Source organism: Toxorhynchites rutilus, chromosome 3 (assembly GCF_029784135.1).
Source record: "Toxorhynchites rutilus septentrionalis strain SRP chromosome 3, ASM2978413v1, whole genome shotgun sequence".
NCBI lineage: Eukaryota > Metazoa > Arthropoda > Insecta > Diptera > Culicidae > Toxorhynchites > Toxorhynchites rutilus.
This window is the reverse complement of record NC_073746.1, coordinates 235,846,594-235,958,963: the sequence shown is the minus strand read 5'-3', so window position 1 is coordinate 235,958,963 and position 112,370 is coordinate 235,846,594. Positions and strand designations below refer to the sequence as shown.

Below are 112,370 nucleotides of genomic sequence, written 5' to 3'. Positions count from 1 at the left end.
TTAATGTGACTGATAGTTACTATTGCATCAATTTAGTGTAGTGTCAGACATAGTAATTAGCTGTTGACGAAAAATATCCAAAAATCAAAACAAATAAAACAAAAAATGCGAGATGCCCGGAATAGAAAAACACAGATGATTTTAAATCCAGACGAATCAAAAGTTCACGATAAAATTTCATCAGCAATTCATAAGAGTATGTTACAAACCCTAGAACGAATGGAGCAAGGATTTTCGATGTTTGATGTTTGGTTTAAGATTATAATCGAGTAACAACGACATAATAGACTTTACAAAAATCAATGACTAATTTCTCTCAAATTAACACTGCTGACAAAATGTGTCCGGAAGCCAAATCATGATTTAAAAAGTTTCCGAATTTCAAATCACAGCACAATGAAGAAATTTACAAATTTTGAAGAAATTTAACATGATTTTGTGGAATTCTGTGATTCATAACTTGCATGAACGCTAATTTTTCATGTTATGATAGGGTGTATTCGATAAGAAATGGGACAACTAAATTGCCTATTAAAATTACTACTTTTATTGGATCCTCTTGGAATATTCAGGAAATGAAGGAATTGTGATTAAACATGATTTAGTTTATGTATTATATTCAATTGTCTCTCCCTTTCCGAATGTCTGAACTTTTTTTCTCCAACTATCAAATTTATTGCTAAATCTATCATTTTCTTTATAACATCCAACCATTCCTTCAGTTCCAACTCGTTGTCAGTTATTTTGGGATGCTTACGAAGTTCTATTTTCATAATAACCCAATATTTACAAATAGGTCCAAGCAACGGCGTCGGTTCGAGTGTAGTGACAAGACGCTAGATCAGGCCTTCTTTTCCCGATATGAATGTTCCACCAGCTTTTAGGAGGAAACATAAACATATGTACATGTACACGATTAAAACCCGGCTCTGTTACAGCTAAAATGCCAATGAGCCTAAAAAAATAAATGAAAAAAAATTCATGCCAAATCAACCGACCGCTGACCTGACTCTCTCCGAATTTTTTGATACTTGGTACTTATGATGGAAACTACCTAAAATTACAATTTTCATTATAATATGGCCAATTTACATTTCGGCTGATTTTCGAAAAGGGCGCATTCAAAATCATTGATGTTTCTTTCAAAATAATCATTACTCAAAATCCAGATGCCTGCCATAAATATGATGTTTGGCAAGGTTTGGCAAGTTTTCCAACAACTAATTAGCTACTAGGGAAAAATAACATTTAAAATGCACTGTTGAAAAAACTCCAGAAAATATGTTCTCTTTAACTTCATTCAGTTTCAATAATCATTTAATTCAGCTACCTCATTTATTCTCGGTCTGTCAGACCGTATGCGCGAGTATAGAAGGGTTGAAAATTAACTTAGTTCACTCTGACTGAACGGATCAGTTAAAAATGCTGGTCTGCAGTGTGAGTGATCGCAAAATGTACTTTTTCAGAGTGCGATCGAAATCATAAAAACGTCACATGGCCCGGTCTGACTTAACACCGACCAAATGAGAATGAAATTTTCCCCTTTCCCTTCAAAGTTTTTCTATTTTTTTCGATTTTCCTCTCCGTAGCACTGATCTATTGCACAATAGATGAGAATCTGTTTTCTTTTTCAAACGAAGATTACTTTCGTTTGCACAAACATCGAAAGGACTAACAACGCTCATAACGATGTAATTATTATACATATGGGAATTCAATTTGCCAAATTTTCCCATTTTCCCTTTAGAGTTTTCCGATTATTTTCCGATTTTTCTCTTTGCCATATTGATCACCGGGAAGAGACGAATACAACAAAATAGAGACGGGTCAAATCGGATTTTCATTTATATAAATTTTTATTTATATTTTAATTTTTATATAAAATTTTATCCGCAAACACACTTTAATGACAATGTATAAGGTTCGAACACTGAATCTCAAATCTGTATACATAAAAATGGATTTCGGTCTGTCTTTCTGTCTTTATGAATCTTATAGACTTGGAAATTACTGAAACGATCGGCGTGAACATTCTTCGGGGAAGGTTCTCATGATGGTTCGAAACCACTCCCCCTCTCTAAGGGGTTCTGCCATACAAATGAAACACAAATTCCTGTATCACTCGACTAACTAATCAAGCGGATGGAGCTTAATTTGGCAAGTGGAGGTTTTAAGGGGCAGAAAATATTTCTATGGTGATTTGACACTCCTCCCCCTCTCTAAGGGGGGGAGGTTGGGTTGCCATGCAAATGAAACCCAAATTTATGCATAGCTCGAGAACTAATCAAGCAAATGGAACCAAATTAGGCATGTGGAGGTTTTAAAGGGCAATAAATATTTCTATTGTGGTTCGACACTCCCCTCTTTCAAGTAGGGGGCGCATAACTCGAGAACTTTTCTAAGGAGGGAGGGGGGTGTATAACTCGTGAACTATTCAAGCAAATGGAGCCAAATTTGGCATGTGAGTCTTTTTGGGTACGAGAAATGTTTCTATGATGCTCTGACACTCCTTCATATTCCAACGAAACATAACGATTGAAAATTTTCGGAAAACTATGAAGGGAAATGGAAAAATTCAGAAAATTAAATTCCCATATGTTCTACAATTACATAGTAGTTACAATTACAGTCCATTTGATGTTTGCGCTAACGAAATTGAACTTTTTTTGAAAGTGGAAATGGATTTTCAGATGAAAAAATGTACTACTGTATCTTATAACGCATCGTGTGTAAATTACGTAACGCGGGAAGGGGGGGGGCGGGTGTCGAGGTTGTGTTACTGTTTATTAGAGATAGGAAATTGCGTTACGTAGGGGGGAGGGGGTCCAAAATCCAGATTTTTAGCGTTACGTAATTTGAGCACGACGCCTAACTATATAAATAAAAACGGATCGCCAAATGTGTTGGTAAGCGCAAAACTCGAGGAAGGAATCGTTCGATGCGAGATGTCTTCATCATTTATATTTTCTGTATTCCATGTAACGGAGAAATATGTTATTTGTGAATGATTGAAAAATCTTTAACGAGAATTGTGTCTGAAAATAATTTGATATCATATTGACGAGTTTGGGTAAATTATAGTAGAAGGAAATTATAAAGGGTCAATTAGAAGACCAATCAATAATTATTTCAATAAACGATGATCGCACCGCAATTGAAAGGCATCTTTTGAAAAATCAAATAATTTTTTTATAAGGTTGATAACAAAAATTATTTATTTTTTTTGCGTCTATTTTTAAAAAGTTCCAGAAACTGAGTAGTGTTTTACAAAATCTATTGTAATTTTGCAAATATTGCAGTAAGTACAGTGAATCGTCTCTAATTGAACATCCCGAGGTACCGCTCAGTGTCGCATTAGAAGCGATTGTGACCTGTAATTGGACATATCAACAAACAACAAACGAAAAACACAATGTGAAAAACAAGTTAAAACTGAAAAATCGTTGAAAATCTAACAAATATCCGTTAGAAAAGTATGCAAAATACATAACCTAGTAAAATAAACTCAAATTTCGTAGACTTTAATGAAGAACTCACCTTCTTGAAGAATAACAACAGTTTTTAGTGATCAAGTATATAACATGATTAAAGTATGAAATGATAAAATTTAATCGCGTTGTAGTCACTTCGAGAAAGGTATTTTTACAGAAATGTTCAATTAAAGATCAAATGTCCAATTATTCGTGTCGCATTACAGGCACTGTCCAATTATCTAGAAGTCCATTTAGAGGCGAATCGCTGTACTAATGTTAACAGGTATATGTTCACCCCAGTGTATCCCAAAAACTCCTGTGAGCAGTTCATATTGATACGTCAGCCACTTTTACGGCCACTCTCTTTCTTTTTTACAATTGTTAGACGCTTCTAGAAAGAGTTAACGGGTTGCGCTAATTATTTTACCAAGTTTCTTACCGATAATCGATGAGAAGCTTTTGGATTTTCATTGTGAGTACATAAAAAATTTTCGCGGGCGATTTGCTGTATCGACGACAATAAATTGTTAAATTTGACAGACGAAAACTTCATTGTCATTTCTGTCCTCGTACAGCACTTTCGACTAGTTTTACTCACAATTTTAGTTTTTTACTCACACAATTGAATCCTCTTTTTGCAAAAAAAAAAGAATGTGTATATGTATATGTTGCCTACATTCTAGAGTTTGTCATACTTCTTCATTCTACATGGGCTGAAAAGTCCCGGAATTTTTCAACAGATAGCACCACTAAAATGAATATGATTCATTTCGAGAAGTTTATCTGTCACTTGCTTATGTGTGAAGTTTCATGACATTTCGTTTATTTGTTCACAAACTAACTTATTTGTACAGTTCAAACTACCTGAGCGTTCGTATTGAAAATGGAAAAAGTGAAATATCGTATTTTGATCAAACATTGTTTTTCTGGTGGAAAAAAAACTCCTAAACAATCAATGCATTGGTTGACAAAATGATATCCCATTTCAGCTCCTTCGAGAACAACAGTTTATCGGTGGTTTAGTAAATTTAAAATGGGTCATACAAGCACCTCGCTCTGAAAGGCGAAATCGGAAAACAAGTGCATCGATTCGTTTTGTACGATCGTAAAGTAAAGTTACGCGAGGTAGCTGAAGCCGTAGATATTTCAAAAGAACGAGTGGGATACATTTTACACGATATTCTGGACATGAAAAAGCTATCCGCGCGATGGGTGCCGCGTTTGCTGACTGTCGACCAAAATCAGCGGTGCGTTGATAATTCAACAGCTGGTTTGGCGTTGTTGAAGCGTAATCGAGTGAACTTCTTTCGACGTTTTGCGACAATGGATGCAATGTGGATCCATTACCACACTCCTGTAATGAGAAAATTATGTCGAGTTTACTCACTTAACTGTTTTTTTTTTAAATTGGTAAGTATGTTGTATGAATACGAAAAAAAACTAGAGATAAAAATTTTAAAGACATTTGACTGTGGTATTACTTCATTCTGGAAAAGAGGTTTTTTTTGGAAAATTTTGACCCCGTTTCAAAAAAAAAACATCATGCAGATGGACAATACGTATTTTGTCCGGATAAAACGTCATCGAATTACGCCAAAAAACTCAATCGTTCCTGGATACCCATTCGATCCCATTTATACCCAAATATGTGCTAAGGGTTTTAACAGTCATCAGCCGGCCAACACATGGAATCGTATACAGGCACAATGATCAAAAATGTTTCTTCCTATTCCGCAAGTGAACCAGATCAAATGAGGAGTGAAAAATTATTGATAGTGCTAACCAGCCGCCAGAGTGCAGATTCTCAATCCTGTCGTAGACATTCGAACGGAATCCGCAGTACTCACAAAATGAAATGAAAAGCTCTCCCATCCCCCTTCCGAGCACCTGGTAAAGCCGAATGCACCCAGGAACGTGAGAAATTTCCAACGTAATTACACCAGTTTGAACTGATAAGGCCGTAAATTTTCTTTCCGTTTAGCTGCGGTGCGGTGTACAACGGAGCAAAGGCAAAAAAGTTGTTTCTCAGTGCCGAGCACACGAGGAAATAAAGCCGAGCTGAGATTGTGATCCTGGCGAGTGTGAACCCAAACTAGACAGTGAGTGCGGATGGTCCGCGTGGAAGCCGCGCTGATGGAAAACAAATACATTTTTTCATCTTGTTCTTGCCGGAACATTTTTTTCTCTGCACACCGCATTAAACTGCTATCAAAATTTCACGCCAATTCATCATGTTTGTAATAATAAAATTATTATGCTTAACGGTGAACACCTGAACCGGATTGAAGTGTTGCATTTCCCCCTTTTACGGTTGCGAATGAACTACAAAGCACTAAGGGGAGGGAATTTCAATAAAATATGATCTATCGTCGCAATCACAGAGTAAAAGTTTTCGATGCAATAAATTCGAGAGGCTTACAAAAACCCTTAAAATAAACTTATAACCCAATGGTGATCCTTGATACTACATGGAGTAAGAAGTTCAGGTCATTTTCCATCCTTCAAGGTCAGTTTTGCTCCACTCGACTTCTTCATAACTGATTTTCGGTAAAGGAACCGCGAAGTAGTCGATTACGCGTAGGGGAGAAAGGGATAAGACGACCACCCTAAGCATAGAGTACAATTAAACACAATGCATACGAAATTGAGGCATTTTATTATGTCAGCATCGATCTGTAGGATGTTTTCCGCAACCACGTTGACTTCCAAAAGTTTATCTTTTTATTTTATAAAATGTTATATGATAAATTGAAAAAGGTATGAAAAAGGTTCTACTAAAACCATGACGGGTCAAGTTGGCCATCACTAAGGGTGAAATGACCACATGAAATGACTCGTGAATCTAGGCGTATAGATGATGATTCCGGCAAAATTGTGCTACAGCAAGGTCGTTGTATTTTAGATCAAGCGTAACAAGAGTGGGAGATGTTTTTTTTCCTGAATAAACCATAACGTGCCTCATGTGCAGCCCTTGTAAAGTTATCAGATTTAAAAATTATTATATTTGATATCTGAAAAAAATACGTCAAATTAATCATGAATGCGTCTCAATAATTCTATGAAATGCTTTAAAAACATAACGTTTTCTATACAAATATCACCACTGAAACACTAAATTTCTTGCGGACAAAATAACATATCGGTGCTCCTCGCCATCTGAAAAGTTTATTTTTATTGTTTATCATGACGTTTATCCTATATACACGCGAAAATGGGTATACGTGATGGAGTATAATGTAATACACCAATCATGTAACTAATGTAATATAATTGTCCAATAGTTGATTGTTTCAATAATCTACAGAGTGGCCATCATACCCTGGGTGGCCGTCTTTCCCCTTCTTCCCCTACATTATTCCCCGCGTTAAGGGAAGTCATCAGGACAAATTTCACCTAAATTGTGTTCCTCGTATGAACTTGTCTTCCAGCTTTTGGCACCAAAGTGGCGAGTTCTATTGAGCTGTCGGAATTCAAGGTGTTTATAAGATTCACCACGAACCATATTGATTCAATGTCATTTACGCCATAACCTTCAATGACGAAGTCTCCGCTGTCCAGTCTAACTGAACAATGGAAGACACGGCTTCCATACAAATGAAACGCAAATTTCTGCATTACTCGAGAACTAATCAAGCAAACGAAACCAAATTTGGCATGTGGAGGTTTTGGGGTGCAATAAATGTTTCTATGGGGGTTAGACATTCCTCCCCCCTCTGTATGAAACACAAATTTCTGCATAACTCGAGAACTAATCAAGCATCGAGCCAAATTTGTTATGTGGAGGTTTGAGGGGGCACAAAACGTTTCTATGATGAATCAACACTCCTCCCACCTCTCTAAGGGGTGTCTGCCTTACAAACGAAACACAAATTTCTGCATAACTCAAGAACTAATCAAGCAAATGGAGCCAAACTTGGCATGTGAGGATTTTTGTGTACGAGAAATGTTTCTTTGATGGATTGACATTTCTTCCTCCTCTGAAAGGAGAAGGAGAGTCCCATAAAAATATTACACATACCAACCATATTAACAACTAAACACGACAATTGAAAATTTTCGGAAAATACTGGAAAAAATAGAAAAATTTGGAAAATCTAATTCCCAAATGTTTTAGGGTAAATGATCTTGGTTTGTCCAATTTAGGGTGTTTCACGCAACTAGTAAAAGCAAATCGATTTTTCTTCATGAAAATCACATATAATCAAGACGAGTTTGGGTTTGTTGAAAAGCCTTAAGTCTCTAGTTTCCAATTCTTTCATAAGGCGTTGAAATTATTAAAATATTTATGTTTTTTAATGATTTTCCTCAAAGAGAAATTATGATCATGGTTTGTCCGAAAAATTATCATGGTTTGTCCAGTTTTAGAAATCACTATTTTTGAATGAAAAAAAATAGAATTCAAAAGTAGATGTTGCATTTCTCATTGCTTGAGTTTACTGTCATCATATTGATCCATTCATTATTTAGGATTTCTTCAGAATATTGCCTTTTCGTGGGCATTCTAAAAGTGTTCACCTCAACACACTCAACACAGAAAAACTTAATTTTTGCTATGCGCGAAGGACACCAGAAACAAACTGCAGCGCACCAAGTGGTTGCCATAGAAATCATGTGGATAATCGGACAACTCATGATCAGAATTGAGTTCAACGAAATGCATTAATTACATGGTTTAGCCAAGTAAATCTGTTATAAATGGTGTGCAAGCATGATGTTTACAATATTTGTAAGTGTTATAATCCAGAAAATGTATGAATACGTATCAAATAATCATCTGGTGATTAAATAAAAGTTAGCTCAAGTGAGGGGCGCATTTACACCAATAGAATGTGGATTTTATAATCCTTTAAAACATGTGAATCCGTAAAAAATACTATAAAACTACTGTAAATCATGATTATTTATATGTTGTAAATCATGATTTTATTTATATATTATTTATATGTTTTGAAATGTTCTAATATTAGACACACGTGCGCTTAACTAGAGCATTCAAAAAAATGAACAAACCATGATCATGTTTTCGAATGGACAAACCAAAATCATTTACCTTACAATTACTTCGTGATAAACGTGTTTAGTCCATTTGATGATTGCGCTAACGAAATTGATCTTTGTTCGAATGTTGATTTCCAGGTGAAAAAACGCACTACTATTTCTTCTAACTATATAAACAAAAATGAATAGCCAAATGTGTTGATAAGCGCCAAACTCGAGAAAAAAATAGTTCGATTTGAGATGTCTTCGTTTTATTATATGTTCTGTTTCAAACATGTATTCCATGTAAAAACTGTTATTTGCAAGTTATTTAAGAATCTTGAGCGAGAATTGTGTCTGAAAATAATTTTATATTATAATGACGAGTTTTGGTAGAAGTACCAGGAAATTTATAGTAAAAGAAAATTGTAAAGGGTCTATTAGAAGATCAATCAATGAATAGTTCTGTCATTGAATCCACAAACGTTCGCTTAGTAAGGAAACGTGAATGTGAAAGTATTCATATCCATTTTGGGCGGGACGAAGTTTGTCGGCCCATATGAAAATAAGAACATAAAAGTGATCTGCAAAGAACAGTTCGATGTAAATCATCTGCAGAAATAAGGTTCTTATTGCTAACATGTAATTGTTTGGATATTTTCCATTACATGAGTGTTTTGGCATCACTTTCCTTCCATTTTTTTTCACGAAATACTGTTTGGGAACGAATGAAGTGCAGCTGAACTAAATACATGCTTGGAGATAACTAAAATATAACGATATTGTCATTAACAAGCAAAATTCACGTGTGGCCTATTTTGTTAATGCACGCTTTTTCGATATCAACGTACGATTATGAATTTCAAATAAAGTGGTTTCATCATTGCAATTAAATCATATTTTCGACAAAGCTTTGATTTCTGTATAGGGGGTCACTCTACGAAGAATGTAATGAGAAATTAAGAAATTTCAAATGCACATTTCGCCGAATCGTTCTTACGATAAGGTACGCCGGGGCAAGTTGAAACAATTTTTTCGAAGTTCAACTTGAAAGTTATCTTAGGCGTGGATCACTAAATCACTCAATTGAAATCTGTTCACATATACAAGGTATAACAGATGACTTCCGATAAAAAATAGGGATTCACACTGCATGTTTCGAAAAATATCAATTTTGAAAATGTTTAGTTTTCATAAGCATTGTTTCAACCTGTCTGGAGAGCGGGGTGAGTTGAAACGCGGAACTATCATGAGTTTAATGTGCGGTTTCGATTCTCGGACTATCTACCAAGGTGATATTGTCATGGCTCACAGTGTTTACAGTCTGTAATCGAATATTATTTCACCGAAAAGGCTACTACTTTCGATAACTTAGAATAAGACTAATAATAAGAAAATGACAATGGAAAGAAATCACAAAACCATATCCATTCATTAAAAAACAAACAGCTTTGAGATTTAATGTGTAGTTTGCTGCAAAATATCATGAAATCGTAAATATTTCCAACATTTCTTTGTTTCTTTCCCATAAATTTCATATTCAATGTAATCAATGACGGAATGATTCTTTTTGTTTATCGATGAACATATACTTCGTTCCACCCTGTTATGTTTTACACTGATATTCATTAATAATTTTCAGTTAGTCAGTTGAACCTCCTGTCAGAAGCTAATTTTGTGTATTGTTTGGATCAAACTAGTCGAAGTGTCGCAACATTTGACTGCTATTCACAGCCGGATTCAGTGGCGTAGCGCGACCGAGTGACAGCCCTCCAAACTTGTCCAAACATGAAACGTATTTGTTATAATATTAGATAGGACGAACAAGAAATCACAAGATTCTCACGCGTTAGTCACTGGGACTGACAGTTACAAAATAAGAGAATAAATAAAATATGGTTTAGTTTTGGACGTCGAAACAACTGTTTCGTTACTCAGAGATGGTCCTTTGGTTTGCAAATATTCTGCGCTAGATCTACTTCATGCACTACAACGCATCAGAAATACAGATAACATAGATGTATTAAATCATAAACTTTTGGTAATAGGAACCGTGCACTTAATCCAGTATTTGAGTCGCAAATACTCCAGTAGCTCTGATCACGCCATAAAGTCGTTTCATAGCAGTATAATGAGCACTCCATCATGTTTTCGACAATATTTCAACAACACACCTGTGTGGCTCAGAAACATTTCTCAGCGATCAGTTCAGCGAAAAACGAGTAACAGATTGAACAGCTCTAATAATGTTATACCCTGTAGATTCATAGCAAAATCATGTTGTCCTTATAAGCCCAAAGAGTTGTCTACAAACCCTATGGGTACGACTTTTTGTTTTGCCCTCTCAATAGAAACTGAACTCCTTGATTTGATCCTGACAAGGTTAGTGCGGTCGATAGACTGCGAACGGGACTTCACGGAAATTAAACCCTGACCTTCCAATTGTTGAAGGATGTCGTTATTCAAATCTGCAGCTTTTCCCACGCAGCACGAAAAACCTAGGAGTGGGTTATATCTGTGATATAATCGCAAGGTTAACGTAGAATTGTCTTGCATTCTGTTCAAATATGTATGAAATAATATTCTTTCCTTTGAGGTCTCTTTTTCATCTGTTCGACACTCAAATTATCAATATAAGCTTATTCAATCCTCCGTACATCCTAAATATATTTTTCGCAATATTAAAAATCATAAGAGGAACCTAGTTAACTGTGCATGCACAAGCAAGCGATTTTGCATGTCTGTTCATCACGGCAGTAAAAGAAAAACTGACAGAGGTTGACCAGCCGACGCATCATGTATCATGCATCAACCGCAGACCAATCGAGACTGAAATGAAATTTCAAGAAGCTATCGCTATTTATAATGATTTAAATAGTTTGCTTTCGAATCATTTTTGAGCTATTGAAACAAGATAAAACGTAGATCTTTTATCTTCCGAATAATGTTATTTTCATACCACTTCGTTCAATCGGTAGAGAGATATTAACGCTCAAAACTTTGTACTTGGAACGCAACTCCCTTGTTCTCGAGACTTTGAATTTACACCCCAGTACAGAAATGAAAGATGTAGTATGACGAAATAATGAACATGAAAAACCAAGACTTTTCCACAGTGACTTGTTTCGTTAGATAATACCTTTAGCAATAATCGGTTACCTTAATTCAAAATCATGATTTTTTTAAATATAATATAATTATCATGGTCATGGGTGTCATCCCTCTAAGAGTGCAACAGGGCCCAGACGAAGGGTTGAATTTTACCGAATATTTTCTGTGATGCCATTTAATTATCAACACCTCTTAGTATTGAAGAATGAATATTTTGGAGCGCTTGTAGAATCGACTTTCAAGAACGGGTTCATAGGAATTTCTTCGATTCCAATAACTACTGTGTTAATTTCTTGCTTCTACGACACCGTTTTGTATCATATTCCGAACAGTCTCAAAATTCGAACACTTCATTTTTAAACGTAAAATTACTAAACTTTTATGTTATAAATAATTGAATAACACAGAGGTATAAGCTTCATATTGACATCATTTATAAATATCAATATAGCCTATAATTTCTAATATTAGACATTTGCAAAAAAGTGACAGTCAAAATCAATGATAAAATGTTTGCGTTAGCAAATTCTGTAAAAAAAACAAGCATTGTTAATTTTTCAGTTTTTATAGTTTTTTCAACTATTTTGTTTGTTGTTTTTATGTTAAGTGCTAGAAATGGTAAGAATCTACAATAAATGAATGATTAGTATTCGGAATATGAATCAAGTTTCTACTCATGATTCAAATTGCGAACACTTCATTTTTAAATGTGAATTTACTGAACTTTAATGTTATAAATAATTTAATATTCAAATCCCTGATATTTTTGGGTTACAGACTTCAATTTAATATCATTTACAGGTATAGATACCGACATAGCACCCTTGGTCCCGAAACCATGTAAACTATAAGAAACAAATACAATCAATAATTACCAAAGGAAAATCCAATTTTTTGCGAGCATAACAAAACAGACTAGCTAATTGACTTTAATTTGATACATCGATCATATGAATCGGTCCATATGATTCATATGTAGTTCAAAAGTTATGTTTTTTTCAAATTGCATTTTTGCTGTTCGGAATTTGAGACAAAAGTGATTAAATATATTTTTAGTTTTTCATTATGAATATGCATTTGTAAATCAATTTTATTGTAGTCAAATGAAAAAGAAGGCTCTATTGTATCCACAAATCAAATTAATTTTGCGAAAGAGTACCATTTTGAGTAATGAGACACTGTTTAATGGCCATTAAAGCTTAAGTGTTCGGAATATGAGACAAAACGGTACATTTTGTTTATTGGCCCAAAAAATGATCCAGATTGTGCAAAGTTTCAGCTCGATCGGACATGATTTAGGAGTGCCTCGAAGCGCTCAAAGTTTTGATTTTTTGATCCTCGAAAATATTGGGTGCCTCAAAGCACTCAAAGTTTTGATTTTTTGGCCACTCAGGCTAAGCCCTTTTTGGCCAAAAATTTTTATTCGAGATGACACCAAATTTCGACGTTCCATGCATTTTTTGGCATCGAAAAAAAAATCGATTTTCCAAATTTCCTTTCTCCCCCCATGGAAGATTTTCGAGGATCAAAAAATCACAACTTTGAGCACTTTGAGGCACCCCTAAATCATGTCCCATCGAGCTGAAACTTGGCACAGATAATTTTTTGGGCCAATAAACAAAATGTACATGGTCGGTTTTTGAAATTTGACATGACCATTTTCGCTGCCACCTTAACATACATATTCCTCCGAGGACTTATATTGGAACTTATTAGCACCGTTGCTGCAATTAGCACCATAGTGTTGCATCAACACTATGTGCAAAGGATGTGGTAAAGAAGTAATCGATGATTTATTACCAAAAGCAGGTACTTAGAAAACATTAAATGCCCGAACAACACAAGTTTCAATTTATTGAATCGTTCTTCAATGGCTTTTATAATTCCCGGGAACAGAGTTTATGCACAGACATCATCCCACCAACTGGGAAGCACTTGAAGCTGGATCAACTTTTAGCTGTGTTTCCAGTGTCAAAAGTGGTCAATCATTTTTAAGGATGATACTCACCAGGTTTTTAAGGAAACAATGTGCAAAAAAAACTCGTTTTACATGATCTCAGCAGAGAACTGCAGACTTCCCTGACATGTCCCGGTGTACCTAGCACTGACTAACTCGATATGATTCCACTCAACTCGGAATAAGCAATGCATTGGCCACGTCCAGGGCAAAATGAAAAATTATTAAAGATCCTGGATAAACCAACACCTTGCGCGTTCGGTACTTCTTCCTTCGTCGGCCCATCCCTGGAGCTCCGTACCATTTCGCTCCGCACAGACCAGAGAAAGTTTGAGCAGTGAACGAAAATGAGCTTTAGCGGCCAGATTATAAATTTCCACCATTAACGATTCGCGCCTTTCGCGGCTTCCTTCTTCTGCTCGGCCATCGTCAAGGTCTTGTAAACAAGCTCGTTCTGCATCGGGTTCTGCTTCGCGTTTTTAACAGCTATATCGGTAATCACTATATTTTATTGGGGAAGATTTCGTACAAACAGGGCGTAAAAATATTTAAACGACAAGCCGAGCCACAAGTGGGAGGGGGAAAGATGAAATATATTTATATTTAATAACACTTTATTTATTGGTTTATAATCAGATTGTTTAAATATTGCATTCAGCTCATAAATTTGACGCTTTCGCGCTCCTACGTACCGAAATTGAGTGCTGGATGCTATTGTTAGATAAGCTTTTGGGTGAAATTGGAACGGACTTTGAATTTCTCTGGGACCAAATCTGGTGAGACTTGAAGCAAGCACTAGTCATCGTATAACATCATCCGATATGCCTTGACTGACAAACGGAAGGATCCAAAAAGCTCTTCTCGTGATTCGAATGATATGGACAGAAAGATTCAAATGATACTCGCATCAAAACCACAAAAAGGCAACATTTAGTTTTTAAAGATTTTTAAGAAAAAAATCTAAAGCAAAATATTTAAGACATACATTCATTCGATTCTATGTGCACCGTCTTTCGTCATCTTTCAGGCAATTTGCAAAATCCATTATCGCAGAACTTCTTAGTTTCCTCGTCAAAAAACTGTGTCCATTGAGTCAAAATTTTTGACCTTGAATATTTTCTCTTTTCGGACTGAACAATTGGTAATCAGAAGATGCAATATCAGATGATAGCGGGTTTACTATCACTTCCTAGCCAAACTCTAAGAATTTTTGGCGGGTTGTCAAATAAATATGAGGTTTACCATTATTATGGGAAAGGACGCCTTGGTTAATTCTGAACGTTTATTCTAGACTAGCTGACCCGGCAAACTTCGTCCCGCCCAAAATTTATTTTTCGTTATCACATTCACGTTTTTTACTAAGCGCACGTTCAGGGGTCCAATCGCAGGACTGTTCATCGATTGATTTTCTCATCTTAAAATTAAAAAAAAAATTAGAAAAAAATTGTTGGTTATATCTATGATATAACCGCAAGGTTGACGTGGGGCTACCTTGGCTTAGCAATCATTTATTTGTATTGTTTAAATTTTTGTTTGAATGAAAAAAATTCCGAATTCAATGTGTTGGGGATACACATTTCAGCCGGAACAAAAATGCCCCGACTTACATATATTGGCAATGCCAATTTCCCCACGCTCTATGGATTTGAAGTCTGTGTTAGGAAAACACATTTCAGTAAAATACCCCCAATACATGCAAATTTGCAATGCGATTCCTCCAACGCTGCTTGGTTTTGAAGTCTGTGTTATGGAACACATATCGGTGAGAACAAAAGTCCCCATACTTTCATGTATTTGGAATGCAGATTTCCCCAAGGCTGCTTGGTTTTGATGGCTGTGTTGGGGAATCCGTAAATCGGGCCAATCAAAACGAGGCGTTTAAATAACGCTAACATTTTACAGTTATTCAATTGTTTATCTAATGAAAAACAACATTTTATCAATTGCTATTTAGAAGCGTAGAAATATTCCCTATCAATTGATGCAAACATCTTTCCGATCCAGTAAGAAATGTTCGAGTTATAAGCATTCGGAATCTTTCATTTTTTTCCTGCATGTTCTGTATTTAGGTTTTCATTTTACCTCCCATATACTCCGGTTAGACGTAGTCCCACGTCAAAATGCCTTTTCCTATAAAACTCCTAGTACTTCTACCAAAACTCATTATAATCAGTCCTATTCTGTATTCCGACGGATTTCCATATCGTTCGAAACCGTTATTACGTTCGAGTTATAATCTCGCATTCTCTATTTCGAACGTTTTGCCCGTTGAATTTTCGAAGAGAAACAGATCGAACGAAATGCAAAAACAACTCGAACGGAATACAGAATGGAATTTTATCAAGTCGTTCGAAATATTTCGAATCGATCGAAATACAGAATAGGGGTGAATATCAGATTATTTTCAGACACAATTCTCGTTCAAGATTTTTCAACCACTTGCAAATAACATGTTCATCCGTTACACGGAATAAATGTTTTGTAGCGGTCAGTACTATAAACCACTTTTAGAGCAAAACATACTCTAATATGTATTTGCCCTAAGGTAGACAACGACGCAAATGGGCTGAGCGGATCATTATACAGCGTAAAGCGTACTAGTTTTCGTTCGGGAGAGAGTCCGGGAGAGATTTCCGCGAGACAAGGTTCAGGGATGCTGCTTAAAGTTAAAGTTAAAGTCTTTATTCGTTAGGTTATTTGTCAGAGGTTGTGCGTTAAACAAAGTGATACATGCAAATTTGCCAATACATGCAAATTTGCAATGCGATTCCTCCAACGCTGCTTGGTTTTGAAGTCTGTGTTATGGAACACATATCGGTGAGAACAAAAGTCCCCATACTTTCATGTATTTGGAATGCAGATTTCCCCAAGGCTGCTTGGTTTTGATGGCTGTGTTGGGGAATCCGTAAATCGGGCCAATCAAAACGAGGCGTTTAAATAACGCTAACATTTTACAGTTATTCAATTGTTTATCTAATGAAAAACAACATTTTATCAATTGCTATTTAGAAGCGTAGAAATATTCCCTATCAATTGATGCAAACATCTTTCCGATCCAGTAAGAAATGTTCGAGTTATAAGCATTCGGAATCTTTCATTTTTTTCCTGCATGTTCTGTATTTAGGTTTTCATTTTACCTCCCATATACTCCGGTTAGACGTAGTCCCACGTCAAAATGCCTTTTCCTATAAAACTCCTAGTACTTCTACCAAAACTCATTATAATCAGTCCTATTCTGTATTCCGACGGATTTCCATATCGTTCGAAACCGTTATTACGTTCGAGTTATAATCTCGCATTCTCTATTTCGAACGTTTTGCCCGTTGAATTTTCGAAGAGAAACAGATCGAACGAAATGCAAAAACAACTCGAACGGAATACAGAATGGAATTTTATCAAGTCGTTCGAAATATTTCGAATCGATCGAAATACAGAATAGGGGTGAATATCAGATTATTTTCAGACACAATTCTCGTTCAAGATTTTTCAACCACTTGCAAATAACATGTTCATCCGTTACACGGAATAAATGTTTTGTAGCGGTCAGTACTATAAACCACTTTTAGAGCAAAACATACTCTAATATGTATTTGCCCTAAGGTAGACAACGACGCAAATGGGCTGAGCGGATCATTATACAGCGTAAAGCGTACTAGTTTTCGTTCGGGAGAGAGTCCGGGAGAGATTTCCGCGAGACAAGGTTCAGGGATGCTGCTTAAAGTTAAAGTTAAAGTCTTTATTCGTTAGGTTATTTGTCAGAGGTTGTGCGTTAAACAAAGTGATTTTCGTATGTGTGTACAAGACAAAATCCAGGTGAATTATATTGGATTTAAATAAGGTTTATAAGGTGCTAATGTCACATCGCACAGCAACCCTGTTCTCCCGCAGGCAACTTCATATCATCACCTCCAACGTGAGGATATCTGGGTCACTCAGAGAATCAAATACCCAAAATCCGCAACAGGAACAGCATAAAAAAAAAGAAAAGATCGCGTCCGTGATAATTGTTAAAGGCACATGCAATTACGGAGCGTCATTATCGGCCTCACCACACAATGCGCTCAATGATAAAAGACCCCGAGGCAACAAAAGCTCAACAATACGCACACGCCTCTTTAGAAAGCTTCTAAAGCAAACCAATCAAAAGTTCGAAGAGTAGGAATAAGATCACTGGCATAGGATAAATCTTCAAATTATGTTCAAGTTATGCGAAAATATTTCCAGGTGCATCGAACAAATCTGCCACAATAAAATTTTTGTAGATAAAATGCTAGCGTAGGATGGGGTTTTGATTATGTGGAAGTCCTTTTATGGTGCATTTCCTTGATTTGTTTCGAGTTCCGTTTCGTGTGCTATGTGGAGAAATATGTGTTTTCGTTATTTTGCGCTCTCTGTGGACAGATAGCGTCCTGGCCTATGATGAGAAATAATCGGGTACGAATGAAATCTACCCAATTCTTTGAAGCTTGAATTTGAATGATGGGGATCTAATTGAATATCTCGTTCTGGTTAAAGTTCCGTGGCCTGGCTGGAGCGATCCGTACTTTCATTGCGGAAGTAGAGTACCTGAACTCACCCTTTACGGGAGTCTCAACCGGGCAAAATTAATCTTGGCGGGCAGTCTCCTTCGGGAGTGGCGCTTAAACTGCGCGCTTTCAGAGGATCGGCCAGCCCACGGCTACAGTTTAATACAGAAAATATGATAGAACAAAGATATAGGAGTGCGTTTTATCACACTATCAGCCCCCTCTCCTTCAAAGAGAGGGGAGGAGTGTCTATCCACCATAGGAACGTTTCGTGTCCCCTAGAACCTCCACATGCCGAATTCGGTTCCATTTGCCTGATTAGTTTTCGAGTTATGCAGAAATTTGTGTTTCATTTGTATGGCAACTCCCCTTAAAAAGGGGGGTTTTTCGCTCAGCATTGTTGTTTATTCTTTCTGTATTATAATAGTGACACTTTTAGTTAGCACTTTTGGCTGGTTCGTCACTTTTAACTTTCGTTTCAGAAGAATGTCAGGAGTGAGAATTGAACTCGTGACCTTTAGGGTGAAAGGTACGGATATTATCACTAAGCCAGATCCACGCTCAACATTGTTGTAAATGGTTTTATGTTTCTTCGCCTGTAATGCGAGATGCGTGCCATTTAATGTTTTCGGTCAAATTGTGTAGATCTCATAAATTGTAGCGTTTTACGTAATCAAGCTTCACCAGGTGATCATGAACATAGGGCCTTATCACGAACATCACTGCCACATACGCTTTCGCGTCACTTACACTTTACTTAATATTTTTGTGTCTATCGTCATTGTCATTGTCATTGTCATTGTTGCGTGTAAAAATAAACACCGTGAAGTGAAAGAGTTCATTCCCGTTTAAAAGAGACATGTAAGTTGCATAATTTCGGGCGTTTGAACGTTATGCCGGTTGCATAATTTCGAACGTTTGAACGTTATGTAGGTTAAATTAATACAGTGTATGAGATAATATTCCATTTAATTAATTTTAGAATGACAAGTTTGCGATCATACCACGATGATTCGGTATTTCAATGCCAACTATCCGGGCTCATCCCATGATTCATTTGTTTGGTGCGTTAGTTTGCTGAATCAAATGCTGGTTCAAAGATGAGGAAGAATAACAGAGTGCGAAGTCGGAAATTTTAAGTGATTTTCGACATGCTGTAACTTCGTGAAAAATCAGCGCATATCGATTAGAATAAATTAAAGAAGCATTTAATCGCAAATCGTATCAGAAGTACAAAATCCTACGCAACTCTCAGAATGAACGATTCGTAACTTTCGGTTTTTAATTTTCAATTTAAAATTACTTTCGGTTCTGATAATCTGATAGACATTATTTTTCACCAACGAGCCATCAGTTGAAAGACATCAATATTGATATTCTTTATTTATTTCTTTATTTCACGATAAAAACTTATTATTTTTCCACTTTACATTTAACTTTTAAGAGATCAAACATGTCAGTTACGTTAAAGAAATACATTGAATTAAGCAAATATATGTTTTTTTTATAAATTCCTCGGCGATCATCTTCTTGGTGCTCCATTTACGTAATCAAGCTTCACCAGGTGCTCATTAACAGATACTTGTAAGGAACCTGGTAATTCATTTGTCGTATGCCGAGAATTATTCTTGATCAGCGGCTCGATTCAATTACCATCAGTTGCGCACACAAACTTGCCGGGCAACTCAATGAGCGTATGAGCGTATTCCAGAAAACATTACAACTCAACGAAAAAGAGCATCGTTGCTAGGGAGACATCTCCAAAGATATGGTCCCCGTGAAATATTTTGTTGTTCATAACGTATAAACGTAGCAATGTTTACATTGAGAGCGAAAGCTGAGCCTAAACATCGGAAACAATGTCATGTATGTTTAATATTACAACATTCCAACATGCTTTGGTGGCGTCTGAATCCTGCCGAATATGGCTTCTCAATTCTGATCGATAACGATAATGCATCATTCTTCAAAATCAATCAAAATAAATCGATCGCTCTCAGCCCATGTGCAATACTCTCAGAATACAAATTTTAGCAGAGAATTTGAACGATACGAAAAAATAGAGAGTTTCCACCGCGTAGTACTATCAGACAGCTTTGACTCATAAATAAGGATCATTTTTTTCGAAATGCAGAATAGTTTCAATAGATAATACACTGAGAGAAATAATTAGTAAATATAACGAATTTTTTGGTAAATACTACCAATCTATAGTCATTTTCGACCGTACTAATAAACACATATGTCAAGAAGAACCATGATTCGGAAGCCCAATATCGGCTACATTTTCTCGCCGAAAATGCACGTATCAGAATTATATCCTTATTATACCTCCGTATTGCCTTATGGGAACAATGAAAATGGTTAATACGCGCTTTTCTCACCAGTTTTCAGATATGACAATATCCAAGCTTACTAATGTTATCGAGTAAAATATACTAATCTCTGGTAGGGATGCGGGTTTGTTGACAATATGTACAAAAAATTTGTACATTCTACTAATTTTGCATTACCAAATGTATTTAGTAGTTTTCGACCGAGGATTTTTCTAAGGGTAGTATAGAATAGATATACAGTGACTCAAATCCGTAATCGTACTCCACCATCCCTTCTTTTTAAAGTCGAAAACAAGCTTTCGGAACATTCTATTTAGATGAAATTATAGTGTCATATGAGAGTTAAAAGGTTTGGTATCTGTTTTCAGAATAATGGTTTTTATTTCATCAAAAATGGCGAATGTATGTTGTAACGCTGGTTGAAATCTCTACTCAAATTCGAAGGCGTTGGCCAATTTCCTAATTCCATCGTTCTTATGGTATCCCTTGTTCATTGCAACTATCTTTAGCAGTCCTTAGCCTTATCTACGAGTTTTTTGGTGTATCCAGAAGGTATATTAATCATTTTTTTATAAAGGGGTTTTTAAAATCGTTGTTTTTAGAAATTGAATGGTTTCTAAATTTCCTACACAGATAACTTCCTTAGTTTTTTACTGGGATTCATATCGGAAGATTGTGGAGGAATATCAATAACTTTTGAGTAATTGTAATGTAACCATGTGCGAACTTCATATGTCTTGAGCTATGGGCCATTGTCTTGGCAAAACTTGAATCCTCGATTCCATCTCATTTTGTTCACACTTTGCTACATACTACACCTTTAGGATGTTCAAGTAAACATTCTAATACATTACATTATCGATAAAAACCAAATTGAGCAAACCAAAAGTTTGTAATGTGCCTAGGAAGGGCAGCTTGAATGCCCATAGGGACAAACCGTTTCTCAGCAAAAAAAAGACAGTAACTTCAAATGGATTATTCCAAACAGCATGAAACACATCAATGTCTTACTGGTAAGATGTTATTTCCATAGATGGGTCATAATTTGAAATTTTTTGACTTCGATGGTTATCGTTTCGTATGGACGAAGCTAACGATGAATTAAACGTAAAGAAAATCTAAAAGCAATGTTTAAACATGGTGGTGGTGGAAGAATGATATGGTCGGTGTTAAGTCAGACCGGACCATGTGACATTTTAATGAAATTTTCAATTTTGCGACTTGGTCCCCTCTGACTTAACACCGACCATATGAGGGTGCATGTATGAGGAATTTGGTTTTCATCGATGGTGTATTGGATCAGAATGTTTACTCGATCATCCTGAAGAAAAACATGAAGCAAAGTGTCAAAAAAATGGGATAGAATTGAGGATTCAAGTTTTGCCAAGACAATGACCCAGAGCTCATATAAAGTTCGCACATGGTTACATTACAATTACTCAAAAGTTATTGATATTCATCCACAATCTTCCGATATCAATCCCAGTAAAAAACTAAGGAATTTCTCTGTGTAGAAAATTTAGAAACCATTCAATTTCTAAAAATAACGATTTTAAAAACCACTTAATGAAAAAATGATAAATATACCTTCCGAATACACAAAAAAACTTGTAGATAAGGATAAAGACAGCTAGAGATAATTGCAATGAACAAGGGATACCGTAATAAGGATGGAATTAGGAAACTGGCCAACGCCTTCGAAATTGAGTAGAGATTTCAACCAGCGTACGATTATGAGTTTGAGTTAATTTTCATACATTAGCACATACATTCGCCATTTTTGATGAAATAAAAACCATTATTCTGAAAACAGATACCAAACCGTGTGACTCTCATACAACACTATAATTTTATCTAAATAGAATGTTCCGAAAGCTTTTTTTCGACTTTCAAGATGGGAAAGGAGACCTGCATGGTGTGGTACGATTACGGATTTGAGTCACTGTATATATTTTTTCAAAATATTTATTAGTGTCCACGTGGATGTAATTCATACCCCCTCCCCCTCACTATAGACAAACGTAGACCTTTTCGTAATCCCTACCTCCCCTAAAAAACATTCCGAACATGAACCGCATGCTCAACCCCATTGCTCGCGTGAAACGTTGAACGCATACGCGAGCGTAGTGTGATGGTGCCTTAACTTCTCTTCCGTGTGCAGTCCCTCGTAGCACTGTTTTTGTTTTCGGTTCGACTTGAGGTTATGTGAACTCAGTTGTCATTCCGGTATGTGTTTATAAACACATTCTGGTTTTACGTGCGGCAAATGCAACAGGCTCAAAAACCTACCTACATAAACGCGCATTCTGCTGGTCAATAAAATGAGTTTTGCTCATCCAAAAACGATAATTGAGGAGGGAGACACCGTAATCTTGTATCTGACCATAACAAACGTGTACGCAATAGAGGCGGTACCTCAGCTGAAGAACAAAAAAGATGAGTTAGTGGACAATGTGTTTCAGACTAATTTTGGTGCGTTAAAAGTGAAAGACATTATCGGTATCCAATATGGTTCGAAGGTAAATTAATCAAACAACTGAGCAAATATATTCACGCTGAACCTGCAATTCCTTTTTTTCAGGTTGAACTTTCGAAAGGCTGGGCGCACGTTCTGCAGCCTAACCCTGAACTGTGGACACAAACGTTGCCCCACCGCACACAGATTCTATACACACCGGACATAAGTATGATACTCTATCAGCTAGAAATAAAACCGGGCAGTGTTGTGATCGAGTCGGGCACCGGTTCGGGGTCGCTCTCTCATTACTTTCTACGGGCCATCCGACCACATGGATATCTGCATACATTTGATTTCCACGAGGAGCGTGTTCAAAAAGCTCAGGAGGAGTTCAATGCCCACGGATTGGGTGATTTTGTGAAGGTAATATTCATCGTTGGTTACTTCTGTATGAACACGTTAAAAAAATACTCAAATATCACTACGGCAGGTTACTCAGCGGGATGTTTGCGAGAATGGATTTGGGGAAGAATTGAATGGGAAGGCCGATGCAGTATTTCTAGACCTACCGGCTCCACAACTAGCAATACCGCATGCTGTCAAAGCATTGAAAGATGAAGGTTGGTTTTGGTACTTGAATTAAGGACATACATTTTTCAAAACTCATGGGATCTTTTATTACAGGTGGCCGTATTTGTTCGTTCTCACCGTGCATCGAACAGTCGGGTCGCGTCTGCGAAGCCCTGGAAAGATACGGATTTGTGGATATTCTAAATCTGGAAGTTTTACAAGTAGAGGATGTAGTTAAAACTAAAAACGTTCCCGTAATTGATCTGGAATTTGTGAAGCATAAGGTAAGCATGAATGTCCGTTAAAGCTCGTAATTTATCTGTTTTCTCATTCGCATTCTCATTTATCAGAAATCTGAGTCCGATAAGGACGCGAAAACGCCGAGAGAGACCAAGAAGTACATAACATCTAATGCCCCCAATACAATGGCCGGCCATACAGGATATCTGACCGTAGCCGAATTACCACCGCTATTCGCGCGATAACACTAAATTGAATTGACCAAAATTGTTGACCATAATCCAAAAATGACAACATTGTTCATAGGGAACAAAATATAGTTTTTATAACAGAAATTTGCCTATGTTTTAAAACAATTTTTAATCCGTATCCGTCTAGCATCATTGTCACGGACAGTTGCGTGTAAAAATGAACTCCGTGAAGTGAAAGTGTTCATTCCCATGTTGGTTGCATAATTTCGGACGTTTGAACGTTATGTAGGTAAAATTAATACAGCGTATGAGATAATATTCCATTTTATTAATCGTATATTTTAGAATGACAAGTTTGCGATTATACCTCGATGATTAACTTGCTAAATCAAATGCTGGCTCAAAGATGAGGATGAATACTTGGTTGCTCGGGAATAATGTAGTTGTTAAACATATGGGAATGTAATTTTACGCTAGAGAGAAAACATGACTATTATGTTTAATAATCGAAATCTCGCATACTCTTGTACTTAGCTCTGTCTTACTCGTATGAATAGTGAGAAATATTGAGAATCATTTTTTATGAACCGTTTTTACAATTTTGATGAATAATAATATCTTCTACCCGAGTTTATCAACTTCACGATCAGTATAGTCTAAACTACTCCCACATGAGATTCTGAAGTTTAATCCTCTTATCCTTCCCATTATCGTGTAATTTGATATACGGGACATGAGGTTTGATTTAATTAAACTGGCCAGAAGCATAATCCTCATAGAAAACATCTGATGGGTTTCAAGGAATTTGACAAAAGCGGAAATTGATTCAGATTTTCTTTAGACGGATATCAAAATTATGTAAAAAGAACTAGAGAAGAATTTAAAAACAGTACCTTGTGAATGCTTTGCAATGATAGACTCATTTTCTCCTTGGTTGAAACTTGTTATCACTTTTTTAATAATATTTCATTCAAAGTATGTCTTCAAGCAATACCGTTGAAAATATCTATAACATAAAGAGTTATAACTATCGCCCTGATTCTGGCCTGGTCCGCCAATTGTGAATGTTTAAATTGCAAAAACTAGCTCTGCAATGCTGGAAAAACTTTACAGTTATCATTTTATATCCAAAATATCAACAAATTAATATTATACATAATCAATCATAATGATCGTATTTGGGCCAATGGCCTCCATTGCCATTTTATGGTGTTGCAACTCTCTCTTAGTCTAATCCTAAAAACAGAAACAAAAAAATTCTGTTCATTCAGGACAATCGGAAGTAGACCTTCGCCATGTTTCAATGGGCCTACGAGAACTACATTTTTAATCCTTAATTACATCCCATAGTGCATTTACCGAATCCAAATAAACAAATTTACGTCCTCTAGATACGTCAGAATTTTGTTCTAAAAATTCCACCAGGCGGGTAAATTGCTGTTTGTTTATCTTTTGTTTCTTAAACAAGACAAGACAAGATTCAAAATGTTAGCAAAAAAGCTAAATAAATACGGAATTAAACTTACTCCATTCCGCGTTACTAGCTTTCACCATCTAAAACACAAATGACAAATATACCTGTTTTTTTCGGTGACATGACAGTATCGTGGTATTCATAATAACACCGAGTTCATCAAAGTTGTCACGACGGATGAACTCTTCTGGATTCTACACACACGGTGACAGCCGTAATAAGATTGTATACAATTCACTTCGTTTTCACCGCGAAGTGACGTTCGTGATCAGGCCCAATGTTATATAGTCATCTTCAGTGCCACAAATTGTCAAATTTCTTTCACAAATGAAGAAATTAGCTTATTCCCAGTGTAGGATGAATTCTCTTCTGTTGAAACTCAACACCATATCTGTCATAATGCGCATAACACAAGAGTCGAGAGGCGTAAACTTCGTCTGGTATATTAAACGCAAACAGTATGAACGAATTTCGAAAAGCCTGCATTCATGCTCTTTCATCACTGTCGATAATTTCAGGTGATTATCACGAACGTTAAGTTGATCTTCATCGCTTGTAGCGAATTTTTATTGAAAACGTGTTTGAATTCTATATTTAGGAAAAAGAAAGGACCAGGAATTCGGAAAAGGCAACATTAGTTTTCGTTGAGCATTGATCGTTGTGCGGTGTTGAGCGGTTGAGCAACACTTAGCGTTAATCGGCGTTGAGCGTTCGATTCCGTTTCCGTTTCTGTTTTTTTTTACACTATAATGACTTTCAACACTTTTTGGCTGGTTCGTCAGTCCCACTTTTGGAAGAATGTTGGGAGTGAAAATTGAACTCGTGACCTCGTTAGCGTGAGAAGTTCGGTCTGATCCCGTTTCCGCTTTCTATGCTCTTTTACTACCGTCATTTCGCTCTAACACGATCTTAGTTTCTAACAATTTCTTTGTTTAACTCCACTTCACTAACTCCATTTTCGGCCTTCCAGGGCCGTTTTCAATGAACCGGAAGCCGCCATTCTCTTTTTCAAAATGGCATCGAAATATGATATTCAACTTCTGCCGTTGAAGCCCTTTCATCCAATACCCATATCGTATGGGTTTTATATCATTGTCATTTAGAGCCAGTATCATTAAACCGGAAATAAAAATCGATGGATTGTATCCGAGACATGACCGCTTAGGATGTAGGACTACGCAATCTTTTTTTTTTTTAATTTGTTGGTTTATCATTTCGGATATTATTTGCGAATACGCCGACATTTCATAAATAACCGTATTATAAAAACCAGGAAGTGGGTTATATCTATGGTATAACCGCAAGGGTGACGTAGGACTATCGTTGATTTAGAGATCATTTGTTTGAAGTTGAATCTAAATCCATTCTGAATGAATGAATAAATGAATATTTGGGAGACTTCGAAAACGAGAGCGTTACGTTGGAGGCACAAGGTTTTATGCATCCAATATAGGATACGAAAAACCTTGTTCTGAAGAATAATCTTCAGAAGCTAACCTGCTAACTGTACTTGATTGACAAATCACAAACCCAAATGTATTATATGGATATTTTATGGATAGAAAACATTCAATTAAACTCTTTCACATGAATATATTTTGAAAATTCCCAGAGGAACTGGCAGATTATTTTCAGTAACGATTAGTTATTTCCACATTTTCCTCGATACTGGAAGCCCACCAGTGGTTAATACCAACTCGATAACCACCTGTTAATAGCACTTGATTGAAACATATTTGGTCACAGTGTTACATGGATAGAAAACATTCAATTAAACTCGTTCACATGAATATATTTTGAAAATTCCCAAAGGAACTGGCAGATTATTTTCCAGCAATGATTAGATCTTTCCGGAACTTTCTCGATGCTGAATGGCATCCTAACGGAAAGAGTTCTGCGCGTGTATGTGTCGATCCTTCACCGTCCACCTCCTCCAGCACGTTAGGCAACGATGTTGTCTTGTCGATGTCCTCACGAAAAATGAATGTGTCTCACCACCAGAATATCGCTTAAGTATGCTTTTTGTGTGTGATTGAATCGAGAGAAGGTGTGGTTTACGATGGCAATTTGGAAGGCAAACTAGAGGGGAATGAACTCTCTGAGCTCGGAACTTTCGGCGAATGAGCAATAATCGATTGCGGGCGCATACAATATTGGATACGGAAATATCCTACTGATGGGGAAGAATAATCTTCTGAAGCTATCCTGTTAATTGCGATTGATTGAAAAACCACAAAACCAAATGTATTTGGTCACAGTGTTACATGGATAGAAAACATTCAATTAAACTCTTTCACATGAATATATTTTGAAAATTCCCAAAGGAACTGGCAGATTATTTTCAGTAACGATTAGATATTTCCACATTTTCCTCGATGCTGGAAGCCCACCAGTGGTTAATGCCAACTCGACAACCACCTGTTAATAGCACTTGATTGAAACATATTTGGTCACAGTGTAACATGGATAGAAAACATTCAATTAAACTCTTCTTACTATAAATAAAATCGCTAAAAAATAAAGCGCGGTCGTCGTGAACAGTCGTAAACGGTCGTAAATGGTCGTATTCTTGACGTAAACACAAACAGAGTGAGAGAGTGAGCAGCTGCGATGTGTTTTTTGTGTGAGAACGAGCCAGCACCCGCAGAAAGAGAATTAGCAGTGAACAGCTTGCTTTGTTGCATGTCAATGAAATGTTGAAGAAAATCAGCTGAAAATCTGCAAATGCATGAGTAGCCAACACGTAAATCGATTAAAGTGAACAGTGACAAAATTCAACTTATGTCACAAATCTAATCGACAAAAATTTTCTCCTCGGAGGTACACACAAGAGTAAATATGTGAACTTGCGGTTTGTGAGTTCCTCGAGGCGGTCATATTCCGCCCATTAGGTATGTACCAGGAAGATCGCTCCGCGACATGCCATTGTGGTCCAAGCGCACCGACAAACAGCAATACTGTTCGAATGTTGCCCGGACAGCCAGACCAAATCTATCAGACTGTTGGTCTACGCCGGTACAAGTTGTCGGAAATGATCGATTGGTTCCACCAGGTGATGTGCAAGAATGAAAGCTGGTAGAGCTATTGGCGTTTACGGGACGATCCTACTTTCATGATGAAGGTGAGATTTACAAAATTCGTTTGCATCTCGTTCCCGTTGGGAGACTTACACACCAAACCCGTCGAGCGCGATTATGTGACCGATGATGTCAAAAATGGTGTCCCAACGTTGAAGGATTTGGGCGTGAATTTGACACTGATCAGTATACAATAATTAAGTTTTATTTGGTGACTTATCGTGTCTTCTATCACATTGGTTCCACTATAGTATGTGAAACTTTAATTCATTAACTAGGGCTCGCATAGAAGTATACAAATAACACCTGGTACATTTTTTTGCTCTTTATTATAGAGACTTCAAGCCGTAGGTTGGTTCGTCTCTCACCTGGTATATGTGTGCTCCCTTCTGGTACGAAAAAGACATAAAATTATCACGGTGAAACCTTCGTCACTTTACAAAATTAGAAAGTTCTGACGATAGGTCACATGGGTTCTGAATATTTGTTGCAGGTATTATAAAACGTTAAATCAATGAAACAAAAGTTGAAAATCGAAGTTACTAATTTTCTACTGTTTTGTTCGCCGGATTAGATTAATTCGCTAAAGTACCGTCGATGGGGATGAGAATGGGTCAAAGCTTGATGTGTAAATACATCAAATTTTGATAAATTACTAAACAATAACTTTTTGTATTACAGTAAAGTATTATGCACTGGAAAATATATCTCCTCCTAAACGGTTCACAGCTTTCAAAAATATTTGCAATACTTGTCTATATATCACTAACTGCAATTTCTTTCGATTTGATCCAATCTCACCCCGGTGCTATAAAGAACACGGTACCGTCATCCGGGGGCAAATTGATGAAAACAAACATAAATTTTCAGAGCAATTTAGTTTAATTTAATTTTAAAATTTTTTGATCTGACATGTTCAAGCATCATCTGAAGGTTCTTTTTGCCAATGGCTCTCAACGAATCCCTTATTAAATTTCATAAAAACAATATTTTTCTAAATAGCATTTTCGTTTTCATTTTCAACTATGGTAAAGAAACATATTTTCAACAAATCAAAACCAATATTTATAGACGCTAAACATATTAATCCACTTCTAGCCGATACTTGATGAGTTGAATAAGCATTCAAATACTTGTAATTACTATTCAAACAAGTAAAAAACATACTATTTTACAAAAACAGCACGACGCATGACCAGAACCGAATCCCATCATGCGACATATCGAACGTCTTGGTTTGGAAAAACTAGCTTATTGGTGACAATTTCAAGGATTTCACATTAGGATAACCGGAATGGTCTCCAGATGACCTACAGATCAGTGTTCAAATCTCATTCAAATTACCGTAGGTGAAGAAATAATAGATTTTGTATACATTTTTGTGCGTTTGACACTAGAAAATCCTGAAAAACATAGATTTATCAATTTCACCCCGAAGCAAAATTTTGAAATTTTCTGCTAAAAAATTTCCAAATTAACGCTCAAGGATTTTTTTCAACAAATTCCATAACGTTTTGTGGCCTTAGCACCAGTACTGATTTCAAAAATAATTAGGTTTAAATCTAACAAAAAATTTCGGAAATATTTACATTTTTCTGAAAATCGTGATCAATTTGCCCCCGGTTTATGGTACTACAAATAACACAACACAAATTAACAAATAATTAGATTATTTCCAGGCATGGCAATATTATATACACTTCTGTGTTCGGGTATTTTGGTTATTGTTTAAGGTTTATATGAAGTTGTATTTTCCATTTTTTTAATGCACGAATAATAATTATAACAATGTTGACAGCTGGATCCGTAGTACAGAAGCAACGGGGTGTCGTAGAACAAATTCCAATGAATATTTTGAAGCTTTAAGGCAGTACCTGAGGCGTTGCATAGTTTTTGAAAATTCGAAAAAAATTCCAAAATGGCGGTCTTTTTTAAAAATAAGTTATTTTACATGAAAAATCGTTGTTTAGAAGCTCAAAAAAATGGAATAAAGGAATATGAAAAACGGTTATGTAACGCTTCAGATAATCCATTTTTACGAAAAATACTTTTGGGATAACATTTCCTAGGGCATAAGTACTCAAAAATGCAAAAAACAAAAATTCGATTTTTTCGATTTTGATGGAGAAATGGCTGATATGTTTCTCACAATGCTACTTAAATAGGTTGTCCTACAAATAATTATAAAAATGCAAAACTGTAGAATGAATATGCCATTAAATAACTTTAAAAATCGTTCTTTCAAAGGTTACGAGAGAGTTAGTTTTGCTATCCTCATTGGACTTTTTAAGGTAAGAGGAAAATGAACTTTGGTGTTTCAAACCTCTATAAGAGTAAGAAGAAAATTTAAATTCTATTCTCGCTCTAGCCAGTCAGTCAACTGGCTTCCTCGAGGCTAAAAGGTAATTTTAAAATTTTCTGAGAGAGAAAAGAGAGACAGAGAGATAGAAGACATGCATACACACTACATACATACAACTCCCTTTTCCAGCGCGTTTAAGTGGAAAGATTGAATAATCAATTTGAACAAACCAAACAACACCAGGGCTCATTTGTTTCAGTGAGTATGCGGGAAACTTGGGAAAACATGGGACGGGCCGCTAGTTCACATGAATATATTTTGAAAATTCCCAGAGGAACTGGCAGATTATTTTCAGTAACGATTAGATATTTCCACATTTTCCTCGATACTGGAAGCCCACCAGTGGTTAATGCCAACTCGATAACCACCTGTTAATAGCCGCGCGTGTATGTGTGTGTAGCGATGTCTTCCCAGGGAACCGTTTGTGGCATCACTCTCCTCCTGATAGATTCCCTTCTGGCCTAGGGTGCACAAACAGGCTCTTGGTGACACCGTTCATCCGCGCTTTCATGATAAATAAAGAACTTCACCGCAACAGCGACAACATGCTCCAATCGCTGTTCAATTAGAACTGAGTGGATTTCCGAGCGCCTGTTTTGAAAGCAATTTTAAGACTATTGAAACAAGTTTTTGGATCAAAAAGTAACAAGTATATAACGCGTAGACATTTTATCTTTCGAATGAAGTGTTTATCATACCATTTCGTTCAGTTGTTTAGGAGCTATTAACGCTCAAAATCTCGGTCTCCGGCGTAACGCTTTCGTTTTCGAAACTTTGATTTTACACTCCGGTATAGAAATGAAAGACGTAGTTCTACGTCAAATAATTCCAGAGATCCTGAAAAGGTTTTATGGCTTGCGTGGTTTTGCGAGGCATTACGAGCAGCAACGATTCTTTCTTGCCTTCGCGAGAACAATACACTAATTGATCATATGTAGCAATTTGTTTCTTTATATCAATGCACGCATTGCACTGAGTATTAAACGAGAGGCATCTTCCGTGCATCGCCATTCAACAAGATTCAAACGCGCGTCGAATACACACAGTTGCAGCGATAAAAATGAAACATCGCGAGAATGAACATTTATGAAAAATCGTCAAAAAAGCTAGGAGCTTGTTGCATCAGAACAGAGCCGATGCGCACAAGAGCAAAGACGAATGGCAACTATTAGAGGCGAATGAACTGCAAAGTTTAAAGCCTCTTAACAACAAAGAAAGAAGAAGAAGAATGGCAACTAAAAGTATCGAAGATGTACATTAGGGTGCCAATGAAAATGGTCATCTCGAGTTTTAAAAAGTTACCCCATAAAAAATGTTCACCACCTATGTTCAACACCCTATGCAAAATATCAGCTCAATCGGACTTAAAGAAGAGTGGCACAAAGCGGTCAAAGTTTGAGTTTTTTGAAAATCGAAAAATCACCCAAGGGGGGAGTAATGGAAATCGGGGTTTTCGAAAAAAAATTGTGATGCCAAATGCCTTAAAATGGCATGGAACGTCACTCTTAAGTCCGATTGAGCTGGAATTTGGCATAGGGTGTTTTTTCGAGGTGGTGAACATTTTGTATAGGGTAACTTTTTGAAATTTTAGGGTCGATTTTTTCCCATACATTCATTGGCACCCTAATGTACATGTACAAGAAATGAACAATTTCTAAGTTTTGCGCAACGAAAACAAGTAACGCACACAAAGCCATGCTGCGCCATGGCTCGGATGGTTGTGTTAATTGCAATGCCAGATGCAATTCAAATGAAATATTCGCTAGCGTTCACAGCTCGAGGGGAAACATAAAACACAAAACGAGCAGAATAAGCGAAACGAGTAACTCGTTTCGAGAAAATTCGAACTCAAATCGAAATGGTTTTAGTATTATGTATATTTTACAAGTTCATTTTGTCAAAATTGTCGATGAAATAAAAAATATAACTTTCTTATCTCTATAGATAGAAGTAAACATAATTCAACAATGTTGTAGTCCCAGTTATTTGAGATATCTTTGTAGGACAAAGTTCTTTTCTATCTCTTGAAATAACAGATATAGCGCCTGTTTTCTAAGTTGCGTTAGGGTCACCATGAAAAAAACGGTTTTTATACTCTAACTTTTATATTTCAAATTCTACATACAAACCGTCTTCGAAAGGTTTTTAGAACATACTAATACAAACATTTTGCGGCACAGAACATGTCTATATCTCAAATCTGAAATGTGACTCAAATTCTATGAAATAAATATCTTTGGGAGCTGAAACCTACATTGATATTGTACAAGTGCTTCCCGTGCGCTTTCGCTCTCTTGTTGCGGGATCAATGGAATGCGCAGCAATGACGGTACGGGGCTCAACGTATTCAACATGTCTGACTCATCGTTGACCGAAAATTTTAAAGGAATTTCAACTCTGAAAAGCTGTAAGTTTCAGTTCACTGTAAGGTGTGTCGCAGTCATAACATGTGTCGAGCTTGAATTGCTTTAAAATTTTCGGCTTCTTCTTTAGACGATTTTGACCAATCTTGTAATTCCCGATGGAAATGGCCAATATACTTCAACATTCCCTTTTCCATCGTTGGGCCGGATCCGGAAGGTCTTTCGCCTGGTTCGCTCTGCTTATGAGGAATTCCCATTTTAGTAGCAAATTTGTAATCGTAATCGTTTTAATCTTATTCTGCGCTAGATCTACTTCATGTAGTTTATCGCAACAGTCCTCATAAGCGCAAAAAGTTGTCTACAAACCCTATGGATACGGAGATTTTGTTTTGCTTTCACAATAAAACTTGAACTCCTTCATTTGTTGGAGCGGTCGATAGCCTGCGAATGGGACTTCATAAAAACTAAACCCTGACCTTCCAGTTGTTGACAGATGTCGTTATTCAAATCTGCGGATTTTTCCACCCAAAACGAAATGCTAGTAGTGGATTACATCTGTAATATAACCGCAAAGTCAACGTAGGGCTACCGTTGGCTTAGTAATCATTTGTCTGAATGTTCATTTAAATCAATTCTCAATAGATGGATAAATGGATATTTTGTTTTCCCTTGGAATTGTCTTGCGATCTGTTCAAATATATATATGAAACAATATTCTTTCGCTTGTGATCTCTTTTTGACGTTCGACACTCAAATCATCAAGACTACCTTATTCAATCCTCGTATATCCGAAATATCTTTTCCGTGATATCAAAAATCATCACAGGAACACCTAGATAACTACCCAAATGTGTGTGAAATCATATTTCACCCCTTGGGTGCATTCACGAGCAAACGATTTTGCATGTCCGTTCATCAGCAAAAGAGAAACGGGCAAAGGTTGGCCAGTCGACGCATCAACTGCAGACCAATCGAGACTGAAATGAAATTTCAAAAAGCTATCGCTATTTATAAATATTTAAATAATATTCAAATTTAAATGCTTTCGAGGCAGTTTAGAGCTGTTGAAATAAATTTTATATGGCCAATACAATACATCAAACATCTCTCATAGATCTTTTATCTTTCGAATAATGTTATTTTCATAAAACTTCGTTCATCCGGTAGAGAGAGAGCAGACGAGCGCTCGTCTCGTTTGTTTTCATATTCCAGAAGCCGAGCTCGACTAAAAACAGACGAGTAGCTCGTCTGGCTCGACGACCGTTTGGCCGCGCTCGTCGATGAATCAGTCGAATCGTCTAGTTTATTTGATGTGTTTGTTCACCTTGTTGATTCAAAGCATCGGTATTCTTCTGCTCCGCCTTTATCTTCAAAAATTGTTTTACGGCTAAACTCGTATTGCATAAGCAATGTATGTTTTCAACTTCAACAATCAAATTCAGTTCAGTAATTGCTAGATTTTACAGATTTTCAAATGGGCCTCAAAAACATGTCTTTTCATCTGACATCACTGATCATACCGAGAAAAACTGACTGAAGTCTCTCCAGTCTACCAAATAAAACATTTCAATGAAACTCGTGTACTGGAATTGGATATTTTGCTCGTCTCGACAGTGACTTGCTCGTCTCGTTTTCTGGAATAGGGCCCATAGTTCTTTTTTATTGAACAAATTGCCACGTGATTATTACTTTTTCATGTGTTTTTCAAGATGTGATGATTGTATGTAATTTAATTCATTTTTAGATTTAGATTTAGATTTAGTTTCAGATTTAGAAATATAGAGTTAGAGATTCGGAGATTCGGAGATTTAGAGATTTAGATTTAGATTTATGTTACATCATAGGGATCCTTACAGCCTATTGATGAATTGACGAATAAATAAATAATAAAGCAACAAGTAATTTATTGAAAAAATTTAACAAATTAATGACAAAATACTTCTAAAACCAAGGAAACCAGCCAACCCAAGCGATGCCCAAAATAGATCCGCTCGTAGCAGCTTGCAACAAACATTCTACTTGCTGGGCAGCGGTTAAGTTGCCTTCCGGCAAATCAGGCTTTTGCACCTCCAACAATTTAAAATAACCCTCCAAAAACGCTTGATTTCCCGAAATTTGACTAAGTCGAAGTTCTTCCGCTATCAAAATCTTAGGATTGGCTCCCCTCAATTTCCTCACTGCGATATTGATACGAGTTTGGGGATCCCACCTTAATATCGCCTTGTCTTCATCTGGATTGAATCGATAACGCGCTGCTTCCAGCCAATCAAGCGTTGGCTCTCGCACAAACACTTCAAGACAGGACTTCAACAGTTTGCTTGAATTTCTCAAGCATGCAAGCGTGTAAATTAGACATTTGCGCATCAATCCAGACGTTCGCATTGGCTCCATCACACTGACGAACTGAGGCGTCAGCCGAAACGGAACCATCTCAGGAACAGCTTGATCGCGAGTTCCGGCACCAAACGCGATGCCAAAGTCCACCCCAGCCAGCTTGCCCGTGCTTCGATCTATCAAAACATTCGAGGTATGCCGATCACCGATTCCGAGGATCCAACACGAGATGTTCATAGCCATTAGGCTTCTTGCGAAATTTGCGCGCAAACTGTAGAAAGATTCCGGTGAAACAGTCATTTCAAACAATGCATGCTTCAGAGAATCCTCTTTGATTTTGTAACGCAGTTCGTTAAATTTCAGCATAATCTGCAAAAACATACCATGTTTAAAGAGCAATCAATGAAATGTGAATGTAATACTAACCTTTTCAGGGGAACACACTGCAGCAACTTTTCCGTAAATAAGTCTTTGATTCTCTGCTCCAGCTCCAGCGGTTTGCTGCAAGAATTGTTCAAACTCACGCTTAATCGTGTTCGTTACGTTTCCTTCCGGATTGAAACGTGTCATTGACCGCACAGCGACATTCCTTATCGAAGAAGTATTAGGAATCCATCCAATAATACCGAAATCGAGCTTGATGGGCACAACTTCATATGTTCTCACTGAGAGCTGATGATTTTTACAATGCAAATCCAACGCCAAACGGTTTGAGATTGTTTTTAGCAACTGCTGAATACGCTGATCTTGGCGCAAATCCTCTCCATACTTTACCAGGAAATCGTACACTTTGCCATCGCTTGCAATTACTTGAAGGCGTAAGGGTTTTCTCAGCGATTCGTACATTTCCAAATAACTGGAAATTTTAACAATCTTCACATGGTTTACAACATTTGGCTTTTGGTCCACATTATATTGGCCAGGCAATTCCAGCATCTCCTCTCGTTCATCGAAATGATACCTTGCCAGCCATGGCGAATACTTGCTCAAATTCAAAGTGTTGTGCTTTGGAACCAATTTCATCATGTCATCCCTGATCTGATTCAAACGCTGCCAAATTTCATTCTTCTTATGTTGGAAATCATACTCCAGCAGTTTCAACCACTCCTCCTTGGCGGGCATTACCTTCTGATGTTCTCGACCCAGATCAGATGATGCCTCGGGGAAAACACCCTGCATTGAATCGATTATCAGCTGGCGATATTGCTCCGAGGTTGTGATAAGTGAATTTCCAGATAATTTCACACTAACCGCAGAAACCATCGACGTAACTTTCATGCTGGGAATCACTACCTGACAAAGCTCAGCGACGAAACGATCCAACTTGGGAATATCAAGCATTCCCATCAATTTGACAGCAAGGGCACCTCTGCTCTGGCCGGTGGTTCGTTTCCAGTGGCTTTCGAGGGTTAACTTGGCAGGATAGTATAGGGCCATTGGATAGCTGGCGGCGATACGAAGCAAAAGTTTCTCCAGAAATGATTGCTGCGAAAAGTCAACATACGAAAGTATTTGTGGAATCCATCGTAGAAACATCCACTCCGGAACGGGACTGCTTGCTTCGATAAAACACTCGTGGAGTGAGCCATCCTGAAGGTGAGGCAGCTGGAGCAAACAGGGAAATAACTGCCGCGCTGGTTTGCAGCCGTACTGCATCGATGCTAGAAGCGATGTGATCAGTTGTCGCTCGAAGTTCAGAGTCTGGAAATAGTAATGACGAAGAAATAATCTTAGTTTTATTAAAAACAGAACATTTTTTCCCTATGATCAAACCAATTTGCTTACTTCCAATGGTTAAGTATAGCTTCCCGTATCTAAGATGCAAGTGTATCAAGTTTACTAGCTACACAAATCAATACATAAGAATATTTCCGCATGATTTGAACCAAACATTCTTCATCCAAAAGATTCCTGAGAGAATTCTTACAAACAAAACATAATCGACTTAGTTATTACCCTATGCTCGCAAACCACAAGGAAGAATTGCTTGTCCATAACTCAAATGAAAATCTGAAATTGAATTACCATTGACACTTTAACAAGTGAATCTATACACAACCTAACATTTGATTCAGTTAGAATCCAGAATCACTGTTCATTTTATAGTACCGGCGTATCTGGTATCTTTTGATAGCAAATTGCTGTATCTTTTAGCGGTAAAAAATTCGCGATGCTCCATTTTGTTTAGAAAATGTTGTGCAGGATGGAAGCTGGGAAAAGAAATTTTATTTTGGACACCCACATTAAAAATCCGGCGTGGTCAGATCGCGAAATCACTGAATGTGGGTAAATCGACCATATACAGGGTTTTCCAACTTTAAATTCCGAAAGTAAATTGAAATAAAACACACTTAGAATTCGAATTTCGATGAAACTTTTATTTCAAATTAAAGTTTGGTTTATGCCATTATGTGTGAAATACAACATCATTCAAATGTCCACCTAGGGCTTCCTCGCACACCTTGATCCGGAACAGGTAATTTTCGATGACTTTTCGGCACATATGGGTCGATATCTCGGTCATAACTTCACGTATGTTGTCTTTCAAATGTTCAAGAGTTTGCGGAGAGTTGGCATAGACACGGTCTTTCGCATAACCCCACAAAAAAAAAGTCTAGCGGGTTCAAATCGCATGATCTGGACGGCCAATTGGCATCACCAAAACGCGAAATTATGCGTCCCTCAAATTTCGTTCGCAATATGGCCATGTTCCGAAGAGTTCAATTTCAACCGCCGCTAAGTAAAGAAGCTTATTTTGATCTGCATGAAGTTATTTGGAAGCAAGAAGCTAAAAAGAAATTTTGTGTTTAATATTGTAAAATGTGTAAATACAATGTGTAAAAAGGATTAAGTGTCTTATTTGCTATCAATCGTTTAATCCCTCATTCGGTCCGTGGTGTAGTTTGTGTTTGGAATTTGGACCAAAAGAGGTATAGGGCCCTATTATAGAAATCGAATCGAGGATTCGATACAATCACTATCACTATCACACCGAGTAAAATCTGGAATTATAGAAATCGAGGAAAACTGCTCGATTCGTTAGTAAGCTCGAATGTCAGCGGTTATGATGAAATATTTTGAAACAAGTTTGAAATGTTTCATGAAGCACTATAAAAAGGATGCCAATTTTTTTTTTAGGCATCTGCTATGAAAATGTATTTCCAAAAGTGTTAATATGGTTATGTTTTGGAGTAAATTGATATTCCCTAAAAGAATAAAGCTTAAAAGGCGTAAGGCACGCACGCATTTGTAATAAAAACGACAGCCTGGAACAATTTGCTGTACAAAAAATATAATTATTAGAAAATCCATGGAATTCCGTAAAGAGTCATGCACGAATATCACTTTTTTTGCAAAACAATTTTTGTTATTCATGTAATGCAACATGTAATTCTCGTTTAGCGTCGATTTCTTGTTGTAGCGGCGTCGATAGCTTTATTGTATTGGGGCCACCACCTGTTGCTCTAAATTCTCGCTTGTTGCGTGCTAGTGTTTTCTTCACCTTTCCCCTCATGTCAATCCAAACCTGTAATTTAAATAAAATCATTATTGTTTTGCAGGATAGCTTTAGCATATGGTATTGACGAATTTACGCAAAGCTGAATCAGCTCATGCGACACCTACATTAGAGCTCAGAACTACAAAAGTGAGGGTGTTTGTTTATTTTACGCACTGAAAAGCGCGATTTAGTCGTAATTATTAATTTTATTTTTATTTAGATTCATTTCAGCCACTAAATGTCGTCAGTATATGGTTAGAAAATTATTGTTTTGTATATTGCCGAAGGTTTCAACAAGCAATTTTACCAAAGTCATAGATAATCTTCGGAAATTTTAGGTTTGATGATGCATACCGGTTATTGATACTATGGATAATTGCGATGAAATCGATATCATATCAAATTGGCTGATATCATTGATTACGTAGGGGCCGATACGAGAAGGATTTGCAGTATTTTTAGCGCAAAACACCCTATTCGTCGTTTACTTAGTTGAAAGAAATTAAAGTTACAATACTTATAACAAACCATTCCTCGTAATATACATAGCACATTGTAAAATGATGATTTTCTAACCTTTTCAGCGTGGAAAGTATACATGAAACCGGAAAATTTGAAGATAAATTCTGATTTTTCTAAATAATTTGAATGAAATTCATACCAAAAAAACAAAACATCCTCATTTTACTCGCTGCGCCATCTGGTTGTAAATCCAACGTAAATTCGTCAATAGAGCATTATACCACTCCGACCATTAGTTTGATCTATTGTAGTGAAAGTGGTATAGTTTGGCATAGTATAACAATAAAAAAGAAAATTGCTGCCAAAAATAACGTACTAATGTATGCTAGTAGAAGTAAGCAATTTTTAGGTAGGAAATTCGGTTGAAAGAAATTCAAAGAGTATGATAAAATTTACTTATGAAAGTTATGTGTATCGTAAAAAAAATACTTACTTTCTGCCATTCTGAACCTAGATGCATTGGTGGTCTCAATGCATTAAGCTTCTCTCTGAATTCCTCCAACTTTTCCTACACCGGGATTATATTAGAACTGACTCCAGAAAAACCTCGAGCAATGTCTACATTCGCTTCCATTGTTTCAAGGAGCCGTTCAAACTGGTGGTGATATGGTTTTTTTTCTTCCGCTACTCATTTTCAGCCACTGAAATATGCGCTGGAAGTAAATTCTGCATTGTAAGTTATAACATGATTAATATAAATAAAGGGTGTGTCACATCAAATTGCATCACGGAAAAAACGCTGTAGAAATTTAATTTTTAGGAATTATATCTTCAGCTTTCGTTTATAATCAGATAAGAGTGTATAGATCACGTTGGCAATGCTTCACTGTCAATTTTTCGTAAATTTGGAAAAATGTCGTCGAACGAAAAAGAGCGTCGTGAATTAATCCTGCGCACTCATTTCGAGAATCCGGAGTTATCACATCGGGACATCGGTAAGATGCTGGGAATCGTCCAATCCACGGTCAGCAGAGTACTAAAACGAGAACCTAACCATCGACCGGAAGGTGAAGAACGGCAAAAATGGATGCTCCGTCAGTGAAAAAGATCACAAGCGCGTAGTTAAGCAGTTTAGACGTGATCCGAGAAGTTCGGTCCGGGATGTCGCCAATAAGCTGAATTTGTCAAGTTCATTCGTCCAGCGGACCAAGCAGCGGGAGGGCCTGCGTACATACAAGGTTCAGAAGGCTTCTAACCGCGACGAAAGGCAAAACATGGTGGGGAAGACGCGAGCCCGGAAGCTGTACACCGAAATGCTGACGAAGCCGCATTGCCTGGTAATGGACGAAGACACGTACGTCAAAGCGGACTTTCGTCAGCTGCCGGGCCTGTTTTTCTTCTCCGCAGAGGACAAATTCAGCGTTCCGGAGGAGATTCGCAAGCAGAAACTATCCAAGTTTGCCAAAAAGTACATGGTGTGGCAAGCGATCTGCTCTTGCGGAAAGCGGAGCGCCCCCTTCGTGATGACCGGCACGGTAAACGGGCAGGTTTACCTTAAGGAGTGCCTACAGAAGCGCTTACTACCACTATTGAAGCAGCACGAAGGCCCGACCATCTTCTGGCCGGATCTCGCTTCAAGCCACTATTCAAAGGACGTGTTGGAGTGGTACGAAGCCAACGGGGTCACCTTCGTGCCAAAGGAAATGAACCCGCCCAACGCGCCGGAGCTTCGCCCAATAGAGAAATATTGGGCGATTATGAAGCAGCGGAAGAACCCAAAAGTTGTCAAATCGGAGGCGAACTTCAAGAGAAAATGGATTTCTGTTCAAAAAAAAACTACAACCTGACGTTGTACAGAACCTTATGGACAGGGTAAAGAGGAAGGTGCGAGCATACGGGCTTGAGCTCGAAGTATGAATAAAAAGAAAATGCCAAAAGTTGTTTAATAGTTTTTATTTTACTGTCTAAAATTTTCAAAAGGATCGGTCTACTGGGCGAATTTCTACAGCGTTTTTTCCGTGATGCAATTTGATGTGACACACCCTTTAATGCTGGATTGAACACTTACTTTGTATAGACTATTCTGGCAGCACCGTAAAACAAATGCTGATCAAAACAAACGAACATGTGTTGCAAATTGCATATATTGAAGCGTTTCTGAAATGTTTCCCAAAGGGATGCAAGCCAAAACAAAATAATTCTCTGAAGATATGCAACAAGTGAACCAAACAACTCGAAAAGTTCTGACACTTGCATCGATAGCTATCACTCGCTCGGAGCTATCGAATTGCTCGATTTCTATAATAGTAAAATTGCGTTAACGAGCAAAATTCTTATCGCCTCGATTTCTATAATAGGGCCCATAGAATTTTCCATACCTCGCATTGCACGCGGCACTGGGCCGATCGGAATCATTCCGTGGAAACACACTTTCTCCTAAGTAGCAAAACTGCTACTCTGGTTGAGAGTTGCACGTTCGTTGACCTTGCGTGTCAGCCGCATGGGCGGCTGTGGAAATTTGGATTGAACACGCACAAACAGCATCGCGCAGCTTTATAAAGTCCACTGCTTGGTGAAACAACAGCCACTGTCAGAGGAAATGTCCCCAGCAAATTTAAGTTCGTTTCCGTTGAGAAATTTGTAAGGGAGTTTTTGATTTTGCAGGGGATTTGCAGCTGTGGACGGAAAACCAAGGTTCTGATCACAAACAAGATAATCGACTCGAAAATGTATAGGGAAGATTCTCTGCAAAAACGTCTTCTTCCGTTTATTAAACGCGCGATAAACTCTAGAGAGTTAGCGCGGGGGTTGTGTTAATTGCAATGCCCGTTGAAATATTCCCTAGCGTTCGCAGGTCGAGGGGAAACATATAACACAAAACGAGCAGAATAAGCGACCTTTGTTGTTTCGGGCACAGAAAGATTCTGAGAATTTTCCTCAGAGCAGATGCAATACTTATACGCTAGCGATAGCTTACTTACTATGCAATTATCTTTTCATTGTTTCTATTTTAGCGGCTGCATAAGTTGCCCGTTATTGACAGCTCTGTTCGGGAAATCACACAAATGGACAGAACAAATGAATGGGGAAATGGAAATGCCCCCAACTTTCATCAATTTAAACCATATTCAGGATATGGGATTGTAATGTATAGCATATCAAACAAATCTTAGATTTTCAAATTTTCGATTCGTTTGGAATGTAAATCGTTAAAATACGTTTGCAGCAAAAATAGTTATTAACGTTAACTTTATTTCATAAAAACGTGACCTGTTTTCTGACTTGGCGCCCTTAATGTAAGACCTAGTCCTACGTCAAAAGAATTTAATATTCTTCCCTTCACTTTCCCTCATGCATTGGATGTGATCTTGAATATGACTGTCCATTTTAATCCCACCAGTTCAATTATTTCAAAAATAAAATTTACCACTAACTAATGAATTTACTTTTCCGTACATACCTAATATCAAGGCGTTGTACTATAGGTGGACCGCAATGTCAAAATTGCTGTTCGGCCATTGCTCGTGAAAAAACAAATTTGTTTACAAAACAAGTCGTATCTTTTGGTGACAAATGCATTCGTTGGCAAAATAGCTGCTCGCGCTTTATTGTCGAATCATAACAGTGCAGAAGGATGTTTGAGTATATCTTTTCGCTTTTCTTTCCAAGCAAAATGTACTTCTGTTTGGCTCCCATCGGCGGGGAAAAGAGTACTATCAGCTTACGGCGTTGGTGACAAAAAATAACGCTGATTGTGGCTCCACTGATTTCGTTCAGGGAGGAGGAGAATGCTGTGCATATACCGGGAAGGAGATCCGGAAAGGGCCGTTACAAGTAATTGGCTAGAGCAAAAGGAGGTTGTGCACTATATTCCACGAATATATATTTGTTTATTTTTTCCTTCAATGATTTTCCTTAGCGAGTTGACATTGAAATCCACACACCCAAACAAAAAGTAAATAATTCTGAAAGTTACGTCTCGCTACTCGTCTCACGTCATGTCCTGAAAGTGTCAAGAACGAAACACCTATAGTTCAGCATCTTGCCTAATATCGCTTCTCTGTTAACTTACAAACCGAAATATAACCATCAGCGAATTAATTTTTGCGATTAAAACCACTCAAAATACTTTATATCGAAGCCGCAAAAATAACACCCACACGCGGAATCATGTTTGGTTTTGGTTTTTGTTTCCCTATTGCACTTTTGATCATTATTCATTGCCATAGGGTGGTTTAAATATTATAGAATAGAACTATACAAATCAACCACCTGTCCATATTACCCCCCCTGTCCGTATTACCCGCGATTCCCCTACATGACGTTAGTGAGAAAGATCACGCAGATGCGGCATCAGTCAATCAAAGCAAGACTCTTAGCAAGACCAACAATACAATTTCATTTTTAGAACAACACTAAATTTTCTTTGAAAATTCAAGGAAATGGAATTCCCTAAGGGTGGGTTTAGACTAGGGATATATTCATGTGAAGAAATATGATGAGATTTATAGAAATCGCATCAACCATTTACAATAGCGTGAACTTATATAATGAATATATTCATATGTTCGGTGAATTTATTCACCTCAAGTAGAACTGCACCAACTTTAGTGATTTCTTACCAGTGAGAAATTCACCAGCGTTTACATATGCCTGAATTTATTCTATACAATCTATACCTCGAAGAAGTGTATTATATATATTCTCACCCGTTTACATCTATTTTCAGGTGAATAAATCCATCTATAGCTATAGATCTCTCTAATGTAAACCCGCCATAAGACTCAGTTATATTCAATAAGCAATTGATTTCGCTCTTAACTGGGCCCGAAACATAGATTTCGTAATATCTCTGGAATATGCTGTGCGGTGGCTCGGTGGAAATGATGAGCGGCGACGGTTCTGTGAGTGTGTGTTGGCGCAGCTGACAAGACTTCGGACCACTGTTTAGCAAACTCGTGTTTAGGTTATCTGAGTTGCTTTTAAGCCGTAGTTTTTATTTCATTTTAATATGTAATTCATGTTTGATTGATAAATAATTACGTTTTTAATCATGCGTGTGTTACGTAATCTGCTGTCCAACGAAAATTGCAAGTATTTGTATTTTCACTGTACTTTAACTGTGCTGCTTCCAATTATACGTCCAATGTGTTCCTTCGTGGTTTGTTGTTTTTATGAGTCTGTACAATCGTATTGTGTTTTTTGCATAAAAAATACAAATTTTTAGATATTAGCCCACCTTCTAGTATATTTCTAAGAGTCTTGATTCCCAGACCAGCTTGAAACTTTGGCAGTTCTCGCATCTGACATTGATCGGAAATAGAGCCTTGGCAACCCTATCTCAACCAATACAAATTGGGGTCCACTACGAAACACATCTCTTTCCAGGGATTCCACGGGTTTTGGTAGAAAAATAGACGGATCAATGGTTGTAGTAAAACTAGTAGACGACTGTAATCGATTAGGTTGACCAACATTGAAAATAAGGAAGAAGTCATCTGACATCAAGTCTTCAATAATAGTACCTCTCCGGTCAAGGTGTGTATTATCCATCGTGTGTCATCGAAATCACCCATTATGATGAACGGAGAGGGAAGCAGGCTCAATAGATGATCCAGTAAGCCGCCTAGTGGTCGTCAAATCAGAAAAAGGTGGAATGAAGAGGCTAACAACTGCTACTGGAATGGAAATTTTTTACTGAAATAGCTACAGGTTTTAATTGCAACTGCAACCCCATTTGAAAAGGGAGTAGAACCTTACTTCAAAATTATTAAAAAAAAATTAAAATCAGAAGGAAAATGACCAGGAGTCATTGTTTCCTGGATAGATAAAACACTGGGATTTAGTTCAAAAACAAGAAATTGTGAATCTAGAAACCTAATTCTGGGACTTCTAACGTTCCATTGAAATGCTCGATTAGTAATATTATCGAAAGCGATTCTTGTTAGGTTGCTAGCTTTCCCAATATTTAATTTTGGCAGATGTGTTGCTACCAGGAGAGTATGACTGCAGCCTTATTTTAATGAAATATTGGTCGATTTGCATGTTGGTTTCCATTTGTTGCTGAAAGCCTAGGGGTAGGTGATTTTTTTTTGGTTAGGTTCACATAGTTAAGAAGTATCGAAGCTCTGTAAAAAAACACACACATTGCACATACACCTCCAACTCGACTTACCTCTCCAATTGGTTCTTTCTCGAGCCCATCATAACAATACTGGGCCAATCGATAATGGCATTCTGCTAATAGTGTGGTATCCTCGATTGCTGTTGAGCTACTAGAATCTAAAATGCCCTCGCCAGCGACATCAATGGTTTTTTGCAGACATTTGATAGAGTAATCGCCTAATTGTTCTTCCAATGTACCTTTAAAAAAAGATTTAAAACGATATATTTTTCAGACTTTTCTGCTATTGTATTTTACTTAAACGCTCTCTACTTACCTTGTTCGTCTAAAAGTAGCATTCTTCGCAATTCTGATGAGTCATCTCTGGTGACATTTTGCAGAAGACCTCTCGTAAACTCCGTCATTTGAACCAGCTCGTGGAGGCTTTCCACTTGCACCTTTCGGTAGGGTCCAATATGTTCATCCTCAACGAGAGACTTCAATCTACTGATATACCCAATCATTCGCTGTAGACTCACCGTTTTGCCTACTGTATCTGACTCGCTCAATCGTTTCAATTTCAGTTGGGCGACTCTCCAGCGATAGCCACGTTCGGTTTGCTCTTCCGCAACCACATCTAATCGTTTGATTATCCTGCGGGCAAACCGTAGGTTGTTTTGTTCGAAGGAAGCATCCAAAAGGCGCAATTCTGTTTCGAAGACGGCATCGGTTAGCTCCCTCACGAAGTCTGTTCGTAGAAGATTGTCATCCGCGCAGGATTCGAGCATCGTTTCCAACTTATTGAGTACAAATTTTCTGTGTCCCAAGAGTGTATCCCAAATTATGGGAGAATCCGAAGCGCTTGGAAACGAATGTTGCCAGTTGGCAACCAATTTCTTCAACTGCGTCTCTTCTAGGCGATTGCTCAGCAGATGACCATACATGTGAACCTCGGCCATCTTGCGTATGTCCATCAGTTTCCGGATGCGGAGCTTATCCGACAATACATCCAGGTAGCTCCACTCATCTAGGAACTGTCGCAGCACTTGATCGGAGTACAATTTAGCTCTCGAATATTCACCATTGGCCATTTGTAACATAGCGATATCTTCTCCAAAATTAACCTTGATGTGTTCCATTCGTTCCGGTACCCGCATCCACGCTTCAAGCATAATAATGAAACCACGTCCGCGTTCATCACCGGCTAGATTCAACCGTGTATTCGCGTGAACATATTTCGGCAGGATGTTCTCTATGTTCCACTCATCGGTCCAAAGTTCTTCCGAACTTACATCAACCTGCTGTTCCAGGATGGGGATCAGCTCTTCCCACATACCCATTTGGGCGTAGCAATTGTAGTAGGATTGGAAACAAAAATTTTGCTCCGCCAATCGCGTTTGATTCTCTCGAATGAGCCGATGATACAGCTCTCGAGCTTTGTAGAAGTTTCCGTTGCTCTCCAGTTCGATGGCTTGCTTCAGCCTAGGATCGCTGTCCATTTTGTCGGAGAAAACATCTGCCAGTACGTCGTACTCGTTCAGAACATGATACAGCTCGGCCAACTTAATCCAGTGCAGTGCTTCTAGTGACAAAAATGAAGAGTGAGACACAATCGAACCGTCCGGGAATTCGTACTCGTGGAGTTTGTTCTCGAGATAGAGTACCCCCAATGTCATCATGTTGGCTCCACATGCTATTGTAGTGACGCTGTCAGCTGAGAGGTCGAAGACACGTGGTCGCAACATAGCCACCTCGATCAACGCCCCAAAAAGGTTTGGATCACAGATATTGCTTTGGGTGAAGATTCGTTGAATAGCAGCATTGATCGCGAGGATCGATTCCCTAGAATCGTTCTGTTCCCATTCCTCTAGAATGCCTGCGAAAATAGCAACGAAAACTTGTCGGGCCAACGGCGCATCGCGTTTGCAAAGCGCCAGGAGCGGCATCAATAATGCATTGCTATTAATTAGAAGATCTGGGAAATCCCCAATTCGATAGCGACGGTAGAGCGTCACTTCGCCGTGTTTCTTTTTGAAAACCTCTGTTTTTCGAACAGTTTCGTAGCTGTGTCGTTCAATCGCCCTCTGAGCTTGCTCGCGTGATGTTCTTTCCTTATCCTTTATAATACGCTTTCGTAGACGGTCGTAAGGTTTAGTGGGTTGGGCCGGTGGTGGTGGCATCATTGTTCTCCGAGAACGACGATCAAGAATTGGTGGATTTATATCGAACAGTAGTGAGTTCTGCGTAGGAAGAGTGAAATTGTTCACAGTTTGGGTCATAACAGATGGATCCTGTGTCGGTTCGAACACATTCCCGCCATCCCCAAACTGGGTTGCTTTGATCAATCGCTCAACTTGCGAACCATTACCCGCCACGAGGAACCGTTGTTGGGATTCCACGAAGAGTGGCGCTGACGCCATGGAGTGCCGTTGCTGCCAACGGGTATCAATGGTGTATTCTCTCAGTTTAACGTCCGCTTCGTACTCATGTTGGAAAATTCTGCGCTTAGATTCGGGATTCTTCACGGCAGTGTCCAGAAGGATTTGGGTGGCATAGCCGAGGAAATTCAGCTCTTGTGATGGATCGTATAAATCGGCGAGAATTCGCTGGAATCGGGCGTCGATCTCGGTTGGAAAACGTGACTCAGCGGTCCAAAACTCAAAAATGCGTGCTTCGATTGCCTGGCTCGAGTCATTGAAGCCCATCAGGAGGGCTTTGAACAACTTTTGTCTGGAGGTATCGGTAAGCTCTGGGTTAAAGTTTTCGTGAATGAAAATCAAGATTTCATAAACGATCTCACGAATAACGGTGCGCTCGTTACTGGACAGCGAAATTATGCTATCGATAAGACCTTCTATATTGCTAGCTGACATTAATGATAGTGATTTGTTTATCAGATGCAATGCTAGTAACTGGTAGCTGTGGTCTCTGAGCATCCCTTTTAAATCCAGAGAAATTAGTTCTCGGTGAACCTGTTCTTTATAGGATTCCACCCGAGAAAGCAGCATTTCCAAATATATCTTCTTCGACGGTCCGGTAGAACCTGGGATAGCATGTGTAATAATCGGCAGGAAAGCGTCGACAATCGAGGGGAACGCCTTGTGGATTCCGAATGTAATATCCATGAACTTTTTGTCATTTTTCTTGCGTAACGCGTTAAGCTTGGCAAGAAACTCGCTCTGATACCTATCGTCTTCACGCTCCTCTCCAGCTGGGTAGAGATTGCTTAGACACATGCCCAGTAATTCGGATGCTGGCCGATAAACGGCGGTCCGCTCCGAATCCAAACAACGGAAAATTGCTCGCACGAAGTCGAATTTCGTCGTTTCTGTCCATGGAACTAAACCATTGGCCATCACTATGGCATTCAGCTGCAGCCCGCAAATATTCTGCATGGACTCAGGATCTTGCGCGGGTCCTATCATATCGTACAGTAGCTGCACTGGTACCCCAATAACCGCTTTCCATTGTTCGATCAAAGCTTTGACCAACTCCAAATTTAACCGAAAAACTTCCCGTCTCGTGTGAAAGCAATTTCGCATAAGAAACATCAGCATTCCACTCGCTAGGCTAACCTCGTCGCAGCTTGTGGGCTGATATGCATCACCCCACTCCAGTATCAGCGCGATCAGATCCGTTATAAATGTGTTCAACCGGGAAGCGATGCATTCATCAACGATGATCTGCATCATCGGTGGAATCAAAGAAGCTGCATAAGGCCTTAGCCAGATACGACAGTTGTCTATGACTTTAACAAGAAACAGCCGAACATTTTTGTGCTGTTGTTGATCGCGAATGGAAATTGATAGAAACTTGATCCAAGGTGGAGGCACAATCCGATCGCCTACCGGAACCGGCGTTATCTTGTTCTCATGCATGTGCTGGATGACAGCACAAACTGTTGCCATAACTTCATGATCGTTGATCTTGGATCGCTCCAGTGCTATAGAAGACTGCTGTTGCCGACTAGTGAACTCCTCGACTTCCTTTGCAGCCACTTCCTGAGTACTTCGCACGAGAGAAAAGTTCAAATCCAACTTGGTAACATCTTGGCTCAGTGAAGATTCGAATACGCTTGTCATTTGTATGTACTTAAAACGATTTGCAGACGATAGCATGGAAACAGAACCTATTCGACGTATCGACACTATTCTGTCCTTGATCTTCGGATATTCTTCCAGTTCTTGGCTGAAATCTTCGTATAAATGATCATCTGAGCAGTTGATCAACTTTTTCCAGATCAGTTCATTTTTATCGGAATTTTCACGAAACAGCAAAACATTGTACAGTTGAAGGTCATCTTTTGTGTTGCAAATTATTGCTGCAAGTGCACGGTAGGCAGCACATTGGTATTTTCTGAACAGTTCCGCTGTCGGTGTATCAGGCGTTAGGAAAACTTCCGATCGTGAGCCGTATGCCTTCTTTGTGAAGTCAGTGATCAATTTATTTCCGGGTGTTCTCCCACTCTCACCATACAACGCTTTAGCAACCATGCAGTCATCTGTCAGTATGATATCTCGCGGCACAACAGCTACATAGAGTTCGATCAACTGGAATCCCCCCAACCGATTCACCAATGCTTGCTCCGCCTCCCAGCCAGAGCCTAGCTGGCCGTAATTACAACGTACCATTTCGTTAATTTTTTTAATGTTCAGTTTATAAAACGTCAAGATGGATTCTATACTACACTTTGGTAGAGCAATGGTCAGAAATCGCCGTAGAACAGTCAATCGAACGCTTGGTTCTAATGATTCATCACTAAAAGTCGAGAAAATTTGTTTTAGATTGTAGCACTGTTGGTTGCTATTCTGAGCTTTCATATAGTCCTCTAGAGCGCTACAAATTCTACGTTCAGCTATATGATCCGTGTCAGCAGCCGTAGCGTTGATCACTGCTTTCAAAATCACTGGGGATCTGGATACTACCATAGCTTCCAGTAATGCAACAATACAATTTTCAAAACTTATCCTCGCAACGCTACCTGGAATAAACTCTGATGACCGCAATGGGAAATGTTTATTCTGTAGTCGTTGTAAGCCTTCCGTAACTGCCACAGATTCAAAGTCCGTCTCGCCAACCAGAGTCGGTAATAGGAACAAAGCCTTCGACTTGAGATCCAATGTATTGGTTGGACTTACAATCAGATCTAGTAGCCACTCTCGGAAACCGACCGCTTTTTTCCCTATCTGAACAAGCGCAATGGGACTAATCATAGCAACGTTGGACATCAACCCGATAAGGCGTAGATCCGTCGCTCCAAAATTATTCTCCGCTGAACGAGACTTGTTGAATAGAACCTCCCAGCTTTTTAGGAGATATTCGGTAACTGTTTTCAGTATGGCGATAGAGGAACGTTTCCTCTGGTAGCTGAATTCCAAGAAACTGCACAATAGTGTCACAATGAGGGGAAAATTTGTGTCATTCAGATGGCTTATTATTTTCTCCATGCTTGTAGGAAGCTGTTCCAGAACGTATTCGAATACAGTTTCATCAAAGGTTGTAACGAAATGCTCCCCGTGGAAAATATAGCTGTTGTGAGATTGTTGGAAAGGTTTCAATTTTCTGTCATTCAGTAGCAGTTCCATTAACACTCCCATCCCTTCCGTCGACTTGAATATAAAAGCAATACGCAATACAACCGATGCAAATTTTTTAACGGATGGCGTAAGATTGACTGAGTACCAATCGTCCAAACGCTTTTCCTTCAATCCATCGAACACATCTTGCAGAATTTTCGCGGACACTACCTCAAGAAACACTTTCGTTCGTGGGCTGAAGTATTGTTTGTAAAGTGCATCATATCGTTTCGCAATCATCAGTACGCCTTTCACGAAATTGCTGTCCTCCAAGCCAATAATTTCCGCCTTCATCAGTTCCTCCAACCGATCCGACAAATCTTTTAACACGTCTCCAAGCTTCTGGGAAATCTGTTGATAAACGGTCTCTTTGAAGTGCAAGTTGTCAAACCGTTCAATCTTCTCCAAGAACTCATCAACGTTTTTGGGCAGCATTGCAATCGTTTCCATGCAGGATTTGAAATCGAATCCCATTCGCTGAGGCTGGAATATCAGATCCACCAGAAACATTGGCAATTCCTTGGAACCCCAGAAACTTTGACGAATAGCTCGACAGCTCCTCTGCGGCAACACCAGACGCAATAGGTCAATTATTCGCACTATGATGAAACACTTCAAGAGATTGTATTTGATAATTTTGTCAGTGCACACCCGCCACTCGATACTTGTATGGCTCGCATCGACAAAATCCGGACGCACTAGAGTCATGAGATCAAACATCGCGGCATTCCGCACAGAACACAGAAAAAATAAAATACAATCGAAAATATTGGACTGTTGCAGGAAAAGTTCAGGATTCTGAACCAACGAGCTACTCAAAAGCCAATAGTACATATCAATACTGGAGATAAAGTATTCCAACCAAAGATAAATGTTTGTGATCATGGGTAAATTCCCATTCGCGATGAACTGAAAATCCGGAGCATGTCGTATTCCGCAGGCCACATCGGCATGATCGCATATATCGCGCATAGCCGAGTCACTCAAAAATTTTCCCACGAAATCTCTAACCGAACGACAACCATCGACGGAGGCCGCCAGCTTCGGGAAAATTTCCATACACTTGTGACGGTAGCTGGTCTCACGCGAGCTGCACTGTCCAAACAACCAGAACACCAAGTCACCCAATGTTCCCCCACGAAGCACACTCGGTACCGCTCTGTTTTCGCTCGATCGATTGAACATATCCTTCCGCACGATCAGCACCCGCGTCAAATGATCGATCGAAGCGGAAACCTGTTCCAAACTGGCCACCGAGCCGTCAAAATCCTCGGTCATAACAAAATTAACACAGAACACATAGAACAATTCGAAACAGCTTCGCTCGATGTGCGTTTCTTCCTCGCGCAGAATTCGGTAGATGTTGTTGAAGGCTAGTGCAGCTCCCTTGCGCCGACTCGAGCACGAATCCAAACTATACGTGCGCAGTTTCTCCAGTATCAATGTCATATTGACGCCAGACGAAGACGATGTACCACTCGGGTGTCCACTTGACGTTGCTGTCTGCTTGATGGTCCACAGTAAATACTCACGAATACAGCGTGAGGCCAGATCCCGGATTGCGGTGTCAGTGGGATGGGATATGGCATTCATAAGACAACCCACCAGCACTTCGGTGCCCTTCGAGTTGATCTTCGAAGGTTGGGTTAGGTAGTGGATGATCTGAAAGATGAGCGGTTCGAACATTTGGCAAACGGCGATGTCGGTATCGGTGCTGAGTTGCAACAAGTGATTGCAGAGCTCGGTCCTGGAATCAACGGGAACAAATAAATTACAATTTTTCGGTGAACAAATGTTGGAGCATAACGCTTGCATTGAAAAAATGGACAAATTTTACATATTTTTCATGCATCCCCCTTAACACTTGGTGATGCGACCAATTGTACATCATTAATCATAGTAACCCAAAAAGAGTTTTTGAACCAAATTTAACAGCGCTATCAGTTGAACTGCGGAAATTATGGTAAAAACAGTACAGTAACTGTTCTCCGTGTTTTTAGCGCACTGGTAGCTCCTTCTCGAAGAAAATTAACATCGTCAAGTACTTTGAGTCAACCAGATATGCCCCTTCCGGTATATATAATATCCTTACACTTTTGGAGAAGGATGAGAGCATTGAATGGAAACCTGGTTCCGGTCGTCCGGCGGTGCTACGCGATCGTAAACTGCAGCTGAAGCTAAATCAGAAGACGGAGGGAAAGGTTTCTACATCGTTCCGGGCTTTGGGACGGGAGATCGGAGCAACAGATAGTGAAAAAATACCTAGCGGAGATGGTCATCATCATGCGGAAATGTAAGCCAAGACCGGCCGTGTCGTAAGAGCAAGCTGTGACCCAGAAGCAAAGGCTGAAAGTAATGGAGAGAAAAAATTTTCCGACGAAGCGGAACGACGAGACGTATTTAACGCTGGATAGCAACTACTGGCAGAGAACCAGCTACTTTGCGTCCCCCACCAAGAAAGTCTTCTCTCCCAGTTATGAGCATCCTACTCTGCCTCACTCACATTGAGACCTTTATGAAGTTCAAGTTTAAGTTTAAGTCTTTCTCTATCTATATCTATCTATCTGCTATAAGCACACTGCTTTATGATGTTTTACCACAAATTTGCCTCACTACTATTGACATTCATTCGCTCTAGAAGGAATTTTTGGCTTTTCCACAAAGTCTTACGAATACTTACAATAGAAATTACAACAATTCTGATTCTTCTGCATTCCTCAGCAACCGTTGAACGGTTGTTTTCAGAATACAAACTAAGAAGTATAACTATGCGAGAAATTATAGCTTCCAAAAAGTATGTAGACATGTATATAGATAAGTAAGAGTTAGTTAGAATGATACAAAATGTAAAACAATAGTATAATGTTGAAATGTGTGTCTATCGCAAATTAGAAATGCTACTTATTGACACTGTCACTGTATATCGTGATTTTTATTGCTAATATAAACAAAATTGTAAAAAAACGTAAATTACATTCTTTCCAGTTTTTTTCGAATTTTTCCAACATTTTCAAAAATTTGGTTGGCATCTCTGGGAATACCATTATCGGTGCATGCATCGAGCGCATATGCGGCACATTCTCTGTACAGTTCGTTCACCGACAAGCCAAATCTTGCATCGTTAACGAGCGTGTAACGTATGACACGTTTAATTGGTATACAAGAAAGTAGCATTCGTGGATCTCATTATTCAGGGACGAATGACCTTTAAAGGGTTAAAGTCCCTTAAAACAGAAACAGAACAGAACGGATTTCATTATTAGCGCTTTGATATCGGACTGACAACTGAGCAAGGACAGAAAAAACCATCTATTCATTGGGCTTTAACACTAAACCTACCACAGCGAGGTCAAATGAATTTTGATTTTTTTTCAAAATTGCTATACAAGTAACATAACCTCATCGTCGTTTGTCTTTTCTATTTTTCTTAAAATAATCATCAGTGTATTATTTAATATTTACTCCTTATCAAATTGTGCGAAATAATATATTTTGGGCTTTACATAGTAATATTTCAAAGAAGGGTCATTAGGCCCGCTGCGGTAGGAATAGGTATACATGAATATCGGTAGGGTTAGTGTTAAGGGGGGACCCCGGTCTGGAAAATCGAAAAAATCGAATTTCGGTTTTTTGCACTTTTGGGAAGCTTATGCCCGTCGTCCTAAAAAGATTTTTCGATATTTGATTTCGTGGGAAAGTTACAGCAAAAAGCATGAAGTCACCTCAAGCGACATAGTACAGTGGAACCCCGATTATCCGCGAAAGAGTCGGGCTAGATCAACGCGTGTAACGGGCTAAAATTGAGGAACAAACACGAAAAAAAGATATTATAGTATGAAAACTATATTTTATCAATACAGAAATTATTGAACTATCCATTCGTAAGGTCGTGTACATCAGTGATCAAATAATGTGAAAGCCATGACCAAAACAAAAGAGCAAGACTCTATCACTCACTGACGAATTTCGGGAAGGTTTATAGAATTACTAGCTGACCCGGCAAACTTTGTTTGGCCCAAAATTGATTTTTCGTGATCACATCCACGTTTTCTTATTAAGCGCACGTTCATGGGTTCAATCGCATTGGACCGCATTGGTTCATTGATCGATCTTCTAATCGACCCCGTTAAATTTACCTTTTACTAAAAAATTCCTAGTACTTCTACCAAAACTCATCATTAAAATATCAGATTATTTTCAGGCACAATTCTCGTTCAAGATTTTTCAACCTAGCGGTGTTCTTATTGCCGATCCACACCGGACCGTTACATGGTGTTTTGCTGTCCATCGACAAAAGGCGCGTTCTCCCATGGGTTGCTGGATAGGAAAGGTAGGAAATTTAGAAATAGAATGAATTTAAAATTCTTGTATTGCAGTTGAGGTGAGTGATATGATAAATTCCCAAAAATACAATCTAAATTTGAAAATATTGTGTACATAAAATATGATTTAACATGGTAGATTTGCGGAATTTGATTACAATAACCTATCACGCATTGCAAAACGTTTAGTACTGGGATCTGAGATCTCTAGAATCGGGTTTCTCGTTTCTTTTCGCTCGGGTGCTGTTAGTTTGATCAAAAATGGCGCCGAAACAACAACCACTCCGCGAGCGCGTTGTACGGTTCTTCGAAACGCGTTTAAGTCAAAGAAAAAAGTTTACAGTAGACCACTTTCGGGACGAAAATATGCCGGTGAGTACTGTTTACCGGATCCTGGCATCCCGGAACGTCGAGCGTTTGCATGACGCCGGCCGAAAATTTTGCTGCTCCCATTCCTACATCTTCAGAACCCTCAAGCAGGAGGGCTTCGTCTGTCGGAAGAAGACTAGGTCAACAGGGTACACGGACAAACAGATAGCGTCCGTGAAATCTCAGTACCGGTGGATGACGAAGCATTTTCGCGGGACGTCGTTCATGCTGGACGAAGAGTTATTTTCCGATGTCAAAGTCCCACAATTCCGACAATGACCGGTACTATACCAGCGTCAAGGTGTCCACACCCCCCGGGGTGAAGTATAAATACAAGCATAAGTTTGAGAAGAAAGTTATGCTGTATATTGCAATCTCCGACAAAGGGATTTCAAAGCCCTGGTTTAACAAGCCGAACGGACTTGCAATCAACCAGAAGGATTGCCTGGAGAATATTCTAGTTCCGTTCTTGAGCATCATTATGAGTACGTCTTCTGGCCGGACAAGGCGTCTTCCCATTGCGCCAACGTTGGAAGTTGGCGTACCACGAGGAAAAACAGATGCCGTACGTACCCAAGGAACGGTACCCGACCAACTTTTATCAGTGCCGTCCGATCTGATTGAGGATTTTTTTCGGCTCCCTCAGTTCCCTGGCGTACAAGAATATTTGGCAGGCCACGGACACCAAGCAGCTGACCACAAGGATTCGGAATTGCATACAGAAGGTGGATGTCAGTGCCCTCCAGCGCTCTTTTGAGAGCATCTTCACCAAATTGCGCCGTACGGATGAACACGGCCCCTTTGCCAACACTGGCTTTTTTTAAGAACAACCGTTATGTTTTTAATAATAAAAAAAAATTAATTGCTTGAAATATTTGTTTTTCAATTTTTCTACTATATCACTAAAAATTCTCTTTTATATTGAACGCCTGTTATATGCCTGTATTATTTCATCCATACAGAACGCAAGAGTAATTTCGTCCGGGGCAACAAAGAACATATTTTATCGTGATATGCCTCATCCAACGATCAATCACAGTCCATCTGCAATCATCGCTCGATTGTAACACTGATGGGGTGATCCAACGATATCTAACAATCAAACAAAACGATCCTTTTGAGGGCCACCGAGTTATTATCAAAATTATCAGTTTATTAATATAGTTTTTCAAACATGTCCAAAATCAGTATGCAGCAGATAACCTAATGTTTCGGACTTCTGCGGACATGCACTTGTGTCATCTCTTCTTCCAATTCTCGAAACACTTTTCTAACTTTAGCCTTTTTGTGATAACTTTGGTTCTTCGAGCGATGCGCTTTCAATATCAATATTGATAAACAGAGCCTTATTTTTGGGAATAGGAAAAAGTCACACGGCGGAATCATTCCTGGCGAATATGGGAATTAGGCCATCGTCACAATATAATTTTTGGTCAGCAATTTACGAGCAAGCAATTCAGTCTGAGCAAGTGCAGGTGCGTATACCGACTCTGATGTTAAATAAAGCGAGTTTTTTGTGTGTCACTAGGCAACCCAAGCCCACAATTACAGATCATTCAATATGTGGGTATTACATGAATTCTTCTTTGGCATGTCATGTTAAATGTACAACCGCTGTGGAGAAATATGATGGAATATTATATACTGACTACCGATATTTTTCTTATCACGCTGATATATCTTTATCTAAACAATAGTGTTGAATTCCAGAAAAAACCTAGAGATACTTGCCACAGCTTGGTCATCTTGTCCTGATACTGTATTCCAATGATGTAAAGTATCAGCGCATGGAGCAGCTCGCACGCGGCCACCTTCGTCTTCCGGTCGATAGAACTTACAGCCAGTGTGCACACACGTGCAATAATCGTTTCTAGTTTGATAATCGGTCGGATTCCCACACGGTTCAACAGTTGCAGAGAAATATTACAGCTGGAATCCAAATCCCACATCACCAGCGTTCGTTCGGCTTCCTCTGTGTCGTCCGTATCATGTTGAATCATTCTAGTGCACATATTCGGTTCTAGCTCACCCAGAAACAGTAATATTCTGCGCTGGAATTTGACCAGCTCGCTGTCGCTACACTCGAGGGCATGTTGAAGTTTGATTTTTTCGATTTTACTGCTCGTCAGATTTACGCTGCGCTTCCGTTGGAAAGTGGCCAAACGGGCATTGATAGGGGAAGGTTGGTTTGCGTCTCGCGTTTGAAGGTAACCATCGAGCAAGGGAAGAATATGAGTGAGAACCTTCTCACGATTCTCCTCGGATATGGGGGAATTGTAAACAATGATACGCTGCACACAGGATAATGCTGTGTGAGCTAAGCCGAGAATTCCTTTTCCCAGTCGGAAAGATATCCGCAGAATTTCGATCAACTCCTCGGAGTCTTCAAGAAAGTTTCCTAGAAGAGTGACAGGAGCATTCAGAACGAACCGAAGGCAAGTGTGCTGCAGTTCGCCGGTTGAATTGCGCGCTTTCGCAATCTGCAGCTCGAGGAAATATACCAGAAGGTTTATTGTAGCCATTTTTACATACGATTCCTCAATCTGTGAATTGAAATATGTGTGTGTGTAATCATTAAGGTTCTCATCTGTTCCACAATATCTTACCTGGAAATATTGTAAATGATTGGCCGTGATCATTCCTAACTCGATCATCTTCACAAAACCGCTTATTAGGGGGTGCTTGATTGATTTTTTCACCATGTAATCGAAATACGTAGAAATCCAATCGACAAAATTCTCCCTAGTGGCTTTATTATAGCGAAACAAATCCTGATAGAAATCAACTAGGTTGAAGAATATATGGAAGTCCTTTGGTTTAACAGGTGTTAGATCAAGATTTGGATCACAAAGAAATAGCTCTCGTTCCTCTCCGGTATCATTAGTTAATGTACGCTTTCGTGTGCTCAAGTCCAGCTTATCTAGGATAAGAAACAAACTTTTGAACAGCTGGTTATATATATCCTTAATAAGTGGGCCACGGTCAAAGCTATAACCCACTCCTTGCGATAGCAAGCCTCTCCACAGCGGAAGATAATGCTTATAGGTGATGTAGTCTTTCCAATTGGATTGCTCGTCGGCATTCGCATCCTGATTCGCATCGAACACTAATGTATGTGAACATGTCCATATAAGCCCTCTGAACACAACCTTGTCCAAGAGTGTATCCAAAACTCTGCCTCCAAGCTTTCTTAGATTATCAAACGTTTTCATCAATGAGCTTATTATTAATTCGTGATGTATGCTGCTAAGATAATGAAAGTCTTTAAACAATCCAATGATAATGTTTTGCAGAGATGCGAGCTGCACGCCTGTCAGTTCCCGTACGTGACTCATAATATCTGATAGAGCTTGCACAAAGTCTGGGAGATGTTCCAGCAAATCCCTAGATTTGTCCTCCATCAAATAAACATATTCGGTTCTTTGCATCACAAGCAGCAAAAGTTCGTTCATGTACTGCTCCGACATCAGCCGCCCGCAAGCCTCCGACATTGAGCCAAACCCCCGAATCGCAATCCGTACCTCGAAAGGCTTCGAGTCGGGCGCTAGCAGTACCGTTTTGAAATATTTCATATAATAATTAAGCATCACTATGCGACTTTCCGTGTTATCGTCTGAGGATAGTGCTTGTTGGTTTTCTCGCTTAAGTATCTCCCGGGCTAGCTCTCGATGCAGCGAATGTAAGGCGTACATTCCAACTTTGCGATCCTCAACACCGGAGCGAATCCACTTTGTCGTAAGAATTTGTTGCCAATACTGGTGGTCGGCGTAAAGAAAGCTCGAAAACAGCGCACAGTGTTTGTCGAACAATTGAAGGGCATCTAGAAGTGATAGAATCTGCTTGAGGGTTTGCTTATTCAGCCATTCCATGCAAAACCGATATGGTGGTTCTCAGATCTCCGTGAAAAGCGGTAGTTTTGTTTCTATTCGTGAAATGTTGGACCCGTATTTTTTATATTTTTCAATAGGGTGCTCCAAAAAATCTTTTTTCCCTTTTTTCCAAAAATAACTTTTTTCAAAAATTCATAACTTGTGAACTACTCAACCGATTTAGATGGTCGATGTATCAAATTAAAGCTAATTAGCTAGTTTCTTGAAAAAATGTTACGTTTGCAGAAATTTGGGTTTTATTTTGTCATTATTGGTGGTATTTGTTTTTCATAGTTTTCACGGTATCGGAACCAGGGGCGCTACTTTTTTTATATTTTTTTCCTGAAAGCTTAGGATTCTTTACATAACATATCCAAAATTCAGAGAGGCATTATTTTTCGTTCTTAAGTTATGATTTTTCAAAGTAAAACGATGGTACGAAAAACTATTTGTCCCCTTTTTTCCACCACTACAATTCGTAACTTTTGAACTACTGGACCGATTCAGATGACATATCCAATTAGAGCCAATGAGCTTTTCTTGATTAAAAAATATTACATTTCAGAAAAAAATGTCTTTGTTATTATTGGTTGTTATTGCTTTTCACCGCTTTTAAGAAAAAATATAAAAAATACAGCACCCTTGGTACAGAGACCATGAAAACTATAAAAAACAAATACAATCAATAATGAAAAAATCAAAATCAATTTTTTTGCAATTATACCATTTTTCCAAGAAAGACTAACAAATTAGCTAAGCCAATTAATTTGATATTTCGACCATCTAAATCGGTTCAGTAGTTCACAAGTTATGAATTTTCGAAAAAAGTAATTTTTGGAAGAAAAATAAAAGGGGGAAAAGTTTATTTTTCATACCACCCTAAAACGGAAATGGTCACGCTCAGGGTTGCCAATGTTCCAGTTTAATCTGGATTCTTCCAGTTTTCTTCGCTTGATTCAGTCAAACAGTTAAATCCTAAAATTTTCCAGTTTTTTAAAAATATTATCCAGTTTTATCCAGTATTAAAATAAATGTATGGTAAAATTGAACCATACATATATGGTTGAATTTTATCCATTTTATGTAAAATAAATTCAGAATGTATAAATATTATCCATCCCTCATCCTTCCTATTCCATGACCAAAAGTTTCAAAAGTTTGTATTCCATTTTACCAGGAGTATTTACCTAACCTCAGTGTTACTTTTCTTCTGCTTAAGTTTGTTTTAGAATTAGCGAATTTTTCATGTGTGAAATGTTTTCACTAAAGTCCTTCACAATGAATTACTGAAACATGCGAATCTGTCAAACCAGCGTCCTCCAGTGACAGTTATTATTTGTTGTTGTTTTGGGTAAATGAGTTTTCCCACTAGAAAAATCAAAGGAAAAATTATTCTGTAATCTGCGTATTTTCAGAAATATGAAAAAGGCGAAGTCGAAATGTTGCTAGAGTTCACAGAGTTTGGTGGCTTAGGTCCATTTTTTGGAGAGACGGGAACAAAGAGCTTGGTTAAATCTCGTTCCAACTTCGCGTAATGCAGATCTTAAAATGATTTTGAATTTTCTCTGAATGTACTCTGCCCAGTTTGATACACTTCTATTTTTTATGCAAAGTGAACATTTTGATTAAACAGTTCATGTAGAGCCACCATACCGATCGGTTGTTCTGCTAAGCTATTTTGAATCCAAAAGTGTACATCGTTTTTATTTCGAAGGTCGGGCTCAGCCACCTGAAATAGTCGAAGTTAGTGCTCTGCCACCCGGCGATATCATATGTTTAATCACCGCGCGACGTAAACAGAAAAAAATTATTGCTACCGTCTTACTTCATACACCGAGGTAACAGGGTCCAAGGACAAAAGAGAGCTACCTTAGCGTTTCGCGTCTCCATTAGATTCAAAAATTTGAAAAAAGTGTCACCAAGTGTCTCCATCAAGTTTCGCTACTTACTATAATCCATTTGGCAGTAAGTGACGAACCCGAAAAAAATTGGTTAGTGTTGAAGCACATGGCATGTAGTAGCGGGGATGATCCCGGAGGATCAAGAAATGAATTCGGAGCTGTCACCACCCTTCTACTCACATGGAAAAATGGAGCAAACCTGCCATGGAACCCGTTTGTCATAGGAAAGAGCAACGAAGCATTCGCTGGAGCGGTAGAGAGTGCAAAAAGTGAGGCAAAATGCACCCGATATGTATTGAGAACGAGAAGTGCAAGCCAGGTTGAAATATTACTTCAAATATCTCAATTTTTCGATGGAACCGAAGTATCGATCGTGTTACACCCAACACTGAACATCAGCCGCTGCGTTATATCTTCGTTCGATCTATCACCTTTGAGTGAGGAAGAGATCAAAGATGAATTAGAAGGTGAAGGTGTCGAAAAGGAATTAAAACAAAAACAAGCGGTAGAAGAGAAAATGAACATCATTATTGAACAGAACAAGGAGAAGGACCACAAAATCAACGAGTTACTACAACTTATCCGAGACAGAGACACGAGAATTGAGAAACTAGAACAGCAAAGTCAAAAAATGAAAAAAATCATCGATGCGTCGCTCCAAAGTAGATCACGGTCGAACTCGCAGACTAGTGAGCCAGAGCTCGAAGGAATCAGGAAGAAATCAAAACGAGGAACAATACAACACCCTTCTCATACGCAACAACAAACATCAGGCATGTCACCACCTCCAAAAAAAGTATCCAACAACTCAAGAAGCCCAATCATGACCAGACAAGCATCCAACCACATTGCAATGGAAGAAGTGGATCTAACCGATTCCGAAACCAGTCAAGAGTTGTTCAAATCTCCTAATCGACCCAATAATGGAAAGACGAAACAGCAATAGCCCTACGCCAAAGCCTAAACCCTATACTACAACCAACACAAGCATGCAACGTAATAACACAAGCAACCGGTTTGAGGGATGGGAATGTGGAACCCTCACTTCGTAGAGAAGCGCAGCAGGAAGGTGAATCCATCCGGGACGTCCTGCTTCAACCCGTTGATGGTGAAACCACCTCTGCGGCCGGCAATCGAATATCGCAACATACAACATACGCACAGCAACAAACAATACCACAATCCAGTACAACCAAAGTAAATGTTTATCTAACGAATGAACCCAACGAATCAACAACAACAACTATCCCAACTCAGAAAGAAACATCGAGTGTAGTCAACATAACGCCCGCAGCATCCCTGTCCGGGGATGTTCCGACTTCTAACGATGAACCGGCTGTAGGTGCTGCGGGGAACACGGGTTGCCTCCGGGTAAGTTCACCTCCATTCAATACCTCCATGAACACAACTGGTGGCCTTGTTCGTTTGTTTCCAGTACATCAAGCAGCAGCAGCAGCAGCAGTAAACGTCAGAGCAACAGAATCTATGCCAGCAGAGTCACCAATCCTAGTCGTTCATCCTAACGACCCTTTTTGTTTGCCCACGTCGACCCGATGTTGCAGAGAAAATCACAAGTGCAACGAGAAACGAAACACACGCAACACCCGCTCCGCAGCATCCCTGTCCGAGGAAGTACCGTGTTCAAATGATGAGCCTCCGGCGACAGGTGCTGCGGGGAACCCGGGTTATTCCCGGGTAAGTTCCTCTTGTTCATATAATTCGAACGCGTCCACTGTCTCTGCTCACGTTCCCCCAGAGCATTCGTCAACATCGTCCAATACCAGCAGGACTGCAAACATCACGCTCGCCATTCAGTGGAACCTGAATGGCCTCCGTAATAACCTTGGGGACTTGCAGAACATCATTGCACGCACAGATCCGTTCTGCTTGGCCCTGCAAGAGACGCATATTCGTGGCGACACGAACCCGTCGAGTTGGTTCGGTAACCGCTATTCGTGGGAGGCGGCAATCGGGGAGAACATTTTCCGGTCTGTTGGTATTGCGGTCCGTTCTGATATCCCGTCCACCCCCGTACTACTGGACACCGAACTGATTGCAGTTGGCCCCGGCAGTTATTACGGTTATATCAATCTATGTACCGCAAAACCAGCCTAATTTCTGCGCCCTGCTTAACAATTTGATAGACCAGATTGACTCACAATTCTTACTTCTGGGTGACTTCAATGCACATCATACGCTATGGGGATCTGCCAGAGACAGCCGAAGGGGGCTGGAAATCGCGGACATTGTAGAGAGTCGGAACGCGATAATTTTGAACGACGGCAACATCACTTTCTCACGGGGTCGATCAACATTAGTCATTGACCTCTCTATCTCCTCTCATCAAATAGTTGATTCACTTAGCTGGTCAACATTTCCAGATAAGTGCCACAGTGATCACTATCCCATAATTGTGGGCCACGGCCGTTGCCCCCCAGCCACTACCCGAAGACGAAGGTGGATATATGAAAAAGCCGACTGGAATGGCTATGAACGTGGAATAGCAAGCGAGTTGACCCTGAGTGTGATGGATCGAGGGATTTCATCTGACGAGTTCGAGAGTATCATCGTTCGCGTTGCGAGCGACCATATTTCTCGCACAAGTGGTTCCCCTCCGAAGAGAGCTGTCTACTGGTGGTGCCCAGAGGTGGAAACAGCCATCAAATCTCGTCGTAAGGCCCTTCGGGCTCTTCGCAGAATCCCAACGAATCATCGCGATTACACCGCGAAATTGGAAGACTTTCGCCGTGTGAGAAACTTGGCCAGAGTGGCCACCGTAGTGGCAAAAAAGAATAGCTGGGACAACATCAGCTCTTAAAACACCTTCCGATAGAAGGAAAGAGGGCTCTGCTGGACCTGTACAACCAAATTTGGAACACAGTAGAATCCCGACAAAGTGGATTAGTCACTGGATTAGTGGATTAGTCACTGCATTAGTCATTCCCATTCCCAAGAAAACGCAGACGAGGTCTCCCAGCGATTTCCGCCCCATTAGTCTACTACCTTGCGTAGGAAAAATCATGGAGCGTATGGTGAACCGTAGACTGATGCAGTTCCTGGAAGACGGCATATATTTGGACAACCGGCAGTTCGCTTTTCGTCAGGGTTTTGGTACTAGTGGTTATTTGGGTTCACTAGGCGATACTATATGGCGCGCCGTCGATTCAGGCAATCACGCCAACATAGGCATCCTCGATATTGCGAAGGCGTACAATTCCGTCTGGCGTGTGGGAGTCCTTCGTCAACTTCGTGATTGGGGCGTTGAAGGTAGGCTCGGTCTCTTCCTACAGGATTATCTAGCTGACCGCATGTTCAGAGTTGGGATTGGAGGATGCCAGTCGGACGAGTTTCTGGAGGTGAATGGTGTTCCTCAGGGCTCCGCGTTTGCTGTAACACTGTTCCTGGTTAGTGTCATTTCCGTATTTCAGTGTTTACCAAGAGATGTGTACGTCTTTGTGTATGCCGACGACATTGTCATCGTTGTGTCCGGAAAGAATGTTCGCCCAGTCCGTAGGAAAATGCAAACAGCGATAAGCGCGATTGGACGCTGGGCTGAATCGGTTGTGTTCTCGATTGCTGCAGAAAAGTGTGCGATAACACACTGCTGCAACTCACACCATGTCGCCACAGGTGTTCCGGTGAAACTGGGAAGCAGCAACATCCCGTTCAGACGTGAACCAAAAGTGCTTGGTGTGACCATCGACCGGAAATTCTCTTTCATACCGCACTTTCGCAGAATTAAACGAGAATGCGAAAGTCGCTTAAGACTGTTACGTACCATCAGCTCACGTCATCCAAAGTGGAACAGACATACCGGGCAAATATTAGCAGAGCTCTTATCAATAGTCGCATATTATACGGGGTGGAAGCAACGTGCACCAATAGAAGTGGTCTGATAAGTGTACTTGCTCCACTTTACAACAGATCGGTGAGACTCTGTTTAAATCTTTTGCCCGGTACCCCGGCGACAGATACTTGCGTTGAGGCAGGGGTTCTCCCTTTTCGCTGGATCGTTGCAGTGACGATTATAAAACGGGCTCTCAGTTTCCTGGAAAAAACCACGGCCGACATCTTTAAAAATTTTAAAATGAAGATATCGTTCATTTTACGCAACACTGGAGGAGCTGCATCAGCTTGTTAAGCAAGGTTAAAGGCGATTTGACTCGATGGAACGACAGGGACAACAGACGGGAGCAGAGGGTGCTGTCCAGACTGCGTGTGAGACACACAAGGGTGACCCATGCTCACACGATCACTCGATGTGATCCTCCAATTTGTACAACATGCGACACTAGATTAACAGTTGAACACATATTAATCAACTGCGTAGAGTATCATGATCTGCGAGAACATTATCAGCTGTCAACATCAATTAGGGATGTTCTCAGCAATGACCCTGTTCGTGAGGAGGTTCTACTGTCGTTCCTGAAAGATGCCGGCTTGTTATGGGAAATTTAAGCACACACTTCCCCCGTAGCACCCCTGATCGGAGAGGTCCCGACTTCAGTTGATGAGCCTCCGGCGGCAGGTGCTGCGGGGAGCCTGGGGCAGCCCGGGTGAGTACGATCTTAATCCTTTTAATGCATACGCATACTGTTCCTTTGCGATGTTTCAGAATTATCACATACCCATGACACAAATGCCACACACTTTAGTGTATCCAGCGTACTGCAATTTACAATCTGCCACGGCTACGAGTAAGAAAAGAAACGGACGAGATAATCTGCGCAGTAAGCGTGCTACACATCTGGAGCGGTTGCGTTCACTACAGAAGTTTAAAGTTGTTCAATGTTTCGTTTATTTTTCACCACGTCATGTAATAACATTGTATACATTTGTAATATCAATATTTTTCGACAGACGGCGAATGACCTGAAAGGTTAAAGCCGACTGAAATAAATCAAATAATCAATAATCAATTTTGATTAAAATAAAAATATGTCAAACGAACAAATCAAAACAAGAACAACATTAACAACGAAAACGAGTTGCAGATTGGTGATACAAATTCATTATACTCTCAAATGTGAGTGGATGAATATTTTAAATTTGATATAATTCATGTTCAGTGGAGTATAAATTGTTTACTTCCCCTCTGATCATGCTCAAATTAGTTGTTATGAGAAATTCTTTGGAGTTGCTGGAAATATTTTATCTTCCTCTGCACCAGAATCAAAAATCCACATATACGGAGATTTCAATCAACGAAATGAGATTTCTCACTGATTTTGACAATGAATTGGTCGGTGTTAAATCAGACCGGACCATGTGACATTTTTATGATTTAGAGAAAAACGAATTCGAAGCGCAGTGCTCTGCAATTTCCAAAGTATTTCATCTTTTCGTTCAATATTATTCTCAAATATGTTAGCTACTCTCAGGCAATACTATGACGTATGATAATTGTGAAAAGCATCAAGTATCATGCCTAAAAAGGCTCTTATTTGGCTGCCTATACGTACATGGTCCACTTTAACTGAACCAAATGAAGCACTTTTGAGGATTTGGTTCACTATGACTGAACAATTTCGAAATATTTCTCAATCAATCAACAGTTGTGAGTCAAAATGTGCCATTCTGCTAGGAAAATTAGAGCGAGAAGGATTGTGAGTTTGGAACTGCATAAACATTTGTTTGCGTTCAGCATAATATTCTCTGCCATCTACTGTTGGCATGAATATAATTGCACGGCAAACATGTTAAGCATAATCTTTCCATTTTCAATCATCTTAGACAGTATTCGTCAATAGAATCGTCATATTTGAATTCGTTGTCATCGCTACAGCCTAAATCGCACAAATAGTACATTTTGCAATCATGCACACTGAAGACCAGCATTTTTCACTGATCCATTCAGTCGGAGTGGAACAAGTTCTTTTTTTAATATACTCAGAATGTGCACATTTTACACTAACGGGTTCAAGCACATTTCGACATGATACCTATTAGCTTCAATAAAAAGTTCTGTTGCTTTGAATTCGGCGCTTGGAAATTGTTTAAATTCAATATACAAATGATTGTCACATAGTCCACTCTGTCTGCACATGATATAGAGCCATTTCGCCATGGTAAATGGTACATGGTCCGCTTTGACTGCATACTAAAGGGTGTGTCACATCAAATTGCATCACGGAAAAAACGCTGTAGAAATTTAATTTTTAGGAATTATATCTTCAGCTTTCGCTTATAATCAGATAAGAGTGTATAGATCACGTTGGCCATGCTTCACTGTCAATTTTTCGTAAATTTGGAAAAATGTCGTCGAACGAAAAAGAGCGTCGTGAATTAATCCTGTGCACTCATTTCGAGAATCCGGAGTTGTCACATCGGGACATCGGTAAGATGCTGGGAATCGTCCAATCCACGGTCAGCAGAGTACTAAAACGATACTTCGAGAACCTAACCATCGACCGGAAGGAGAAGAACGGCAAAAATGGATGCTCCGTCACTGAAAAAGATCACAAGCGCGTAGTTTAGCAGTTTAGACGTGATCCGAGAAGTTCGGTCCGGGATGTCGCCAATAAGCTGAATTTGTCAAGTTCATTCGTCCAGCGGACCAAGCAGCGGGAGGGCCTGCGTACATACAAGGTTCAGAAGGCTCCTAATCGCGACGAAAGGCAAAACATGGTGGGGAAGACGCGAGCCCGGAAGCTGTACACCGAAATGCAGACGAAGCCGCATTGCCTGGTAATGGACGACGAAACCTACGTCAAAGCGGACTTTCGTCAGCTGCCGGGCTTGTTGTTCTTCTCCGCAGAGGACAAATTCAGCGTTCCGGAGGAGATTCGCAAGCAGAAACTATCCAAGTTTGCCAAAACGTACATGGTGTGGCAAGCGATCTGCTCTTGCGGAAAGTGGAGCGCCCCCTTCGTGATGACCGGCACGATAAACGGGCAGGTTTACCTTAAGGAGTGCCTACAGAAGCGCTTACTACCACTATTGAAGCAGCACGAGGGCCCGACCATCTTCTGGCCGGATCTCGCTTCGTGCCACTATTCAAAGGACGTGTTGGAGTGGTACGAAGCCAACGGGGTCACCTTCGTGCCAAAGGAAATGAACCCGCCCAACGCGCCGGAGCTTTGCCCAATAGAGAAATATTGGGCGATTATGAAGCAGGCCCTCCGGAAGAACCCAAAAGTTGTCAAATCGGAGGCGGACTTCAAGAGAAAATGGATTTCTGTTCAAAAAAAACTACAACCTGACGTTGTACAGAACCTTATGGACGGGGTAAAGAGGAAGGTGCGAGCATACGGGCTTGGGCTCGAAGTATGAATAAAAAGAAAATGCCAAAAGTCGTTTAATAGTTTTTATTTTACTGTCTAAAATTTTCAAAAGGATCGGTCTACTGGGCGAATTTCTACAGCGTTTTTTCCGTGATGCAATTTGATGTGACACACCCTTTATGAGGAATTTTCTTTGATCAATCATAACAATTTCGATCCGTTATTCCTGCTGTATGCGTGATTTTCCAAATCTGATAAATGTGGTATGTAGCTTACATAATAATTAACCAAATGTACAATAAATAAATAGAATAAATAATAAATAGAAATAATATATAATATAATAAATCATAAATAGAAACATAAACACAACTTATCCGAATTGATTTAATCAAAACATAAAGAATCGAACAAATAAAAAACAGAAGGCACATAAAATTTATAAGAAATACAAGTCTGACGTTATCTCGAAAAATATCTGAACATTTGCGAACAGCTCAGCTCAACTGTTAAAAATGCCTTTGAAGATTACAACTTTAAAACAGAGTCGGACATAAAGTCTAACCCGAAAAGATTCTTAAATTACATAAAAACAAAATTAAAAAGCAATGTCTTCTCATCACGCATGCACCTTGACGATACCGTGCTTTTCAATGCTAAAATTTGATAATTTCAATGCCATTGAATGGTATTGAATGCCAATTCAATGGTATTGAATGTGACTATTTGAGCATTAGAATTATTCTAGAATATCTTCTTTTTCTAGAATTCTAATCCATAGATCACTACATAAGTGCACGGAGACGTCAGTTTGAAAGTTTTACGTGTTTTGTTTCAGACCCCAACTTCAAAATGTTTCATTCAAATGTTGACAAATGGGAGCTGAAACAAACCATACAAAAACGTGAAACCGAAGGTAAGGTTAGGCGCCGTGCATTGATTTATTGTTTCTTTTATTCTATATTCTAGTGAGTGCGAAAAAGGTAGTAACGAAGATGGTCAAAAGAAACACTACAAAAATGTCAAAATTCGCGATAGAAGAAGAAGAACAGAAGATTGAGATTAGATTCGATGCAGTGATCTATGACAAGAAACCGTGTCCTCATGCACTTGAAAGGTGAAGGTGGAACGAAGACATTATAGTAGTATAGGTAAAACCACATGTAAAAATTGGGTAATAGTGTTTGTGAGAGAAGAGCAATTGCAATTATAAATATATATAGAATAGAGATTTTGCCTTTAAATAGAGTTTTGCCTTTAAAACTACGAAAATCTAATTTAATTTTTCACCTAATATTGAGTATACATTAACAAAATAAACCCTGCGTTACATGAATTTTGCTCATAAATGACAATATCGTTTCATTTTTCTTACAAGCGTTCTCGTTATATTTATCCATTCCGTCCAGCGCAAATCAGTTCAACTGCACTCGTTCGTTCGCAAACAGTTCGCCCGTAAACACTTCGTTCTCAAACAGTTCTTTCCCATACAGTTCACTCGCAAACTATTCGTTCTGAATCAGTTCGTTCTCAAACAGTTCACTCGCAATCAGTTATTTTCCATACAGTTCACTCGCAAACAGTTCGTTCACAAACAGTTCACTCTCAATCAGTTCGCTCTCAAACAGTTTTCTCGCAAACCGTTCTTTCAGAATCAGTTCATTCACAAACCGTTCACTCGCATTCAGTTCGTAAGAAGAACTACCGTTCTTTGAAAAAGAACGACCGTTCACTCTTTTCGGCGAACTAGCTCTTTCGTACCGTTCGTGAACGGTGAATTCTGATTATACGCGAGCGTAGTATGAGCAAAATTATAACACATGCAAATTGGGGCTCTTTTGGTATTAACAAGTTTTTCCGCACAGTAACTCGATGTTGATAATTCCTTAATATTATTTTTCGTTGATCGTATTGTTTTCACTTATTCACGTTGGAGCTTGAGCTTGGGTAGACTGTACAATTCGTAGTTGCTCTCCGTGATTGACCTGAACCAACCAAATTGCACAAAGAACACACAGAATGACGCTTGGGACTAGCAAATCATTCTCGTTGTGCAATTTTCGGTGATTCGAACTTTGAATGGTCAATTACGACGCCGGCCACGTCCTTACAGTCACCAGGGGAAGGGAAGGAATGTTAGTATGATATTCGCCGCCCGAAGGCCAGAAGGGTCGCCTCTATAGCGTGGTTCCCTAGCGTTTATCATGGAAGGGATAGTTGTTAGTGGGAGTGGTTCAGAATAAATCAGGATTCACTGCGGTAAGTGATGTGATTCTAAAATCTTCAATTTGAAAATTTTTAAATATTAAATTTTTTTAATTTTTTAATTTGTAATTTTTAAAATTTTTAAATTTTTAAGTTTTGATTTAGTAGGTTTTTTTAGTAGATTTAGTTTAGGATTTAGTAAGGAACTCGCTGTCGCGCTCGCGGATAATCGAGGTTCCACTGTAACTCACACACTCTCCCTTGACACGATGAGTTCCATGTTGGCTATTTGGGGTCGGCATTGAAATTTCTGTCCTACACACTGAATGGCACTTGGGAGTAGCAAACCAGTCTCATTGTGCAAGTTTCGGTGATTCGAGCTTCAAATAGTCGATAACGACGCCGCTCGAAAGCCAGAAGGGTCGCCACTATAGCGTGGTTCCCTAGCGTTCATCATGGAAGGAATATTTGTTAGTGAAGAGAGGTAATAATCAGGATTTACTGAAGTAAATGATGTGATTATGTAAACGCGAACTATCGATCACGTGTCACAACAGAGATAGGTATCCTGAGAAGGAAAACCTGTTAAATCAATTGGGCCGGCTATATACTCTATAATTAATCAAGATTACTTTTTATCGAGATCCAATCGCGACGGCGAAGAATTATTTTCGAGAAACCTGAGAAGGTAACCGTGAAAAACTCTTCGAAATCATTCGACCCGGCGATATATTTCGTTATCGATTCTTAGAATCAACAAACTGAACACAGAAATAATTTTGTACACACATTAAACATGAAATTATAAACATACAATCTGCTATATGGAACATTAAATTAGAACCAAATGTGTCATCCGCAACTATCTGCCACTGAAATGGAGTATAAAATTCGTAAATATAATATGTAGCTTAAGTATGTTAACATGGACGCATACAATGACTAATCGCAATGGCGGGAAATAATGAATAATCAAGAATTAGAAAAATTACGATGCACTGTAATGAATGAATCAGATTATATTATGTGTTAGAGTCGTTAAACTTTTTTGATGTCATAAGCTACCCGAAAATGAAGAAATAAAAATTAGATTTTTTGTATTTTCCAGTTTCTCCCTAACGATTTTGATAATTACTTAAGAGTTATAATTTGAATTTTAAGATTTACGATTTTGGAGATTGCATCGCACCTCTCTTATTTTTGTTCGCTTGATATCATTTACTCTCGAAAAATAATCACCTCTCACACTCACATTCTATCATCTCTCCAGGAAAGCAGCCAGTTAATGATTCCTAACGAAATTGGAATCATTTCCAGGATTCCTGTTAGAAGTTCATTCACCAGAAACAAAACCCGTGATGAACACTTCAAAATTTAACATTTAAAAGTTCTATGTCGACATATATGGAATTCAGCTTTCAAATTAAGAGAGACGTATGAATAAATGAATAAAGCAGTAAATTGACATTTGGATTTGAGTAAGTGTCAATGTTATCGCGAAGCTTTTTCGTGGGGCGGAAAATAATGTAATGAACATAAGAGCAATCAGAAAGTGTGTTATCCGATTGGGCTGAAAGAAACCAATTTTTAGCATTTTACATGTGATGAATTGTAGTGTTCGAAAAAAAAGTAATTGAAAAGTGCGTGGATAAATAAGTGAGAAAAAACTTAGCTGAATCTACTGTCTGCTCTCTCAGCCACGCCAATGTTTCCTCCGGTTGTGATACATTCACTATGACGCATTAACTTTGAACTCGTTCTGGAAGGTACACACACAAACCCTTGTATATTGGTATGTCCGAATCTACCACACGAAACAACCAAACCGCCGCGCGACAAGAGAAAACACTACAACACTAGATCAAACACGCGATCGATAGCACAACGAAAACGATAGAGTGATCACCACCACATATGAAGTATGAAAAATGGCTCCAATACTTCATTTCGCCATTTATTTTCATGTTCATTTCCATGATTTGTGTAGAAAAATTCATTGTTTTCCATTTTACACGAGAGTAAAGAGCTCACTCCTTGCACCCTTCAAACAACGCAGGGCACAAACTGCGCATTTTCCGTCTAGAACGTTGCAAAACTTCCCCGCTCACAGTGATGATTGAAAAAAAGACATTTTCGATTTCACAATTCCACATCCTATTCACAACTATATTTGAAAAAACATTTTGCACAGTAACAAGCAACTTCAAACGGAAATATACGCGGAGTAAGGGCGATTACACATTATCCGGTTTTTGCCGGACCGGTCTAAAACCCAAATGGCAAATTTCGACCGTACCAACCTCTTTACGGCGCCGTGATGCAGCCGTCTACTGCGACTACAATGTCCGGCGACCGGACAAGTATTATACGCGATGAAAGTAGTATAGTGTCGACGTCTGGTGGAGACATCAGTTTGGGAAGGCAAATCATTCTCTATAAGATTATTAGACCTTAAGACAGTTTTGAGTTGTTTAAATTTTTAATGAAAATTTATTTCATTACTTATTTTATTTCTTATAACCCGCGGTACTGATTCTTGCTTAATCATTTCTGTATAATTTTCTTGATATTTTCACTAAAACTCAATATTGTAATATAAAATCACTATCAAACATAATTATTGTTCCGGGGTTTTTCCTCTCTTGCAAAAAAAACGTGCTACTCTATTACATAAAAACATATTTTATAAGAAAAAGTTAATTTTCATTCATAATTTTTTATTTTATATATGTGTTTATTGCACCTGAAAATCCATTATCACTATCATTTCCCAAAAGCGGAGCATAACGCCCAACGCGATTTGACAGTTGATTGTCATGTCTGTTAGTATTAGTACAATTCAGGCAATTTTTCCTCTCATGTATTAGTACGTGTGTGGTATTGACGTTTGTTTGTTTGAGTCAATTCAGAAGTCGCAAGTGATATGGATGCCGAAATTTTTATTTCGCTGCTATGGAACAAGTTAAGTAATGAACCTTTCTGATCAAAGCGAAGCAATGGTCACAGGCGCACGAGGGCATCATGGAGTATATTGCCATGGATTGTGTTATTAACGGTGGGTAGTGTCTTTCGACAAATTTATCGAGTTCTTAATTAACCTCTGTTTTTGTTTTGTTCACAGACAACTTCCCTTATTCGAAATCAGTATTGATCGAGATCAAGGATGTGAAACAAATTTCCAATTGGTTCATCAAGGGCAAAATTTTGAGCGACTTCATCCAGCTGAATGTGAAGGTCAGTTTTTGTTCAATTAAACACACCAAAATAGTTCTCTCTTTTAATTCTTATACGGTATTCCACACAGTTCGACCTGACCCGGAACACGATCTACGATGAGGTGTCCGCAACTCGACTCGAGGAACTCAAACCAAAACTGTCCGATCTGTGCTCGGCGATCAAGATGTTCCCCTGTCCGACACAAAAGTATCGGTTCAGATAGAGCGAAATCACCCAGTTGTTGGCATTTCTGATTCGTCATTCATCGCCCAGGATCCGTTTAATAACAGCTGTGCGTTGAAGCGAAATGCGTTCGAGAAGCTGCCCTTGCTCCAGGAGTACGTGCACCAGGAATTGCGACATATGTATGCTGAGCACGTTTCTGGACGAAGAGATAGTGAGATAGTGTTTGAAGGAAAATTACTATGTAATTTTAATCGTAAGAATTATTACTGCAATGGTGGAATAAAACAGTCTAGAATGGATGAATAAGCATATATTCTCTCGTAGGTAAATTCTAAGGATAATCACAGGAACTGAACACATACCACATATAATTAAGTAGCCCCCCCCCCCCCCCAGCTTGTTACGAAATGATATAATTATTGGTTCATCAAATTGTACACTTTTCTCTAACCGTATTTCTGAGACTGTTGAAAAAATATGTGGCAACAGAGCGTGTGAAATAAATCATGCTAGTTGTGTATGTTTGGAAATAAAAGAGCTTAGCTTGTGGATAAGTACACCGCAACTGGACTAAAGTTAGTTTTTTTGTAATACTGTTTATTACAGCCATGTTTTTTATCCAGTAGGTTTTTCATGTTTATTTATCATAAGAACACCGCTCTGATGTGCGAGTAGTGTACGCGAGGCCTGGCGTACCACACCCCGGCCGAATGTACTCTCCAATGGACACAAATTTGGGAAGGCTCGTGGTTGCCGCAGCAGTTGTGGTTTCAGGTTTTTCCATATGCAATCAGCTGCATGTAGCTGAAATGTTTGCAATGTTTACCTGTCATTCCACTATATAAATAAATGCATGTATGTGTATGTGAATGATGTACGGTTTTGTGTAGTGCGAGGACTCTTTCACATTGTTATCCGGTTATCCGTCCAAACCCAACGGCGCTTTTTGAAACCGGTCCGGCAGAAACCGGATAATGTGTAATCGCCCTAAGGGGACACACGTCCGCTCCCGATGACTATTCGATTGAAACTGTTTTCACTTATTCACGTTGGAGAGCATTAACCATTCCCTTCGTTAGCCGAGGCATTTTGATTGAACGTAATACTTTTCCGTTTACTATTTTTGAAAGCATATACAATTTTCTTAACCAATGTTAAAGTTGCTAAAACTTACATTATAGACCCATAAAACGTAAAAATAATAATTGTATTGATATCACACAATTTTATTTGATTGATTTTCATAACATGAAACGCTATGACTCAGGAATAACATTTTACTGAGTGGTTTTTATATCTGTTTCGATTATGTTGTCTGGCATCAGTGTCGAGAAAATAACGATGCTTTCACCAATACAAACAAAACCATTGCGGAAAATTTAAAACTTAACTTTCAGAACACTAGCTCGAGTTTTCCGACGTTTTTCACTATACAGTGCGACGGCAGATGAAAATTTAATATCTTGAGAGAAATCGATTAGAGTTTGGTTGATATTACCTGAAGAAAAGTTTGCGAAAACGATCATTTTCTTCACACTGTCTCGCAAAATTATTGATTTTCGGGCGAGGGGTGAGGGAGGGAGATGAGCGCCATTGTGGCAGCCATTTGTGGTCTCCTTCCACCTTTACCTTAAATTAATCACATTGGGCCTGATCACGAACGACACTTCACGGTGAAAACGAAGTGAATTGTACACAACCTTATTACGGCTGTCACCGTGTGTGTAGAATCCAGGAGAGTTCATCCGTCCTGACGACTTTGATGAACTCGGTGTTATTATGAATACCACGATACTGTCATGTCACGGAGAAAAACAGGTTATTTGCCACTTGTGTTTTAGATGGTGAAAACTAGTCACGCGGAATGGAGTAGGTTTAATTTCGTATTTAATTAGCTTTTTTGCTAACATTTTGAATCTTGTCTTGTCTTGTTTAAGAAACAAAAGATGAAAACAGCAATTTACCCGCCTGGTGGCATTTTTAGAACAAAATTCTGACGTATCCAGAAGACGTAAATTTGTTTATTTGGATTCGGTAAATGCGCTATGGGATGTAATTAAGGATTGAAAATGTAGCTCCCGTAGGTCCATTGAAACATGGCGAAGGTCAACTTCCGATTGTCCTGAATGAACAGAAATTTTTTGTTTCTATTTTTAGGATTAGACTAAGAGAGAGTTGCAACACCATAAAATGGCAATGGAGGCCATTGGCCCAAATACGATCATTATGATTGATTTTGTATAATATTGATTTGTTGATAATTTGAATATAAAATAATAACTGTGAAGTTTTTTCAACATTGCAGAGCTAGTTTTTGTAATTCAAACATTCACAATTGGCGGACCATACCAGAAGCATAACGATAGTTATAACTTTTTACGTTATAGATATTTTTAACGGTATTGTTTTGAAGACATACTTTGAATGAAAGATTATTAAAAAAGTGATAATAAGTTTCAAACAAGAAAAAAAATAGTCTATCATTGCAAAGCATTCACAAGATACTGTCTTTAAATTCTTCTCTAGTTCTTTTTCCATAATTTTGATATCCGTCTGAAGAATATCTGAATCACTCTTTGCTTTTATCGAATTCCTTGAAACTCATCAGATGTTTTCTTTGAAGATTATGCTTCTGACTGACGCTGCTGACGAGTTTCTGTTTAAATAATTAAATCAAACCTCATATCCCGTATATCAAGTTACACGAGAATGGGAAGGATAAGAGGATTAAACTTCAGAATCCCATGTGGGAGTAGCTCAGACTATACTGATCGTGAGATGGATAAATTCGGGTTTGTTCTGAGATATAGAAGATATTATTATTCATCAAAATTATAGAAACGGTTCATAAAAAATGATTCTAAATATTTCTCACTATTCAAACGAGTAAGACAGAGCTAAGTACAAGAATATGCGAGATTTCGATTATTAAACGTAATAGTCATGTTTTATCTCTAGCGTAATTTATAGAAAGAGAAAATAAAATTACATTCCCATATGTTCAACACCTACATTATTCCCGAGCAACCAAGTATTCCTCCTCATCTTTGAGCCAACATTTGATTCAGAAATCTAATCATCGAGGTATAATCACAAACTACATAACGTTCAAACGTCCGAAATTATGCAACCGACACAACGTTCAAACACCCGACATTATGCAACCAACATGTCTCTTATAAACGGGAATGAACACTTTCACTTCACGGAGTTCATTTTTACACGCAACTGTCCGTGACAATGATGATAAACACAAAAAGATTGGGTGAAGTGTAAGTGACGTGAAAGCGTGCGTGGCAGTGATGTTCGTGATCAGGCCCATTGTCAAGCCGTTTTGCGACGATCTTCTATCAGGGATTTTATGGACAAGAAGCAATACCAATATAATCCTGAAGCAACTTACCCAAATAAAAACGTATTTACTAGAGATTCTAGAAGAAAAAAACTCACATATTGGGCCTGATCACGAACGTCACTTCACGGTGAAAACGAAGTGAATTGCATACAACGTTATTACGGCTGCCACCGTGTGTGTAGAATACGGAAGAGTTCATCCATCGTGACAACTTTGATGAACTCGGTGTTATTATGAATACCACGATACTGTCACGTCACGGGGAAAAACAAGTATATTTGTCACTTGTGTTTTAGATGGTGAAAGCTAGTCACGCGGAATGGAGTAAGTTTAATTTCGGATTTATTTAACTTTTTTGCTAACATTTTTAATCGTGTCTTGCTTTTTAAGAAAGAAAAGATCAACAAACGGCACTTTACCCGCTTGGTGGCATTTTTAGAGTGAAATCCTGACGTATCCAGAGGACGTATTTTTGTCTATTTGGATTCGATAAATGCGCTATGGGATGTAATTGAGGACTAAAAATGTAGCTCCCGTAGACCGATTGAAACATGGCGAAAGGTCTAATTTCGATTGTCCTAAATGAATAGAAATTTTTTGTTTCTATTTTAAGGATTAGACTAACAGAGAGTTGCAACCACATAAAATGGCAATGGAGGCCACTGGTCCAAAACGATCATTATGATTGATTATGTATGATATTGATTTGTTGATATTTTGAATATGAAATAATAACTGTGATGTTTTTCCAACATTGCAGAGCTGGTTTTTGTAATTCAAACATTCCAAACGCAATTGATAGACAAGACCCGATAGTTACATCGTTACAAATACATAGTTACATCGAATAAGGCTCTTTTGTTTTTACGTAATAGATATTTTCAACGATATTGTTTTGAAGACATACTTTGAATGAAAGAATATTTAAGTTTCAAATAAGGAAAAAAATGAATCTATCATTGCACAGTTTTTAAATTAATAATTTTTAAACTATTCTCTAGTTCTTTTTCCATAATTTTGATATACATCTGAAGAAAATCTGAATCATTTTCGGCTTTTGGCAAATTTCTTGAAACTTATTAGGTGTTTCATATGAAAGTTATGCTTCTGACCAACGCTACTGTTTAAATAAATATATCAAACCTCATGTCCCGTATATCAAATCACACGAGAATGGGAAGGATAAGAGGATTAAACTTCAGAGCCCCATATGGGAGTAACTCGGATTATACTGATCATGAGATGGATAAATTCGGGTTTATTCTGAGATATAGAAAATATTATTATTCATCAAAATCGTAAAAACGATTCTTAAAAAATGATTTTAATGTTGACCGATACTAAATACTTCTCGTTATTCACACGAGTAAGTAGAGGCAAATGAACTTCAAAGTTTAAAGCCTCTTAAAAACAAAGAAAGAAAGAAACGAGTAAGACAGAGCTGAGTACAAGAGTGTGCGAGATATCGATTATTAAACTCATGATAGTCATGCATCTCTAGAGTAATTTATAGAAAGAGGAAATAAAATTACATTCCCATATGTTCAACAACTACATCATTCAAGAGCAACCAAGTATTCCTCCTCATCTTTGAACCAGCGTTTGAATAAGCAAACTAACGGACCAAGCAAATGATTCATGGAATGAGTCCGATTAGTTGGCATTGAAATACCAAATCATCGAGGTATAATCGCAAACTTGTCATTCTAAAACATACGTTCAATTAAATGGAATATTATCTCATACACTTATTAATTTTACCTACGCAACGTTCAAACGTCCGAAATTATGCAACCGACATAACGTTCAAACGCCCGAAATTATGCAACTGACATGTCCCTTATAAACGGGAATGAACACTTTCACTTCACGGAGTTTATTTCTACACGCAACTGTCCGTGACAATGATGATAGACACAAAAAGATTAAGTGAAGTGTAAGTGACGTGAAAGCGTTTGTGACAGTGATGTTCGTGATCAGGCCCATTGTTTCACAGTAATGTTCGAGTGGTGGGAAACGTCTTTTTGACCTGCTCGAATGATATGATAAATTGATGATTTATTCTGAATGCTTGAGATTAAAAAAAATTATTTTAGATAAATAAAAGCCGATCTTGTTCAAATTAAACTGTTTTACAGGATCCAGTTTTTTAAGAGCAATCTTCCAGTTTTTTGGGAAATATTGGCTGACCAGGGTTGCTAATGTAAAAATAGAAATATATGGGTCTAATGTTTTGCGGTAAAGAACAAAACTACCACTTTTCACGAAAATCTGAGAACCAGTATATCGGTTTGGCATGGAATGGCTGTATTACTGGATGCTTATAGTTATTTTTACTAGTAGAATACAATTCAACTCTTGATACAAGAATTCCACAAAGCTTGAGTTGAACATAATGGCATTAAATATATCATACTCACTTCTGAAGGCCTGTCGGTCCCGAACGGCTTCATCACAATCCGAAAGCTTCTTAACCAGCATATATATCTTCCGATAAAACTCTTCTCCTTCCACTTGAGTGGGCGCAAAATTCACCAGAAAATAATTCAAACCCCGCAATGCTCCTGCCAGTGAAATGAGCGATGGATAGCTCTCCTCCAGAAGCTGTCCTTCAGCCACACTCATTAGGATGTACAAAATTTTGTTTTGCCTTTCCTCCGAAACACATTCCGGGTAGTCCTTCGCCAGTAAACCAATCAGCTCGAACAGGATCTGTTGGAACCGATTCGTTATCTTGCGCTGGTCGAAAACCACCAATAAATCCCCCAGCAGCTGACTCATGTCACAGTCCTCGTCCAGACATTTATACACAACCAAATCCTGCATGACGGCGGTGGCAAGTTCACGCTCGCGGGCGCTCACCGACGATGATTGGACAAAGTGGACGCATTGACGCAGAATTGTTTCCGAAGATTTTCTCACCAACTTATGATGCTGTTGTATTAGTTTTCTCAACAAGTCGAAGATTTCTTCGTTTGCCTTCTGGAACTTACCGGTGGATTTCAGAGAACGTTGGAGGAATGTCAGTAAACCATTTGGTGAGTTGAAGATAATATCCAACGAATACTCTACAAACACTTTTAATTACGATCATAAGAATACAAAATTGTTAAAATACAAACCAGCCTCAGCAGAAGTTTGCGTATCTCTGGCCGTTATCAAATCGGTTATGGATGCAACGCAATCCTTGGCCCGTATGCTGTGCTGAGTGTCGATATAACCCTTCAACGCCAGAAGGTATTTTTCCAAATCAGTTGACATATTTAACGATTAATGTTAAGCTCTTAGTTCGCGTAAACTGATGACGATCCAGTTACATGGTACGCTACACGATTATACATGAATGAAAACACCGGTATGTTGTGTTTATTGTTGATGAAAAAAAAGAAATCAAAACGAATACGAAAATGGTCAATCATAAAAGTCGAAACACCCACTTCACAGGGAATTTCCCGCGCATTTTTTCAAATCAACAAGAACAAATACAGTGATTTACATTTAATGCGACATGCCGAGGCACCACTCAGTGTCAATTTTGACCTGGGGTGACATTGCGCATTTCGAAACGAGTGATTTTTATCCGTTTCGACCACTTTAACTTAGCTTTGTTTACGAACCCAAAAATTTTACATTTTCTACGAGACAAATTTTGCTCTAAATTTAGTACACTGACAATATTAACTTAAAAAAGATACATAATACCTAACACCATAATACTAAAACCAATTCGATTTGAGTTTGAATTTTCTCGAAACTAGTTACTCGTTTCGAAATGCGTAATGCCACCCCTGTAATTGGACATTTTCGATTAGAGTGGTACAGTGTCGACGTCTGGTGGCGACTTCCAATGTGGGGCCATTATTTGGGCCCCGAACCTGATGTTTACAACAATGTCCAATTATACTTATGACAGACATACAACTGTACTAGCGTTGTACTTCGAAAATTGTATGTCTGTCACCATGTACAGCGCTAGAACCATGCAAGCAACTCAGTACAATCGCTGTACCTGTACCGACCTATTTTACCGCTGTATATGGTTACAGTTGTACTGTGCGCAGCGCCATAGACGGTTGGCTCACTCACTGACGCCCCGCTGCCGTGAAAACATAGCCTAAAATTAAATTTAACCCATTAACGACCAAGCCATAAAAATTATTTTTTTTTGTGAAAAACATTAATCTTATTTTGATTATTGACACCTTGGAAACCCTAATGTACAAGAATTATTTTTTCCCATCTTCCATTTTCCGGAAAATGACTGTTCGAAAAACCGAACATTGTAAAAAAGTTTTCAAAGTAGATGGCATATCTAGTAGGGTGCTCAACTCGTCCAACCAACCGCAACACAACATCGGCCCCTAAGCCCACTGTCCTGTTGTAGTTGTGACTTGAGCCACAGTATGGCATGAATAGATACAGGTATCCTTCTGTTGAGCATAGACACCATACTTTATAACCGAACCTTGATAAATTTTTGATTGTATCGAACAACTCTTGTTGTTTATTAGCCAGAGGTTCGTTATTAGGCGAAACAGAGTATTCAATTTTATCCGTTGTAAGACTTTTCCAATGGGGTTCTGGAAATGCACTCAATGGCTTATATCCAATCTCCAACGCTTGCTGATTTGTTTGAGACAAGGTCTGTGTTTCACTACCTCTCTTACGTGAAGTGGAGGGCAGGGCCATCTTGCCTGAGAAATGTTTATCCTGAGCGGCAGCTTTATGTGCATGATCTTGTGGAGTCGTCAATTCAGCAATGTCATCGATACTACCAAAAGTTTCGATCTCGAAAGTTCCTGCTACAGCATTGGGGGTTGGAAGTTCGTCATTCTGTTGAATTGAATCGTCATTAAGGTTTTCCTCATCGGTGAGATCGCCCACCAGATCCGGCGGAATAATATTTATAGCAATCTCACTAGAAGCTCCATTCCACGTACTGATGATTTCCTCCAGCTCCTCCACGCACGAAATTCGGCGGACCGCCATCACCTAAGGTTATACAGACAAAAGTGTAGCTTTCCGACAATATTTGTTAAAATAATCGATACTTACAAACATTCACAATTGAAAACACAAAATTGAATGAAAAAAAAAATTGTAAGGGGTTGCGTCTAGGACACAACCGCATATTTTCGACGTAGAACTACGCAATTATTATATTGTGCAATCCACTTGTTGTTATTCAATTATTCATCTCATGAAAAATAACATTTTATTAATTGTGACAGACGCGGAAAAATATTTCCTGCCAATTGGTGCAAACATCTTTCCGATCTATTAAGAAATGTTCGAGTTATAAGCATTCGAAATACGGGTAGAGTTAGCACATAAATCGGCAGAACAAATATATGAGAAAAAGGAAATTCTTCCAGTTTTCATGAATTTAAACCATTTAGAGATTAGCGAATTGTAATGTATAGCATATCAAGCGAATCTTAGAGAATTTGCGATCGAATGGTATACAAATCATGAGAATTCGTTCACAGTGAAAATAGTTATTAACGTTAACTTTATTTCATAAAAACGTGACCTGTTTTCTGATTTGGCACCCTTCCTGAAAGACGTAGTTCTACGTCAAAAACTTCCGTCTTCCAATGTAAACAAACCAGAATGCGCTGCGGAGGTTAGATGTGTTGGTATTGATTCACTAGAAAAAAACCATGTTCGTTATGGCCAACGTTCAATTTTTCGAACACTCAATTTCCTCGGCAGTTTTTTTCCTGTAGGAGGCCCAATCGTATGATTTTTGCCCTACATCACAATAGGCCATATGAATAAAAACAAAATTCAGCTTTACTTTACTTAAATCGAGCAGTCGAGCAGGGAGATTGAGTACTACGTTTGGTATGAATAAAAGTGACAACGAAGTATTTACTTTTCGAAAATGGAAGTTTACTTGATTTCGTATGAATAAAACAACATTTATCAAGTATTTACTTCGTAATTATCAAGTGTGCTCATAAGCATACTTTGTGTCTGAACCACTTTTATTCGTTCTTATATCATATCCGGTTTATGTTTAATGCTGCCATCTTGCACTCATAGTTAAACAAATTAACATGTAGTATGACGCGTCAAACATTCAGTTTCCACTTGTTTGTCAAAACAGTTACAAACTGCGCAGTGAGATGACGACAATTTAAAGTAGTTGTATAGATTTAGTCGCGAAAAGGTAATTTTTTAACAAGAACGTTTATCCAACTATAGGAAAACCAGAGGTGGAGCGTTGTAAAACTAGTTTTTATGTTTCTTTAATATTATTGTGATCCATTTCAATTTACTTCAGCGAAATATCGAAGTTCAACGTCCCGCGAAGCCGGAACATTAACAGAACTGAAGGTGTCGAAGGAAGAAGAATATATTTTTATCGTTCTATAATAAATAAGTCTTTGACATACATTCAATCGTTGGTCTTAAAACTGCTTTTTACTATTTTGGCCTACCACTGCATAGACAAATCGGGGAGTAATATACCTGATAGTATACTTGCTTTGCAGATCACAAGCCATAACAATCTGCTGACAGATGTTTGACAAAGTAAAAGCTATGTTCGAATTCCGAAAACGAAATCAGTAAAGTAAACTGTTATTCATACGAATTCAAGTAAATACTAGCAAAGTTTTCTTTACTTGATAATGAGCAGAATAAGTAAATACTTTCTTTATTCATGTGTTCTTTTATCAAAGTAATGCTGTAGAAAAAATAACATATTTTTGTTTTTTATTGGGTTTTTCATCAGAAATTGAAAACACCTTCCGGACATACTTGCATTACATCGAATTTATTGCCCAATAAAGCTATACAAAATTAAATGTAATTGTAAGTGTAAGTGGTAGCCAATAAATTAAGCTATCTTTTGGTGCAAAAACATTAGCATATTGTTGCTTTCCAAAGACAAGATCATCAAAGTTGCTGTTCGATTTTTCGAACACTTGGCACAAAATGGGTTAAGCGCAATTGAATTATTTTCTTGATTGTTTTTAAAATTGTAGGAATGACCACGTGGACAACAAGGGGAGAGGTATACGAAATATCCAAGCTCAACGGGGGAGGGGGTGTCTAAAACGTGCTTTTCCTATCCACGTGGTATGAGGACGGACCCTACGAAAACAAAATTATTTCACAAATTGAACAAAGCTCGTTTTCGTATATATAAATTAATCGTGTATTTTTTTAAACCATCAAATGATAGCTATCAGCTGATTTGTGTTTATACTGTAATAGTTCATATACTATTGATTACATCACAAAAACGCATCGTATTTTTTTTACTACCGGTGCAATGATCGACCCAAGGCGCTTAAAGAAGGAACAAGCAGAGAAACACCCGGGATTCAGTTCGTATTTGGAGTGTATGACCCGTGCGTTATTTACTGGTCTGGCAACATTCACGCTTGGTGAGATGCTTTGAAATACAAATTATATAGAAGTACCCACGAACGTTTCACTGTTTTAGGCTTTTCAGCGACGTATTTCCTCCAGAAAATTGTAGCGAAACATTTACCATATCCACATAAAACTGGAATTCTTATATCATCTTTAGTGGCATCTGCTGGATCCTACAAAGTAACTTCTGATCGAACGAAATCCTGCCAGGCCGGTTGGATGTCCGCTGAAAATAAACATACAGCATTGAACGAAGAAACAATCGATCAATCGGATTAAAAATGACCAGCCTTGTTAGACTATATTCTACTTATTTGAGTGTTCGGTTTAGGAATATTCAACACCGAGTGATTCCTATCTCGGCGAAGCTTAATAATGCGGCCAGGTGTAAGTATACTGATACTAGCAAATATAAAGATTTCAAAGGGAAGCACAAAGCCGCAGCAGTACAAGCTAATCCGTATGGAGAGGTAGGCCTAGATGAACTAAATTTAGAGGACGCGGTCTACGATGCGGTTGCCAATAGTGTCATGCATGTACAAACAAAGCTTCAAAGCGAACAAAATGTGCTAATTATTCAACCTTATGTAAAATGGGGACCGAAGAAAAGTGCCAGTCAGCCGGAGCATCAACTACAGGAAGCCGAAGCACTCGTACGGTCTGTGCCAAAATGGAGCGTCGAACATGGTATGATGGTTGCGCTAGAATCGTTGGACAAAAAACATTTATTTGGCAGTGGAAAATTGGATGAAATTAAATCTGCTATCGGAGCTATGCGTGCTTCTGGGACGTCAATAACCTGCATCTTCATTAGCAAAGGTACATTAAAATTTGGCCAGAAACAATTTTTAGAACATTATTTCAAAATCCCCGTGATGGACAGATACTCGATAGTGATACAAATTTTACGCTTGCACGCCTTTAGCACAGAAGCGAAGCTACAAGTAGCAATGGCGGAGATTCCTTATATTTGGTCACAGGTGAAGGAACACGAAGCAGGATGTTCTGCAAACCGCGTCTATCTCACGGAATCCCAAAAACAAATGCTACGCCAGCGTGAACGTAAACTAAAAAATGAGCTGACCACAATCAGATCCCATCGAGAATTGCTACGGAACAAACGTAAGCAGAAAGCTTATCCAATTGTGGCCGTCGTGGGGTATACAAATGCGGGAAAAACATCCCTCATTAAAGCTCTCACAGGGGAAAAATCTCTCGAGCCAAGAGATCAGCTGTTTGCCACGTTGGATGTTACAGCACATGCTGGTGTGCTTCCGTGCCAATTAGAGGTTCTTTTTATGGATACTGTTGGCTTCATGTCTGATATTCCTACCGGGCTCATAGAGTGCTTTGTGGCAACGCTGGAGGATGCGATGCTTGCGGATGTGATCGTTCATGTGCAGGATGTCTCACATACAAACTTCGTCGAACAGAAGAAACACGTGGAGCATACTCTAGCATCACTGTTGAGATCTAGCGGTGTCAACGAACTGAACAGTGATAACGTGATCAATGTTGGTAACAAGACTGATCAACTTAAAGATCGCAGTAACCTTAAACTGTACGCTGATCTACACCTGGTCTCGTCGAAAACACAAATTGGAATTAATGATCTGTTGTTAGAAATCGAACGGAAAATTTTAAAAAACACTGGCCGTCAGAAAATTGTTGTCCGAGTACCGATGGGTAGCCAGGAGGTGGCCTGGTTATACAAAAATGCAGCTGTGACGGGCACTACTGCCGACCCCCAGAACAATCAGCAGATGCTTGTGAACGCCATCATTACGGATGCCAAGTTGCAACAGTTCAAGCATATTTTTATAAAGCGAAGCAGAAATAAAATTTAATAAAATACAAACTTTTACGCAATCAATGATGAAAACTACTCGAAACTTCCTTCTGAGCAAGTTGTGCGCAGAACTCAGTTTCATTTTCAAAAAGTAAATGGGTCTGAGCCTAGGGGCACAGAACTTGACGTAGGACTGTATTTGTTTTCAGTAAGTAGTTTGAGTTTTTTCAATGTTCAGAAATCTGTAATTTGTACTCTTTCGATACATCGACTGGAGGTCCTGGAGTCTCTTATGTTAACTTATAGGGGTAGTGGGGGCAAATTGGTCATGGGGGGCAAAGTGGTCACCTGCTTGTTTGGTAGTATAACTATTGACTATAGTAGTATGAGATGTGATATAGATGCCGTATTGATAGTCAGCTTATGTTTGAAGAATTTAATGATTTTTGAGTCACCCTGTACTTCAGTAGAGCTGTCGTATGTCAAAATACAAATAAAAACAGAAATTACTCTCTCGATAGCCATTCGGCCGTAGTTCTGTGCGCATGGTATCTAAGGAATTTCTCGTGAAATTTAGGTTATTTAATCTGATATACTGGACAAATCATCAGCTTGGACGACTGTTCACATATTCTAGGAGAGGTGAACAGATATTTTGTTTAATCTCAACGATTAATTAGCATGGCAATTATTTTGATGTTTGGGGCAAAGTGGTCATAGGTGAATAACAACTTACAATGTTCTGTTTACTAAAACTGATGTACCTCATCACATTCTACTCTTGAAGAAGATCCTTTTGTGGCTTTGACACTGGATAAATATGCCACTCGAACTAAACCAAGCCTCATTATGCGAAACGTTATGTGTTTCTTACTACGTTTTTGTATGCAATAGAAAATTTAAATTGAGACTCTAGGTGAATAGGCAAGGCTTATTTCATATATGTACCTACTATATCAAATATCATTTGAATAAATTTGGACGAAAATAAAGCATAAATCTATCCCATTTAGCTTGATATGTGCGGGTGACCACTTTGCCCCCCACAGGTGACCACTTTACCACCAAGCAAAAAAAAAGTTCGTTTTTTCACTTTTTTTCACGTAGAACTACGTCTTTCAGGAAGGGTGCCAAATCAGAATACAGGTCACGTTTTTATGAAATAAAGTTAACGTTAATAACTACTTTCACTGTGAACGAATTCTCATGATTTGCATACCAATCGAATCGGAAATTCTCTAAGATTTGTTTGATATGCTATACATTACAATTCGCTAATCTCTAAACGGTTTCAATTCAGAAAAACTGGAAGAACCTTTTTCCCATACATTTATTCTGCGGATTGGTGTGCTAATCCTACCCATATTTCGGATGCTTATAACTCTAACATTTCTTAACCGATCGGAAAGATGTTTGCATCAATTGATAGGAAATACGCGTCTATCGCAATTAATAAAATATTATTTTCCATGAGATGAACAATTGAATAACTGTAAAATGTCAAGCGTTATTTAAACGCCTTTACCGTCAAGTTTTGATTGGCCCGATTTACGGTTTCTCCAACACAGACTTCAAAATCGATGTACCTGAGGAAATACGCTCTGCGAATATACATGCAAGTCGGGGGTATTTTTGTTTCCACCAAGCTGTGTTTCCCTAACACAGACTTCTAAATCAATGTGCCTGGGGGAATCCGCTTTGTAAAAAGATGTAAGTCGGGGGAATTTTTTGCCCACTGAGTTGTGTTTCCCTAACACGAACTACAAAATTAATGTACCTGCAAATATACATGCAAGTCGGGGGTATTTTTTGGTGTTAAGTAGAGATGTCTAAATTTTTCGTTTATTCGATTATCGATTAATCGTGGGGCCAAATAATCGATTCATTCGAATAATTGTCTTTCAGAATTCGATTAATCGAGCGAATATTTATTTCTTGTAATCGAGATGAACAGACATTTATAATAAAAAAAAATATGCAGAATATGCAGAATAGTAGTTTTTGAATGGTAATTCAGTAGATTGATAAATTTACCATTTCGTGATTTTTTTGCGGGCGATTGAAAAAAGAGCACATCATGCAAATGATGCAAAATATTTTAATTGCACCAACATACAATTTTTTGTGTTCAAAACTACCTGTTCTTCGAATGTTGTTGAAATAGCAGATTTATTTGAAAATTTCTACTTGGTCCCTATAACTACTAGTTCAAAAGAAGTTTTTTTGTAGAATCATTGGCCACTAGTATTTTCCTTGGCACTCTGAATTTGAACACTACCACTTTAGTACGGGAGATTAGATCACATCCTTCTATTCCGCTATTTACTCCTGCAGACGCTGAATTCTTTTCCCCAGTCTCCTCCACCATCAGGGAATTATTTTTATGCTTCAACCATAAGTGGTTTAGCATAATCGATGAATTTCGACAAACAAAGTTTAAATTTTGCATTGTATTTTTTGAAAAAAATTGTTTCCTTTTTCATTAATCGCGATTACTGTGATAATTATTCGATGTATTCATATTTTGATTTTTCATTATTCGATACAAAATTACTCGGATAAAATTGCAGATATTCGATTATTTGAATTAATCGAACGATTAACCGACGTCTCTAGTGTTGAGTACTTTTGCACTCGCTTGTCGTTGTGCAGACCGGAATATATTTCCCTAAAACGTACTTTTAAACTGAGAAGCCAGGGAAAATCGCCATTTCAGATACTAGAGGTGAATGAACTTTCGCGGTTTGAGAACCGTTTGATCGTCTGACAATTCTTCCGTTCACATATTTTGGTGTACCGGGCATCATGTCAAACGTAAAAGGAGTTCATCAAATTTATTTGTAACGAAGAACATAATCTATTACAAAAATTTCCATGCATTCTAAAATAATATTCGAAGTGGTAAACAAGTGGATTGCATAATATAATTGCGTAGTTCTACGTCGAAAATATGCGGTCGTGTCCTAGATACAACTCCTTACAATTTTTTCTAATGATGAAAAATGTACTATTTTGAATTTTTATAGTAAAAGCCGTTTGCTATCTTTAAGAACAATGAGTTAAACAATAATATTCTTCGAGAAACGGGAATTGAATCGGTATATGGGCGCTGGAAATGGGCATTTTCCTTAGGGTGACCACTATGCCCCCACTTCCACTACCCTTAAAAGGGTAAGATGAGGTAAAATCCGTAACCCAATCATAACATGGACACGAGGAACTCGACACTATTTTATTTTTTTATATGCATGTTCAAAAATATGCACAAAATACATTAAAGTTATTACAACACTTATATTTATTTAATCATGGAGAAGAGACCAAGGAGTCAACATTCATCAGTGCATTTTTGAACACAAGTCTAAATAGCTTAGATCTACATAGATACAAACCATCGTCTAATAATTCTATAACTACATAAATATATTATGGATAAAAAAAAACAATTTTTACTACGTTGCCACGTTGTTCGGAACATTGTTTGAAAAGGTTTCTAATAACTTTATACCCAGGTGATGTTTATTGTTTTTCTAGTGTAGAGACACGAATTTCGGATGTTTCTTCGAGCTCCGTAAAAATAAAACAAAGAATGTTTTTACCATCCATTATATCATTATTTGCTCATCTATCTTTCAATAAAAATATTTATAACTAGAATAGTCAAGAGCTGATGAAGTGAGGTGGTTCAAAAAAAGTTGTGCCATGACGTAAACGATTCCAGCGTTTCTGGTTATCTGAAACAACAAAAAAATCGAACAGATTCTGATTCTGAATGAATCGGTTCAGTAGAACTTTAGATATCGTGTACGCCAGTTTGTTAAAACTAGTTTCGAGAAAAACGCGTTTGAAGTTCATTGTTATGGCCGTACCAGGTTAGATACCGCATCACTAAAATGGATCTAACACGGTAAATAATAGGATTTTCGATAAGTCCTTTCTAGGGTATATTTTTGAACGCCTAAACTACAGAAATATGAAGGATTTTTTTTGGATTTTTTTGCTAATTTCTAGACTAGAATACTTCCTTAAGTATTCTATGGCCATGAGGGCTCCCTTGGGTGCCCTCATGTAATTGCTGTAGTAAATTGATCTCATCTTGTGTTAAGTTCTTCTTATTTATAGAAAAGGGAATGAAGAAAGTGAATTTAGGGAATTGAAGCGGGCAAAATAATGTAATTACTTCTAAGGAAGTCATATGGGTAACATAATATTAAGATCGCGATTCTTTGAGCTATCATGATCTATTTCTATTTCAAACCTCTTAATCAGCAGTCAGTTAAATTCTGAATTGAGCACGAATTGATTGGACAACAATCTGATCATCAACCTAATTAAATCTCTGTCAACGTTCAACGATTCTGCCAACTGATAAATGCCAATTATCGGTAAATGGATAATAATTCATAATACATAATACTTACATTGTGAACTAACGCCCGTTTGTAGGCAACAAGATTGCTCGTTGCGTTTTGGGGGAAAACGAGTGGCTAATAAAAGCGAAATAACATACTCATTTTAATCGTCAAATTGTTTACTTTTTTCTACTATATTCACTGTTCGTGTTTTGCTGGATAAATTGCCTGTCTAATGGTAAACAACATAACATATATCATAATAACGACGGTGGCTCAACGCATTGAACATGTATGGCCGCAAATTTTTAATTAATTTCAACTCTGATAAGCCTCTCCACAAGATGCCACAGAAACGTACACGGTTAGAAATAGCTTCAAATTCACTGTAAGGTTTGGAACCGATTTTTGGAAGTCCCACTTCATGATGAACACACCCGATGCAATCTCATTAATGACATCATTAGAATTAATTTCAGCGACCTTCAAATGTCTACGGAGTCTTGGTATCTCTAGCAAAAGCTGGCTTCCCGAAACTTCGTAGTTACCAGTTTGTCAAATCGTCTTTTTCAGTTCGCTGTCAGGTACTAATAACATGTGTCGAGCTTGAATTGTTCCAACAATTTCGGCTTCTTTTTAGACGATTTTGATACTGGATCGGAAAGATGTTTGCCTCAATTGATAGGGAATATTTCTACGCATCTATCGCAATTAATAAAATGTTATTTTTCATTAGATAAGTCAATTGCTGGATTGAGTTCACGATGGGTAAACAATAAACCGTCCATTGATGGGGCAACTTCTTTTTTGCATCAGAAATCATGCTTTCGTTCCTCTTTATATGGATGTAGAAATAAGATTGCGTACGCGGGTATACATTTCGTTCCTAGGGGAGTAATGCTTCCTTTACAATGCAGGCTGTCATAATCTGTCTGTCAAACCTCGTCCCTCTGATCATACTGCCATTATTTGTTATGGACAAGGTCGTACTAGATTGGTGGAATAAAATCATATCGCTAGAAATGTGAATGCAAGTATAAACTTCAGATTATTAATAATTGAAAAATTAACGAATTCAATTAAATATTAACAAAAATGTGTTAAAATAATTATGATTATGGAGCAATACGCTTGCAATAGGTGATCGATTCTGCTCTCACTTTATGAAGCGTTTCATATGTATAGAGCTGAACATTTATTTCGATATATCGTTCCACCCATCAAGCATATTTTGTTCCACCTGTCTGATGTATATAGTGTCTCCTATCAAAGCAACGCGATTTTCGCAGCCAAAGCTTGGAGAGTTCTATCTTTTTTTCGCACTGTCATGGGTGATTTCGCGCTTTGCTCTGATTGGTTGACGAATAATCGCTATTGAAGAAAAAAAACGCGCTGATTGTGGATGATTGTAAATCCGGCATAAAACGTGGATTGAAGTCAGTTGAATGAAGAGGCAGATTTATATTTATTAGTCGAGTCAGTTAAAATAACCACTGACTGGACTGGTTAACTAATGGCGGATTTACATTAGGGAGATCTATAGCTATAGATGGATTTATTCACGTGAAAATAGGTGTAAACGGGTGAGAATAAATATGTTACACCTATTCGAGGTATATAAGTTACCAACGGATCCACCAGCATGACCCCAGTTGGCAACGATACCGAGCCATCGTCAAACATCATACATTCATTATTTGGACCCCGTCAGCAGTTAGCACTTTATTGACACCGGAACAACGGGCATTACCCTCAAGCAGCATCAGCAGAATTCCACCGATGGACAACAACGTTAACTAGGTCACGCAATTCAGCAATAAACATCCGGGCAACGACAACGACGGCGAACGACCCTTGGACTGGCATCGACAGGTATCATATTGATAGGTCAGCAGATTCATTTAGGAAGTGTAGGGTAGAATTAAGTATCGGAAAATAAAGACGATCATTATTGGTCTGAAAGTTGAACAGTGAAGTTCGTTTTCATTTTTTTAAAAACTCGGCCGTAGTCCGCGATTCGTTAACTGGCGCAGTCGTGTAGTGCTGGAGTGAAGTAAAGTGTAATTTCAACGGCGGCTTACCGGAGAAGTGCAACATCTCATAAACTTCACCTCATCCAGCAGGAAAACCGAGGGAATATCGGTATCATTTTCTTCAGAGTCAACGGATTATTGACTCCAAGAGAAATTAGGTAAGCGTTCTTTTTTATTATTTTTACCAAAAAAAAGTGAATTATTTATAAGAGATAAGGTGAATTACCAATAGACAGAGTGAATTATTAGCAAAGTGAACTATCAACAGAAAAAAGTGAATTATCAACAGAAAAAATAAGTGAACCATTAATAAGGAATAAAGTATACTTAGTGTTACCACAATTTTAACCAAAAAAATAAACGTTACGATATGGCTCGCAACATGCAAGAGCAACATATCGAGGATTTGAGAATTCAAATTAGAGACTTAGCTCAACATGTGGCTAACCGGGATGCAGAACTTGCTCAGATTAGAGCCCAAGCTGCGCAAGCGGAACAGCTTGCACAAGCAGCACAACATTTGGCTAATGTGCCTCAGGCACCAGCTAACAACGTTGGGAGAACGGAGATGATTTTAAAATCACTCCAGACCCCACAAATCATAAGGGATATACCTTGTTTCGACGGAAATCCCGTTAAGCTGAACTCTTTTATAAGAGCAATTGACAACATAATGCCATTGCTCAATGAAGTTGAGGGGACGTGTGTGTACAATGTGTGGATTCAGGCTGTTCGCACAAAGATCACAGGCGAAGCCGACAATATATTGGAGCTTTATGGCACCAATTTGAATTGGGCAGAGATAAAACAAAATCTCATCACCCACTATAGCGACCGACGAGACGAAGTGTCTCTCACTCGCGATCTTTTTAAAAGTACACAAACCCACAATGTAGAAGACTTCTACAGTAAAGTCTCACACACAATTTCATTACTGATCAATAATCTCAACATTACTGAGAAAAACGAGGCAGTAATATCCTCTAAAAAAGAATTTTACCAACAAATGGGGCTGAAAGTATTCCTAGCCGGATTGAAGGAACCTTTGGGGCCAATAATCAGAGCTCGTGGACCAGATACTATGAAAGACGCTCTCAGATTATACCTTGAAGAGCAAAATTATGGTTACGCAAAAGAAGGATTTAGAACTTCAACACCAGTTTCATATCAAAAACCTTATTCCAGTTTCAAAAACTCTCCATTTAGATCTCCACCTCTTCCATTAACACCGTTCCGTAATCCTCCTCCTTTTAAATTTAATCAGAATCAAAATCCAAGGCAATTTTCCAATAATCCACAGTCCTCACAGAGAGTTCCCGTAAGAAACTTTTTACCACCTCCAACCTTTCCTAAACCACTACCTAAACCAATACCGATGGAAGTAGACCCGTCTATAAGAAGTAGACAGGTTGACTACATAAATAGGAGACCTCATCAAGTCCCCTTTCCATCCAGGAACCCATTTTCACCAGGTTCCAGTAGAATGAACTCAAACGAACTACGAAATATGGAACAAGCAAACTTTTATTATCCCTACGAATACCATCAAGAATTTTACGATGCGAACTACGGAACAAACCCCTTTTGTCCAGATCAGTCATATAATGACCCTGAACCAGAACCAGAAATTGAAATGCAAAATACACCAGCAGTAAATGAAGAAATAGATGATATAAATTTTCAAGTTTCCCCAGAATCACCACCAGAAACATAATAAACAATAATTATTTTCCAATCCAATTAAACACAAAATTTGGCAATTTGAAGCTCCTTGTTGATACAGGGGCAAACAAAAATTATATTGATCCTTCTTTAATTGACCCAGCTTCCATAGAGTACACTACTCCATCTATTGTCAAAAGTGTACATGGAACTAATAAAGTTGATCAATTTGTAAAATTCTCGCCTTTTAAAGGAAGATTACCATTAACTTTTTATCTCTACAAATTTCATCCATTCTTTGATGGACTTATCGGGTACGAATCCCTGAGCGATTTGAAAATTGATATAATATATATTGATATAACTTCATCAAACAAACTACAATTTCCTAACTGTACGATACCCATGAGGAAAAAATATCCAGATTCATACACAGTAAGCGTTAATGCTGGAGAACAAATTGGTTTAACATTTCCTACTAATATTGCGAATGGAGATTTCTTTGTAGAACGAGAATTACCGTTAACTGAAGAGATAGCTGTAATTCCCGGAATTTACCATGCTGAAAATAATATAGCAACTGTAATGGTCGAAAATAAAAGCCAAGATGTCGCAAAAATTAACCCAAACAGACCTGTGTTCGGAGAGATAAATAATTTTGAAATACAATCAAAATACGAAAAACCAACTGAGAATTATTCAAAAGGAAAATTACAGGCTCAACTACGACTTGACCACCTGAATCAAGAAGAACGTAATAGGCTCTGTAAAATTATTTCACAATTTGAAAATATATTTCATCAAGAAGACAAGACTTTAACCTTCACCAACGGAATAAAGCACACTATCAAAACAAAAGATGATGTACCAGTTCATTCAAAATCATACCGGTATCCTTTCTGTCACAAGGAAGAGGTACAACGGCAGATTTCAAAAATGCTGGATCAGGGCATCATCAGGCATTCAAACAGTCCTTGGTCATCCCCAGTGTGGGTTGTACCGAAAAAGGAAGATGCCTCAGGACAAAGAAAATGGCGTTTAGTTATCGATTATCGGAAACTAAACCAAAAAACCATTGAAGACAGGTATCCTATACCAAACATAAGTGATATATTAGACAAGTTAGGTAGATGTCTGTATTTCACCACGCTTGATCTCGCTTCCGGATTTCATCAAATTGAAGTCTGTGAAGAGGACATACCTAAAACCGCATTCAGTGTCGATTATGGGCACTACGAGTTTCTGCGTATGCCTTTTGGGCTGCGAAACGCTCCATCCACTTTCCAGAGAGTGATGGATAATATACTTAGGGAACACATTGGAAAAATTTGTCTCGTCTACATGGACGATATTATTGTGTTTTCTACAAGTCTTCAAGAACATTTGGAAAACTTGAAGAAAATCTTCAGTTGTCTACAAGAATACAACATGAAGATTCAATTAGACAAAAGTGAATTTCTTCAGAAAGAAGTCGCGTTTTTAGGACATATTGTTACACCGGAAGGCGTAAAACCGAATCCTAACAAAATTGATGCGATAACGAAATGGCCCATTCCCAAAACTGAAAAGGAATTACGCGGATTTCTAGGAGTTTTGGGTTACTACCGCAAATTTATAAAGGACTTTGCGAAAATTGCAAAGCCCTTAACAAATTGTTTGAGAAAAGGAGAAGGCATAAAACATTGCCATGAATTTATCAACGCATTCGAGAAATGTAAAAATATCCTCACAAGTAGTTCAATTTTACAATACCCCGACTTCAATAAAACCTTCATTTTGACAACCGACGCATCGAATCATGCAATCGGCGTGGTTATATCCCAAGGCACTGTTGGCAGTGACAAGCCTGTAGCATTTGCTTCTCGTACCTTGACAAAATCAGAGGAAAATCTTTCCACAATCGAGAAAGAACTCCTAGCTATTTGGTGGGGATGTAAATATTTTAGACCGTATCTTTTGACGTAGGACTACGTCTAACCGGAAGATATAGGGGGTGAAATGGAAATCTAGGCACTGAACAAGTAGGAAAAAATGCAAGATTTGGAACGCTTATAACTCGAGTATTTCTCAATAGATCGGAAAGGTTTTTGCATCAATTGATAGGAAATATATCTACGCATCTATCATAACGAATAACATTTCATTTTTCTTGAGATAAATAATTGAATAATTGTGAAATATCAAGCATTGTCAAAATGCACTATGTGCCCATTTTTGATTGGTCCATTTTGTGCTCCTCAAATCGTACCGACCAAAACGGGCAACCAGAGCAGCAGCGAAATAGAATGAAGCACGATTGGAAAGGAAAAAGAAAAAATTAACGAAACATTGGTCGCAGTCTCACACATGCGTAACTCTCGAGCCAGCCAGTCAGCTTAAAAATCCCCGCTCCGCTGCCGTAACGATCATTCTCATTCAAACCGTACACCACATCGTTTCGCATCACATCACATTAACAAACCAACACAAGCAGCCATGTCTGGACATGGTAAAGGAGGAAAAGTGAAGGGAAAGCGTGTTGATCTGGAGTTCCCCGCAAGGGTAGCTAGGCCGAGCGCGTTAGTACCAGTGCACCAGTCCACCTAGCCGGCGTTATATAGTTTCGGCCGCCGAAGTGATCGAGTTAGCTGGCAAAGCTGCTCGCGACGATAAGAAAACCCGCATTCGGAACAGAACACATTCGGTTCGGTGGACATCAAGACAACAACAGGCAGTTGCAGCGAGTGGCGAGTGGCAAACGTAATCGCAAAATGGCATCAGGTAGCAGAAGAAAAAAGTTTGTTCTTTATACAAACTGCTTTGGTGGCAAATCCAGAACAAGGCGGCATCGAGGGCGTTCGAAATGGTTTTTTTCAAAACCACGAGTACTAAGTTTTCTAAATTGGAACCATTCCTTAAAACAAGGCGCTTTTCAGGGCCATTAAACCTTCCAAAAAAGAGTTTAGGAAATACAGTTCAATGCTTTCTAAAACAATATCCAAAATAATAATAAAACACAAATTGATTTTTTTATAATTTGTTTACCAGGATATGATGAGTATGTGAATTTGGCAGTTGTTCTGAGCTTATTGATTTTCACCAATTCTAAAATTGCTTCTAGATTGAAAGTACAGTAATTTACACTTATCTCGACATTTAGCTAATTGGACGGACCTGTAATGCGACATATTTAGTTGGACATTTTTGTTAACATAGAGTTCGGGGTCCAAATTATGACCCCACATTTAAAGTCGACACTGTACCACTGTCATCGCAAATGTTCAATTACAGGTGTGAAAGCTGTGGCGATTGGCAAATGCAATCGCTAAACATAAAGGTTTAGCCGAACAAGATGGGGATATCGAGAGATAACAAAACAATAAACTCTTTAGATTGAAGATAATTTTGTGATCCTGAAAAGGACCCTTTTTAGCCTGCATGTGAATCCAACGGGCGAACAAATCGTAATGAATGTATTTTTTTGCCATCGCTCTCTTTTAACGCTCATTCGTTCGTCTCGTTGGACTCGCCCCTCTGGCTGAGTCTGCCGATTTGTCTCTATCCTGTGAGTGTGTACCGCTAGAGTATAAAACACGCGGACCCCAAAAAAATATCTTATTTTCTTTCAAACCGTAAACCCGTGTGGTTGTACGGCATCGGCATCCTGGACGTAACAAAGGAGGACAAGTTAAGGGAAAGGCAAAGTCTCACTCGAACCGTGCAGGTCTCCAGTTCCCTGTTGGTCGCATTCACTGATTGCTCCGCAAGGGTAACTAGGCCGAACGGATTGGTGCCGGAGCACCAGTATACCTAACAGCAATTATAGAGTATATAGAGGCCGTCGGAGTGCTCGAGTTGGCTTGCAAAGCTGCTCACGACAATCAGAAAACCCGCATCAAAAACAAAGCAGCTTCGGTTCGGCGCTCATCAAGGCAACAATTAGTTTCAGTGAGTGGCAAAGTGTTTCTCCGGCACGTCGCATTAAATGTAATTTACTGAACAACATGTCACAAGCTGGATGGGAAGAAATTTTCCAACTGTGAAAGCTGTGGCGAGTGGCAAACGCAATAGCTAAACAGGAAGGTTTAACCGAACAAGATGGGAATATCGAGTGATAACAAAAACACAACACCAAAGGTTCTTTTCAGAACCATCAACATGTTCATAAAGAGTAAACAGTAAACTAATCCATTATTCAGGTAGATAGGTAGGTATTCACGTAGGAGAAGAAAATAAAACAATATATTTAAAATATATATTTAACAAAAGCTGTCCCCTTTGTATAGTCCTACGTCACTCCGGTTATGTCCCCGACATTACCCACCCGTCTTTTTTTGGCAGAAAATTTGTTTTATACACAGATCACCAGCCACTCACATATGGTTTAAATCTAAAAACTCCAAACAGCAAACTTATTAGATGGAGACTCGATCTAGAGGAATATGATTACGAAATCAAATATAGACCAGGTAAACAAAACACGGTAGCAGACGCTCTATCACGTATCATTCCTGAAGAAATAAATATTAATGAGAACGACGACAATAATTCTGACGCCGCAACCGCTCATTCTGCTGACACAGATGATAGCGAATTTGTACCAATGACCCTTCGACCTTTAAACGTTTTTTCGAACCAGATCATTCTTCAGATAAGTGAGCAAGAAGAGGAAAAATTGGAAGAAATTTTTCCAAGAGTTTTCAGGCGAACCATTTCAAAATGGATGTTTGGTGTACCAGCCTTAATTAAAATTTTTAAAGAATACATGAACCCAAAACAAATCAACTGTATTATGTGTCCAGACTCTTTAATCCCATCAATCCAGGTAGTATACAAAAATTATTTTAGCAGGAATAAAATATTAAAAGTTAAAATTTCACAATTATTACTAAAAGACGTCAAAACCCCAGAAGAACAAAATGACCTCATAAGAGAGACCCATGAACTATCCCACCGAGGAATTCAAGAAAATTTCAAGGAAATGACAAGGAAATATTACTTTCCAAAAATGAAACAAAAACTTAGACGATTCATCATACTTTGCGAAGTATGCAATAAAAATAAATATGAACGTGCACCATATAAAATCAAACAAGGAGAAACCCCAATACCAAAGGCACCTTTAGAAATTATTCATCTCGATATATTCATATCCCAACCAGATATGTTCATGTCAGCAGTCGATAAATTCTCAAGATTTGCCGTTATTTTACCACTAAAGAGTAGGAATATACAAGACATCAGGGGAACACTTTTGAAATATTTTAGCACTCACGGTAAACCTCAACTCATCGTCTCAGACAATGAGCCAGCCATGAAGTCAATCGAAGTGAGAGGACTTCTAGAAGACCTAAGAATACAAACATATTTTACACCAGTCAATCATAGCGAGACGAATGGGATTGTGGAAAGATTCCATAGTACTCTCGCCGAGATTTTCAGATGTATCAAGGATAAGTATAATTACCTAAGTAGTAAAGAAGTTTACAAAATTGCTTGCACTTTATACAACGGTACAATACATAGCGCAACCAACTTGAAACCAAGAGAAATCTTTTTCGGTATAAAAGATGGCGAAGAAAGGCCACTTGAAATGGAGAAAATTATTGAAAATCGTAACAAAATTTACGATGACGTTATTTTAGAACTTGATAAAACTCAGAAAAGAAACATAAATCAACATAACAAAAACCGCGAAAATGCCCCCGTGTTGCGAGAAAACGACAAAATTCATCATAAAGTGCAAGGAATTAAATGTAAAACGAAAAATAAATTCGATGCGGTTCAAGTCGTTGAGGATAGAATCAAGACATTCATAGATGATTCGAACCGTAGATTACATAAATCAAATCTAAAGAGAATTAGAAAGTAACATAATCTTCTTACTCATTTCAGAATCATGCAGCCGATTCCATATGTCATCATCTCATTTACCCTCACGTCGATGATCCTATCCCAATCCATACAAATACAGGACCTTTCGACTAACCCTGGACTTTTGACAATACGGACTAAATCCACTCTTATAAAAAACGGACACTATCATGTTTATCATGAAATAGACCTTAGACAATACCAACCACTACTTGACCGACTACAGACTATCATAACTGGACTAAAATCATTTTCAAACATTCAAGATATTGCCCAAATGTTGGTCGTTAAGTACGATGAAATTACAAACATTTATGAAAATATTTTTCCAAAAAATAGAAATAGAAGAGGAGCTTTTAATTTCTTAGGTTCTACTTTAAAATTGATAACAGGAAATTTAGATCAGGATGATTTAGATAGGATTCATTCAGAAATTGAGCAACTCAAATCAGGTAATAGAGCATTAAACAATGAAAACAACCTACAAGCCACAATAAATGAAAAACTTCAAAATAGACTCAACAGAATTATCCAGTCAATAAACGACCAACAAACAAAAATTATGAAACAAATAATTTCAAACAGACAAACAATGTTAGACATACAAAATCATAATCAAAACTTCACATCAATTGTAAAAATTTTAAAAATATCATTCCACTTAGATCAAATTCATTACCACCTAGACAGTATTTTCGAAACTATACAACTCGCAAAACTCAACACAATATCAAGAAGATTCCTAGAACCAGAAGAACTGAAGTTTATTGTAAAACAGTTAGAAAAACAAAACATAACTCTTTTAAATTCAGAACAAGCTTACGAATTTTTAAGCATCAGGACTCTATTCAGAAATTCTAAACTATATTTTGTAATCTTGATACCGATTGTCGAACCAGAGCTTTTCAACGAGTTACTTTTGGAGGCACTTCCAATCAACAACACATCACTGAAACTTCAATCAAACACGGCAATAGTAGGTGTCAACTCCACATTTCTTCTCAAAGGTACATGTCAACTTGTAGAGCAGAACACCCTTTGTGATCGTAGAGACCTCATTGACGTATCCAAAGATGAATGTTACTCCCGAATTTTAAGAGGATTTTCTGGCAAATGCGTTTTTACGAACTATTCAGATACAGATGTCAAACGTATAACTGACTACCACATCATTCTCAAAGATGTTAAAGCAGCAATCATGCATACAGATTGTCAACTCTCAGACAGAGTACTTCAAGGAACTTTCCTAATTTACTTCTCTAATTGCACAGTTACCATAAATGATGTGAGCTACAGCAGTAGAGAATCATACAGCAAACAAACCCCACTTATATTACCCCTAGATGGATTAAATATTGAGAAGACCGCCTTCGAGTCTAACATAACTTTGGAGAAGTTACAAGAACTTCACCTCCGAAACCGTCAACGAATGGAATCCATGGAAGATACAACTAAAATCCAGATATCATCAAATATTGGACTGTTTTTGATAATTATCGTTTCAGCGATAGCTGTGGGTGTTTAGAAATACTGTAAACGAACCGAAAGCACTTTCCAACGGAAATGGTACCCTAGTATCAACATAAGTAGTATCCTGGAGGATTCATCAGCCGAAAGAATCGAACCGGGACGGCTCGATCTTCAGGGGGGAGCAGTTACCAACGGATCCACCAGCATGACCCCAGTTGGCAACGATACCGAGCCATCGTCAAACATCATACATTCATTATTTGGACCCCGTCAGCAGTTAGCACTTTATTGACACCGGAACAACGGGCATCAAGCAGCATCAGCAGAATTCCACCGATAGACAACGACGTTAACTAGGTCACGCAATTCAGCAATAAACATCCGGGCAACGACAACGACGGCGAACGACCCTTGGACTGGCATCGACAGGTATCATATTGATAGGTCAGCAGATTCATTTAGGAAGTGTAGGGTAGAATTAAGTATCGGAAAATAAAGACGATCATTATTGGTCTGAAAGTTGAACAGTGAAGTTCGTTTTCATTTTTTTAAAAACTCGGCCGTAGTCCGCGATTCGTTAACCTATATAACTTGAATAAGTTCAGCATATGTAAACGCTTGTGAAATTCTCACTGGTGAGAAATCACTAAAGTTGGATGCAGTTCTACTTCAGGTGAATAAATTCACCGAAGATATGAATATATTCATTATAGAAGTTCACGCTAGTGTAAACGGTTGATGCGATTTCTATAAATCTCATCATATTTCTTCACATGAATATATCCCTAGTCTAAACCCACCCTAAGTCATCCTCGCTAGTCAACGCTAGTCAAGTCGCTTTTTATTGTGGGCGACTGCCGAAGCAGCTCTAGTCGAAGCGAAGCTACTGAGAGTAGAGTGGAGTCGGTCTTCATTTTTCATCGTCGAAGATTTCGGGCCCTGATCAAGACAACCTTATTCAATCCTTCGTACATCCGAAATATCTTTTCTGTGATATAAAAAATCATCACGGGAACACCTAGTTAAATGCCCAAATGCGTGCGAAATCATATTGTACAATTAACACAAATTTCATCACGAGAGCTTCCACATACAGTAATCGTTCGCTAACTAGTCCTGGTTTAACTGGGCGAACGTTTACTGGTCCTTGGACCAGTTAAAAAGCAGAATTATATAGTATTTACATTTTTGATTGCTTTTCCCTGGTTGTTTGACGAGTATGTTCACTTACCATGGCCTAGGACACTGATGGGAAATCCGCGCCGTTCGAAGATGTCGACTGTTCTTGTTTCCTTTATCGCGAAGGGGAAGGAACAAGAACCTTCGATTTGATCACAAGTTTCTGTTTAGATTTTAAAACCGCGGACCTTGCACAGGTAGCAAAGGGGATAGGATTCGTTGCTCTCTCATCGCTTTGACGTCTTCGAATCTGGTTATGGAACCTTTGATTCGCCGTAGGGACAGCGTCGCTTCAACGGACCATTTTTCCGCCCAGAAAGTTGTGAAGGTGTTGATGATCCATAATCTGATATCGCCTAGCGGTACTTTACGCATTAAAAGCTGTCCAAAGTGACCGACTTTGGCAAAATGGTCTGTCGCTTCATTGTCTGCTATGCCACTATGTTCGGGGAACCACTGCATCCGGCAGCAGATATCTTCTGATAGCGTGTATCCGTAGGTATCTAGATATAGCCGCGCCAACGGCAGAGATGGCGCTAGCCGAGCCGGTAACTATCAGGATCGGGTTGACGGGATAGTTGCAGCTTCGAAGATTACGGCGGCTTCGGCTGAGATCGCTTACCCCGAAACCAACTCCTTGCATCCTTTTGGAGTCGTCCGTGTAGCGAATTTCGTAGTTGTGATATTTTATTGAGACAAGTTCGACAAAGGTTCGCTCCAGACCCACAGCCCTAGCATGGAAGATGTTCCTGATTGTATTATCCACTCGGACCAACGGCAACCTCCAGTCGTTAGTCCCAAACCAAAGCTATTTAGCTATCGGTGAAAGCTTGGAGTATGTTACCTGCTGCAAGATTTCATTCGTTAAAACAGTGAGGTGCGTCTCCTTACCTACGCTGGTTCTAGCGAGGAAGCTTTCCATTCTGGAGACTATCACCGCGTCCACGAGAATGTCAAACGGAGGATTTCCAATTTCAGTGCATACCGAGGCTGCTGGTGATAGCGTTTTTAGAAGTTTATCTCTGGCCAGGCATGTCAATTCGAGACCGTAGATGAGCCGACTATTGATGATGGTTTTGGTTACCCGTAAATGGATTGTTCGGTTGTTACCCCGGTGAGGGTTGGAGATGGTTTTCAAGGGGTTTCTTCAGTTCTTCTTCGCTTCGTCGAGATAGTACTGAAAGTTCAGGTTGCAGTCGACTGCCAATGTGGTCGTTGTAAATTTTGACTCCCGTATTGCAATCTTGGTGTTTGTGACCACTTTTCTGTGCCGAAAGTCGAAAACCTCGTCCGACAGCCCATTTACCGATAACATTGGTAGCTGCCTGGATCTTGTTCCCCACCACTACCAAAAGAATGTCGTCCGTATAGGTGAATATGATTCCTCCCTTCGGTAGTATCCGGGGTACTTACGTCTTAGCGCCACCGGAGCCGAAATTCAATAGATAGCAAATTTATTTTCCACACGGGCACTCAGTTATCTATTGTATTGTTGTTGCCTTGTTGCTAGCACTGTTTTACTATTTTTAGTGCTACAAAAAGCGTATTTGGGATTTGCGGCATGCCACCGGAGCTTCACTCATATTTTAGAACAAAAATTAACCGGGCAAACGCTAACGCTCGGTCAGTCCAAACTGAAGGATCGTCTCCTATGTTTCAAAAAAGAGGCAATCCGTGGAACACAGGTTTGCTTGCGAGAGACCACCGCTTCCGACAATAAAATTGCTATCTATTGAATTTCGGCTCCGGTGACGCTAATACGCAAGTACCGTATCCGAACAGACTGTTCATCGCTACAACAGTTTCTTCATGAATGCGCCTGGAACAGCCTGTTCCCAACTTTTACCTCCAATGTCCGGTTTGTCGAGAAGTTTTTCAAAATGTGCAGCAGATTGCCGTTTATCAGTGTCTTCAGAATTAGTGGAATCGTAGTCGAAAAACAAATTGTCGGCTGTCCAACTTCCTGTGAAGTGTATATAACCTTGCATACAATTCATTTCGTTTTCACCGTGAAGTGGAGTTTGTGATCAGGCCCCATATCAGGACCATAACTTAGTTATGGTAACATCAACGCAGTGAAACACATTCGAGCACATTGATATATTTTCATAATATTCAATTCGCAAAATTACAATCAAACACATTTTTCCTATTTTTGATAGAATAACATTCACCCTGTGCCTCAGCAGGATAATAGTTAAAAGGTTTCTGTTTGCCTACTTCCGCTATTCATCCGAATCAGCATAATTCATCATAGATCAGTTCATGTTTCTTTGCATTTTACGATTCCATAATACTAAACTGTCGTTGCACAATAGCCTTTTTTATCTATACTTACTTCGGCGACAATACGGGTTTGAATGTCTATAAATACTTAACACGGCAGCTACACTAACTGGACAAGCATTATCCGCGTTTTTCGATTGTTTTATTCTTCTAATTGCAGTTTCAGACAACCCGGAATGACTTCTACATGTTTTACTCGGATAGCAATGCATCTAATGCGATCAGAGTGAATGCACAAAAGACTAGCCGTGGTCCACCTGTCCCCCATCACCTAGCAACCGAAGCGGTTACAGCCTAGTTGAGTCCTTCGAAGACAGTTTTCACTTTCTCAAAAACTTCGTTCGGTTCCGGAGTGGCATCGATGGCTTTCACCAAACTTTCCTTCTGATAGTGGCCCACGATCGGCATCGTATCGTTGATGTATGTGTTGAAGCGTTTCTTGAGCGATTCAATGTTATCGTCTGAACGACCACTGCTTTCGCCCCGCTTCAAGCATCGCTGGACGCACTGGTCCTCGGAGCACTCGAAAAAGAGCACAAAAAGCAGCTGCACCTTTTCGGACATTTTACTATTCCAACCCTGCAGATTGTCCTCGTTGCGGGGGAAGCCATCGATGAGGAATTTGTCGTTGCCGGTAGTCTGCAATTAAGATGTACGTTTCAAAATAGCATTTAGAGTCGACTAACGGTAATTTTGAGTTATAAACTGGAATAAAAACGAATGAACCCTGGGCCGGTAGAATTATTTACATTCGAGCTACATTCCAAATATTTTCCAATCAGAAATCTTTTTATTAAATATGTCTTTCCTCTCCACGTTTTCGTGATCATTTCTCGTGTATGGGCAATAACCATCCTCTAAGGCCTCTCCCCTATTTGTCAATTTGCAATAGCCTCATGTTAGTCTTGATTAGAAGTCGGTTACATTACATGGTTACAAGGTTGAAAAAAATGCCATAATTCATTGGAGAGCATGCGCAAAAACACCACCCCCAACACGTACATATACCGCTTCTTGTGTGTAAAAGAAAGGTGTGTTACTGTGGAAAGCAACACATGTTCGCTAAAAATATCATATATTGAACACGCATGTTCAGCATGTTTATAATAGACCTTGAACACGCGACAAAAGTTCTAAAGTCCATCAAATTAATGATAATTCCTCCTACATTGTTGCAATATGGTTCTATTCAATCAGCGTAATTATAATTATCAATTCAGTTATTACGAGCGTTGATGTGCTCTGAGACGAAAACATCCAAGGCCATCCTTGTCTGAATAGTAATATGATCCTCCAATGCAATATTGCAAGTTCATTGAACAAACAATTGCACTTTTCATCTTATCACCAACGTGTGACTGTCAAGGTCAACACTGCGTAATCTGCATAACGCAACCCCACTATCAACTATCACCTAACACCCTCGACAAAATAATCACAAAACCATCCCCCTCTCTTATCAGCAAGTTTAAAAGTATACCTCCTTCGTTTTTTTCATCGCATTCTCCAACAGAGCGCAGGTAATCTCAACTGGCACGATCCGCCCATTGCGGATGTTGTCCTCGATGAGGGTTCCATACTCGGAACCCTCGCGATTCCGCTCCTCGCGCAGCAGGTCTCCTGCCGAGAGATGCGTAAATCCAAACTGCTCCACAATCTTCTCGCATTGCGTTCCCTTTCCGGCTCCTGGGGCACCGAGCACGAATACTACCTTTGGCTTTGCTGAATCACTCATGCTCATTCTACTGGTTAATTCCCCACTGATGACCGGATGACGACTAGTGCTTCCTGTGTGGAATAGCTCGGAGGGAGACGTACGCGTAGCGAATGCACCAACACTACTGACGCGATTGCGAATGTTCTTCGATAATGACCCAGAACAAGGCAGCTGTGAACGAGCCGCATGCAAGGTGAACTGCTCGACGAAGTATCCTAGCGCATGTACAATTTTTGCATTAGTCATGAAAAAGGTATCAATAGAGGTTCGAAATTCCACGGGGCTTCGAACAGCCTAATGTATGAGAAACACAATAAAATTGATAAATTGACACAGATTCCGCACAGAACCGCGAAACGGTAGCATACTGTCATTTGACAGTAATGCTAGAAGTCCAACATTTCATTCGAAGTCTGACTTCGTTTACACTGAAACAAAATGAAACGTAAAATAATTGTGAAACAAAATGAAACGTAAAGTAATCGTATAAGCGTAAAGCCGGGTTCAGACGGTGCGAGTAAGCATACGAGTCGGTCTAGTCAGTTACTGCAGTACAGCTACTCACACCGTGTGAACACATCATGCCAGTTAGTGTCATGTGTGATTCGGCGTGCGAGCTACTTCAAATTTTTTTGAATTTACTCGCACTCGCATCCCTCAAAACGTCAAAAACAGAATTTAGCGCTCGAATCAGGGATGCCAAATCTTTACATTGTCTTTACATGTCTCTATTTTTAAGATATTTGAAAATATGCGAAGATTATTATAGACTTGAAAATTATTGAAAAAACAAATAAAACCCTCATAGTTTCTAAGCGGAATCGTTGTTATTAAACGGTTTTATTTAGCTTGCCCTGTAATCTGTTTGTATGTTTGTAACATGTCCCACATTAGTAGAAATTTGACCCCCTTCTTGTTGACCGATTGATCTGAAATTTGGAACACACCTTTATCTCTGTAGTCATTACAAAACTGCGTATTTCATTATCTTGTAAATCCAAGATAGAGGCCGCTACAAAATGGCGGATCCCTTTCTTCCTCAAAACCTCATCAATGTGGGTTTTCCAAAACCCCATCAATATGGGTATCAAATGAAAGGGCTTGACTAGCAGAATACAGTTATTTAAGAAAAATGCAAATCCAAGATGGCTGCCACTACTAAATGGCGGACTACATAGTTTCCCAAAACTTCATTAATATGGGTGTTGGGGGGAAGCAAACTACGCCACTGATGACTTGATCTGAACCTGCGCATCCGGACGGTGCCACTCCATGACGCACCCAGACAATCATTGACAGCTAGCTGTCATCACTGTCATTCTGAAAACTTCTCTCGTACCACACATTCTTTGCTAATCACAAAAAAGGAGTAGAGATAGAACCCAAAATAAAGTTGAATTCCCAAATTGTTAAATAATTGAATCATCCTGTCGTGCTTTGAATTTAAAACGAGGAGATCAAATGTAGGTAAAACCTAATAATGTAAAGTTCTTGTTTAATTATTGTTTCTCTTAATAAATACAGCTTTGAGCTCGCTATACATTGATAAAAACGCGTGCTGAATAGAACCTCCGAAACCCCCGTAACAATGGGTATCAAATGAAAGGGATTGACTAGCAGAACACGGTTATTTGTGAAAAATGCAAATCCATCAAAATTCTACCAAATGGCGGACTACATATTATGTCAAAACACCATTAATATGGGTATCAAATGAAAGGGCTTGAATAGTAGATCACAGTAGATCATGAAAAATTAAAATCCAAGATGGCCGCAATCACAAAATAGCAATATACTTTATTAAACGGTTTTATTTAGCTTGAACTGTTCGTATGTATGTATGTATGTCTGTAGGATTGTCCCACAGTAATAGAAATTTGACCAATAGGAACTGACCGGATAGGAACTGCTGTCATTTTAAAACTGCTTATCTTGAAAAATCCAATTTGGCCTCCGCTCAAAATCGCTGATTCCATATCATCTCAAAAAAAAGGTTGATTGAGATATGTGTATCAAACCAACGAACTTGACTTGGAGAACACACTATGTATTTTCTGCAATCTACTCAATATCGGTATCAAATGAAATTTTTTAACTGATAGAATACAGTACAATGCCTTTATTGTAGAGAAATATTCTAATGAAACAGATAATGTACTAAAAACTAGAAAATAAAATGAGTAAACAAAAACTTTTTAAATTATAAAATCCATTCATTTTCATTATCCACAATTAGTGATTTCATCATATGTCCCACTATTTTATTTTAGTCTTATCAATGCCCTAGACTAATGAAGGAGAGGTGTGATAACTACTAACTGCAACTTGCCTAATTATTTTCTCTAGCTTTTAGTACATTATTATGTTTAATCACAAATAAACCGTTTAACTTAAAAAGTTTTTTTACTCATTTTATTTTGTTTTGCACGCTGGTGGGGCACGTTTTCTTTTTGAGATAGTTTTCTTGGGATTCTAAATATAAAATCATTATCGGGCACAATTTTCATTCGAAATTCACTCACAACTTCCAAAAAAAGTATTGTTCTAAAAAACAGAATACATATTCCATTTAAAAAAGTAGATTTTCATTCATTATTTTAGTTTTTGAGGCGTATTTATTCCTCCTGCAAATCTACTATCATTTTCATTTCACTAATTGGTACACGAAGCTGCTGTCAAGGCGAAATAATTCAAAATTTGAAAAATCTTTTAGACTGCCATTTGTAGCACTACATACTTTCGGAATTATTTTAGCTATGGATGCTTTCGAGATTCTAAAAAAATATCGACAATAATCTGAACGATATTCCAGAAGAAAGGTACAACATTTCTAGTTTCACTTATGTAGGTATAGCATCCCTCATGAGTGTATCTTGCGTTGTATTTGTGGAGCAATTAAATCCAACAGTTTTTTCACTTTTTCAGGTGTTATTCTCAACACTGCTCTGTACTCTCGGGGATCATCATCGTAGAGTTACTTCAATATTGTATTTGTTGCTCCTTTTTTTTGCATCCAATTCCTGGACCGAATCCTTTTTTCTTTCTGCTTTTTCCGGATAGTACCTTCAGTTCAAAGAAATTCAGCACAAAGTATTTTTAAACACGGCCAGTGTGTGTTTAGCGATAAAATTGTGTAATGATAAATTCAACTGAAAATCTAAGACGAAAACTGCCAATAAAGAAGTCGATTTCGGATCAATCATCTGACAAATTCGGATCTGATTGCTGTTTCTGACGATTTGATGGACATTTGAAAAACCGCCTGGCATCTCTGGAAAACCTGTGCCGTAGTATCTAGTTTCTTGCCAGCAGCTCACATTGTGTGAACGGACAAGGCGAGTCAACCATTTGTCAAGCGAGTTCACCGGGTCAGTAGCTGCTCATTGTGAAGCCAGCTACTAGCAACGTATAAATGGGCCTTAATAGTAAATCATATTAGGGGCTGTCCACATACCACGTGGACAGAAAAATCGTGTTTTTGAAACCCCCCTCCCCCTCCGTGGACAAACGTGGACATTTACTATACCCCTCCCCCTGTTGTCCACGTGGACATTACACCAATTATTTCTAAAAAAAATCCAAATAAAATTGAACCTCTCTTAAATTTCATTTTGGGATTGATTCTATTTTGTGTTCTATAGTTTTATGGATAACAATGTTAGCTTAAATAATAATAGCGGTTTATTTTAAATTCGTTTATTCTCTATCCAGCATTCTCCGGGAAGTTATTTGTATCGCTCTTTAGTTTCTTCTAAATTCCATTTATGCTGTCAGGTTGTTTTTACCGCGGCTCAAATGAACAATAAACCTGTATCGTGATCGCTGGCTTCATCTACCAATGATTTTTCTGTTCAACCTCGTAAGACTTGGAAAATATTAGGTTGTTCCCGAATTCGTGCCGACTTTAAGGGAAAAAAATCCAAAGTATCATTCTTACAAACACACAATTATTCGAATGTATTGGGTCATTTAAAAAGTATTCGCGTTTTTCTGTTTAATTTCTGAATGTTTTTTTTTATGTAGGACTACGTCTAAAAATTTCGGACGCTTATATCTCGATCATTTCTTAATAGATCGCAATTATGTTTGCAATAACTGGGATAAACCATGGATGCATCAAAAATTCCCAACTAATCGCCCTAATTTTTTGGAGCGTCATCAAAAATTTATGTGACACTTTTCTGTTGATCGATTCTGGTGGTTTCTTCCATAATCGCCTCGTGAAATCTATCCAGTTGTGAACCGTACAACACGGAATTAACCTTTTGACCATGTAACTCCTCATAATCGGAGATTCGCTTCCAGTTCCACCATACACGTCCCTTTTTGTATAATCCTGGCTTTGATGTTATTTGCAGTGGTTTGTCTTGCTTATCCCATGATCTTTGCAAACAATATCGTATTTTACCCATTTCTATACACCGTGATCGATTTTCTGATGAAAATTCAGTCCAAAATTTACAAAATGTAGCAAAAATTTACTATAATTCATGTGGCTTCCAAACATCGAGTTTCTTTACGAAGTCGGCCAGCTGTTGTTCCGTCGCAATGTACGAAATCGCAATTTGTCCTTCCTGTACCAATTCTCGGATGAAGTTGTACTTAATGTCAACGTGTTTCAATCGACGACTATCCTTCGACTCTTCAGCTACTCTGATGCAGGACTGATTATCCTCGAAGTATGTCACTGTTTCTTCTACGGTAATACCCAGGTCAGACAATAATCGACGCAACCAAATTCCTTCGCACGCCGCTGTACATAGCGCCACGAATTCAGCTTCTGTCGACGATAACGCAACCGCCTGTTGCTTTCGCGTCAACCACATTACTGTACCGCCGAATACTCGCAACACGCAACCAGTAATAGATCGCCCATCGTTTACGTCATTGCCTCAATCCACGTCA

General features: G+C 38.6%; 6 protein-coding genes across 12 annotated transcripts; 4 read left to right on the top strand and 2 right to left on the bottom strand.

Annotated features, from left to right (window-relative positions):
• Positions 1–22,613: 22,613 nt before the first annotated feature.
• LOC129777035 (tRNA (adenine(58)-N(1))-methyltransferase catalytic subunit TRMT61A) lies at positions 22,614–24,320 on the top strand. The gene is made up of 6 exons (XM_055783083.1): positions 22,614–22,899; positions 22,962–23,261; positions 23,329–23,458; positions 23,523–23,692; positions 23,759–24,124; positions 24,185–24,320. The coding sequence occupies exons 1-5, from the start codon at positions 22,702–22,704 to the stop codon at positions 23,891–23,893; spliced, it is 933 nt and encodes a 310-aa protein (XP_055639058.1). The 5' UTR covers positions 22,614–22,701; the 3' UTR covers positions 23,894–24,124; positions 24,185–24,320.
• Positions 24,321–34,999: 10,679 nt separating this feature from the next.
• Positions 35,000–81,100, bottom strand: LOC129775477 (DNA-dependent protein kinase catalytic subunit-like). 7 transcript variants are annotated; one of them, XR_008742966.1, is made up of 10 exons: positions 80,858–81,100; positions 80,156–80,803; positions 58,387–59,600; positions 57,512–58,323; positions 45,851–52,836; positions 45,586–45,773; positions 41,789–42,085; positions 41,479–41,708; positions 39,904–40,123; positions 38,275–38,975 (listed from the first exon to the last, which is right to left on the bottom strand). XR_008742966.1 is itself a non-coding variant. In XM_055780265.1 (8 exons), the coding sequence occupies exons 1-8, from the start codon at positions 80,994–80,996 to the stop codon at positions 35,057–35,059; spliced, it is 12,024 nt and encodes a 4,007-aa protein (XP_055636240.1). In that variant the 5' UTR covers positions 80,997–81,100; the 3' UTR covers positions 35,000–35,056. The 7 variants fall into 7 exon arrangements, 3 of the variants coding, with proteins under 3 accessions (XP_055636240.1, XP_055636242.1, XP_055636241.1); XR_008742965.1 differs by having other exon boundaries at positions 41,479–42,085; XM_055780265.1 differs by lacking the exons at positions 38,275–38,975; positions 39,904–40,123; positions 41,479–41,708; positions 41,789–42,085 and adding exons at positions 35,000–35,818; positions 35,876–37,150.
• On the top strand, positions 73,859–74,941 carry LOC129775479 (nuclear pore complex protein Nup98-Nup96-like). Its single transcript, XM_055780268.1, has 3 exons — positions 73,859–74,033; positions 74,100–74,212; positions 74,283–74,941. The coding sequence occupies exons 1-3, from the start codon at positions 74,000–74,002 to the stop codon at positions 74,415–74,417; spliced, it is 282 nt and encodes a 93-aa protein (XP_055636243.1). The 5' UTR covers positions 73,859–73,999; the 3' UTR covers positions 74,418–74,941.
• A 3,845-nt stretch (positions 81,101–84,945) lies between the features above and the next one.
• LOC129776515 (transmembrane protein 141) lies at positions 84,946–85,403 on the top strand. Its single transcript, XM_055782204.1, has 2 exons — positions 84,946–85,135; positions 85,195–85,403. Exons 1-2 carry the CDS (start codon positions 85,021–85,023, stop codon positions 85,401–85,403), a joined length of 324 nt encoding a protein of 107 aa, XP_055638179.1. The 5' UTR covers positions 84,946–85,020.
• A 2-nt stretch (positions 85,404–85,405) lies between these two features.
• LOC129774043 (putative GTP-binding protein 6) lies at positions 85,406–86,971 on the top strand. The gene has a single exon (XM_055777740.1). It carries the CDS (start codon positions 85,406–85,408, stop codon positions 86,969–86,971), a length of 1,566 nt encoding a protein of 521 aa, XP_055633715.1.
• Positions 86,972–105,543: 18,572 nt separating this feature from the next.
• On the bottom strand, positions 105,544–107,837 carry LOC129776105 (UMP-CMP kinase). Its single transcript, XM_055781511.1, has 2 exons — positions 107,229–107,837; positions 105,544–106,387 (listed from the first exon to the last, which is right to left on the bottom strand). The coding sequence occupies exons 1-2, from the start codon at positions 107,709–107,711 to the stop codon at positions 106,043–106,045; spliced, it is 828 nt and encodes a 275-aa protein (XP_055637486.1). The 5' UTR covers positions 107,712–107,837; the 3' UTR covers positions 105,544–106,042.
• Between the last annotated feature and the right edge of the window lie 4,533 nt (positions 107,838–112,370).

What these genes read in the sequence shown, in the direction of transcription:
- LOC129775479 (XM_055780268.1), top strand. Translation starts at nt 74,000, where the DNA reads ATGGAGTATATTGCCATGGATTGTGTTATTAACG. An exon ending in CATGGATTGTGTTATTAACG is followed by an intron (nt 74,034 to 74,099) that starts GTGGGTAGTGTC and finishes TTTTGTTCACAG; the next exon opens with ACAACTTCCCTTATTCGAAA. An exon ending in TCATCCAGCTGAATGTGAAG is followed by an intron (nt 74,213 to 74,282) that starts GTCAGTTTTTGT and finishes TATTCCACACAG; the next exon opens with TTCGACCTGACCCGGAACAC.
- LOC129775477 (XM_055780265.1), bottom strand. Translation starts at nt 80,996, where the DNA reads ATGTCAACTGATTTGGAAAAATACCTTCTGGCGTTGAAGGGTTATATC. An exon ending in GACAAGATGACCAAGCTGTG is followed by an intron (nt 52,837 to 57,511) that starts GCAAGTATCTCT and finishes CGTTGATTCCAG; the next exon opens with GACCGAGCTCTGCAATCACT. An exon ending in AGAAAGAACCAATTGGAGAG is followed by an intron (nt 37,151 to 45,585) that starts GTAAGTCGAGTT and finishes TACTATTTCCAG; the next exon opens with ACTCTGAACTTCGAGCGACA.
- LOC129777035 (XM_055783083.1), top strand. Translation starts at nt 22,702, where the DNA reads ATGAGTTTTGCTCATCCAAAAACGATAATTGAGGAGGGAGACACCGTA. An exon ending in GATTGGGTGATTTTGTGAAG is followed by an intron (nt 23,262 to 23,328) that starts GTAATATTCATC and finishes TCACTACGGCAG; the next exon opens with GTTACTCAGCGGGATGTTTG. An exon ending in TGGAATTTGTGAAGCATAAG is followed by an intron (nt 23,693 to 23,758) that starts GTAAGCATGAAT and finishes CTCATTTATCAG; the next exon opens with AAATCTGAGTCCGATAAGGA.
- LOC129774043 (XM_055777740.1), top strand. Translation starts at nt 85,406, where the DNA reads ATGACCAGCCTTGTTAGACTATATTCTACTTATTTGAGTGTTCGGTTT.
- LOC129776515 (XM_055782204.1), top strand. Translation starts at nt 85,021, where the DNA reads ATGATCGACCCAAGGCGCTTAAAGAAGGAACAAGCAGAGAAACACCCG. An exon ending in TCTGGCAACATTCACGCTTG is followed by an intron (nt 85,136 to 85,194) that starts GTGAGATGCTTT and finishes TCACTGTTTTAG; the next exon opens with GCTTTTCAGCGACGTATTTC.
- LOC129776105 (XM_055781511.1), bottom strand. Translation starts at nt 107,711, where the DNA reads ATGACTAATGCAAAAATTGTACATGCGCTAGGATACTTCGTCGAGCAG. An exon ending in CGATGAAAAAAACGAAGGAG is followed by an intron (nt 106,388 to 107,228) that starts GTATACTTTTAA and finishes TCTTAATTGCAG; the next exon opens with ACTACCGGCAACGACAAATT.